The following is a 144179-nucleotide window of genomic DNA, read 5'->3' as shown; positions in this document are numbered from 1 at the left end:
ATTATTTTTTCTTATTCTTCCTTTACTAACCAAACAACCCCAAAGTCACAACTAATTTATTATGTTTACTTTTTAAGTTGCATTTATGTCTCTACTAACATTTTCAATTAATTTATTTATACTAAAATATAAGTAAATAATTATATTCAACAAATTTAAGTACAAAACAATTTCAACTTCCTGAATTTTATTTAACGCTACTATTCTAAATATATCTTTATCTCTATACATAAAACATCATTCTAAATAAATATAATCCGAAGGTAATTTAGAAAATATTTATCGTTATTGAATAAAAACAATAATATTAAATAAATTTAACTATTATCCTTAACCATTGCAAAAAGATTAATTTTTCTCACAATTAAATAATATTTACGTTTGTTTTATTTTTGTTTTAGTGTTCTTTTAATAACTCCTTTTGTCCTTACTGTAAATAAATCAGTTATAATATAATCACAAAAGTCAATGAATAAATCAATTTATTTGATGCTAAATTTTTAAAACATATTAATGTACAAAATTTTTATTTTTCTTTTTAAAAATTGCATAATTTATTAATTACAAAAACATGTTATTTAATAAAAACAAACGAAACAAAAAATTAATATCTTATATAAACTATTCGATATTTTATAAAAGATCATCTATTTCTTCTTAATCATGAGTATTATTTATTTCTCCACCTTCCCTCTTATTCATTTCTCTTCTTTTCTTTTTTTCTCTTTTTTTCCTTTGTTCACACTATTTTTCTCGTATCATCTCTTACGTTTTCTTCCTTTTTCTTTCCCCATGTTCTCTCTTGTCTCTCATTTGCTCTCATAACTTCTCTTTCTCCAGAACTTTCTCTCACCTTATTGACTATCTTTTTTCTTTTTCTTTTTTCTCTTTTTTCACTCTAAAAAAGTATTAATATTTCATGTTTTAAATTATTAAATATCATACAATATTATCCTTCGATAACTGAATACTTTAAAAATACTAACGAATATTGATTTTTATGAAACTTAATTTTAATATTTTAATTTTTACCAGTATAAAAATAAGAATTACATATATAATAAAAGTTAAATTATTATGTTCAAATAAAATATTTAAACATTAATTTATTTATTTAAACAAAATTCTAAAACAATAAAAATTAAATTGAAAAATTCTAACTTTAAACATTTTATTTTTTAAAATTTTAAAAATTCTGTCCATATACAACCTTTACTTCAATTAAATAATTGTGAAAATCAAGGACCATATAATGAAACATATTTGTGAATTTGCATAACTTGAGATGGTAGAAAAATGGATGCAAACAGTGATTGATTGGTTGCTTTTGTGGAGCCGAAACTAATGATATTGCTTTGCTTTCCAAAACCAATTCATCATTAAAGAAAGATCAATAATCAACACCCACACGCCTAAGTTTCATTACGCCATTTACGGTTTTAAGTAACTTTCTTCTTCTGAATATGTGAAAAATTCAAATATTTAAATATAAACCATTCTAAATTTATTTTAATCAATTAATTTTATATACAAACTCTTAACGTAACATCTCATTTAAATAATATTAATATTATAAAGAACTGTCACATAATCAATAATGTAAAACAGATAACAAGTAAGAAAATATAAAATTCTATTACAATCATTTAAACATAACTATAATTAATCAATCTCCATATTCAGGTAACTAAAGTCAAAATCACTTACAAGATTTAGTTCTCTAAAATAATTAAAAGAAAACATAACCATTATAGATATAAGTACAAAAATTTGGTCGTCTAGATCCTGCTCCACAGTCACATCAACACTTAAAGAAAATCAACACATAAAACAACTAATCAAGAAACACACCCAAGAGAATAAGTTAATGATAAAATAATTTAACACGGTATAATAAAATTTAGTCATATATCACATGTCATAAGAGTAAAACAAACATTTATCACTAGTGCAAAAAATGCTTTAGACGTATGTTATTTTGGACTTTTTACGTCTGATCCCGACCTGACGTCTATTCGGACGTTGATGAGACGTCGAACCCCACTGTACAGATTGGACGTCTATATAAACGTATGACCTGAACATATCAGACGTCTAAAACGTCTGACCTGAATAGATCAAACGTCTACAACGTTGCTGTATTTGATTGGATCTTTCTCCGCTTGAGGCCTCTCGGATTGCTCATGGTGATTCGAGTTTAAAACTTTATATTTTAGTTGAAGAGAATGGATTGTACGTTTTTTTGTATTGGATGGTTTTAAAAACATAGTGGAGGGAATTAGATGAGTGCAAAACGCAAGAAATCGCCACCCAAGGACACGAGCAAAACTACACCAAAACCCAATGAAAACGCATTTTAATCGGTTCAAATGAAAGATAATTCATCAAAGAGTAATGTAATCGGAGTAAAATTAATTTAAAACAGTGCAAAAGTGAGAAAACGAACCTGAAAAACGTAGTCCGTGGAGAGAAAACGCGAGGAAGATAATGAACAGTGAGTGCGCGTAACAACTGTCTCGCGTTCGCAGTGTTTTAATGCAGACATTTAGAAGTCGGTTCCCCCATTACAGACGTCTAAATGGCTTTAGAAGTCAGAGTGGCGACATCAGACGTCTAAAAATGGAGTCAAAAGTGACTTTTTAAATTGTTGGGCTGAGTATTTAGAAGTTTGTTCCCCCATAACAAACGTCTAAATGGCTTTAGAAGTCAGAGTGACGAGATTAGACGTCTAAATGGAGTCAAAAGATGACTTTTTAAATTTTTGGACTAGGTATTTAGAAGTTTGTTCCCCCGTAACAGACGTCTAAATGACTTTAGAAGTCGGAGTGACGGGATCAGACGTCTAAATGAAGTCAAAAAATGACTTTTTAAATTTTTGGGCTAAGTATTTAGAAGTGTGTTCCCCCATAACAGACGTCTAAATGACTTTAGAAGTCGGAGTGGCGGGATCAGACATTTAAATGGAGTCAAAAAGTGATTTTTTAAATTTCTGGGTTGAGTATTTAGAAGTATGTTCCCTGCATAACAAACGTCTAAAATAGACTATAGATGTCAGACCCCCCCCCCCAACCCCGATGTCTAATAGTAATAAAAAATATTTTTTTTTTACTTTTACGTATCTTTTTGGTGTCCAATGGAGCTGTCTGACATCTAAATAGACTATAGACATCAGACCCCTCAATATCAGACATCTATGTACTCTTTTTAATTACAAAAATGTCACCGGTCATTTTTTATGTTTGATATTTGGGGGTTAGACGTCTAAACGGTAACGTCAAAGCCATTTTCTGCACTAGTGTATCATGTCATAGACCTAGACTTGACCATCCAAATATAGTATAAATGTCAAGCCATGGCGGGTTATGCACTTGTATAGTGGAATAACTGACTCGCTCGCACAAGGTTAGTCCGCTGAAACACCCTTTGCCAAAAAGAGAAAGACCCCCAGGCTAAGACCTCCTACTACTATCACGACATGACTCACCTCTCTCTATTTGAGCATAAATGATCACTAGAGTGTCAGGATAACCCCATATCAGAGCTTCATACATTTATACCAACAACACTTGATATAGTCATGAAGAATTCTCCTTAAAACTTACAACCTAAATTTCATACCATCATATATTCCCAACCATATTAGTGAGATGAGATAAATTATCACACCATATAAATCAAAACACATAAGAGAAATGGAAAACAAACCAACTAAATAACCCCAACTCACTTGCTCAACACTTAAATAGTGGCACCCAACAAGCACAAGCTCGTTCAGGGAACACAACCCACTTGCCCAACGAGAGCCCAAATAGGGAGCCTCTCTAGCTCAGCGAGAGAGTTTGCCCAGTCCTTAAAACTCACTACCAAAACCCCTTAAAACTCGTCCAACGAGAGCCAAAATAGTGAGCTCTACAAGCCCAACGAGCAAGCTCGCCTAGCCACTGAAATCCACTACCAAAACCCTCAGATACTCGCCCAACGAGCTCTCCTTGCTCGCCCAGCCACTTTGCATAATTCTGCAGCATCAAAATCTTCAAAATTTGCACCACTCAACCGCTCATGGCCTACACTATGCACTTTTACCAACTTCTACCTCTTTTAGATGAGATTCAAAGCTAAAAAATAAAAGTGCATAACCAACTTAAATTAGTTTGTAATTCATTTTACAACAAGATTCCAACTCAATTCAACCAAAGCCCCACTTTAGAGATCATAATTCAATTCTACAAGTTTTAGCTCATAATTAAACCACTTAGGGGTCTGAATAAGTCATAAATGACTCAAAGACAGACTTCAAACACTCAAACCCTACCAAATCAAAATCTCACTTTCCTAAACCCCTAAATTCAACCTAAAAACCTTCCTAAACCACCTCTTGACTCTTACTCACTTCTATATCATATTTTTATCAACTCAAGCTATCAACAAGTTCTAATTGACTTTACAATATGTCCCACATTATTGTTTACCCCTTTATACCCTTCTCAAAATCACCTATCAAAACCTCCACTTTAGACCAAAATAGTACATAACTCAGCCCCTAACATTTCTTTTCAAGACATTAACCAATTCATCACCATCAACTTTACAACAACAACATTTAAGTCAATAATCACGTTTAACCATAATCATTCAACCAAATTCAGTTATTCAAACACATTTACTACTAACACACTCATTTCAAGCATACAAATCAATATACATTCAACTCACATACCAATAACTATCATTTCATACTTCATAACTCAAAATAAAAGAGATCACTAGTTTCTCTTACCTTAAAAGGAACTACTACAGCTCTACACAACTCACCAACCTTACTTCAAGCTTAAGAAATTCTAGAAATGCCTACAAAACACATAATTGTGATCAAAGAGAATCCTTAGAACCTCTCATCAACTAGGAACTAGGAAAGAGAAGTAGATAACACATGCAATAAAGGATTCCTATGCACGATCTCAATTTAACATATTTATACTATTAACTGAGTCATTACAATTTTAAACAATAAACCAAACACATAAGTATACAATATGTATCTGATAATCTTTCTTGAAACTTAAGAAAATTATCAAAATATATAAAAATTTTCAATTGACGGAGGAGTTATATATTACAAAAATTATGTACCTACGTAATAATTATACTCTAATCATTCATCAATAGTCTCACTATTCCTCAACCCTTCTACATGTATCATCCTTTACTCACGTATAATTAGTGTTGTCAAAATGGGTTGTAACCCGCGAGCCAACCCGACTCACCACGAGTTTTAGTCAGGTTGGGTTTGAAAAAAAATGAAATTTTCTTATGCGGGTTAGTTTTCAACCCGGCTCACCCAGGTTGAACCCGTGGTGAGCCGAGTTGGCTCACCAACCCACCTAATCTAATTTAATTATTTATTATTTGGTGTTTCAATATTATTAGTCAACATTTTTTTATAATATTGTAAATAGGGATAAAAAAAGATGTTTCAAGAGAGAGAAATATTATAGATTTATCTATTCAAGACTCTAATATTATAAATGGACAAGTGATACAAAAATTATCAATATTCAAAACTTATTTGTACGCCTTTTGTGCTTGTTTTTTAATTACGCTTGGATTGTATAATATTTTTTTATTTTGAATTGTCATCATTTTAGGGTGAAATTTATTTATATTTGAATTTTAAAAAATTATAATTTTTCTTATTTAAAAAAAACTTATAATTAAGTGAGTTAGTGAGTCAACCCGTTTAACCCTCCAACCCGTGGTGGATCAGGTTGGGTTCGAATTTTTTCAGCTCACTAATAAATGAGCCGAGTTAGGTTGACTCACTAAGTGACCAACCCTTAGTGGACCGGGTCGGGTTGAGTCGGATTACCCGTTTTGATAGCTATACATATAATATATAATTAGAGATGGTAACAAGTTGGGATGGGTCGAACACGGATAATGTCTACGCACTACTCAACGCACAACAAAAAAAATTCATTTGTTACCCATAAGATATTTGTTAATTTTAAAAATACGTAGATATCCGTAGATATCAACGAATATTAAAAAAAAAATATTTTCTAAACTTTTAAAATAAAACTACAAAAAATATAAACTATAATATAAATTAAATTTTAATTTTAATTTAATTTAATCAAATAAAATATAAATTATATTTTAATTTTAATTAAATTTAACTTAACAAAATATAAATTATATTTTAATTTTACGAAGAATGAATACTTACAAAAGTAGTATGATACATCACTCGACTCATTTACAGACGAGTTTTAAAATACAAAAAGTGGTCGAAATATTTAATTGTATGATAAGTAAATTAACTTTTAATTGTACAATTTTGAGTTAAACATTTCAGTAGGATTTTAACTATCTATGTAAATATCAATGAATTTCAATTAATAAAAAGATATACAGATATGGATAAATTAATTAAAATAGAATAATTATATAAGAGGACCATTTAAAATTAACTTTTATATATATATATATATATATATATATATATATAATATAGAGTAATTTTAATTTATAGAAAAGTTATGTTTTTAATTTCTAAAAAGTCTTGTGTATTAAATAAGGCATGTGCCGGTGGTCGATGGTTTATGAATTCATCGCTGTCTTCTGCTCTGTCGTTCGTTTTCATTTTTATTCAAGTCGCTTTCATTTATATTTATTATTATTATTATTATTACACGCTATCTATTATAAATATTAAAATTTGGAACAAACTAAAGGAACTTCAAATTAGTCACAAATAAAAACAATGTTCGTGTTAAATATTAGTATTATTTTGCATTAAATATCAATTTTTTATACCTAGCTAACACTGTTTAGTGAAAGCACATAAGCATAATTATGCCTATATATTCACTTCTTTCTTATCATAGGAAAAGAATTATTGTTATAATAATGACTAAAATAAAAATACTATTAAATTAATTTTTATAGTATAATTTTTTTATAGTAATTACATTATTATAGAGAATTGAATATATTTTCAGAAAATTCGTATGTTGAATTAAGTATTTGTTTTTCACTTTCACACAAAACTATATCTTAGAAAACTAAGATATTATATTACATGTAAATTTCTTGTGACCTACTGGACACAATTCTTTTTCATAACATAACTAAGTCACATAAATATTTATCGACTCTCACCACCTAATATTCTTTATGTGAATCTAATATTAATAGAGTTAGAATAATCTATTTTGGAAATTTACATTCAATACACAACCTACAGCATCTTACATAGTACTTCATCCTTAAAAATAACTTTGTCCATATCGTACCAAATATCACATATCAACAAATAATCACTATCTTTCACACAAATTCTTATATCAAATCATTCTCAACTTCAATTTAGTTAACCACTTTTAAAACAACAATATCATACAATTCCTCATTCACTAGAGTTAAAGCATTTAAACCAAATTTTAGAAATACAAAACACTGATTTCACTTGCTGAAAACATACATTTTCGCTCAACGAGCTTACCAACTCATCTAACAAGATAACTCTAGGAGTTCTATTATAAAAGGCTCGTCTAACAAGACACCTCTAAAGGTGTATTTATCCATCGAAATTTGACTTATCCAACGACCAATCTCTTTTAAGTTATCGAAATTTTAATTAAAAGAATTTCATTTAACAAATGGATTGACCCAGACCAAATTCACCCAACTACCAAACTCTACTAACCTACCTTATTTAAAGGCTTGCTCAACAAATAAAATTATTTGAACTCTTTATATTTTTAAAACTTGAATCTTTCTCAATTAATGAATGGTCAACAAGTATGCATAATTAAAAAAAACTTAGACAAATATAATAGTTTATCAAATTAGTTTCAACTAGTATTGTTTATATGTATCTCATACTACTACTTATTATATTTAGTTATGTTATCCCGCTAAGCCAACTTGCTAAGCTAATATATCATGCTTAATTCACTACTCAATCACACTAAAACATTTAATTCAAAACATCTCATTTTGGCATTAAAAAATTTGTTAGAAAAAAATATAATCAAATAATAATAATAATAATAAAACAAAGATGAAAATTGATAAAGACAAACAATTTTAATAAAAAAAAATAAGGATATAAAATAAAAAGGAAAGAAGTAGAAAAAGTATGGTTTAATATCTTTTAAGGTCCCTATTTTTGTCCAGATTTGTAAAATTGAATCAAATAAAGACTTTCCGTCATATTGAGAAGACGCAGTTAAGGAGGATGTTACGTGGCATGCTGACAGTATAGTTTTAAATGACGTGGCCGTTAACACCCTTAACATATCATTATCTCCTCCAAGCAGTAGAAACCTTAATTTCATCATCTCACAATGTCACATCGTCGCACGGCCGCCACTGTCGGAAACTGCCACCGCAGAGTCGCACAGCCACACTCCACGACCAGTCACCATTTGAGTCATCTTCATCGCACCACACTCCATAGCCTGCCACCATCATCCTCGTGTATCTCCTTCGCGCAACCTGCAGAGAAGAAGAATTCCAAAACAAAAATAGGGAAAACCCACCATCTCGCGAGTTCCATCTTCTTTTGCACCGCCACCGAGAGCTTCCTTTTCGCGCCGTAGCAACGCTGTTTAAATTACCACCGCGAGGGCAGGACGTCAACCATGGAAGCATCTCCATTCTCGCGTCTTCATCGTTAACCTGAAACGCAAAAAAAAAAACAGAAACAGTAGGGAACCCTAAATCAATTTCACTAGAAATCGCGAACTCCATAGACGCACAGAGCTTCAACCTCCATCGCAGTTCAGTCATCTTCATCGTGATCTCCTCTCGCGCCTCCATGGGAACTGGTCGTGGAGAGTGGTTGCGTGACTTTGCGGCGGTAGCTTTTCAGTAGTGGCGGCCTTGCGGCGACGCGACATGGTGAGATGATGAAATTAGGGTTTCTACTATTTGGAAGAGATGATGATGTGTCAAGGATGTTATCGGCCACGTCATTTAAAACTATACTATCAGCATGTCACGTAACATCCTTCTTAACGGCGTCTTCTCAATTTAATGTAAAGTTTCTATTTGATTCAATTTTACAAAAATAAGAACCCAATTGAAACGTCGAAGAAAAAAGAACCTATTTGAAATTTTATAAAAAAATAAAAACTTGAAATTTTAGACAAAAATAATGACTTAAGAGACATTAAACCAAAAAGTATTTGTTCTCTCCAATGTCAACAATTTGTAAGATAGAGTATAACAAAGAATCTCTAAACTTTAAGAACATCAATGTTTTAAACAACAGTATAAAACTAAAGACGTGAAATATAGTTATTGTTTCTGTTGTATATTTCTCCCAAAAAAGTAATATTTATAAGTACAAAATATCAACAGACTAAATTATAATAAATATTATTAAATAACATAATTTGTAAAGTTAAAATCATTAACCCATAAATAATATTTATTTATAAAATTAATAATTCATAAAAATATTAGCAACAATAGAATTATTTATTTATTTAATTATTTTTAAAATTATATTAAATGTTTCTAACAAAATCAAACAAACATCAAAATTCATTCAAACAATTCAAACGAGGCCTGGTGACCCATCAATGTTACAATGAGATGATCTAACTTGAAATACCTATTAGAAAATAACTAATTTTAGTTACTCTAAAATAACTCAAAGAGTTTTTAATACTCACAAGATCTAATACTTTTACGAAAAAAACTTAGATCAGGGTCATTGATCTCAATATATCCCAACGATATTGTACCAATAAAAGTTTATATTGAACCCTAATAAGTCACATGCAATATGTAAGATCCTATATATTTATATGTTTTTAAAAGATGGGGTTCTTTAATTATTGAATTTTTAAGAAGCACAATTATTGCTTGGAAGCATCAGCCGCCCATAGGAAGAAGTTAATTATTGTATTTGGCAAATGGAGAGCAGCAATTGTCATTTTTGGCTTCTTTTGAAATAATTGTGTGGGTGTGATTTTTCTCCAAAACCATTTCCTCTCTCTAAAACTTCAACAAATACTTCCTGACTTCTCTCTAGATTTCCAGCACCTGGAACCATAGGAATTCAATTCTGATGCTACCATGGCCTCCGCGGAGTAGAGGGCTTCATTTCAACCGAACGTTTTCGTCGTTCTGATCAGGGCAGAGTTCTTGGCTGTAGGATGGTTGTGCTTGGAGAAAACCAGGTAAGGGGAGCTAGATCTTTTTATGGGTTGTATGAGCAATACATGTGTTGATTTTTAAATGAACTGTATGCTGGAAATTTGTGACTGTGGATGTGGTTGGACTGAGATGATATTTGAGATTGGTATGTTGATGTATGTATTTTGTTTGAGGGGTGATCAAGTGAAAGGTAAGGAAAGTATACACTGTTTTGAACAAGCTGATAGAGTTTTGGGTCACTTTGAGAGGAAGTGAGGTAGTGATTTTGGGAAGTAAGGATTTTGAGTACATTTGGGCTATTGGGATATCTTAGGTAAGTCATTTGTGACTTGTTAGAGTCATCAAAGTGATCAAAACAGGTGCAAAATGGTTGCTGTCAATTGGTATGGGGTTGAACGACTTCTGGTTCGCGCCCGGCGCCCCCAGTGGCGCCCCGGCGCGAGACTCTCGGGAAAAATCGCGCCCAGCGCCCCTCATCTCGCGCCCGGGCGCGAGTTGTTCGTAGAAAGTGGCTTTGTCTTTGTTTTTGATAGTTTTTGGGGTTCCGGTTGTCCGTTTTGGACGTTTCTTAAGTCGTTTTGGAGGTTTTGGAACCTTCCGGGACTGTTGGTGATGGTTTCAAAGCCATTTTCTTTGTCTAAGTATGAGTTACGGGAATTTGTGTTGTTTAGTGGTTCTCTTGAGACTGTTACGGTTTAGTAATGTGTTTTGGATTGATTAATGTTGTTTGCTTAACAGATTTTTATGCATGTGGAATATATATACTGTGATGTGATTTATGTGAATGGAAGAGATATGTTGGGTTTACTGTGGTAATATGGTAGTTTCTGATTATTTATAATTGTAATGATCGTATTTTATTATATTGCAATTGAATTTATGTATCTGATCATGATATGAGTATTATGGGGAGATTTTGTAATGGTATAATGTGAGTTGAAGAATATGAGTATGGTATGAATCTCCTGGAGAGATTATGTGATGTTATGGTATTAGTGTATATGTTGATGTTGAGGGTCCTGTAGTCGGAGGTTATCCTGATACTCTAATAATCATCCAGTCTCAAGTAGAGAAGGATGAATTATGTGGTGAGAGGAGCAGGAGGTCCTGGTCTATGTGCCGGTTTTGGACATAGTGAGGGGACTAACCTTGTGAATGGTATGAAGTATTTTGGAAGTGTAATTGTAAGAAAAAGTAGAAGTCATTACAAGTGCATAACCTCCCGTGACCGCTCATCAACGTATCATCCGGATGAGTGTCTATTGGGTACTGTGGGACGAGTGTCCAATAGGAATTGTGGTACGATGGTATGAGGGTGTCTGACTTAATTATTATATGAAGTTTGTACTGAAGTAATTATGCATGTTTTATAAATGATTTATTGCATGTTAGCTCACCCTTGCATTGTCTGTGTTGTGTGCTGTTTGGGTATGTTTCTTTGGCGATGATCATCCACTTGGATGGGAGCAGATGTTGTCGCGGAGATTCCCTTGGAGCAAGAGCTGAAGGTTACTGATGTTGCGAAGTAGTCTTCTTAGAATTTCCTGATTGAACACTTGTAGTGTTTAATCCTTTCAACTGTTCAAGTTTAAAATTTTTGTTTCTTTTATTTCTGGATGACTGTAATTTCACATTTAATTACACGTCATACTCCGACTATTCTCTATATTTGGATGTTAACGTCTTTATTATATAATATTGGTCATTATATAATCGGGATGTTACACAATAACATTATATTCATAAATGTAAAACTTTCACAATTTAATTAAAAAAAATAGAAATGAACTTAAATGAAATTTCTAATAGGCTAAATTACTATACTATATGTCAGGATTTTTATAACAAAAGTCTGATATTCAAATAAATGAATACATCATTTAAAAGATTTAGAAATAAGTAAAAAATAAAAAAAAAATGAAAATTTTTAAACAAATAATAATTTTTTAAATTAAATCTCAAATAATAAATTCTTTTATTTTAAACTTCACATTTTAATAATAAAATATTCAAAATTCACGTATTCTACTATGTTACATTGTACAAATGAATTTAAGTCAATAAATTTTCTCTATAAAATGAATAAAAAAAACGTTTCAAAGTTATCCCGGAATAAATAAGAAAACACTAACAATTTTTATTTTGAAAATAAAAGACCAAAATCAATCGTAAAAATAAAACTGAAAAGATAAAGTAGCCTATTCTTTTTGTATATATTCACACAAATTAAATGTGAGAAAAATGAAAAATTAAAGTTTTCTTTGTTTTTTGTGTTATTGGGGATGCAAAGAAACGTGATTAACATTTCTAGAAAATCTTAAGTATCTCAATCTTTTATTTTGTTATCAGGATATAACTTGAAACTTTCTTAAATGATTACATTTATTATACCAATAACATGACTATATAAATTAAGGATATATTGGTTATAATTTAAATTTATTTTGTAAATTAATATATATTGATTTTGTAATAGTATATTTTTCTTTTTCATTCTGGAGAAGTCAACTCTGAAAATTTCAAAGACTGATCTATATCATTAAAGAATACTGAATACATATTTATTATTATTTAAGACATTTGTGGACCAAACTTTCTTTTGACTGCTACAGGTGAAAACCATGGCCGTTTCAGTCATGTCACTGAAATCGAACCAAATAACATATAATTTACAAAAAAAACCATTTATAAATCGTTCAAATCGACAATAATGAATCATGACGATTCATGAAAACAAAACACTCACAATTTTGCTTTCAGAAAAGATGTCTCTAATAATTGACGCATGCATCTTTTACTATATATATTTACTTACTATATTCATATTATGTACTTTTTTAAAATAAATTGAATTATATGCTAAAACATTTAACATTACTCCATATAATAAAATATATTATGAATATATCATTATGATGATTTACCTTTTGATACGAAAAAAAATTTACTTCTCTCCCATAATATTATAATAAATAGAGTTCACTTTTTTAGTTTTAAAATAAATAAATAAATAGATGTTTTTCTCATATTTATAGTAAAATGCAGAAAATTACTTGATTCTCTTATGTTTTATAGTAAATTATGTTAATAGATATTAAGGTTATATTAGAAGTGTTTATGATAATTCAATCAAACTATAGGCCTTTGTCGTCAATTTGTTTTTATTTTCTTTTTCTTTTTCTAATATACATCTTTCTTTTTTTCTATCTCTTAAAATATATGATATTTATTCGCATCTCGTTCATAAATACATCCTATTATATAATGTAGAAATTATTGAGTTGTGAGTCTTTTTTTACTACACCAAAATTTAATTTGTAGTAAGTCTTTTTTTTTTAATTTTAGTAACTCAATTATTTTTATTTTATCCTATTTTATGTGCAATTAAAAAATTTACTAGTTGTCACTTGAGGAAAATTTTTCTTTCAACTATTTGTTAATTTTTCTTTCAAATTATTTGATAATGTTTCTTTAGGTTCCTAAAAGTGTTTGTACATTCTACACTCCCTTTAGTTATTGCTTGGGAACACAAACAATTTCCAAAAAAAAAAAGTTAATTCGTTCTTGAATTTTAATTTTGACGTATGGTTAGTTTTGAAATTATTAATATTACATCTAGAAGTTTGAATGAAATTGATGGTGTTGGTATTTAACTTGAATTTGGCTTGATCAAGTAGAATTATATAAGTTACACGTGTAACTAAAAAAATATAATACTTCTACTATCTTGGATTTTTACAAGTATTAGACACACCTAGTTGTATGAATAAGAATATATATATATATATATATATATATATATATATATATATATATATATATATATATATATATATATATATATATATAAAAGCATACAAGTATAGTATATTTACATTCCCTTCATTTAAAGGATTTTCAAAATACATAAATTACCAACAAATATTCATTTCACATGATAATTAAATAACTACATCATCTTCTATGTCTATATCTATTAAATAAAAGCACAAAATTTCAAACATCATCTATAACCTACTGATTAACGTTACAATCACCTATAACCTTATATGCTCACACTAATATAAGTGATCATTGCAAAAAGAAACACAAACAACCAACTCCAAATGATGGTAAGCTAACAAAAACTTAAGCATACATAAACATATACATAAAAATTTATAACAATAATCTAACAAACCAAGCTAGCCAAACAAAAATCCACATATCATAAAATATTTCTCATCCATATACCTACATATAACCGAGACTCAATTATCTAAATTTATGCATCCACTTGGATTCTATAATATTTGCCTTATCATGTAAAATAAAATTCTCAAGTGTTACGATTCTAGTAATGGTACCTGGTTTTTCCTTCTCATGACAAGGTGAGTTCACTTATAAACTAAAATAAAAGGAATCAACAAGCTCAAGACCAATTATATGAACCTTTTTCTCGCTTCACCACCTAGACTCCCTCCTTTACATGAGTCGAAGAGTCTAGTAGAGTAAAAAGATAATTTTCAAATGAGTGTCCCTAGTAAATGCATAACACTAATTTTGCATGCCATATTCCTCCTCAGGAACCATATGGTTATACAATTCATTTACAACATTCAATCAATATATCACATTTTATTAACCATGGAACACTTCCTTGAATCATTCACTTCCATCACTTAATTTCCCTTTCAAATAAGACACCCTTGAAATATATAGACTTACTCGACGAGCACATACAATCGCTTAGTGAGTAGCCCATGGAGGTTCACTCGTCCAACGATTGAAGGTATCACTAAATGAGTCCAACACTAGAACCAAATTCACAATAATTCACCTAACAAGAACACACTCACTAAGCGAGCTCCCCTTCCCCTGACTTTGTCAAACTCAAGTTCGACGTTCGCTCAATGAGAGTCTACTCTCCGATCGAGTAGGCCTCCCTTGGCTCTCTTCCAAACTCAATTTTGGTAATCGTTCGTGAGGATAGGGCTCGTCAAGTGAGTCTGCATAATACAGACAACAAGATCCTATAATTTAACACTGCTAGCTAAACAAAAAATTCATTTCATGCTTCTCACAATTCATAAACATATTAAATTCCATAACAAACTCATAATCTCAACCAAAATTTCACATTCACTAATAATTCATCATACACTCAAAGAGTAAAACTCATAATATGCATATTTGCACCCTTAGATAACTTAACATTTCCTTTCATCATTCAATCTTAGGACGAACATCTCAATTTAACATTCCATCACTGTCTAATTGCAAAACAAGACATTTAAAAAACCAAAATCAAACATAAATTTAGTTAAAATTAGCTTCTCTCGTTTGAGAGAATTTCCCTTTCTCACTTTGTTGCTCCCTAGAGCTCTTTACCACATAGGATCACCTAAAACTTGATTAGAGTTCTAAATATAACATCATGATTAGAGAATAACATAGATTCATCAAGAGCAACCTTGAGTCACATGCATCACCCTAAGGCTCGCATGCACCCGAACAACTTTAATGCCTAAAAGTGGGTAAAACAAAAATTTACTTTATTTGACTCTTTGATCAAATGATTATGTATAACTCCTCATTATGAATAATCCTACAGTCTCTAAACTTCAATCAGATGAAGATTGTGATCATAAAGAGAGAAGGTAGAGAGAAAACCTAAAAAGAAAGTTTAGAGAAATGGTGGTTTTATGAGAATGAACTTCAACTATTAGAAATCTTCATATTGTTTGAACTATTTATTATTAAAATATTTATAGTGTTATCTTTCTCTAAAAAATCACCACTACTCTAATGCCATTTTATAGATTCTCATAACACCAAACAAAATATGTTTTAAATATACTCTTTAGTGAATTTTAATATTATGGAAATGAGTAAATTGATTAACTTAGAATTTGAAAATGGTTGAGAGATTAAGTAAAATTATTCATTATAAATATTTTGCCCATTAGATGAGATTCCACTAAGTGGATCTCACCCAACGAGTTGATTTCAAATTTGATCCACTTAATAAATTGAATGATTTCACTTAACAAACTTTGAAACAAATGGATCAATTTTGTAATTTAATCCCTTCAATAGATTGAATTCTACTAAACAAAATTGGCTTTATTTCAACTAATATATTTGATTTTATTAAATGAAATGAAATGGTTAAAAATATAATTGTATGCAAGTATAATAATGAATTTCATTAATTTAGTTGAGTTGGTGTATGATATGTTAGAATTGGATTAATTAGATCACATGATGAGATGATATGATATGATGATATACAGATTGCGATTTGTAGTAATAAACAAAAGAACCTATAGATGAAAGTGGATATAATTGTTTAAGTAGTCCACATTATGTATATCAAGACATCATATTGTGAAAATATGAGGGAGAGCTTTTACACCACCAAAACACATTTTAGGTGTACATTTGATGAACTCACTTTAATCTGTAGAGTTGAGGTCTTGAAATATACTTAATAAAAATATTTCGAAAGATAAAGGATTGTTATACACTACTTGCATCCAATTTTAAATAGATATTAATTTTTAGTTGATCTATCTAATAGTCATGTCGAATAAATTAAGATGTCTAAACATGTACACATCTAAATTAAAAAAAAATGTTTTTTTTTATTTTTCTTTTTCTTAATGAATTTTTTTTCCTTTCTTATTTATTTCTTCTTCTCTATTTCATCGTCATTACTACACGCGACCTTTATAACATTCAAACTCAACTTTAATTTCTCTTTCTCTTTCTCTCTACATTCCAAAAAAAAAATTGAAGCAATTTTGTTGAAAGAATGTGGGGTTCTTTGATTCAAAGCTAAATAGGAAATTTTCGCAAATCCATTTCAAATTTCTCCAAAATCGAAGGTCTCATAATGTTATTCAATTATAAATTATTATTGATATAAGTTATAAAATGATTATTATAAAATTAATAAATTAAACGAAAATACTTTTTTTGTTAATATGTAGTTCACTTTTCAATCAAGTTTTTAAAATTATATTTTTATTAATAAAAATAAATTTGATAATATATTTGATAATTCAATTTCATTTGAAATAATTTAACTGTTATATTTTTTACTAAATAATTAAGACAGTTTTTAAGATTAAATTGATATTTTTTGAAAGAAGAAAATGATCAAATATACTTGTTAGTAATATAATGCTTCAATAAAGAGGTACAAATGTTCAATGCTTTTTCGTTGAAGATTTTCCTTTCTATGTTACTTTTTTCATTACTTTATCACTTTAGCTTATAATTATATTTTTCTCAATTTTTATCCTTTGAAAGGATGAGAAATTTTTGTATGCTGTGTCTGACCATTGTTAATATAATGATTTATTAATTTTTTTAAAAAATATTTCCTCTAGTACTTGTCTTTAAAAAAAATAAAATAAAAATTAATTTATATGAAACAAAATTAGTTTACCTTACGAACTAATTAGGTTTCTCAGCCGGTTCGTAAGTTTTCTACGGAAAAACCTTTCGGATCATACCAAACTTAGACTTAAAAGAAATTATAGGTAAATAAATCGTATTCAAACTTTAATAATAATAATAATGCATGTTATATTCACGTGGCGAGACTTCTTTCCAGCTAAGAATATATCTTTTTAGCAACTCTTTTATAAATCCTTGAAAAAACTAATCGAATTTCTCACTAATTATTTATACATAAATTAACAGTAATATATTGTATTAATTTTTCAAAAGGAATATTTTTAATTCATAAATCTAGAAATTAACGCAAGGAAGAATACTAACAGGTTTTTCTGATAAGAGCCGGCAGTATATGGCTTACTACATGTTAGGATGACAAAAAAAATCCGTATCCGTGGATAAAATTCGCGACGAATAGTTGATACCCGCGGATATTTACTACTCGCAATCTGCGGGTAGCGGATATTTTAATATCCGCTTATAAACGGGTCGGTTGCGGATATTATACTATCCGTATCCGTGGATATCCGTTACTCGCAAAAAATAAAAATAAAAATTTAATTTATATTTTATTAAGTTAAATTTAATTAAAATTAACATTAATTTATATTTTACAAAATTAAATTTAATTAAAATTGAATTTAAATTTATATTTAATTTAATTTATATTATATTATATATATTTTTTTAATTCTATTTAAATTATTTTAATAATTTATTAAAATATTTTTTTTTAAATATTTGCGGGTATCTGCGGATATCCACGGGTATCTGCGGGTTTTAAAATACTCGCGAATATTTTTTAAGCGGGTATCCGTGCAGATAGTGGGTGGATTTTTTTTTTTTGTCGGATCGGATTGTGGGTAGGCACTATCCGTATCCGATCCAACCCGTTGTCATCCCTACTCCCTGCATTGTCGGGACCAATGCCAAATTTTGGCAGGCTATTTCGCTTACTCTAATGATTTCATCTCCCACTTTTAATTTCCAAAAATAATTTTACATTTTTTCTATTGGATTTTAAAATTTAACGAAGAAAATGAAAAAAAATTTCATAAATTTTATAATCTGATAAAAAAATTGATCAGATTTCAAAACTAGATATGAAGAAAAAATCTTTAATCAGATTTCATTATCTGATAAAGAATAAAAGATGAGGTGTAGGGTTTTTGAATTATAAGGACAGTTTTGAAAAAGATGAGGTGTAGGGTTTTTGAATTATAAGGACAGTTTTGAAAAGATTGAAGATACAAAATGAAACAACCATTTTGGAGCTAGAGGAAGAAAAGCCCACACTTGAAGTCCATGTTAACTTTATGACTATACCTCCAATATCTCATTCTACATTTTTTAAAATTTCACTTTTAAACATTTGCACTTTTAACTTTTCTAAAAATTTTATTTTTTAATATATATATTTATTTTCTTCTCTCTTATTAAAAATATTTTAATAAATATCTTTTTATTTTTTCTCTTTCTTATTAAAGTTTCTCTGCCTTAATAATAATATAATTTAATTTAAAATTAAAATATTATTTAATTTAATTTTATATTTTAATAATTATTAAAATATGATTTATATCATAATAATAATTATATTAAGTAAATAAAAATTAAATAATTAAAATAAAAGTAATAATGATAAAAATAAAAAATAAAATAATAATAACAATAATATAAAATTTAATTTAATATATTCAAATATATTAAATTATTACAATAAATTCAACAGTTATTAAATTTTAAATAAAAACAAAATTTTTAAAAACTTATTTATTGGATACTGTAAAATATGTTAATAGTTTTTTATTTAAAATTTAATAAATATTTAATTTAATTAAAAATAATAATATTATTTATTATATTTTTTTAATTTAATAATAATAAAATATTATTTATATTTTATAATAATTTATTAAAAAGTAAAATAAAATAACTAAAATAAAAGTAATAATAATGAAAATAAAAATAGTATTCAAAATCACATTAAAAATATTTAAATATATTATATTATATTAAAATATTAATTTAATTAAATAATTATTAAAATTTAAATAAAACATAAATTTAAAATTTGTTAATTAGATATAGAAATCCGATAATATATATCCGATCAAGAATTTTTTAAAATTTTATTTTTTATTTAATTTTAATAATTATTTAATTTAATTTTATAATTTAATATAATTTAACATATTTAAATATATAAAATGTGATTTTAAATATTATTTTTTATTATTATTATTATTATTATTTTTAGTAATTTTAATAAAATTATTATAAAAATATACATTATATTTTAATAATTATTGAAATATAAAAATATAATAAATAATTTTATAATTTTCAATTAAATTAAATATTTATTAAATTTTAAATAAAAAAATCATATTTAAAATTTTTGTTTCAATTTAAAATTTAATAATTGTTTAATTTATTTTAATATTTTAATATACTTTAATATATATTAATATATCAAATCAAATTTTATATTACTATTACTATTATTATTATTTCATTTTTTTATTTTTTATTATTATTATTATTATTATTTTTATTATTTTATTTTTATTTTTTAATATAATTATTATTATAATATAAATCATATTTTAATAATTATTAAAATATAAAATTATATTAAATAATAATTAAATTTTAAATTAAATTAGATTATTATTAAGGTGATGTAGAGTGACTTTAATAAAAAAATAAAAAAAAATTATTAAAGTGTTTTTAATAGGAGAGAAAAAAAAATAAAAATATATTTATTAAAAAATAAAATTTTTAAAAAAATTGAAAATATATACGTCAGGTTAAAAATAAAATTTTGAAATTATACGTTGGAAGTTAGGATTAAACACTCAAACCTTTTTCCTTTTCTCTTTGTAGTTCATAATGAAGTAGGCTTTTGGTTCCTGTATCCTATCATTTTCTTCTTACACCTTATCATATTATTTAATTTCTGTGTTATCCTTTAAAACTATTATAATCTATACAAATAAAACTTATACGTGAGACAAAGGTTGGAAATAGGCAGAAGAAGTTTTACGAGAGTAACGTAACAAATTAAACCTACTTGTGTGGTTGATGTGGTCAAAATAACGAGAAAATGAATGAAAAGAAGAAAGATACATCAAAGTTGAAACTAAACTCATCTAACTATGTTTAGAAAACATGCTTGAGGCAACGCGCAAATAACGATGCATCTAACACTACTCATTTGAACAACTCAACACTGATTGCTCAACAAATCATAGCACACTCTTCTCCTTCCTTTCTCTCTCTGTCTCTCTTCTCAAACTCTTTTGTTCTTGTTTTCAAAGAAGTTCTTAGTCTCTCTTTGATTCACAGGTTTAATAATACAACAACTCTTCCTTCGACTTCTATGGCTCACATCTCAGCAATGGATTATATATATATATAGTCTTATCTGAATATATTTATATAAAAACGTAATAGAATTGTGAGAGTCTTAATTTCTCATATTCTCATTGGATTTAAAACATGTTACGAACAGGTTTGAAAAATATGTCACACATTAATTGCTGCTGCTGCTTTTCAACGGATTGGTTTCATCGGCAGAGATGAAAACACTTGGTCAGTAATTCCTATTCTATTTGAACCTGTGCATGTGACTGAAATCAAAATGTGGAAAGTGGTCACTTTCTACTAAACATTTATTTTTAAAAAGAGAAAATTATACTAACTCTTTTTCTTCTTTTTTTCTGGATTTTTATTCTTATTTAGACTCTTATAAAAATCGTCTCACTAACACTTACACATTTTTCAACTTTTTAGGTTGTTTTCTTGACGTGGCTGTCTTACTCCTGTCACAGATTATGTGTGCCATTGTTTCTATGCTCACACCCTGTAAGTTACTAAAAATTGCTAAATGTCATCAATTCCACTGTTTTCCTCGTATGCTAAAAATTTATGTTACCTTCATGTTGGCCCTTGCTGTTGACACTGGTTCAAATATGGACTTAGCCTCGTCGTTTAGTGTCATTCTTTTTCTGGACTGCTTCTTCATTGTCACTGTATAGTGTGTTTATGTTTATTCTGTTTTTTAAGATATATCTTCTATTCATCCTAGAGGATAGAACTGAATGAGAGAGGAAAAGAGTAACATTGAACAAGAGAAGGAGCTCAGAACAATATAGACATAGAGATGGGGTTTTGGGAATTGTTGGAGGTGGCTTCTGCGCCAGTTATTGAAGTCCTACTTATCAGTGCAGTAGGAGTTTTTATGGCAACAGAAAGTTGTAATAATCTTCTTTCACCAGACTTTAGAAAATCCTTGAACAAGGTAAGAGACTAGCTGAATTAAGTATCAATGAGGTTTGAATTAAAAGTTGTGATGAATACTTATTTGTGCAATGCTCTTCCATCCTATTTTTCCTTATTGAACAAATCATGGACAAAACTGCTTCATGCTTATCCAAACATTTTTTTTCTTTGATTTTGTGTATCCTTTGAGCAGGTTGTCTTCATTGCGTTCACTCCTTCACTTATATTTGCCAGTTTTGCCAAGAATGTTTCTCTTGACGAAATGATATTATGGTACACCATCACTATTTTTTTTGCTTTTATATACTCTGCATGCTGTGTTTTTTGTTCACTCTTGATTCGCAACGGAAAGCCTGAGAAATTATTCTCTAAATAGGAAGAAGATAGTTCTCAGCTAGAGTTTAAAAGGGGCCTTCTCCTATCGACACCGCAAACAAAGCATATAGTATGCACAAGTTGACTATGATTTTGTTCTCTTTGTCTCCAATAATCGCAATGAGACCATTTATGTAGATTTGAAAAAGCACAAGAAAAGAAAAATTGAAAAGAGAAAGGGTATATATACAATCGTGTCCGCAAAAGGGGAATGGTTCTCTTTGTTTGTTTATGCTAAAAGTTAACCATGTCTTGTTTAATCATTAATGCAGGTGGTTTATGCCCGTTAACATTGGACTTACCTTCTTAATTGGAGGGATTCTGGGATGGATAATTGTAAAAGTGCTGAAACCAAACTTGAAACTGCAAGGGCTTATTATTGCTTCTTGTTCAACAGGTACCATAGCATCAAAGTTGTGGTACAGTCGGCAAGAGTAAAATTTGGAAGGAATGGTGAGGAAGTTGTGAGAATTAGCAATGTGCCCTAGACATGGATGCATGTTTTTGTTTTCTGTTCTCACCCAATGGTTCCATTTTTCACTCCTACCAAACAGTCATATAATTGTGTTACCAACCCTTTATCTAAAGCCTCTCTTATAAATGTAACAAAAAAAGAAAGCTCACATTTAAATGGTGCATCTTTGATCAGGAAACATGGGTAATCTTCCTATTGTAATTATCCCTGCTATCTGCAATGAAAAGGGAGGTCCATTTGGTGAACTTGATGATTGCCGCAAGAGGGCTCTCTCTTATTCTTTTTGCTCTTTGGCGGTGATGCATCCATTTTTACCCTTGATTTGCTTTCACCATCTCAACTTGTATCTGATATTATCATCTTTTATTAATTGTAGCTTGGTGGTGTCTTCATCTGGACCTATACTTACCAACTAATGCGAAACACATCCTTGAGATATAAAGCATTTGAGGCTGCCGAGATCTTAAAGATGCCCAACAAAGGCCTAGATGCTGATGAAGAAACTGGCTTTCTCAAGCGAAATGCCGGAGACTCAGCAAATCAAATTGTAAAATCATGAAGTATATATATCATTGCTATGTTTGTGTAGGAAGGAAATGAAAATATTGGCATGAAAACATTTTATTAAACATAATATGAGTGCTGAAAGTGGTCCTATATATTCTTTCTATCCACTCCTTTGTGAACTGCAATATAACTTTGTACAATCTCCTTTTTCTCAAACTCAAGTTGGTATCAGTATGTATGAAAATTCTCAACAATTTTCCGGATTATAAAATGAATCCAAAATTCCAAATGTGCAGCTTGTAGACCAATGTGCGTCCACTGTGTCTATGAATAGTGAAACATCTTTATGGCATAGAATGACGGAAACTGTTGGTCATTTCCTGACAGAACTAATGTCACCCCCAACAATTGCTACGGTGAGTTTCTTTCATTCCCTTTTATTGCTGTCAACTTTGTTCCTTAGTCTTTAAATGATCCTGAGAAATTACCTCCATGATCAGTTTTTTGGTTTTCTCTTTGGTGGGGTTGAATGGCTAAGGAATCTAATAATAGGACGCGAAGCTCCACTACGAGTGATCCTAGACTCCATTCAATTACTAGGGTATGTGCCTTTTCTCTCATAAAACCAATGGTCCAATATTATACATGTTACCCAATTTTGTTTACTGTACAAGCATTTCGTTGGTGTCTATAATTTTCCAACAGCTCATTGATTTGGACTAAGTTTATTCTTTCAGGGATGGTACAATTCCTTGTATCACTGTTTTGCTTGGAGGCAACCTTACACAAGGTATATCAAATTAACTTCAGTACAAATACTATCACTATTCAGCATATTTTAGACATCTTAGCTGAAGTTACTTTTTCAATTTTATGTGCACCAAAATTATAGGCATGCAGTCATCAAGTGTCCAACCATTGGTCGTGATATGTATCATCATAGCTCGACTAGTCTTGCTACCTGCCATTGGATTTTTTGTTGTTAGAGGGGCTGCAAATTTTGGTCTGCTCCCATTGGACCCTTTGTTTCAGTATGTGCTAGTGATTCAGTATGCCTTGCCACCTGCAATGAACATCAGTGAGTGATGCATTCATTATATACAAATATACTTTTTTTAACCTCTTTTAATGACTTAGATCATGTTTAGGTTAACTTCTGCATAAAGTTTGGTTTATGTTAACGAGATTATACTTGTGAAGGTACCATGGCGCAGCTATTTGATGTAGGCACTGAAGAGTCTTCAGTTATTATCTTGTGGACATATGGTGCTGCAACTATTGCTCTCACTCTCTGGTCAACATACCTCATATGGATATTTTCTTAACATTAAGATAGGCGATGGCTTTAATATCCAACCAAACACATCGAAGGATATGACACTCTCCACAGAACCACTATTACAGCTGAGAAAATTGTGCAGTATAAGTTCCTTTCAGCTATTTGGTTTCAGTGGTAGCTGTTCAAGAAGGATGGCATTTTGCATGATATTTACGTTCTAGAATGAACTACACCATAAACTATCTATGAAAGAAGTTAGCAGGTAGGGTAAAGATTCGGGTCATGTTCAATGGCCTTGATAAGGATTAGTGTGAAGTGGATACAAGCGTTTAGGTTTCTTCTCCAAACAAGTCTATTTATTCGTACCAAGTATTTGCGGTAAAAGGTGTAGAAAATTATTCTATGTTGTAAAACTGCTTCATGTTATTATATTTGAGTCATTCTTTTACTGAATTTAAAGTAAATTGCATCAACTTTCTTAGCATTTTGTACAATATATCTTTTTTTTCAATAAATCGTGATTTTTGTAAATCATATGTAGTGAGAATTGTGATTTTGTAAGAATGATAATTGGTTATACATTTTCTAAAAGTATTTAGGTGAGTTTAACAACATAGTGTTTCTATAAAAATAAACGTTTAATTACTAATTGCATTGTAAATGATTTAATAAGGTTAATGTGATTTTAAAACTTGAAAAACTTACATTTTTTGTGAAAAAAAGATTATGTAACACATTCTTGAAAACGCGTTCTTTAAGCATATCATGTTTCAATTTAAAATGAAACCAAACATAAAAAATAAAATTTTAACATTAATTAATAAAAAAAAATTCCGAGTTCGTTAATTTACTTTAATCTTTAAAAATTATTATATAAACTATGAGACCCTTTAAAATATACTTCTAGATGTACTAGGTTAAGTTATAAATAGCTGTCTATTTAGAAAAAAAGCTATGTGAAAAAAAAAAAGTGGTTCTCTCCCTCAATTTTCTTCCTAGATCTTTGGATTTCCTCCCGTTGATATCTCATTTGTATCTCATATGTTATTCGATCAAAAGTCTATTGTTAGAATTACCGCGAAGAGCTCTTCAACTCTATCCAATTAAAATTGCAAATAAAGTATGTTATTTTTTATTCTTTTTCTAGATTCAAAGTTGCGTTTTTTCAGTTTATTTGGGTTGCTGAGTTGCATGTGGCTCAACTCTATTCCAATCCACTTTTTTGCATGTTGATGATTCCAATGATGTAGTTGAATCATTGATTTGATCTCTTTATAAATATGGATAGGCGTTTGTGGGTAAAAGTTTGTGGAAAGGTGTTGAGAAGTCTAAGAATAGAAATTAAGGGGAGGAAAGGTAATTTTATCTATTTCATGTTGAATTTCATTTTTAATTGTTGGTTGTGCAATGAATTTATGTTTCTGAATCTGGAATTGCATTGTTTCTTTAAATTGAGTGGTTGGGTTGCATAAAACATGTTAAATTGGCATATTAAGATGGCTTGAAATTTGTGGAATTGGTTTCTTTGAATGAGAATTTGGGGTTTTTTGGTAAGATAAATTTGTATGTTTACTCGCTTGCTGGAAATTTGTTTGTAAATTGAGGTATAAAAATTTTAAGAAAATTGGGATTTTATATATGTTTTGTTGGATATATATCAATGAACTTGCGAATTTGATAATTATTGTTGGAATGACTTGTTTCAATATGGTTTTCGAAGTGTTTAGGCTTGTGTAAAGCATGAGATGCATTATTGGTATGGTTAACATAGATACTTTGTAAGTTTTTGTTATTTACAGACTATTTTTTTGTTATTTACAAATCATTTTGGATCTAGTAATCAATTACATCCTATTAGTAATCAATTTCGAGTTGAAAAATTGTGTTATCTATAAAAATGTGGCTCAAATTGATTATAACTTGTTGGTAATTGATTACCAGTTGCAAAGCTGAGTTTTTATATTATGAGTCATTTCAAAAAGATTGAGATTTTCAATTTGTTAATTGTCGGATCGAGTTGAAATTTTGAAAGTTAATACTATACACAAGATTCTTCACTTTTATCAATGGGATCGTTGATTTCAGGTTTGTAGTTAGACCAGATAGTTTCTCATGATTGTGCATATTTTAAATTTCTTTTTTATGAAGAGTATTTCCATTTGATAAGTTAGTAGGTTCTTATGTATAATTGTGGTCTTGGGTTGATCTTGTTTCAAGAAGGCTATTTCAGTATAAAAGAATGTGATATATTACTTTGTATGTTATGTTTTGGTAGCATGGTCATATTCTTCCTAAGGAAGAAGGGTGAGTCAGATTTATGTATTATGCATTGACTAGACATGTGTTAATCATAAGTCATTCTCTCCTCTACTATAGGCTTACAAACTCATAGAGTGTATAGTCTAAGTAGTGAAAGTTAAATGTTATAATATAAGTTAACTTACCATGTATAAAGGAATTTTATAATAATTTTATAAATTTATTAGGCCAAGTGGAGTTAGAGTTATTATTGCAGAGTGAATATGTTTTATGACAGGTGCAAGGCTTCTTGTATATAAAATAAATGCATAAATTAGGATAATAAAATTTAGGTTATGTCTGGAAGTGTTGATGAGTTTGTCCTGGGGTTTTAGGATGATAATTTGCTAACTGTGATATTTTACTATGCAGACATTTTATGTAAATATGTTTAAAGTTATAACTATTTTATCTTTTTTATTTGTATATAATGATCGTGTATATAGTGTGAGTAAACAAAGTTATATGTGTTGAGGATGCTAATCAGTAGGTTGAGGACTATTTTTGGAGTCATATTGAAGTGAAGTATGTAAATATACATGATATGGTTTAATTGATCAATCTTGTTGCTTAGAAAGATTTTGGCAATGATATATTTTGAAATATTTTAGTTTAGGAAAAATGACTACAATATATATTCTTCTGTAGATGTTAATAAATCAAGATAGTAGAAATATTCTATTTTCTTAAAATATTATATAAACAATTCCCTTTAATTTAATTTTAAGAAGTTCAATTTTATATTAAAATAGTATTTGTAAATAAAAAACTTCTATATTTCCAAGACTAAAATTTCTTTCTTATACCGAATGTGTCCTTAAACATAATTACTATACAATCTTTCTTTCTTATTGAAATATATACTATTATCATAACATATTCAAATAAAATTTAATTTTTACTCCATTTAACAAAATCATTAAAATTTGGGTAGTTTCTGCTAAAAAAAAGTTAATGTTACCAAATCTGCTTACACTAACACTTTCTTTTCTGTTATATCATGTTCTGTGTTAAAAAAGGAAATATTCCTTTTTACAAAATGTGTGTATAGTTCATTTTATTCTATTTCATTTTTTTTGTTAAAAAAATGCTATGTCTAAATTATTAATATAATACGATTCTCTTTAAAACTGAATTTAACTCAGATTGTTTAAATCGATTTTTTTAGGCAATGTTTAGTAGGAGTTGGATTTGGTAGGATTTAAGCAAATCCATTTATTAATCCACTAAAAGATTATTTGTTTGGTTTAAGTTTTTGTATTTTTTTATCTTAAACTCGAGTGAATTGAATAAAAAAGTTAATTTTTTTCCCTTTTTCATTAAAAATAATTGTGATTTTCAAATATTAACATAATTAAAAAAATATCATCATTTTTTTTATAAACGACTATAAATAAGTTAATAAGTGAAGTAATAATAAGTTATCCAAACTAATTTAAAACACCAAAATGGAAAATATATCACAATTTATCTCACACAACAAAATTTATTAAAAACCGTAAGAACAAAGCTACAACAAGAAATTTCCTTACTAAAATCACTAGAAACACGGTAAACTAGTTGATACTATAATAAGTTAATCTCACACAACAATAACGATTTAAAATCCAAATAAAACACATCCAACTTAAGAAGAATCAAACAAATTATATAATAATAATAATTTTTTTATTTTTCTTTTTACAATTTTCTTGGAAAAAGGGAAGATTTTTTAAATAAAAAGTTATAATAAAGTAAAGTAATTTAATGTAATTAATTAAAATTTTGAGATTAATTTTAATTTTTTAGGGAGAAATAACGTAATAAAAGATCATTTCAGTGTAGATAATTTTTATAAAATATTCAGTATAATTGAGAATAATTTTTTTTTATTATTGTTGTTGTTATGATTTGTAAAAAAATTATGAAAAATAGAAGAAAAATATAAAATTGTATACCATTATGATAGAAACATCAAAATATATTATAACCATGAACTAAATTATTTACAATTTTATTACAATGAATTGAAAAATTATGAATTAAAAAATGGTGTAAAATCAATTAATGCACTGATAGATAAGATTGATTTAAAATTGAAAGTTATTTTTATTTAATTTGGTGTGAATAAAATATTTGAATGGTTTTAACCTTAAATATCATTTTCAATGAACATTTTAAAATTAAAATATTGGAATGAAAACTTAATCTTCATAATCAATTAGTTAATATTCTACTATTAATAATTTTACTCTAATGACAAACTCTTATTAATATATTTTATGTTTAGCATAATTAAAAAATTTATAATGGTCACATACATCTATTAAATAATTGAATAAAAATTATTTACAAAAAATTATTTACAAAAAATTATTTACAAAAAATTATTTACATTAATTATTTTAAATTTACAAAAAATAAAAATAAAAGATGAAAGACTCTTTTTCAAGAATAATTGAATATTATAACGATAATTTTTATTTTAATAAAATAATTACTAAAGATTAAACATATATAAAATTTTTTGTTTTAAGATTAAAATTTAATTTCTTATATTGTATTAAAAATGAAATATCTCAATATTTTAAAAATTCCTTTCAAATATTTTTCAACAGTAAAAGAAATTAATTATCATAAATAGTTGGACATATTATATGTTACATTCATTAATACAACCCAAAAGATATTTATTTTCTTATATTAATTTTATTTTTCATAAACTTAAAATTTAAATTATATCTTCTATTATAAAGTTTTTTTTTTTACTTTTAAAGTCTTTTTCTCCTTCTTTTAAGTTAAAAAAAAATGGAAGCGTAGATTAAGTCGAATTCTATTTATGTATAGCTTTGTACTTTCGGTTTTTAATAAATATGTAAGTTTACTCCTTTCAATCTTTTTTAGTAACTTTTTTCTTCTCATCAATAGAATTCTTGTTGACAATAGAATTCGTGTAAGTTTCTATAATTTTCATTCTTTCTTTTTTTGACAATAAATTATATAAATGTGATTATTTTTTGTTTCAAAGTGTTCTCATCCCAAAAACGAAAGTGATGTGATTATTATTTTTTAGGAAAAGTGAATTCTGGAAATAACTATTTCGTTTAAGAATTTTACCTACTAGGTCTTGTTAAAATCCAACTTTCACGGTCATCATTAAGCAAATTATATTTATTAGAGAATTTATTAATAATTTTTTGAACTAACCAAATTATATTTATTGTGATTATTTAAATTAATTAACATTCATTAAATAATGATATCTTAAAAGTTTTTCAAGGGAATATACTAAAAGGTATATACTTCCCATTAAAAGTAAATTTGCTATATAAAATAATATTATTTTTCAAACTATTAATTTTAGAAAGATTCGATTTCAAAGAATGTCTAAAATTGTATGGTTGGTAAAGAAATATTGATCTAACTTTTCTCATAAACGTGATATTTTTACTATAAAGTTTGATTACTTATTACATTAAATGATTTAATAAAAGCAGTACAATATTTTTGTTGCAATCAATTTACCAACTTGATTGTTTGACACGAATCAGATATGTTTAATGTATTTTTTTTACTCTAATTTTCATATAACATATGAACTGAAAATATCCAAATAATTTACAATATATCATTCACTACAAAAAAAACTAATAGTAGAGGTTTTTTCCAATTTGAAGAGGTTTTTACATTTACAAAACGAATTCTTCAAATCCTTACAATTAGAATAGTCGCAATTGATTTGCAGAATTTTTTCACCACTCTTAATATTAGATGTATATATTGTAGAAATCTTTTCATGAAGAGTGTTAACTTCTTCTATTAGTGATTATTATTTTATGAATATTTAAAACTTCTTTTACTTATAATTATTCACTCACGTTCATAATTTCTTAATTTAATGAAATTTAATTTTTCACAATAAAAAATAAATAAATTATGTTAATTTGTGTTAACTTCCACAAAATAATCTCCTTTGAATAACATTTGTAGTGATTTATTCACAACCTACCTCATAATAAAAGAAAATGATATACAAACACATAAAAGTACGACAGACAAACTAGAAGTATGGAGAAAGAAATAATGGATCAAACAATAAGAAGTTGAATTATATAACGTGATATTTTGTCATAAGGATTTTAATGTTATTGTCAGAAACCCTACCTCCCTCTTATTTAATACTGGAAAAAACAAAGCTTTAACTAAAGCAAATGCAGTTGTTGCCATTTGTGAGACAGGAAGCACTCCTAAATTTTTCGCCCAGAATCTTCTTGCATCCAGCAATGCACTCAGGGACGGAACAAGGATACATTGGGATTGCAACTGCAGAATCCACAGGTTCTGCTTCCATAGCCACAGCTGTCACCACCAAGATCACAGTCAACATCTTTGCCAAATTTTCAGCCATGAATGAAATCTTCAAAACTTTTTCTCTTAAACTGATTTAATTTGATCAATTCAGATGTGCAAGAAACAATTGGTTTGTCCATATTTATAGACGTTATAAGCGTAGCTCATTGCTATTAATTGCTTTAATATATAGATAACTTACCAAAGAAATTTTGTATCCATCTGTGTTAAAAGTAAAGTTGCGTTGATGATGGAACTTCCCATTTTTTTAATAAAAGAGTTTTTTTAGTACTTTTCTTACCTTTAAAAACTTGCTCAAAGAAATTTATTCATTGAGAAAACCACATTGCCATTATGTTTCCAAAATAATAAAACTATTGTATTAAGACAATTAGTTTTTTTTGTTTTTATAAAGGTTTGTCTGATTTATAGTTCGTTTTGATGGGATATTCTTGAGGTAGGATTCCCAGTCCTTAATCTTCTGTGTTATGTCTTAATCGATTTTTTGTTATTATATTGATCTGATAGTCCGTAGTAATCCTTTTATAGTACTTGATATTGGTCTTCAATTAATCAACATTGATGAGTAAATCATGAACCTCTCAATTGTATGAGAACTAGTATTTTAACCCTGCGATGCACACGAATTTTTTTTTTAAAGTAAAATAAATTTACGTTTACAAAATATATATTAAAATTTAACATAAATATTTTTTTAAAATTTAAAAAATAAGATTTTTATTATCTATACCTATATATATATATATAATCTATATTTATATATAAAAGAAATTTTTTTCCATATTCATATTTGTTTTCTAATTTTATCTTTTAAATTATTTTTTTTAACTAAAATAATTATTTTATTAGTTCTACTGCCTATTTATTTTAACATCCCATTTAATACCACAATATTACTAAATAAAACTTCACATAAGTTAATTAGAGATAAACACATAATCATAGTGTACAGCAATCCAAAATAATTATACTAGCATATAACAAGTTTTAAATCAATATATTTTGAAAAATTAAAAGTTCATCACATAACTACAACCACTTTGTATTCATATGTTCATGATTAATTATAATTATCACACTTTCATATATCATTATACACATATAATAACTTTTATAATTTTATTGTAAATAAACATAATCTTTATAGTTTTATTATAAATAATTTCTATTTATATTTTAAGTAATTTTATAATTAAAAAAGTAGTTAAGTTTAAAATAATAGTCAAATGAAATAAAAAAGTTAAATTAAAAAATTTAGGTTTAATACATATTTTGATCCCTTGAACGAAGACGGTTGTTCAAATTGATTTTACCTTTCTAAAAAGGTTTACAAAGGTTCATTACAGCGTTAAAAATCTAAAGGTGCAGCTGTTTCCTGGCCACAACTTAATGAGTTATCTACTTCTTCATGGCCACAACTTAATGAGTTGTCTACTTCTTTATTGCATAGGGTAAATTGATGTGTCAAATTTCAATTTTAAAAATTAAATTTAACGACGTGAAAATGTTTTAACAGGGGGTTAAAAGAAAAGAGATTTATGTTAGAATCAATTCGCGATTTGGGGTTGAAGAATATGGTGAAAGTGATGTTGAAATTGGGATCGTGGTGGTTCGTTTTTCAAGAGCATAGTTGAGGTTAGTGTTTTTCTTGGTATAATTTTGTGATTCTTATCTCGCCACAACCATTTTCCTCACCTCAATGGTGGCGCACAAAGCAAACGGTCATGGCTAGGGGTTTTGAAACCCACACTGGAGAAGAACTAGCGAAAAACAAAATGTGAAAAACAAATTAGAGATTTTCCAATTTAGGGTTTTTCCAATTTAGAATAAGGGTTTTTTATTGAGGTTCCTCCATGGTGGCACCAGAAAGGAAGAAAGACACTAGAAAATTGGGGATTTTCCTTAGGGTTCCAAAATTTAGGTTTTTCCCAAATTAGGGTTTATTAACAAATGTAATCAGGATTTTCAGATATTACAAAAGAAAATACTTTATTGAGTTTTAATTTCATTTTTTTAATCAAACTACAATCAATCCATAGAAATTGATTACAGATCTACAATTCCTAATCAATTAAAGAATCACAAATTTGGTTCATGTTATCTCGCCTCTCGGAAGAAGTCCTTCCTATCTCACCACAACCACTTTCCTCACTTCAAGGACGAAGTTGCACAAACCATAACCCTAGCCCCTTTTTCTTTTAACCCTCTGTCAAAAGTCCATATCATCAACTTTGTTTAAAAAAAGTTCAAAATTGACACGTCATTTTACCTCAAAGTGCCACGCAATGAGAAGAAGTGGACAACTCATTATGTTTTGGCCAGGAGAACAATTGCACCGTTAGATTTTTAACGCCGAAAGCAAAAAGACTAACTTGAACCATTTTGTAAACTTTTTTTAAAAGCTAGTACCACTTTGAACAAACATCCTTGTTCGAGGGACTAGAATAGGTATTAAGCCAAAAATTTACTTAAAAAAGTAAAATTAATGAAATAATTATTTTAGTTTGCAAAAAGTTTATTTAAAGAGTAAATTGAAAAACAAATGTGAACAAAAAAATCTATATATAAGTATAAATTGTTATTATTATAATTTTATTCAATAATTATATTTCATTTTAATATTTTTCTTCAATCATTAATGCTATTATTAGTAGTATTGCTATTATAATTATAATCAATGGCAAAGTGTTTACCCTTTTTTTCTATGATAATAAAAAATAAATTTTATAATTTTATTATAAATGGTTTTTTTACATATTTTGTAGGTAATTTTATAATTAAAAAAATCGTTAAGTTTTTGGTTTTAAATGGCAAATATATTTTTTGTTTTACAAAAATATTATATCATCAAAATGTATGACAAATTTTTGAATTCGAGACTCTTAATGCAATAGAAAATAATTTTACTTAAAAATATATGTAATATTATATTTAATAGTATAAATACTATAAAAAAAACTATTACTTTACCAACAAAATAGAATAGTTAAACTTAAAGAAAATATAAATTATTTTCACAGTTATCCAACATAACTATACAAATATTCTATATTTACAAAACCAAAAGAAGAGACTGAGAATATTTATAAGATTTTTCTCAAAAGATAACTATAAACTACACATCTGTTTCATCCTTCTCCAGCTTGTTCTACTAAGACATCATCATTCTCTGTTCACACTCACTAGATGATCATTGCAACAAGAACCAAACATACACAACAGCCAAAGAAAGAAACACACAAAGGGTAAGTTAATGTAAACAGAATCATACATAAAATCTTAAAGTTTCATCATACATTACATTTTATACTAAATTAACCAAACATCCTAATCATGTCATAGACTTAAATCTGATCATTCGGATATAGTATGAATGTCAAGATATGGTGGGTTATACACTTGTGATGGCCTTTACTGCTCATTAGAGTTATTGCTAATGAGTTTTATCCTACCACACACATAAGGATGACAAAAATATCCGCGTCAGGGAGTATCCATGAATAAAATCTGTTGGATAGTTGGTACCCGCAAGTATTTACCATCCGCGGGTTATGAGTAGCGGGTAATTTAATGTCCGCTTATAAATGGGTCGGGTGTAGGTATTATATTATTCGTACCCGCGGATATCCGCTACCCGCAAAAAATAGAAAAAAAAATTAATTTATATTTTATTAAGTTAAATTTAATTAAAATTAAAATTAATTTATATTTTATAAGGTTAAATTTAATTAAAATTAAATTTTAATTTATATTATATTATATTTATATATTTTTTATAATTTTAATTAGTTTTATTTTAATAATTTATAGAAATATTTTTTTAAAATATTTGTAGGTATCTATGGGTTTTAAAATACTCGCGGATATCTGCGGGTTTTAAAATACCTGTGGATATTTTTTAAAGGGGTATTTGTGCAGGTAGCGGATGGGTAGCAAGTGGATTTTTTTCGGGTCGGGTTGCGGGTAGGCACTATCTGTGCCCGACCTGACCCGTTACCATCCCTACATAATAGTCTATTTTGCGTCTTAGGCTATATTGGAACACCTTATAATAGGACTTCCTGCTACTCTTACCACATGCATTACTCTTCTCTAATTGAGAATAAATGATCATTAAAGTGTCAGGTAACCCCAAAACTGATTTTCCTACATTCATAACAACACTTGATACAAACACTTAGAATTTCTCCTTAGAAATTCTTAATCCATCACTTTAAAACATATATCCACCTCGTTCAAACCATCGATAACATTCCATAAAACATACCAAATCATGCCATAAAATACCAATCATTGCTTAGAAGAAACCACAAAAGCCAAAGATAGAAAAAAAAAAGAGAGAAAACCATGTACAATTGTAACATCCCGATTATATAATAATCAATATTATATAATAAGGACGTTAACATCCAAATATAGAGAACAGTCGGAGTATGACGTGTAATTAAATATGAAATTACAGTCATCCAAATAAAAGGAGTAAAAATTTAAACATGAACAGATGAAAGGATTAAACACTACAAGTGTTCAATCAGGAAAATTCCTAAGAAGACTACTCCGCAATATCAGCAACCTCCAATTCTTGCTCCAAGGAAAACTCCGCGACAACATCTGCTCCCATCCAAGTGGATGATCATCGCCAAAGAAACTTACCCAAACAGCACACAACATAAAACAATGCAAGGGTGAGCTAGGTATAAAAAGCATGTTATACATATAGTACAATTAATTCATGTTATCATACTTAGATTCGTATAAAAGAACAAGTAGAGCATATTCATTAAACCACAATTCCACCCATTCACACAACATGCAAAAGTCATCCAAACATGGTAAATTGACATCTCAAGACTTGTTACTTTATACCCCGACTCGTCCGGACTAGAATGATTACCGAGCTATGGCGGGTCTTGCACTCGTGGTGGCTTTATGGAACTTGAGCACTACCGCTCTGGCACTACCGCCTGGTGGAACTTTGGGCACTACCGCCCGGTGGAACTTTGGGCACTACCGCCCGGCCACAGTCACGAGGTTAATCCGTTATCACTCACCTTGGATCATATGGAAGCACCCAAGACTAGGACCTCCTGCTACTCCTCACCACATGGTTCAATCCTCTCTACATGAGAAGAAAGACCATTGGAGTTTCAGGATGACCCCCAAAACTGAGCTACCATGTAATCATTCTATACAACCCCAAAACACCACCATGTATCCTCTCCTTGAGGATCATGGAATTACGTTCATGAATCATATTGTTAATTTGAAACTTAACCCAAGTCATGAATAACCAGATACCCCCATATTATCACAGTAAATCCAACATACCTCATTCATTCACATACTTTTCACATACATCACATCACATGTTCCAAACATATACATTCCACATAAATCACGTCATACCATACCTTCCAAACATTTTACACATTTAATTCAACCCAGAACCAGTGAACTTAGAATCCATCACCATTTACAAAACACTATTTGAACGAACACTATTCACCGAACACCATTGGACGAACGCTATACACCTAACACCATTGGACGAACGCAAATTAACAAACACCAGGCCGAACACTCTTTGGACGAACGTTATCAAATCCTACACTATCAGGCCGAACGCTAAATCAGAGTACATATTAAATTGCACACCACATGGCCGAACGCTGAGATTGATACTTAGGACGAACACTATTTACCAACAGGCCGAACGCTATTTCACCGATCACACTATTAGGCCGAACGCTAAAATTGATACTTAGGACAAACGCTATTTACCAACAGGCCGAACGCTATTTCACCGAACACACTATTAGGCCGAACATTGAAATTGATACTTAGGACGAACGCTATTTACCAACAGGCCGAACGCTAAACCATCGAATACCCTATCGAATTAAACACTGTTTGACCGAGCGCTCAAAGATCAAGTCCGAACACTATTTGGACGAACGCTATCTGACGCATGCTATCTGGCGAACGCGATCTACAGAACGCTCACGTATACTCAAAAATCGATCGTTCGAGACCCAAAGTTTAAGGCCGAACGCTCTCTGCCGAACGCTAATTCCTGAATACTATAAGAACGGACGTTATCGGATCCTAGGCCGAGCGCTGAGAACATCGAACACCATTTTGTATTAAACACTAGTTGGCCGTACACTAAACCCAACACCTGAGTTGAACACTATTAGACCGAACGCTAAGATCGAATAAAATATTGGATCGATCACTGTTTGGACGAACGCTCAGCGATTGAAACCTAAGAACACTAACTCACGACCGAACGCTCATACTCACAACAATACCAAGTAAGAACGCTCCCCTCACAACCCTACCAAGGCCGAACGTTTAATATCACTTCCTGAGAATACCAATTTAGGGACGAACACCAACGATCACTATTTCACCATGACCGGACGCTCAAAATTGCAACCAATCAATTCAAGACCGAACGCTCAGGTTCACCAGCCTAGACTACCAAATTCGGACGAACGTCTACCATCCTCACTGAACCACACTTAACCGAACACATGTCTCGACCGAACGGTAAACTGAGAAAGAAGGACGAACGTTTAATATAACACGATGGACGAACGCTCACTATAACACTTATGGACGAACGCTCACTATAACACTTATGGACAAACACTCACTATAACATTTATGGACGAACGCTCACTATATTAAGGACAAACGTCTAAATTACAAACAAGGACGAACGTGAACGCTCGTTACCTTAGAACACCATAACCGAACGCTCAACCTATTACTGCCGACCACTAATTGGTCGAGCAACTTGGACGAACGTCCAATTTTGACTCATCAAAATTGGACGTACGCGCGTTCTGCAGAATTCTGCAGAATTTGCGAAATCCAGAAACCCAAAACCCAGAAACCCAATATTCATCCCCAAATTCCATATTTGCATTAATACAGTATGAATCAACAATCAAACAAAAGATCTAACTCCCCTTACCTCTTGAAGACTTCCTTCAAGAACTTGATCTTCTACCACAGGTTCTCTCTCCGGTCCTTCTCCAGTGGAATCCTCCTTCTTCTCTGGTTCCCTTTTTCCCTTTTCCTTTCTCCCTTTCTCTTTCTGATTGTTGCTTCCTCCTGGCCTTCCTCTCAGTCCCAACTTCCAGTGCTCCTCCAAGTCTTCAATACATTATTCTGCCCTCTATTCTCTCTCAGGTTTCCCCCTTTTTCTCCTGCTGATACCTCCCTGTTCTTTTCTCTGGATCCCCTCCCACATAACAACAAGTATCCGTGACCAAATAGTTCCTCCCCCGTGAAGAGAAGAAACGAGAGAAGTTGGAGATGAAGTTTTAAAGAGAGAAAGAATGGGTTCCTCTCCTGTGAACTCTCCTCCCATGCCAAAATGAGACCCTCCCCCCGTCTTTCTCCCCTTCCAATAATTCCACCCAATAATGCACTCCAATAATGCAAAGAGTGGGTGTCCCTACCGCTTAAAAAAATGAGGTCCTTACAACAATGGTCCTGAGCGACACTTTCTTGGTGCTAAGCACCATTCCTCTCGCAATTCTGGCATCTAAGCAACATTCCCTTGCTGTTGGATGTTAAATCTCTTATAATTTTGGCATCAGATTCGCTGACTGTTGCTGAACGTTACACCAGAACATAAAATAACTACAATATATATTCTTTTGATCATATGAAGAGGTTAATAAAGTAGAAATATTCTATTTTTTTAAAATATTATATAAATAATTCTCTTTAATTTAATTTTAAGGAGTTCAATTTTATATTAAAATATTATTTTTATTTAATAAACAACTTTTATATTTCCAAGACTAAAATTTCTCTCTTATACCAAATGCGTCCTTAAATATAATTACTATACTATATCTTTCTTTCTTGTGTTAAAATATATACTATTATCATAACATATTCAAATAAAATATAATTTTTACTCCATCTAACAAAATCATCAAAATTTGGATAATTTCTGCTAAAAAAAAATAATGTTACGTACCAAATCTGCTTACACTAATTTTTTTTTTCTGTTATATCATATTTGTCTTCCTTTTTACAAAATGCGTGTATAGTTAATTTTATTCTATTTCATTTTTTTGTTAAATGTCTAAAATATTCCTTACACTTTCCTATCTTGAAATGATTTAATAAAAGCAGTACAATATTTTGTTGCAATCAATTTACCAACTTGATTGTTGACACGAATCAGATATGTTTAATGCAGTTTCTTCGACTCTAATTTTCATATAACACATGGACTAAAAATATACAAATAATTTACAATATACCATTTAATCACAACCTACCTCATAATTGAAAGAAATTGATATACAAACACATAAAAGTACAACAGACAAACTTGAACTATGGAGAAAGAAATGGATCAAACAGTAAGAACTTGAATTATATAACCAGAGAAGGAGTGAATCCAAAATATATATAACATAACGATAGAAATTATATGATATTTTGTGATAAGGATTTTAATGTTGTTGTTAGAAACCCTACCTCCCTTTCATTTAATACTGGAAAAAACAAAGCTTTTGTTTGAAGATTTCAACCAAAGCAAATGCAGAGAGCTCCCTTGGAGCCATTTTTGACACAGGAAGCACTCATAAATTTTTGGCCCAGAATCTTCTTACATCCAGCAATGCACTCAGGGAGGGTGCAATGATAAATTGGGATTGCAAATGCAGAATCCACAGGTTGTGCCTCCATAGCCACAGCTGTCACCACCAAGATCACAGTCAACATCTTTGCCAAATTTTCAGCCATGAATTCAAAGCTTTCTCTCTTAAACTGATTTAATTTGATCAATTCAGATGTGCAAGAAACAATTGGTTTGTCCATATTTATAGACGTTATAAGCGTAGCTCAATGCTATTAATTGCTTCAATATATAGATAATGTTTAATACCCAATTTTGTCCCCAGTTTGGTTCGAAAATCTCAATTTAGTCCCTCGTTAGAAAAGTAATTGTAATGGATCCTTACTTGTACATTTGTGAGTCAAGTTAGTCCCTTCCGTTAAATATAAGCAAACAGAGTTAATGTGATGATGATGTGGCAGTAATTAGTGGTTAGGTGTCAAAACGCAATAGTGTGCGTGCTTACGTGGTGTTGAATTAGAGAAGTTTGGATTTTATTAGAAATTTGGTTTATTTTAATTGGGGATAAATTGGCAGCAGTTAGGGTTTTTAATTAATTTTGTGCAATTGAATAGAGACAAAGTTAGGGTTGTGGTGGAATTGTAATATGATGTTTTGAAATGGGAGGTTGGGGGATTTTGGGTTGGCCAAGCTTTACGAGCATGGTGCCAAGCCTAGCACCACATGTGTGGTGGGAACGATGGGGTACCTTGCACCTGAACTCACACGAACGGGGAAACCCACCACCAATTCTGATGTTTACGCTTTTGGAGCATTGTTGTTGGAGGTGGTGTGCGGGAGGAAGCCCATTGAGGTGAAGGCATTGCCGGAGGAGTTGGTGCTGGTGGACTGGGTCTGGGAGCGGTGGCGCATGGGGGCGCCGCTGGCGGTGGTGGACCCCAGGTTGGGTGGGGCGTTTGATGAGGTGGAAGTTTTGGTAGTGATTAAAGTGGGGTTGTACTGTTCCGTGGAGGCACCAGAGAAGAGGCCCAGCATGAGGCAGGTGGTGAGGTATTTGGATAGGGAGGTGGCGCGGCCTCCACCGGTGGTTTACGGGAAAAGAGAAGATGGTGGTGGTGGCTACTACAAGGAGTTACATAATATGATGTTTTGAAATCAACGTAAAATCTGAATTGAAGCATCTGAAATTATGGTTTCAATTTACATTTTGTGTGATATTGTCTGAACCTCTACTTCAATTGCACAAAATTAATTAAAAACCCTAACTGCTGCAAATTTATCCTCAATTAAAATAAACCCAATTTCTAATAAAACCCAAACTTCTCTAATTCAACACCACGTAAGCACGCACACAATTGCGTTTTGACACCTAACCACTAACTACTGCCACATCATCATCTCATTAACTCCGTTTGCTTATATTTAACGGAAGGGACTAACTTGACTCACAAATTTACAAGTAAGGATCCATTACAATTACTTTTCTAACGAGGGACTAAATTGAGATTTTCGAACCAAACTGGGGACAAAATTGGGTATTAAACCTATAGATAACTTACCAAAGAAATTTTGTATCCATGGTTAAAAGTAAGTTTGCCTTCCTGTTGGAACTTTTCCATTTTTTTAATAAAAGGGATTTTTTTAGTACTTTTCTTACGTTTAAAAACTTGCTCAAAAAAATTGATTCACTGAGAAAACCACATTGCCATTATATTTCCAAAAAATAGGTTTAATATCTATTTTATTCTCTTGTTTGTTAGTTTTATTCAAAGTAGTCTTTTGAGTTATTAAAAATGGTCTTATCGTTTGTAAAAATAGTTTAATTTGGTCCTTTTTTGTTGTCAATATTTAAAACGTTAACGGCGTAATGTCCACCTTAGCTAATATTTTTGTTGATTTCTTTGTATACTAGCTTACTCTTTTGTCTTTGTCTATTCTTGTGTGTTTGTTTTCTCTTTTGTAATGATCACCTTAATAGGGTGAGCTTAGAGAGAATCTCTAGTAAACAGGTGCTAGCTGGTAGCAGACCCGAAGAGGTGTTAGCTGGTAGCAGAGCCGAAGAGGTGCTAGCTGGTAGCAAAGCCGAAGAGGTGCTAGCTGGTAGCAAAGCCGAAGAGGTGCTAGCTGGTAGCAGAGCCGAGGCTTAAAGTAGAATGTTTCGTCGTATTCTTTTCTTTTCGTCGTATTCCAATGTAGTATATCTCCATGTAATCTACAATTATATATATATATATATATATATATATATATATATATATATATATATATATATATATATATATCTTGTTATTATATGTTATTTTTGAATATTGTAATAACAATTTATATATTTTTCTCGAGTTAAACTGTTTTGTAATATTAAAAATGTGATATATCTTGTAGTTGAACACTGTAAAAATTAGAGATGTTACAAATTTTACAATTAAAAAATAGCTAAGTTTTAAAAAAGGTCAAATGAAAAAAAAAAGTTAAATTAAAAAAAGTTAGTAGTATTAATAAAATAGTTATTTTAGTTTAAAAAAACTTTTATTTGAAAGGTAAAATTAGAAACAAATATAAACATATTTTTTATATATAAATATAAATATAAATATAAATAATCGATAGTAGTATTTTTTTACTTTAATACATGGATGACATGGAGCTATGGTCTACCTACATGTTAATTTTGAATTAACTCTTTTCTTTTTAATTTAATTGTGAATTATTATAACTAATATGATATAATTTCGACTGAATCGAACAACGAGTTAATAGGTCGATATATATTCAAACAGGAGGAGTAGATTTTATAGTGTCATAGTCGAAATATATTTAGATGTGTAAAATACAATGTTTAATTGTAATGTTGATGTAGATTACATTGATGATAGAAGAAAATTGAGTTATTATTTCTTAATTATTTTTAAGTTAACGCATTGTATCTCCATCACTTGATTGATGTTTACCTATATGTTTTATCTAATACACAATATACTTTAACTTTAAATGGAAAATATATTTTTTATTTTACAAAAATATTATTTCATCAGAATGTATGACAAATTTTTGAAGTCGAGACTTTTAATAAAATCTAAAATAATTTACTTAAAAATACTATAGACGGATAAAATAAGTTGCACACAAAATAATGTTGAAGAAGTAAAGGGACTGAGTTAAAAATTTCAAAAAAAGAGTAAAGATTATTTGAAACACTTAAATATTATACATTTATTTTATACTATTTTATTTTTTATTCTTTTTTTTTAAACAATACAAAAATTTAAATATTTTTTACTATTTTATCTTTATAATGTGAATGTAAAAATGTGTTATGATTACTCTTTCAAAAATTGAAAATTTTTGGATAAGAGTTTATTTTATCAGCTTAAGACAGCATACAACAAAAAAAATCATTCAATAATAAAAAGTTTGGAGATATGGTCTGACATTAAAAAAAAAAGGAAAGATGGTTATATTATTAAGTCTTATTATTAAATAAAGGTTAAATCCATTTGGAGGTCTCTATTTTTGTGGGGTATATCCCAGTTATCTCTCCGTCTTTTAAGTTTTGCCAATTAAGTCTTTAATATGAAAAAATTGACTTAATTGGGTCTCTGCCGTTAAATCAAGTTAATCCCGTTAAATTTTTGATGACGTGTAAGGGTGGAGTGGATATTATTTCAAACGTGGCTTGCAGAGAACGTTATACATGATTTTTATTAATCACGTGGCATTTTCTAAATGAAACATTTTAAAAATTGGGGTTATTTTTGAAAGATTTTAAAATTAGGGTTCATTGAAATTTTAATTGGGTTTAAAATTGGGTATAACGGTTCTGCCGCCATAGATGACGACCCCATAACCATCGGAGAAGCTTTGGAAGCGGCGGCCATAGCGGCGGGGAATAAAGCGGTGGACCAAAACGACACAGCTGCTATCAGCGCGACAGAGATTAGGGCTTCCGGAGAGAAGAGCGTGAGGTCCGGCGGCGTTGGTGAAACGACGCAATGGGAACAAAGTGTGACAAATTGTGTCTGGGAGTGGATTCAAGTGTAACAGTGTGGTGTGGAGAAGAGAGGTAGATGAAATTTGCGCTTAGAGTTCTTCGTAGGGTTTGATTTGGGGTTCTTGGGCTGTTGCGTGAATTTGCTTTTCTCTGGTCCCGATTTCTGATGCAGGTTGTGCGAAGGAGATGTTGGCCATGGGAGGAGCTTCGCGTCTTTTGGTTCATGATGAAGATGATGATTTTTGGTTGTTGATGCGGATGCGCAATTATGGGTTAGTTTCTGTTTGCAGGTGAATCTGGATTTGATGATGAACGCAGAACGAAGATGCTTCCATGGTTGACGTCCTGCCAATTTGAAGCTTCAGATTTTCTCTTCTCAATTCAAACTTCAATTAACCCTAATTTTAAAATCTTTCAGAAAACCCCCAATTTTTTAATTGTTTCATTTAAAAAATGTCACATACAAGCTTTTCATTAATAAAAAGCCATCTATAAGGGTCTATGCACGACGTCTCCAAAATTATCCACGTCACCCTCACAGGTAAACAAAAACTTAACCCCGTTAAGTTGATTTAAGGACAGAGACCCAATTGATTCAATTTTTCAATATTAAGGACTTAATTGGCAAAACTTAAAAGACGAGAATATAACTGGGACAATCCCACAAAAATGGAAACCTTAGAATGGATTTAACCTTAAATAAACGATTTCTTCATGTGAATCTTCACGTTACTTAAAAAAAAAAATAAAGAACTCAAAGAACAACGAAAAGAATGATTTTAGTATATAATAAGTTAAGATGATGACATTAGCATACATTTCTAGGTAGAATGCTTTTTTTTACATTAATACCATATTATATTATCTTTAATCCCTTTTACATGTTTTTTTTTCTCAACTAAAATATTTGTAGTCTTTGTTGTTTGACCAATTTTGTTTTCCTCATCTTTATATTTTCACTTAATTTATTTTGTTTCACATTAGTCTGAAATTAATAGTGTTGGGAAGCACTTGACTTTGGTAAGCTCAAGATATGTTTTAGGAATTATTTCCGGATATAAAAGCGTGCTGTAATGTTTTCTTTAAATATATATATATATATATATATATATATATATATATATATATATATATATAAAGGCATCTTAGTTTTCTTAGTTTTCTTCAAAACTGTATCTTGGTTTTCTTTTTAAAAAAAGCTAGTTTTCTTGCATTAGAACGCAGAAGTCAAACGTGAGATGAATGCTTGGGGAATCCAAACACCGGAGAAGAAGCGTGGAATCTTCCATGCTACCTGTTGCTGTTCTTCCTTACCTTCCCTCCCAATAAACCCCTTTTCCTCCTCTTCAATTCTCGCAAACCAAACACTGCCTCTCCGATTCTCTTGTCCTAATGAAGTTTCTTCCTCTTCGTTTTTCCTTTCTTTTTGCCTTCCTAATCGCGTTCAGCCTCGTCCAAACCTCAGCAACAACGCTTCCCAAACATCACAAGAATGAAGAAAGCGATGGGCATAGTAGACTTCATCGACCCTCTTCACGATCCCTTCTGTCTTTTCCACTGTCAGTTCCCTCAACTCTCGCATTTTCTTATCCGCGGAAAATAATTTATGCCACAATTTAAATTCTTGCTTTCCCCCTTTAATCTTGAAGTTCTTTTTCTAAAGAAACCTTTTTTGTTTTGTTTTTATCTAATATAGTCAAGAATAGCATCATGAGTTAATAAATTATAGTATTTTATTGCACGTGTGATAACTTCTGCTCACATTTGTAATATTGATTCCTCTTTTGAGCCAAAAGTTGCAATCTTTTGACTAAGGTTCTGTTGTAAAATTTTGAAGATTATCCGTGTCTTTGTGTGCATGTTGATTCCATGCTTTATAGGTCATCGTGGTTTTGTAATAGCGTTAATTGTTTCTATTGACCAGTGGATTTCTAACCGTGTCATTCTGCTTGGTAAAATGTTTGCGTTTATAGTAGGGTTGCAAGGACGGCACTGGTTGTGACCCTAGATGGGACTATGTATTTGGTGGACAACTCTCCTGGTTCCATGAAGGTGATATGGTCATTCTCTACAGGATCGCCCATCTACCAATCGTACAGAGCTCCCGTAGAACGGGATACTGATAAAGAAAATGCATCTGCAACACTAATTAGTGGATTCGTGGAATGTGGGGATGACTGGTCATTGTACATGCACGACAGACACTTTGGTAAAATGGTATCTGTTTTAAGATATATCTGAGCATTCTGACTGTTGTTTTAATGCTTTTCTTAAGTGAAGGCAACATGCCTGAAAAAAAATCACGAACCTGAAGGCATGTTGGTTTCAAGACATGTTGTGGACCATGGTTGTTTTGTTTTTTCCTATTTTACAGTCTTGTATCTATAACTAAGAAAACAAATAGAAAAATAATTTTAGTGGTACCCTGGATTATTCAAATATTTTTGTGCCATGGTGTGCAACAATTACTTATTCTAAAATTTCTTTTGATAGATCAATTATGTAGGGTGATCTTTGTTTCTTTTTGATAAAAAAAGTTATAATATTTAATATGACAAGTAGTGTTTTCAAAGTTATGTTTGTCCAAGTGCCTCTATTTTCTTATGAATACTGAACTTCATGTTCTGTTGATTGGTTTGTCATATCTGCAGAGAATATCAGAATCTATAGCAGAATATGTAGCTCGTACTCCTACCCTTTCAGATGATGGAGCAGTGACACTTGGATCTAAAAGAAGCACTTTGTTTGAAGTTGATGCTAAAACTGGATCAATCATTCAAGTCCATGCGATGCCTGATCCTGTTAAACCTTGGAGTGATGGGAGGCAAAATGTTACAAATAGGGATCTTGCTGATCCTGTGAAACTAAATTCACCACAGCTGCTGCTTAAGATTTTTAGGACAGATTATTCCCTTCAATCTGTTAGTCCGAGCTCAGAAATAGTTTTGTGGACTATGGCATTAGCTGAATTTCAGGCTGTATTATTATGCCAACATTCCTCTTCTGATATAGAGGATGAATATGTTTCTGATAGTGGCCTCAATTTCACCATGCCATACCCCTGTCAAGAGATACGACAAGTCTTCCGCCTGAAAAAGAATTTTCTATTTGAACCTTCACTAATGCTTCCTTTGCAGCCAAATATTGATAGATTATTCAATAGTGACAATGATAATACGATGCTCCCTCAACCTCTCATCAAGATTACTACACCAAGGGAAGTTTATTTGAACAGGACAATTGAATGGCCAACTCCATTACCTCTTGTATTGTTTACCATCTTTCTGTTGGTAATTTCACTCATCTATCCTCTAGTGATTAAGGATCAAGAAACACCGAAGGACCAAAATAGTGAGTCTGAATTAAAAAGTTCACCTGCTAAGAAAAAGAAAACACATAAATCAGGAAGGAAAAATATGTCTTCAGAGAATGAGAAGGTTCTGACAGAAAAAGATAATGATAGAGAAGTATGGAAGCACTTCAATCATGTTAATGAAAATGTTGATGGACGAAGGATTGGTAAATTATTTGTTTCGAACAAAGAGATTGCTAAGGGAAGCAATGGCACCATTGTGCTTGAGGGTATATACGAAGGTCGAGCAGTTGCTATCAAACGTCTTGTCAAGGCTCACAATGACATAGCTTTTAAAGAAATAGAAAACCTTATCATGTCTGATTGTCATCCAAATATTGTTCGATGGCATGGTGTGGAGAATGATAACGATTTTGTTTACCTTGCTTTGGAACGATGTACATGCAATTTAGATGATTTGGTTCAAATTTATTCAGATATATCAGTAAACTCTACGTTTAGGAAGGACCAAGGTATTGGATGTTTGATTAAGTCCCAAATGGATACGTGGAAGGATAGTACACAGTGTCTTTGGAAGGAAAATGGCTATCCATCTCCTCTATTACTAAAACTGATGAGGTTGGTATCATGTATTTTTTATTTGATGATTTATAATAAGCATATACTATACAAAAAATAAATAAATCTTATTTTGCATGATATTAGATCTGTGATAGGTTTTGGTACTATCTTGAATTTGGACTAGGCCTAACACAATCCTAAAAGTTATCTTATGAGGTGAAGGTTGTCAAAGCCTTTGTCAGTTTTAATTTGGATATATCTATAGTAAGGAAACAAAACTACCAAAAAAGAAGGCAGATGGTAAATGTGGGTAAGGTAATTTCATTAAGTAGAAGATTAGATAAAATTGACTAAAATACAGTTTTTGGTTTTGAATGCAATAGGAGGAGAAACCAAGGAGATGAAATGGGTATGGAGGGTGGCACAAAATAATAAAATGAAGGTAATAAGTTATGATTACAGTTGGAGCAAAATGTAGTGGTTAATAAGAAAAAAAGCCTAAGAATAAGCATATTCAGTTACAACTTAGATTCGTGTAGTTGATCCGATTCATTTGAGGACCGAGGCAGATAAATCTTCCTTTTATGGAAGCTCATGCATGGAAGTTGGCTATCTAAGTTTATAATATTACCTTTTTTATTAAACTAACTTTCATTTTTTGTATTGTGTTATAGGGACATTGTTTCCGGGGTCATTCATTTGCATGAATTAGGAATAATACATCGAGATATGAAACCACAAAATGTTCTAATAACCAAGGAAAGATCCTTATGTGCTAAACTTTCTGATATGGGAATTAGCAAATGTCTTCTTGAAAATATGTCTTCTCTGGGTAATAATGCAACTGGTAAGTATTCTTTATAAGATAAAAAATTTATTTGTTTTCGTAGCATTTTTAATGTGAATAGCTACTTAAATCTAGCATGAGATGTGTATATTTAGATTATTGTGGTGATGACATCTCTTAATATCTTCGAAGTATTTCAAAATGTTTTCGATTATCCTATGCATATTTTATAATATGATTATAGTTACTTCATTGAATTTGTGATCTAATTGTGGAAACAATCTTAGGAGTTGTTTCCTAATTTGATTCCTTATTTAATTTGGGTTATTAGTCTTATTGAATCAACATTCTATTACTTGACCTAATTATTTGTATAAATAAGACATTTGTTTAGTATTTTGTATCACATTATTTATACCATTTCTATCTAAAGTCATTATGTAGAGAAATATTTGTCTCATTTCCCCTTCTCTACCCAAATTTTAGTTCTTCTATGTTATTTGAGTGATTATTTTCTCTTACTTTTCTGAGTTTGCTTGGAAGCAAACCAAAGTTTGACAAACTTATGACAGTCAACATTGCTATGAGGCTGGTTATGATTTTACTAGTGTCACTATTTCTTGAAAGTTTGATGGTCATGTGTTTACATAATTGACAACTGTTGCACTTTACATAACTGCCTGCCATGATCCCTCAGTGTTTCCTAGATTGCTCCGCCAACTACATTTGAGACTTCTAGTCCACCTACTACTCTCTATTAGCCCATGTGGGTTATTTTAGGTGGTTTGAGTTATGGGATTCTTGTTGTTCGACAATTGGAAATTGTAAATTTTAGTCTATCTTTAGAGACCAATGTGTGAATCCTAATCCTTAATCCAAGCGATTTCAATTTCAAGAGGTTGAATAAAACCATAAAAAAAAAATTATAGAAACACTTTGTTGAAAATTAAGGATTGAGAAAGGCATAGGGTTCAATTTTCACTAACCCTCAACCCCTTAATTATATAAACTATGGTTTACTTCTAGTTGATTACTCTATCGGATTTACAAAAATTGGTATTCAACCCTTTTTTGTAATGGATATTGATATTTCTCTGGAGTTGATGGACTTCTTTAATCAAGAAGTCAATAAAGCCTCTAATTCTCAAAGAACAGACCCAAACTCAATGAATAGCCTCGGTTATTCAATGAATAGAAGAATAAAATGTACAAATTACACTCAAGGAAGCGTAACCTCCCTCCACTGGACAAAGTTCCAGTAAACTCAACAAACAAAGAATACAAAATAGTCCCCCAATTCCTCTAACTAACTGCTAACTGAAACTCTCTACTTCCCGCCTTTATTCTTTCTCATGTATACTTTTAATCCTCTATCAATACCCTCCTCCTCCTCAACAACCTTGTCCTCAAGGTTGAAATCAGGAAACTGCTGTTTGATGTACCTAGGTGGCTCCTTCCATTCTTCCTCTTGCCACTGAACCAAAATATGAGATGTCTCCTCTCCTTGCTGGTTCCTGCTTCTCCTTTGTAGTACTCTTAAAGGTCTGCACAGTGGATCTTCCACCTGTAATTCCATTGGCAACTCCCCTTCCACTGTATGCTCCCCCACAGCTATCTTTAACTGTGAAACATGAAACACCGGGTGTATTCTCGCAGTTACAGGCAACTGCAATTTGAAACCCACTGGTCCCACTTGTTTTTCAACCAGGAAAGGACCGTAATATCGAGCAGACAGTTTGGAATGCAACCTGGCAGACATAGACACGTGCCTATTGGGTCTAATCTTAAGAAAGACCCAATCCCTTTCTTTTATACTAGACTCCCTCCTCTTCTTGTTTTCATACTGCGCCATCTGATCCTGGGCTCTAGTCAAGGGATGTTGCAACTGCTTGATAGCCTCATCCCGCGTCTGCAAATCTTGTGCCACTGCTTTCACCAGTGTTTCTCCTGGTATAAACCTTGTTAATGCAGGTGGCGGGCTTCCATAAACCGTTTCAAATGGAGTTCACTTAGAAGCCCCTTGATAACTGGTGTTATACCAGTATTCAACCCATGGTAACATAGTGCTCCAAAGCTTGGGCTGTTCTGAACAAAAACACCTCAAATAGGTCTCAAGTATCCTATTCAACACCTCCGTCTGACCATCCGTCTCTTGGTGGTAGGCTGTACTCATTCTTAATTGGGTACCTTGTATTCTAAAAAGTTCCTTCCAAAATATACTGATGAAGCTGGGATTCTGTCACTAACAATTGACACTGGTATCCCATGCAAACGCACCACCTCTTTTACAAAAACTTTTGCAATTATACTGGCTGTATGAGGATGTTTAATGGGTATGAAATGCCCATACGTACTTAGCCTATCCACCACCACCATTATCGTTTCAAACCCTTGAGATTTTGGCAGCTTGACCACAAAATCCTTACTCACCTCTTCCCAGATTGTCTTGTGAATAGGCAATGGTTGTAAGAGTCCCTGTGGAGATGATGCCATGTATTTATGCTGTTGACATACTGTTAGAAGTAGACTTTAAGCCTAACTCAAAAATTGAAGAGGAGATTTTCATGGAATTGCCCCTTGGATATGAGGGGAAAACAGCTGCTAACACTGTTTGCAAGCTAAAAAAAGCATTGTATGGGTTGAAACAATCACCGCGAGCGTGGCTTGGAAGGTTTACTAAAGTTATGATAAGTTTGGGCTTTAAACAAAGTCAAGGAGATCACACCTTGTTCATTAAACACTCTAAATCAGGGAGAGTTACAGTGCTATTGGTTTATGTAGATGATATTATAATAAAAGGTGATGATGAGGAGGAGCAATAGCTGTTAGGCCAACATCTAGCCAAGGAATTTGAAATTAAGACCTTGGGAAAATTGAAGTATTTCTTAGGGATTGAAGTGGCCCATTCTAAAAGGGGAATATTTATATCTCAGCAAAAATATATCACAGATTTGTTGAAAGAAATTGGGAAGACTTCATGCAAGCCTGCAAGTACACCAATTGATCCAAACATGAAATTGGGGAATGTAGAAGAAGGTACTGCAGTTGACAAGGAAATGTATCAGAGGTTGGTTGGTAGATTGATTTATTTATCTCACACTACGCCTGATGTTGCATTTGCTGTAAGCCTTGTTAGCCAGTTCATGCACCAACTTAAGGAGGTTCACTTACAAGCTGCACTAAGAATTGTGCAATATTTGAAGGGAACCCCAGGTAGGGGAATTTTGTTTGAACGAAATGGGAATGTAAGTGTGGAAGCATATACAGATGCAGACTATGCAGGCTCAATTGTGGACAGGAGGTCAACTACAGGGTATTGCACTTTCATTGGTGGAAATCTTGTGACTTGGAAGAGTAAAAACCAAAATGTGGTAGCCAGATCTAGTGCTGAAGCAGAATTCAGGGCAATGGCACAAGGGATATGCGAACTACTGTGGTTAAAGATCATCTTGGAAGACTTAGGAATAAAGTCAGATGAATCAATGAGACTTTATTGTGATAAAAAATCTACTATTAGCATAGCTCATAATCCAGTGCAACATGATAGAACCAAACATATCGAGATCGATAGACATTTTATCAAAGAAAAATTAGATAGTGGTCTAATATGTACTCCATATGTCTCTTCACAAGACAACCTTGCAGATATTCTAACAAAGGGGCTGAATAGTAACAACTTTGAAAGTATTGTTTCCAAGCTGGGAATGGAAAATAGTTATGCAACAGCTTGAGGGGAGTGTTAGAATCTGTTTATCTGTATTAAAGTCTTTGCTTTTATTAATTATATTTCTTCCTTATTTAGGAGATTATAATTATCAGTTATGATTAGGATATCCATGAAATATAGGGATTCTTTCTTTAGGAGCTATTATTAGACTTCCTAAGATAGCTTTCTAGCATTGTATATATGGATTTGTAATATCAGCATAATAATATATACATTTGATACCATCTCATGTAAAACGTATCAAATGTATATATTATTATGCTGAGATTACAAATCCATATATACAATGCTAGAAAGCTATTTTAGGAAGTCTAATAATAGCTCCTAAAGAAAGAATCCCTATATTTCAGGGATATCCTAATCATAATTGATAATTATAATCTCCTAAATAAGGAAGAAATATAATTAATAAAAGCAAAGACTTTAATACAGATAAACAGATTCTAACACTCCCCCTCAAGCTGGTGAATAAGTATTTTCCATTCCCAGCTTGGAAACAATACTTTCAAAGTTGTTACTATTCAACCCCTTTGTTAGAATATCTGCAAGGTTGTCTTGTGAAGAGACATATGGAGTACATATTAGACCACTATCTAATTTTTCTTTGATAAAATGCCTGTCGATCTCGATATGTTTGGTTCTATCATGTTGCACTGGATTATGAGCTATGCTAATTGCAAATTTGTTATCACAATAAAGTCTCATTGATTCATCTGACTTTATTCCTAAGTCTTCCAAGATGATCTTTAACCACAGTAGTTCGCATATCCCTTGTGCCATTGCCCTGAAATCTGCTTTAGCACTAGATTTGGCTACCACATTTTGTTTTTTACTCTTCCAAGTCACAAGATTTCCACCAATGAAAGTGCAATACCCTGTAGTTGACCTCCTGTACACAATTGAGCCTGCATAGTCTGCATCTGTATATGCTTCCACACTTACATTCCCATTTTGTTCAAACAAAATTCCCCTGCCTGGGGTTCCCTTCAAATATAGCACAATTCTTAGTGCAGCTTGTAAGTGAACCTCCTTAGATTGGTGTATGAACTGGCTAACAAGGCTTACAGCAAATGCAACATCAGGTCTAGTGTGAGATAAATAAATCAATAACCTCTGATACATTTCCTTGTCAACTGCAGTACTTTCTTCTACATTCCCCAATTTCATGTTTGGATCAATTGGTGTACTTGCAGGCTTGCATGCTGTCTTCCCAGTTTCTTTCAACAAATCTGTGATATATTTTTGCTGAGATATAAATATTCTCCTTTTAGAATGGGCCACTTCAATCCCTAAGAAATACTTCAATTTTCCCAAGGTCTTAATTTCAAATTCCTTGGTTAGATGTTGGCCTAACAGCTGTTGCTCCTCCTCCTCATCACCTGTTATTATAATATCATCTACATAAACCAATAGCACTGTAACTCTCCCTGATTTAGAGTGTTTAATGAACAAGGTGTGATCTCCTTGACTTTGATTAAAGCCCAAATTTATCATAACTTTAGTAAACCTTCCAAACCACGCTCGCGGTGATTGTTTCAACCCATACAATGCTTTTTTTAGCTTGCAAACAGTGTTAGCAACTGTTTTCCCCTCATATCCAAGGGGCAATTCCATGTAAATCTCCTCTTCAATTTCTCCATGAAGGAAGGCATTTTTTATGTCAAATTGTTGCAAGTTCCAACCATAATTAGCTGGTAGAGATAATATCACCCTAACTGTATTCATTTTTTCCACTGGAGAAAAAGTTTCCATGTAATCCACTCCATAGGTTTGAGTGAATCCCTTAGCAACTAACCTTGCTTAGTACCTCTCAATAGACCCATCAGCCTTGTATTTTATAGTATATAACCACCTGCACCCTACTGGTTTTTTTCCATTCGGGAGAGCCACCAAATCCCAAGTACTATTCTTTTCTAGTGCTTCCATTTCCGTGTCCATAGCTTGTTTCCATTTTTTATCACTCAATGCCTCAGATAAAGAGGTAGGTGTGGTTGTGGTGTTTAGGCTTTATGAGTAGGTGAGAAGTTTTTAAAGGATAGGTAATTAGCTAGAGTGTACAATGGCTTGGTAGTGCATTTCCTAGTCTCTTTCCTAAGGGCAATTGGAATATTTAGGTCCTCATAAAGGGATGCTGGACTGGATTCAGATTCCTGTATATTTGGAAAGACAGATTCCTGTATGTTTGGAAAAACAGAGTTTGATGCATTGGAGATTAAAGGATTAGGGATAGTTACCTCATGTAATGTTGGGTTGGATGGTTGAACATGGACAGACTCTGGAATGGTCTTTGTCTGCCTTGTATAAACCAGATTTTTACCAAATCTTACATCAGCCCCATCTTGAGTCTCAGCTGTTACACTTTTAGTCCCTATTTCTAGTCCTAAGCTTAAGTCAGGAAGCATAAGGATATCATCTTCATTTGGTGCAGGCTCCCCCTGAAGATGATCTTTATAGAAGTAACTTTTGTGCTCAAAAAAGGTGACATCACGAGACACGGAGAATTTTTTGGATGGTGGGTGATAGCATTTATATCCCTATATCCCTTTTGTGTGGATGAGTAACCTATGAAAACACATTTTAAGGCTCTAGGATCAAGTTTACCTCTATCACTACTGTGGACATGGACAAAAGAGACACAACCAAAGATGCGTGGAACAAGGTGGTTGGATGTGGACACATTAGGATAAAAGGATGACAGGACCTCCATGGGGCTTTTAGAAGCTAGAATACTAGAAGGTAGTCTATTAATTAGATAACAGGCAGTGAGTACAACCTCCCCTCAAAAACTTTTAGGAACCTTATGTTGAAAAAGGAGAGCTCTAGTTTGGTCAAGAAGGTGTCCATTTTTCCTCTCTCCAATCCCATTTTGTTGAGGAGTTTTGACAAAAAGAAATAAGCCCATGATTAAAGTAATCTTTGGCATTATCAGATCTAATCTTCTTAATGCTAACACCAAATTGATTTTTTACCATTGAGAAAAAACTTTGAATCATAGAGCTTACTTCAGATTTTTGTTTTAGTAAGAAAACCCAAGTGACACGAGTGCAATCATCTATAAAGGTAATAAACCAACGAGCACCAGAAACATTTGTGACATTTGAGGGACCCCATACATCAGTATGAATTAAATAGAAGGGAAACGTGCTCTTATTATTTCTAACAAGAAAAAAAACACGTTTGTGTTTAGCAAGTTCACACACTTCACAATTGAGACTTGCCACATCCAATTTGCTAAAAAGGGAAGGGAATAATAATTTTATGACCCTAAAGGAAGGATGTCCAAGACGATAATGATGGAGGAAGATCTTCTCCCTGCTGGTCTTTATTGAATCAGAGAAAAAAGAGTTGCTATTTCCCAGGGCTGATGGCAGATTTGGATTGTCCAAGTAATACAAGCCATTCCAGTCTCTAGCATGTCCAATCGTCCTCCCCGATTGTTGGTTTTGTATGATACAATCATTGTTAGAAAAAATAACATTGCATGAGAGATCGTGTATGAGTTTTTTAATGGAGACTAAACTAACAGATAATTTAGGAATATGAAGGACATTTTTAAGAGTGATAGATGGGCTTATTTGAACATCTCCTTGACCTGCTGCAGTCATCAGAGAGCCATCAGCTATGGATATTTTCTTGTTGCTAGGGCAAGGGGTGTAAGAGGAGAAAATGTTAGATAAGGGTGTCATATGGTCGGTAGCCCCAAAATCTAGTATCCAGTATGGGTTAGGTTGTTTATCTGCGGCATTAAGTCCAAAAGAAGGAAACTCACCAAACGTACCTGAATGCGCTAGAGAACAACTACCTGGTGATTTATCCAACTTGTTAAGGAAGGAGCGCATTTGTTGAACCTCATCCTGGTTAAGTGGAATTGGTCTGCTGCTATTTTCTTCATGTTTTGCAGTACCCAGGTGTGCTTGTCCGCCCTTTCTACTGTTGTCACCTCTTTTTCCCCACTCCTTTTCACGATTTTGGGATCCCCAATCTCGACTAGGAGGCTTTCCATGTGGCTTCCAACATTTATCAGGAGTGTGGCAAGGTTTGTTACAAAAGGTACACCACACTCCTTCATTTTTCTTTTCCATATTGGTGAGTCCCCCTTTTGGGAATCAACTATCTTGGCTGATCCGATTGCTATCATGGCTGAGTTTTCCATGGTTGGGGAGTCTAGTATTATTCCCCTTCTGCTTTCTTCACTTCTTACCATAGCTACCACTTCATTAATTTGTGGAACTTTGTCTTTGCCAAGAATCTAGACTCACTTGATCAAAATCAGAGTTAAGCCCTACCAAAAAATCATAGACTCTATCTTGCTCAATATATTCTTTGAGCATGGCAGAATCATCTGAGCACTTGGCTTTGATGACCCTGTAATGGTCTAATTCCATCCACAGTGATTTGAGTTGATTGGCATACTCTGTAACAGTCTTGGTTCCTTGTTTGGCAGCGATAGTCTTCACCTTCACATCATATATTTGGGCAGCATCTTTAGCTTTTGAGTATGTCTGCTCCACTACATTCCAAATCTCCTTTGCATAATTAAGAAACATGCAAGTATCAGTAATTTCTGGGATCATGGAGTTCCATAGCCATGCCATGATCATAGAGTCTTCTTCATCCCATTTTGTAAATTTGGGATCTTCTTCTGGAGGAGCATCATTAGTCAAGTGGTTAGCTTTCCCTTTACCTTTTAAAGTTATGCGAACAAGCTGGGCCCATTTCAAATAATTCGTTCCATTTAAGCGGTAGGCAGTGTTGAGGTTCTGGAGTTGTTCCTGATTGGTTTGTGATGCAGTAGGCACCACTTCAACAGTTTGGTCTGCCATGTCCAAGCAGCAGAGCTATTTTGAAAGAGAGAGTGGCAGCAATGAAGGCTGCTGGCTAGGGTCTTAGTGCGCAGTCAGAGGCGGCTCCCAGATGTTGAGAGCTCTGATGCCATGTTAAGAAGTGAACTTTAAGCCTAACTCAATCCCACAAAACCGACTTGTAGGGTGAGGTTTGCACCCACTTATAAACTATGAATTAGCTTTATCTCTAATCGATGTGGGACTTCCAACACCCCCCCCTCACGCCGAGGTATATACATCTCGAGCTTGGGATTAGACATTAATGGGTGGTCCGATAGCGGCCCGATAGCAGGTGGAATAGAAGAGTAGAAGGCCCACTTAGAACTCGCTACGATAGGCTCTAACCTGGCTCTAATACCATGTTAGAAGTGGACTTTAAGCCTAACTCAATCCCACAAAACCGGCTTGTAGGGTGAGGTTTGCACCCACTTATAAACTATGAATTGGCCTTATCTCTAGTTGATGTGGGACTTCCAACACACCCCCCTCACGTCGAGGTATATACATCTCGAGCATGGGATTAGACATTAATGGGTGGTCTGATAGCGGCCCGATAGCGGGTGGAACAATATGTCCAACAAACAACAAATTATCGTTAGGGTAGACTCTAACCATGGCTTTAATAACATGTTAGAAGTGAACTTTAAGCCTAACTCAACCCCACAAAACTGGCTTGTAAGGAGAGGTTTGTACCTCACTTATATATTATAAATTGGCTTTATCTCTAGTCGATGTGGGACTTCCAACACACCCCCTGATGCCATTAATTTCTACTCTCACGCATGAGATGTCTATACCTCGGCGTGAAGGGGGGTGTGTTGGAAGTCCCACATCGACTAGAGATAAGGCCACCCACAGTGGAAACAATGCCCCTCTTCCCTCCTCTTGAGGTACTCCTGATATGCGCTACTCCTCGATTCTGCCCTTCGCCTCCTGAGTTACTTTCTACTTTGGAACTGGCGGTCCTTGAAATTCCTTCTTTCTTCAATCCGAGACCTCCGCCTACACTCCCATGTTCATTTGACGGCTCGCGATATGTCTCAATCCATGCTACAGTGCCCGTACTAGCCGTTTTTTTGCCGCACCGCCGCCAATTTTTCAAAGATCGTTCCTCGATGCCTACCTCTAAACCTTTTGACCATCGCCTCTGTCAGTGTTGCCCAGGTTGGGTTCTTGATTTTCTTCCGCCAAAAGTGGAACCAGTAATTTGCTCCCCCTTCCATGCATATGTAAACTAACTTCATCTTCTCCTTTTCCGTAACGTTCTGCAATTCGAAAAACTTCTTTGCCTAGGAATCCACCCCATGGGATCGGTGCCTTCAAAAGTGGGTAATTCCACTCTTTTCAACCAGCTTCTCTGAATGTGACTGCGCTCCTCCACTGGTTCGTCCTCCGATTCCTCCTCATCTCTCTCCCGACCTCCATTAATGGAATCGCGATTGCCTTCAGAACTCCTATCCTCCCAAGGATGCGACCCATGTCTCGAGCCATCCCTCGCATCTCGGCTCGAAATTCCTCCATCGTTGCTTCCATGGCATCGAACCATCCTTCCAAGGCACTCACCTTGCTCGCCATCGCGTCTTTCCTTTGATTGTGATCCGGTAGGTCGGACCAATCTTGATGGACTTCTTTAATCAAGAAGTCAATAAAGCCACTAATTCTCAAAGAACATACCCAAACTCAAGGAATAGCCTCGTGTTATTCAATGAATACAAGAATACAATGTACAAGTTACACTCAAGGAAGCCTAACCTCCACTGGACGGAGTTCCAGTAAACTCAACAAACAAAGAATACAGAATAGTTCCCCCCTTGCAACTAACTCTTTATTTATACTCTCCCAATTCCTCTAACTAACTGCTAACTGAAACTCTCTTCTTCGCCCGCCTTTATTCTTTCTCACATATACTTTTAATCCTATTTCAGTAGTTATTCCTAGTTGATCACAAAAAATAGAATATAGAAAACATAAGGAACAAATATTGAGAGAATTAGAAATTAAAGCTGATCATGCAAAATTCATAATCCCAATTATCTCATTAGTCCACCAATTGTTCAGTTTGGTTATGTAAAATTAATTGATTAAAAGAAACTTAAGAGGGATCATGTCCTAAAAATTGGTAAGTACTATTAAATAATCGAATCAACTGAATATAAACAAACCAAAATCATTAATTGGGTTCATGGGGGATAGCTACTATGCAGCAGCCCTAGTAGCACAATCTAGCCATACGTACCAGGGAAATAGAATGAGAGAACTAAAGTATTCATTGCCAAAAGAAAGAGTAAAGAGAAATTGTAACATTCTAAAACTAAACATAAAACATAATAACATAGTCCAACTGAGGGTCTATGCAAAGCATAAATTATTTCAAAATATTACATAAACATACACAAAACACACACACACATATATATATACAATTATTTACAAAAGGTCTGAAAATAGTTTTCATTGTCTGCAAATGGTGCATTTACTTGTGTACATAGTACAATCATAACAGAATATCATCCAGACAACAAAATACAAGCTTACGCTATTGAAAATAAATTCCTAACGCAAGAGAATAATATTAAAGAAATAACTTAGTTAAAAGTTCATAAATTTACCAATTATTAGTCACACACAACATACCACATAGATGATACATGGAATCTATATGTCAAAAGATATTCAACAGGATGAGTATTGATTGACACCTTATGGAAGACTAATATTAAGTATGTCCTACCAGATACTAACATTTGATTCAATCCCAGAAGTGGATTTACAAGCGAATCCACAAATGATGAAATCAGGATAAGTTCATTACAACCTATGTCCCACATCTACTCATGTTGAGGTGTGTAAAAGCTCCCATATCTACTTTTCACTACATGATATCTTAGTCTATGCGACTTAGATCATCAAAGAAATAACGGGATTTATGTTACGACATAGGTGTCAATACTGAATACATAACTCAAATAATGCTTCACACATCATCCTAGACGTATGTCCTCAAATTCATATACATTCAATCAATTCTCAAACAGCCTTGTAAAACAATATAATTTATTCAAATGCAACCACAAATCAATCATGTATAAGTTTTTGTATTATAAAACATATATATTCAATAAGTTAAAGGGACCATAAAGAGAGAAAGAAACAAATAAAGATATTTTTTAGCTTAAGCAAAAATACTCTTGCTTTAGAAAAAAGTGTATTGAATTACAATGTTATTTTTCCTTGAGCGAAAAACCCTTCCCTTGAGTGAAAGTAAGATCGAAAACAAGACTATTTTCAACTTTATTTTTGTTTGAGCGAAAAATCAATTACTTGAGCAAAAATAGAACAGAGAGTAAGGTCTAGGTCTTTGTTCTGTTTTCGCTTGAGCGAAAAATCATTAGCTTGAAATATCAAAAAAGTCAATCCCATTAGCAGAATCAAAATAGTCTCAAAAATAATTTCAACAACACTTCAATAATGTTTACTTTTAAACAACTCAATTGATTAATTCAAATTATGATTTGTTCAAACGTCATTCTTTAGTCATTTCAAATCAATTTTGGTCCCGCTAATTTAAGTATACAAGTTTACACTTAGGTCAAATTCATAAGGCAATATAGGGAAATTTACTCTACTTATTTAAATCATAATAAAAAATCCAATTCAAGGAAACTCTATTCTTAACATGCATAATCTAGTTACTAGATCAACATATCAACAAAAGTATCCAATTCAAAACCTGTTAAACAAGTATTTATCACACAAAACTCAACAATATTCAAGTTCATGCGTTCAAACCATTTCTAAGTCAATCACAATCTTTACATAAAAACCAAAATCCAATGACCAAATTACTTTCACATTTAGATCATCTATTTTGAGGTTCTATCAAAAATATAAATAGCTTTCCTCACCTGCAATGTTTATCCTCAAAGCAAGTTCTCAAAATTCAAGTGGAAAGCTACTCAACTTACGGACCTAGAACAAGGTATCCAAATGATGAGTGGCATTTTGTGCACTCATACATGGTCTAATCTTAGTTTTGTTGTATAATAATTATTTTTAAATATATTGTTTTAACTGGGATTTGACCAAATGGGATAAAATGAGCTTTAAATTAAAACATTCATCTAAGAATTCAGTTTTGATGATTTAATAAAATGTGTACATGTTCCTTAGCATTCTAACTATGCTTTGTGTAGCTAAATGTCGGGGCTCATTGGATCATATGCTAAATTGGGCTTTCTAAAAGCTATTGATTTGGGTTTTATTTTGCATAAGATTCAAGGGATATTATAATCTTAAAGATAATCTTGAAGAAAATCTCAAAGAAAATCTTGAAGAAAATCTTCGAGAAAATTTTGAGAATGATCTTGGAGATAATCTTAAAGAAAATATTGTGAGTAATCTTAGTTTGTATACGCTTGGAACAAGTGAGAAACTAGATAAAATTATGTTATCTCCTAGATTATTCCCAAGATTTTCTCTAAGATTATCTTCATGATTATTCTCAAGATTTTCCCCAAGATTTTCTTTAAGATTATCTCTAAGATTTTCTTCAAAATTATCTCTAAGATTATAATGTCCTTTGAATCTTGTGCAGAACAAAACCTTAACTAACAACATTTTAGAAAGCCTAATTTAACATATGATCTAATGGGCTCCAACATTCAGCTACACAAAGCACAATTAGCATGCTCAATGTTGAAATATATTGTATTGTATTATTGGACTTTTAGTTTTGGGCTTTTAGGTGCTGGTCCATTGTTCCTTATATAGGACATTTTTGTGTAATAGAAACTTCAACACACACAGTAATAATATTTTTACGATTAGATTTTCTCTCTCAAGCTTTCACATGGTATCCAGAGCAGGTTAGGGTTTGCAGATCGCCAGTGCTCACTGCTCGCCTCCGCATCCGCCGTCGTTCATCGTCGCTTCCGCCGCCGTTGTCACTGCGGTCCGCCGTCGCAGCCTTTTCTCCGGTGAAGTTAAGGGTTCGGTGCGCCTCGATGAGCGCGACCCATCCCTGGTGGTTGCCGTCACGCGTCGTTTCTTTCTGACCTCTCTCGGGTGCGTGGGCTTCACGCGCCGCCTCTCCTGTGTCGGATCTTCACCGTGCCACTGCCGGTTGTTTCGCCTCCGTCTCCTGAGTGTATTGTGGTCTTTGATTTGCTGTTCTGTTGAGGGTTGCTCCGTTTAGGGTTTCTTCCCACAATCTTTTTTTCCCCTCTTTTCTTGTTTGGCTTTATAATGGCTGGACTTGGAACACCGTTTCTCTCTGCTACTTCAACCATTACTTCTGCAAAACTCAATTGGAAAAACTATCTATCTTGGTCTTCTTCCGTGGAGTTATGGTTTCTTGGTCAAAGATACCATGATCATCTTGAACAAGATGTTTCCACCGTTCCTGAAGAAGAGAAATCTCAATGGCAGAAGCTTGATTTTCAACTATGTGCTGTCCTATGGCAAGCTGTCCTAAGATTATACCATGTATGGGTGCACAAAGTTGCTCTCATCACAAAACATAACATAATTTTAATATATGATCAAACAAGTTGAGAGGATCACTTTTCTAACTGACCCCACAAATGTTGGTGACAAAATCATAAGGAAAATAAGAGATGAAAGAGTCTATAGTGTAAATAGAAACTTACTCTATTTTGAAATATAATCGGACATAAATGCTCCTTGGCTCCTCAACTATTGTGAGGTGTGACCAGATTCCGAAAGAGGTGACATTTGGAAGCACAAATTTGGAGAAATGGGTGCAGTGAGAAAGAGAGTGAGGGAGGGGAAGAGAAAATGAAAATGGGTGAGGGGGAGAGAGAGAGCATGACAATTTTATCCATTAACAAAAACTTTTGTTCTTGAAAATTAGGTTACCAAGATAAGGTTAGGATATAGTTCTTGTATCTTCTCTTCTATTTCCCACGTGCAATCAGTGGATATGAGATCTAACATATGGTATTTATACATTGGGAGCAAAAGATGAGTTCCTAGGAAAAATGTATAGTAAAAATTTCCACTAAAGTTATAGCAAAATAGAACTTTTAAAACTCCCAAAATATGCATATTATTCATCATAATGTTAGCAATAAGAACCTTCTCTTCAAATTGTTTCAATATGATACCTATAGTCACCTTAACACTGGTTTTCAAACATAATCTCTAGGAATTGAAGCAATTCATCCTCTCTTTTTTCTATTTGGTGATTCCATTTTTGTTTTCTCTACTTGTTGATTTATTGCCCCTTTTTGGTTTTGGGATGATGTCTCCTTGTTGCCCAATACTAGATTCTCAACATACTCCTTTTGTATTTGACATTGGGTTCTTCATTGTGTTTTTTCTCATCAACCCTTGCATTGCAAACTTTTTTGGATCCCTGCATCCTCTAGATGCTGCTACTAAAATGACATCAAACTCATCTTGGAACCCAACTCTGTTATGAGCTCTACCATTGTCTCCCAAACTATGCTTTTTTTGTCATTTTGATCTTTCCTATTGAGTATTTTCTTTTAGTGTTTGTAATGCATATTGCTTATCACTTGTCGGCGTGATACCTTGTCCCTAGCTCAAGAAGGTGCTTTTGTGGAAGTCGAGAGTTGTTTGTCACCTCTTCAAGCTCAAGGAATCCGAGGAGACTATTTTGGGATTGTCCAAATTGGAGGGTAGATTGGAGGTTTTGCATTTGTTTTCTCATTGATTGATACCCTTCTTTCTTGTCTTGTTGATTTTTGTGTTTTCGTAATAAGGACTTCACATATGAATGTACATTGTGACTATTTTTGTTGGGTATGTGTTTATGATGGATTGAGAGTCATAGCAATAAGAGTGATGTATGTAGTTGTCCAAAATAAAATTGTTAGATATATTGTGTTTTATGTTAATTAGGGAAACATAGTCCCTATGTTAATTATGTTATTTTTACATATTTATTTATATTTGGGCTTTAGCCCACATTCTCATTATTATAAACATATTATACCGTGTGTATTTTCTACACAAGGGAGATTAATCATATACCTAGTTTTACTATATTCAATATAAATAATGCATTTGATAAGTAAGATTGATAGAGGTTGGAAAGTTTATGAGAGAAGGAAGAAGATTAGAGCAAGTTAGGAGGAAAAGGGGGAGAGTTTGGTTAGAAGTATAACTATAATAATAGTTAGTCTGGGGAGAGTTGGGAATGAGCTTCTATAAATAGAGCTCTTGTAACTTTGTTTTTGGGGGGTTAGCATTCTTTGTGTAAAGTCAGGACTTTTGGCCTGAGGAGGTAGTCTCCCGTAGAACCATATACTTGTACATTGATTCTTTGGTTAATACATAAATACTATTCTTTCTGTCTTGTTTCTTGCGGTTGAGTGTTGTGAGGGAGTTTTCTAGGTTTCAATTTCCAGAAACCTAACAATTGGTCCGACCTACCGGATCCAATTTGGGGAAGAAGGGCATTATGGAGGGCATAATCGATGGAAGACTAAACGTAATAGAAGGTCAGCTGGAAGCGATGGAGATAGCTGTAGATGGAATGAAGGCCGAGACAACAGTGTTGCGTCAAGATTTGGCAACGATACGTCAAGACTTGCAAGAAGTCATGAGAATCTTGGGAGGAAGGAATCGCGACCAAGATGGACAATCAGACGGAAGTCAGCCATCCATCAACGCCAATAGGAGGGCGAGGCGAGAAGATGAGGGAGGAAGAGAAGTCGAACATTCAGAGGGGCCAAACAGTTGGAGGAAACAAGTGGAGCTACCAGTCTTCGAGGGACTCGATCCGTTGAACTGCATCAACTACGTCGAGAAGTTCTTCGAGTTGTAAGGGGTGGCGGAGAACGAAAAGGTACAACTGGCGTACATCAGTATGGAGGGAAGTGCGGGGTATTGATTCAGATTTTGGAGGGTGAAAGCCAAGGATCGTTCGTGGGAAGGATTGATGGATGCCTTGGTGATAAGGTTTGGGGGCCGAAACAGGGGTACCGTTTTCGAGCGATTGGCGGCATCCAAACAGATGGGGACGGTGGATGAGTTTGTTCAAGATTTCGAGGTGTTGGTGGGGCAAACGAAGGGATTGCCCGAGCAACAATTGTTGGGGAATTTCTTCGCGGGTCTGTAGGAACACATTCGTAACTAGGTTCGAATACAGGATCCACTGGAACTAATGGCCGCCATGTGAATCGCCAGGGACGTGGAAGAAGCTCGTCAGAGTACTAAGGCTGGGAATTGGAGTGGAAACAAGAACCCATCATTGTGGGGACGAAGTACAGGCGAGGGAGGAACCGTGGCGAGGGTGGAACCTAATCCGAGTAATGCGGGCAGACAAGGGGGATCCGAGAGTGTAGGGTCGATCAAAAGGGAAGGACCTTCAGGAAGTGTGACAGAGAAGACAGGGATGACGGTAGGAAGCGACAATAAGGGAAGAGGAATAAGGAACCTGCCATACCAGGAGTTCCTGAAACGTCGGGAGGAGGGTCGCTGTTTTTGCTGCGGGGACCTTTCAATCCCGGCCATCACTGCCCAGAACGAAGTTTGAGGGTGGTGATCTTAGGTGAGAATGAAGAGGAGGAGACTGAAGGGGTAGAGGCTGATATGGACCAGAAACATATGGAGCTTTCTTCCTTCTTTGCGGGAGGACTCACAACCACGAACAATGAAGCTTCAGGGGGAGATAAGGGGGAGGTTCGTGTTAATACTAATAGACCTGCTCAAGCCACAACTTCATATCTAAAAGATTTGTCGAGGAGTTGGGGTTGGAGGTAGAGGCTACCCGACCCTATCAGGTGAGCCTGAGAGATGGTCAGAAGAGGAAGGCCCAGAGACTCGCAAGGGTGTTTAATTGAAGCTGGGAGAGGCCAAAATTGAAGAGCAGTTCTACTTGTTTGAGTTAGGAGTTGACTTGATTTTAGGGGTGAATTGGCTGGCTAAGCTGGGGGAAGTGACTACAAATTGGGGAAAACTTACTATGGTTTTTAGGCAGGGAGGAAGGGAGGTGACTATCCAGGGGGATCCTACCCTGGCTAGGGAGGTGATCATGCTAGAAGCTTTGCTCAAAATAACAGAAATAGAGGTAGTGACCTTAGTATGGAACTTGGGACGAATGGAGAGAGTGGAGAAAAAGGAGTATGTCCCTGAGTTGATGGAGGAGCAGGAAGAAGAACCAGAGAACGTGCTGGAGCAGTATAAGGAGGTTTTCCAGGAGCCAAAATTGCCCCCAGACAGGGAGTTGGTACATAGAATACCTTTAAAGGATGGAGAGGACCTCATTAATATATGCCCCTATAGATATCCCCATGTGATGAAGGGGGAGATTGAAAAACAGGTGGAAGAAATGTTGAGGACAAGGATAATAAGGCCCAGCACAAGCCCTTATTCAAGTTCGGTTATATTGGTTAAAAAGAAGGATGGAAGCTGGAGATTCTGCATAGACTACATGGCACTAAATCGAGCCACCATCCCTGACAAGTTCCCTATCCCAGTTATAGAGGAGCTTCTTGATGAATTAAGGGGTGTGCATTATTTTCGAAGGTAGATCTGAAAGCTAGTTACCATCAAATCAAAATGGGGGCAGAGGACATCCAAAAAGCGGCTTTTAGGACACATCAAGGACACTACGAGTTCCTTGTGATGCCATTCGGCCTCTCACCAATGCTCCGGTCACATTTTAGAGCGCTATGAACAACTTGTTGAAGCCAAACCTAAGGCGATTTGTGCTAGTATTCTTCGATGATATATTGGTGTATAGCCGGTCTTGGAGGGAGCATATGCAGCAGATTGGGTGGGTGTTGAGCACATTAAAGCAGCATGGATGGGTGGCTAATAGGAAGAAATGCGAGTTTGGCAAGGTGCAGATCAGATACTTGGGGCATAGCATTTCTGAGAAAGGGGTGGAGATGGACACAGAGAAGGTGGAAGCAGTCACGGGATGGATAGAACCCAAAAATCTCAAAGCCTTTGGAGGATTTTTGGGTCTTATGGGATACTATAGGAGGTTTGTGAAGGACTATGGGAAGATAGCTTGCCCCTTGACTGATTTGTTGAAGAAAGGGAAATTTATATGGTCTGATTCGGCTAGAGCAGCTATGGAGAAAAGGAGGCAATTACTACAGCACCAGCCAGTACTGGCATTGCCAGATTTCACCTAGCAATTTCACGTTGACTGTGACACATCGGGAGGGGGAGTAGATGTTGTTCTCACCCAAAACAAAAGGCCCATTGCGTTCTTCAACAAGGCTTTATCCGAAGGGTCATTGAGCAAGTCGATTTATGAGAAAGAGCTCATGGCACTAGTGATGGCTATCCAGCATTGGCGGCCTTATCTCCTTGGGCAGAAGTTTGTGGTGCATATAGACCAGAGGAGTCTAAGATAATTGTTGGAGCAGAGGATTACCACTTAAAATCAGCAAAACTGGATAGCCAAGCTGTTAAGATATGATTTTGACATCATGTATAGAGTAGGGGTGGCAAACCGGGTGGCAGATGCCTTATCAAGGAAGGGGGTTGACACAGAGGAAGAGAAGGAGTTGAGGGTAGTGGCTAGGCCGTATTGGCAGGACTTCCAGGAGGTTTTGGGGGAAGTAGAGGAGGATGAACATCTGAAGAGAATTATGGAGGACATAAGGGCGAATCCTAAATCAAACTCAGCTTTCACAATGGAGAGAGGTAGACTCCACTATAAGGGAAGGTTGGTCCTATCAGCAAAATCAGCTTGGATTCCCAAAATCTTGGCTGAATTTCCACACCACTGCAACTGGGGGTCATTCTGGAGTATACAGAACTTACCGCAAGGTGGCACAATCGTTATACTGGGTAGGAATGAAGAAGGCGATCACAGATTATGTAGCCCATTGTCTAGTCTGTCAGCAACACAAATACTTGGCCTCTTCACCCTAAGGTTTGTTGCAACCACTACATATTAGTATGGACTTCATAGTGAGGCTTTCAAAATCGCAGGGCCATGATGCAGTGTTAGTCGTGATTGATCGCCTAAGCAAGTATGGGCATTTCATTCCCTTGAAACACCCATACACAGCACACACAGTGGCTGAAATTTTTGTGAAGGAAGTGGTGAGGTTGCATGGGGTGCCAATGATGATTGTAAGTGATAGAGACCCGTTGTTTCTGAGCTTGTTTTGGAATGAGTTGTTCAAGATACAAGGCACCCAACTCCAAATGAGTACAACATATCATCCGGAGTCGGATGGCCAAACAGAGGTATTAAATAGGATTCTGGAGGGATATCTAAGATGTTTCTACTCATAACCGCCAAAGAGTTGGTGTTCTATTATTCTTTGGGCTGAATATTGGTATAATACCAGTTATCAGGGAGCAGCTAAGTGTACACCCTTTGAAATAGTGTACAAGAGAGCTCCTCCAGCATTAACAAGGTTTATTCAGGAGAGACATAAGTGGAGGCGTTGGCTCAGGAGTTGCAAACTAGAGATGAGGCCCTTCAACAGCTCAAATTCCATTTGATGAGAGCTCAAGATCTAATGGCCAAGCAGGCTAACCGCAAGAGGAAACCAACAGAAATCAAAGTTGATGATTGGGTCTACTTGAAGATTAGACCCCATAGGCAGTCCTCCATGCTAGTAAGGTTACATCCTAAGCTATCGGCCAGGTATTTTGGACCTTTCAAGGTGGTGCAGCAGGTGGGGAAGGTGGTTTTCAGGTTGGCATTACCAGACATAGCAAGGATACACCCTATGTTTCATGTGTCTCAATTAAAGCTGGCAGTAGGAACAAGAGGGTGGAGAAGGCTTTACCAGAGGACTTACAGGCAGAAGGGCCATCATTTTGGCCACAACCAGTTATGGACAGAAGACAGAGGCAGCAGGGAGAGGATGTGATAGAGCAAGTTGTAATTGAATGGCATGAAGGTGGAGCTGCCTGGGAGGATCTGGTGATGATTCAGGATCAATTCCCTGAATTTAACCTTGGGGACAAGGTTAATTTTCAGGTGGGGGGTAATGATAGAGGCTGGAAAGTTTATGAGAGAAGGAAGAAGATTAGAGCAAGTTAGGAGGAAAAGGGGGAGAGTTTGGTTAGAAGTATAATTGTAATAACAATTAGTCTGGGGAATGAGCTGCTATAAATAGAGCTCCTATAATTCTGTTTTGGGGGGTTAGCATTCTTTGTGTAAAGTCAGGACTTTTGGCCTGAGGAGGGGGATTAGGCTCCCGTAGAACCATATACTTGTACATTGATTCTTTGGTTAATACAAAAATACTATTCTTTCTGTCTTGTTTTCTAGGTTTCAATTTCTAGAAACCTAACAAAAATTGTCACCCCATCATTAATAGTCACCCAATGACAATATTTTCAAGGTAAATTCTTATCTAAAGTCCCCATTACAAATAAACCAAAATCAATTAGACAAGGAAGTAGGGTACCAATCAATGGAAAAAAAATTGCTAATTCTAGAATCTATCCTTCACTTTGGACAAACCTAGAACAAGCTCTTTGGTTGGGGTCCCTTGGGCTTTTGAGACTTTAGAGGCACCTTTCAACTTCCATAAAAGCCCCTTCTCCAACTAGAGACAAGGCCAAACATTGGTGATTTGACCGAAGGCATTCCCTTATCTTTTTCATGTGACAATGCTCATATGAGCATTTAATTGACTAGTTAACAAATGCAAGTAAAGTCCAAAAAAAAATTATGGATAATGTATTAAGACCAATCAAACGTTTGCAATTGTAACAATATATATGTTGTATGAAAGACGTATTTTACCCAAAAAAGTATTAAACCTTGTTTTTTGTCCTATCATATAATAAATTAACATTGCCACTAATATTCTTGAAGTAACAATGTCCATTATGAAATAGTAGAGAAGATTAGGAGAAATCTCCCTTATGTGTTTTGCATACACATAGGGTAGTTTATTTATAATGTAAGATAAGGGTTAAACCCTAAATACATAATGGGCTGAGCTCAATTAACATAAACACACAACTTAACATCTAACACTCTCCCTCAAGCTGGAGCATATAAATCATATGTTCCAAGCTTGTTACAAAGATAGTCAATTCTAGGTTCTCGTAAGGACTTGGTGAATATGTCTGCCAACTGGTTGCTTGAGTTAACGAACTCAGTCTTGATATCTTCGGATATGATTTTTTCTCTAATAAAATGACAATCAACTTCAATGTGCTTGGTTCTCTCTTGGAAGACAGGGTTAGAGCTAATATGAAGAGCAGCTTGATTATCACATATAAGTGTCATGTGAGTGACATCTCCAAATTTCAATTCACTAAGTAATTGTTTAAGCCACACAAGCTCGCAAGTAGCAGATGCCATAGCTCTATATTCTGCTTCTGCGCTGGACCTTGCCACAACACTTTGCTTCTTACTTTTCCAAGATATCAGGTTGCCACCAATAGAGACACAATATCCAGAAGTAGACCTCCTATCAGAAGGGGAACCAGCCCAATCAGCATCTGAATAGCAAACGATTTTTGTATCGTTGTTAGGACCATATAGCAAACCTTTTCCAGGTGATCCTTTAATATACTTTAGTTTGCGAACAACTGCATCCCAATGGTCTTCACATGGGGAGTTTAGAAATTGACTCACCACACTAATTGCGAAGGAAATGTCAGGACGCGTAACAGTAAGATAGTTTAATTTACCAACTAATCTTCTGTACCGTTCAGGATCTGAGAAAGGCTCCCCCTGATTTGGTAGGAGTTTGATGTTAGGGTCCATAGGTGTCTCAACAAATTTATAATTCATTAACCCTGTTTCCTCCAAGATGTCTAACGCATACTTCCTCTGAGTTATGACAATACCAGCATTGGATTGTGCTACTTCAATACCCAAAAAGTACCGGAGTTTGCCAAGATCTTTGGTTTGAAAATGATGACAAAGGTGTTGTTTCATCTGAGAGATGCCAAGATAGTCGCTTCCTGTGAGAACAATATCATCGACATACACTATTAAGTAGATACATCCAGTACTTGAGTGGCGATAGAACACTGAATGATCCGCTTCACTGCGAGACATACCAAATTGTTGAACAACACAGCTGAATTTACCAAACCAGGCCCGAGGAGCCTTTTTTAGGCCATATAAGGATTTGCAAAGACGACATACCAATCCAGATGCCTCCCCTTGAGCAACAAAGCCAGGCGGTTGCTCCATATAAATTTCTTCATGCAAATCACCATTAAGGAAAGCATTTTTGACATCAAGTTGGTAAAGAGGCCATTGTCGAAGAGCGGCCATGGCAATGAATAGGCGAACAGAGGTCATTTTTGCCACTGGAGAAAAAGTATCACCATAATCCAAACCAAAAATCTGTGTGTAGCCTTTGGCAACCAGTCGAGCTTTCAGATGATCAATTGTGCCATCAGGGCCAACCTTGATAGCATACACCCACCTGCAACCAACAACAGACTTTCCAGATGGTAATTGGACAAGCTCCCAAGTTCCACTTTTCTGTAAAGCACTTAATTCATCCAGCATAGCTTGACGCCAGCCAGGATGAGTTAAGGCATCACCCACAGACTTGGGAATTGACACAGAAGAAATGGATGAGAGACAAGTCTAAAAAAATGGAGATAATCTGTGGTAACTAAGAACAGTATAATGGGGGGAAGGGTTACGGGTAGAGCGTATACCTTTACGGAGGGCAATAGGCAAGTCAAACACTTATAGCCCTTTTGTGACCGTGGAAATCCTAAGAAGACACATTTGTGAGACCTAGGAGATAACTTATCAAGACCAGGACTAAAATCATGAACAAAACATGTAGACCCAAAAACTCTAAGAGGTAATGGATGCAGAGGGTCTTGAGGAAATAAGATAGAATGAGGGATTTTGTTATCTAGGACGGAAGATGGCATGTGGTTGATAAGATAACATGCCGTGAGAACTACATCACCCCAAAAACGTGAGGGTACTTGACCATAAATTAGAAGTGTACGAGTTGTTTCAATAAGGTGTCTATTCTTGCGCTCAGCCACCCTATTTTGTTGAGGGGTATAAGCACATGAGGTTTGGTGAAGAATGCCATGAGAGGCCATAAAATGTTTAAATGGTTGAGAAAGGTATTCACGGCCATTATCACTGCGTAAAGTGCGAATAGAAACCCCAAACTGAGTTTTTATTTCATTGAAAAATGATTGGAAAATAGAAAACAACTCAGAACGATTCTTCATGAGAAACAACCAAGTACATCTAGAATAGTCATCAATAAAGGTAACAAAATACTGAAATCCTAAAGTGGACTTAACACGACTAGGTCCCCAAATATCAGAATGAACCAATGAAAAGGGGGATGATGCTCGTTGTGAAACACTACGAGGAAAGGAACTACAAGTATGTTTACCTAACTTACAAGACTCACACGAAAAACTTGATAATTTCGACAAACTCGGAACAAGTTGCTGCAGTTTGGCAAGACTGGGATGACCTAACTGAGCATGAAGAAGGGATGGTGACTCCATTATTACGCTAGCATGTAGAGAAGGGCGGAGATGATATAGGCCATGAGACTCACATCCTGTGCCAATCATGTGTTTTGAACTTTGGTCCTACAACCAAACAGAATCTTTGGTAAATGAAATAACACAATTAAGGGAACGAGTTAGACGACTTACGGACAATAAGTTAAAAGGAGACCCAGGGACATAAAGTACATTATCAATGGATATGGACGGAAAAATATGAACAGTACCAATACCATGAGATGAGACTCTAGACCCATCAGCCATTGTTACCGAGGGTAAATCATTCGGACATGACAAGGAAGAAAACAAGGACTTGTTACCAGTGATATGATCGATGGCGCCTGAGTCAAGGACCCAAGATCCGAGAGAGTGAGTCAGACCAACAAAAGGAGTACCTGTGCGTATAACAGAAGCAGATGTAGTGGAACTAGAGTGCTGACGGTCCTCATACCATCTAAGAAATTCTTGAAAGAGTGCAGGGTTGTTTATGGTATTTGATGAAGTAGGATAGTTTGCAGACGGTGATCGGGGAGGTGGATCAGAATTAAGCATTGCTATAGGTCGAGGAGGACGGCCATGAAGCGCATAACATCTATCAATTTTGTGGCCTAGCTTGCCACAGTGGTCACATTTTGGACGTCCTTTACCTGGCTGGCGAGACCGACTCCGATCATCACGTTGGGCAGCCATAGAGAGGGAGAAACCCTAAAAATCCAAAGTGCTCCGATTGATGCAACGACAACAGATCCAGAAAGAGGACGAGGAGGCGATCACAACGGTCCTGGTCGGCGGCGGATCTCGCCGGCAACGCGCCGGCACGCGCAGCGGGATGCGGCGGATCTGGTGACTGTTGCGGTGGCGCGTGGAGGCGCGTGGCTGGTTCGTTCGTCACAATCTTTGCACCATGGTGGTCGCCCGACCGAGAAGATTCGGATGGTATGTTTGTCGGTCGATTCTGGAACTCCGGCGGCAGCGACTGCGACGACGGCGGCGACAGCGACGACGATGGGTACCGGAGACTGTGGAACTGGCTGGAACAAAACCTAGCTCTGATACCATGTTAGAAGTGGACTTTAAGCCTAACTCAACCCCACAAAACCGGCTTGTAGGGTGAGGTTTACACCCACTTATATACATTGAATTAGCCTTATCTCTAGTCGATATGGGACTTCCAACACACCCCCTCACACCGAGGTATATACATCTCGAGTGTGGGAATAGACATTTTTAATAGGTGGTCCGGTAGTGGCCCCATAGCGGGTGAAACAATATGTCCAACAAACAATAAATTATTGGTAGGATAGGCTCTAACCATGGCTCTGATACCATATGAAATAGTAGAGAAGATTAGGAGAAATCTCCCTTATGTGTTTTGCATACACATAGGGTAGTTTATTTATAATGTAAGATAAGGGTTAAACCCTAAATACAGAATGGGCTAAGCCCAATTAACATAAACACACAACTTAACATCTAACATCCATATTAACATATATGATTAAAATCCAATCAAAATTATACTTGTTGTATGAGATGGATAAACTTTTTGTTACTATGCTGAAAACAAAACAATATTTTCTGAGTATTGTTGGAGATTTCACATTGACTAAAAATAAGGCAAATTTACAGTATGTAGGTGGATGAAAACCTCACTTTACAAGCCGATTTTTTAAGGTCGAGTTAAACTTAAAGTTCACTTCTAATGATAGTATTAGAGTCATCTAAAGTCTATTCTATTGAGATTTGTTGTTTGTGGGGTCTACCATGCCACCTACTATCAACCATCTATTAATATCTAACCTTACACTCAAGATGTATATGTCTCAACATGAGGGGTGTGTATTGGAGATTCCACATCGACTAGAGATAAGGTGAATTTAGAGTATACAAGTGGATGCAAACCTTACCTTACAAGTTAGTTTTGTAAGGTTAATTTAGACTTAAAATTCACTTCTTAAGAAATATTTTATTTGTAACAAGTTGAAAGCTTCTTAAGTTTTGATTCAACAGGAGTGTTAGAATATCTCAAAAAATCTCCATAGTATTTTAGTATGTGTTGGAATGCCTTCAATATATCTAAAAAATCATTATAGTTTATTGTGGAATATATTGCTCTTATTTAGGGAGTAATTTTAGGTGTTGTTTCCTAATTTTGTTCTTTCCCAATTTATTGCCATTTGAACTCAATCTCATTATTCGGATTTCTCACTCAACTTTTTAGTGATCTATGAAGTCTGTCTATTAACATTTTCCTTTATTGGTTCCTTTTTCATTACAGCTTCAGCAGCTTGTTTTTTGCTTGAATCATACATATTAATCTTGTTGTAATTTGAGATAATATCTTTAGAATCTTCCTAATTAGAGGAAATAGATATATAATCTTTATTTTACTTTACTTTCCTAGTTTCCTTATTTCCCTTTATTTTACTTTCCTAGTTTCTCTATTTCCATTTTTAGGAGAATTAGATTATTACAAATAGAAAGTATCAGAATGTATTTTTTATGATTGAGAATAATAAATCAGTCTTATTTTCCACATGGTATCAGAGCTTGTCTGATCCGCTATTGTTGTCTGCCGGCGACCCCCTAAAATATTACCAAATACAAAGTTTGTTTGAGTATGATCAGAATGGGATTCGAACCCATTCCCTTTCGGACCAGTAACTGAAACGGGTGCTTTTGATCTCTTGATGCCCAATCAATTTTGGCTCCTTTTGACATTCTTATTGGTTGCTAGTTGAATCAAAGAGACCGAAAGTCTCTTCTTCGAAGAATCCAAGAAAGGCCACTGCCTTCGCTGCTTACTTCGTTGTGCACCGCCGCTATCCGTCGCCGGCCACCGTCGCAGTTTCGACCGGTGACCTGCGGATCTGGATCGTCTCTTCGAGCGTGACCTAACCCTGGTGGTCGCTGTCTCATACTCCTCTGCATGCGTCGTCACGCGTCGCTGTCCCGGTGTCGGAATCACACCGCGCCACTTTCGGTTGCCTCGTCGGACCTCCTCCTCTCTGTTCTAACCCTTCATAGCAACCATTGATGTCATCTTCGTTGTCTCCACAACTTCCTCCTTCAGAAACGCAAACCTCGAACCTTAAGCTTTCTCTCGGGTTCGGTTTTTATTTCTCTTTGTTCCGCGAAACCCTAGGTCGTATTTTAGATCTATTTTCGTCTCTTCTTTCCGATCCTCTTAATTTGTCTTCAATTAGCGATTAAGGATGGTGTCAGACACTAGCAAGAAGAAGGCTGTTCAAAAGAAGGCTGTTCAAAAGAAGGCTGCTGCCTCTGCCGTCGCTGCCGTCGTCGTTGCTGTCACTGTCGTCTCTCGTTGCACGCTTCTGCATCGCTGGACCTCCCTCTCATTTCTATGTTCTGGTTTGGTGCGTGCGTTCTGGTTTATGCCTCCACCAAATGACCAGGACCTTTCCTCCCCTATCACCAATGGGTTCTCACTTCGTTTCTGTTTCTCAAGCAACAGTGCTTCGTTCCGCTGCTACCACAGTCGGTGTAGGGGCAGTCAGCCGTCGGCGCAGTCATTCGTCGTCACCGTAGTTAGTTGTTGCAACCTCTGCAGTTTGTCGCTGCTGCCACATTTTCTTTGATCAAGAGTTTCTGCTGTTTGCCGTGAGGGGAAATATTTTTCAGCCGCTGCCAAGAACTTTCTTCTTGGGCTAGAGTTTAGCCCGTACTTTTGTGATACAGTGTAAGTACCACCATTTGGGAGTAGTCCAGTAGAGAACTTAGGACCTCCAAAGAGTTTTCGATATTTGGTGTTTTTTTGGTTTCTACTACCATCACTAATGTGAAAGGCTCTCTTCACCGTCAATGCTTTGTTATAACAGCTCACTGAGAGTTGTTCTTTGAGACCGCCCGCTGAATTGACTCTTTCAAAGTTATGGGATTCAGATTTGTCCCTCATACGGATCGGTTCTCACCAGTTCTTCCACCTTCACGTTTTGTCATTGACGTGCATATGCTGTTCAGTTGTGAGGGGAAGAAAAGTTTCAGCTGCCGCAGGGTAGTTAGTCCCTGAAGGTTTGTTGTTGTTTCAGCCGCTGTAGGGTGGTTAAGTCCCTATAGGTTTGTTGCTGTTAGCCACTGTAGACAGTTCAGATCCTGGAGGTTTGTTGCTGTTCAGGGCAGTTAAGTCCCTAAAGGTTCGTTGTTGTTAGGGTAGTTGAGTCCCTTAAGGTTTGTTCAGGGTGGTTAAAGTCCCTACAGGTTTGTGGCTGTTAGCCTTTTAGTGCCGCTGCAGGGTAGTGTAATCCTTGCAGGTCTGTTGCTGTTTAGGGCAGTTAAGTCCCTGAAGGTTTGTTGCTGTTTAGGGTAGTTAAGTCCCTACAGGTTTGTGGTTGTTAGCCTTTGAAGGCCTCCCATATGTTACTCATGGAAATCTTGTTCTTGAAGTTTTGTTGTTGTTCGCCACTATTGATGGCAATCCAGTCCCTGCAGTTTGTTGTTGTTCGCCGCTGGAGGCCCTTCATCTATTCTTGTAGTTTGTTGTTGTTTGCTGCTGCAAGTTATCATCCATTTTTTATGGAAATCTCCCTCGTCCAATCCTATCCAAGTTGAAGTTTCATGGTGCTAGTTCGCCCTCGTCCATTGCTGTCCAATTTGGTTTATTGACGTTCTCTATAATTGAGTTTGACTATTCCAAGCTTGGTTCATACAATCTTGTATGATCCAGCTTGAGGGGGAGTGTTGTAATTTGAGATAATATCTTTAGAATCTTTGTTAGGAGGTTAAGAGTGTATGAAAGAAGAAAGAAACATTAATTAGCCTAACCGCCTTGGCAGTTACGAAAGGCGGGAAGGGGTTGTATAAATAAGCATTGTATTTTGTTTAGAAGGGGCTTTTGGAGAATTATAGTTTGACAGGAATTCTTTAGTCGTGTAAGGGGGAGGTTAAGCTCTCATCACTGGTATACTTTGTATTCTTGATTGTTGATAATACAAAGAGAGGTTATACAGCATTCTGTGAAGTCTATTGGAGTATGTTAGTGTGCGTTTCTATAGGTTTCTTTATCAGAAACCTATCAATTTGGTCTGACATGCCGGATCAAGAGGACGTGCAGAGTGTTGGAGGTGAAAGCCATGGAAGGGAGAATGGAGGCGCTGGAAATCACAATGGAGGGGATGAAGGTGGAGGCTGCCGCCGTGCGATGGGATATACAGCAGATGATGCAAATGATGGGGGCGAGAACGAACAATCGCGACGGAAACTCTAAAGCGAGTGACAGTTAGGTGAACGATAATGGGGGAAGACCTGATCATGTGGGGATACAACACAATTGGCGAAAACGGGTGGATCTACCATCCTTCGAAGGGGGGGAACCTCACAGATGGATTAATTGGGCAAAACGTTTCTTTGACATTCAGAAGGTGGCGGAGGAGGACAAGGTGGAGCTTGCATATATTAGTATGGAGGGCAGTGCGAGTTACTGGTTTAACGTTTGGAAGGAAAAAGCCAAGATTCGTTCTTGGACGGCCCTAAAAACGGCGTTAGTTAATCGATTTGGAGGGGGGTCCAGAGGAACTGTGTTTGAGCAGCTTGCGACAATGCGGCAAGAAGGATCAGTGGAGGAGTACGTCCGGAGCTTTGAAATACTAATAGGTCAGACTCGGGGGTTATCGGAGGAGCTGGTGATGGGGTTTTTTCTCGCCGGTCTGCGAGAAGACATAAAGGGGCAAGTCCGCATTCAAGATCCTCAAGAATTCATGGTTGCGATCAGGATCGCGCGGGATGTAGAAGATGCGATGATGAGGGCGAAAGGAGGTGGCTGGAATGGGATAAAAGTTAACCCATCGGGGTCGTGCATGATAGGGGCGGTAATACGTGGCAAAACCGAACGTCAGTCCACGAACCGGACAGGCGGAACAGAGGGTAATGGACCAGCTAGGAGAGATGGAGCGATGCCTGCGAGCAGCGCGAGAGGGAGTGTGACCGGAGGCGGTGACAATCTGGGAAGGACGGTGCGAAACTTACCATATCCTGAATTTCTTAAAAAGAGAGAAGAGGGTCGATGTTTCCGATGTGGAGGCCCATTTGCACCCGACCACCGCTGCTCGGAGAAGAGTTTGCGAGTATTGTTGTTGGCGGAGGATGAGGAGGACGATGTAGAAGAAGGGGTAGATCAAAATCCAAAGCCTATGGAGTTATCGGCTTGTTTCGCAGGAGGGTTAACCCAGCCAAAAACGATGAAATTGAGGGGAAAGATTGGCGACAGGGAGGTACTAGTCCTCATCGACAGCGGGGCCAGCCACAACTTTATTAGCTGGAGACTGGCGGAAGAGCTGAAGCTACCCATAAACGATATGCCCCCTTATCAGGTGAGTTTGGGGGATGGACAGAGGAAAGAGACTAGAGGGTGTTGTGAGCAAAGTAGAAATCGTTCTGGCAGAGGCAGCGGTTGAGGAGAGGCTCCATTTATTCGAATTGGGCGGAGTAGACATCATCTTGGGGGTTGAATGGCTAGCTAAATTGGAAAGAAATGACAATGGGGTATAACGTGGATGGTAAGAAGGTGATGATACAAGGAGACCCAACTTTGGCCCGACAGCTGGTGGAGCCTCAGTCTTTATTAAAGTTAACAGATGCTGAGTCATGGGTGATAGCTTGGGATCTGGGCTGAGTGGAGAAAGAGGTGGACGGTGAGGGGCCAGTTGATTTGACGGGGGAGCAGAATGCAGAGTTGGAAGCAGTGTTGCAGGCGCACTACCGAGTTTTGCAGGAGGTGCAGGGATTACCACCATCTCGGGATATGGAGCACCGAATTCCACTGAAGGAAGGGGAGGATCCAGTAAATGTATGTCCCTACAGGTACCCACACCTGTTGAAAGGAGAAATTGAAAGACAAGTGGCGGACATGCTGAAAGCCGGGATGATCAGACCAAGCACAAGCCCTTTCTCTAGTCCGGTTATCTTAGTAAAGAAAAAGGACAACAGTTGGCATTTCTGCGTGGATTACAGAGCTCTAAATAGAGCCACAATACCGGATAAATTTCCTATACCCGTAATCGAAGAGCTCTTGGATGAGTTGAGAGGAGCTACCTATTTTTCGAAGATCGATTTAAAAGCGGGCTATCATCAGATTAGAATGGGGAAAGAGAATGTACAGAAGACGGCTTTCCGCACACATCAGGGCCATTACGAGTTTTTAGTGATGCCCTTTGGTCTCACGAATGCGCCATCCACGTTCCAGAGCGCGATGAATGGTCTCCTGCAGCAGTACCTAAGGAAGTTTGTACTGGTTTTCTTTGATGACATTTTGGTATACAGTGCTAGCTGGGAGGAGCATCTTGGGCATGTGGATCTGGTGCTAGGCATATTAGAACGGGATGGCTGGGTCGCTAATAGAAAGAAGTGTGAATTCGGGAAAAAGCAGATAGGTTACTTGGGACATCAAATCTCAGAGAGAGGAGTCGAGATGGACACGAAGAACATCAAAGCTGTTTTAGAATGGGACGAACCAAAAACCCTGAAAGCATTGAGGGGTTTCCTTGGTCTAACAGGGTACTACAGGCGATTTGTGCAAGGATATGGGAAGCTTGCAAAGCCTTTAACGGAGTTCTTAAAGAATGGTAAATTTGTGTGGTCGGAACATGTTAGATATATTATATCTTTTATCTTTTAGTTAGTTTGTTATTATTTCTCATTTGTATTTTGGGCTTAGCCGATATTTTTTCTATTATAAATAGAGAACCCTATGTGTGTTAACACAAGGGAGATTAATCTAAATATAGTTTTTCACTATATTCAACAGATTGTCGATGGGGTCTCTAATCTTCAAATAGACCCAGTCATCCACCTTAATATCCGTCTCTTTCCTCCTTTTGTTTGCCTGCTGTGCCATTAAATCTTGGGCCCGATTTAAATGGAATTTCAATTGCTTCAATGCCTCGTCCCGTGTCATTAGATCTTGGGCTACAACTTCCACCGGTGTCTCTCCTAGAACAAACCTACTCAAAGATGGAGGAGCTCGACCATACACCGTTTCAAATGGTGTGCACCGCGCAGCCCCCTGATAACTGGTATTATACCAGTATTCTGCCCAAGGTAGCATTGCATTCCAACTTTTGGGTTGTTCCGAGCAAAAGCACCTCAAATATCCTTCCACAATTCTATTCACCACCTCCGTTTGCCCATCTGTCTACGGGTGGTATGCTGTGCTCATCTTGAGCTGGGTTCCCTGCATCTTAAACAGCTCCCTCCAAAATATGCTTAAGAATAGGGGATCTCTATCACTAATAACCGAAACCGGAATCCCATGCAACCTGACAACTTCTCTAATAAACACCTCGGCCACTGTTCTTGCTGAGTAGGGATGTTTGAGTGCCATGAAATGGGCGTATTTACTCAATCGATCTACCACCACCAATATGGCATCATAGCCCTGAGACTTGGGTAGCTTCACAATAAAGTCCATGCTGACCTCCTCCCACACTGCCTGGGGTATCGGTAAGGGTTGTAATAACCCTTGGGGCGAGGCAGCCATGTACTTGTGCTGCTGACACACCACATCCCGCCACAAAATCTGTGACTGCTTTCTTCATGCCTACCCAATATAAAGCTTGGGCGATCCTCCTATATGTGCGAAACACCCCAGAATGGCCTCATGTACTGGTCACATGGAACTCAGCCAATAACTTGGGGATCCAAGCTGATTTGGCGGATATTACGAGCCTCCCCTTGTAATGCAGTCTATCATTCTCCAATGTATAAGCTAGATGACAGTTTGGATCGTTTTTAATATCTCTTATTATTCTGCCCAACGTTTCATCCTCTTCGACCTCTCGCAACACTTCTTGGAAGTCTTGCCAATATGACCTGGATATCACCTGTAATGCTGCTTCCTCCATACCGCCTTCCTCTTTTCTGGACAGGGTGTCAGCAACTTTATTGGAACTCCTTGTCTTATATACAATTTCAAAGTCATAGCCCATTAGCTTGGCTATCCAATTTTTTTGACTGTAAGTTGTAATCCTCTGCTCCAGTAGGTATTTCAAACTACGTTGGTCAGTATGTACCACAAACCTCCTTCCCAGCAAATAGGGTCTCCAATGTTGGACTACCAGGACCACCGCCATTAGCTCCTTTTCATAGATAGATTTACTCAGGGAACCCTCCGATAGGGCTTTGCTGAAATAGGCAATAGGTTTCTTGTTCTGAGTCAGCACGACCCCCAACCCTCCTCCAAAAGCATCGCATTCCACATGGAACATCTGAGTAAAATCTGGCAAAGTCAAGACTGGCGCAGAAGTAACAGCAGTCTTCAGTGCTTCCATCGCGGTTCTAGCCTGTTCTGTTAGTAGTGGGTTTTAAGCCTAACTCAACCCCACAAAACCGGCTTGTAGGGTGAGATTTGCATCCACTTATAAACTAAGAATTGACCTTATCTCTAGTCGATGTGGGACTTCCAACACACCCCCTTCACGCTGAGGTATAGACATCTCGTGCGTGATAGTAGAAATTGGGTGGTCCGATAACGGCTCGATAGCGGGTAGAATAGAAGAATAGAATGCCCACTTAGAACTCGCTAGGATAGGCTCTAACCATGGCTCTGATATCATATTAGAAGGTGGTTGGAATACATTTAGATTAATAGAAGGTGGTTGGAATACATCTAAATATAGTGAAAAACTATATTTAGATTAATCTCCCTTGTGTTAACACACATAGGGTTCTCTATTTATAATAGAAGAAATATGGGCTAAGCCCAAAATACAAATGAGAAATAATAACAAACTAACTAAAAGATAAAAGATATAATATATCTAACACTCCCCCTCAAGCTGGAGCATACAGATTGTATGAACTAAGCTTGGAATAGATGAACTCAGTGTTGAACTAGATGATTTGTCTTCAAGAGTGTGAGGCAAACATAGATGGACTAACAACAGCTTGTGAAACTTCAACTTCAAAAGTGGATGAAGGAGAGTAGTGTTGGACAATGACAAACTGCAAGGACTGATTCCCAATCAATGATGGATGAGTGACGGGATCAACAGTAGTAGCTAAAAGCTAAGAGCTACAAAACTGCAGGGACTACACTAAATCATCATCAATGATGGATGGGTGACGGGATCAACAGTAGTAGCTGAAATCTACAAAACTGCAAGGACTACACCCATATATATGTGACTTGCAGTGTCTTGGAAACGTACTCCCCCTTAGTGTGAAGGGCGGAAATGTGGAATATCACAGTTGCTGGACCACTAAAACAGAAACAAAATACTAAGCTATAATGCTGAAATAAAGGCATCAAAGATCCAAAGACATGTTGGAGGTCCAAAATTCTTTGCTGGACAACTCCCAAGTGTGATACTTAGCAGTGTATCACAAGAAGATTGGGCTAAACTCTAACCCAAGAAGAACTGACGCAGTTGCGTCTGTCTGAGGTGGTAGCGACTGCAGCGGCGGTTGACTGCTATAAAACTGTAGGGACTAAATTGCCATCACTGACTGATGGGGCCTGTAGTGGCTGGAAGCGACAAAACTACAGGGACTGCCATCACTAACTGACGAGGTGATGGGGGCCTACAGTTGTTGGAAGCATACGGCGCCTGGACAACGACATACGGCGCGGACAGCGGCAGACGGCGCGGACAGCGGCATCAGTAGTTGAGACAAAGCACAGAATCGCAGAAGCGAGAGGAAGGTCCAACGATGTGGAACGTGCGACGAGATGAAGATGCTATGAAGACAGACGAAGATGGCAGCAATGGCTGTTATGGAGGGTCAGAACAGAGAGAGGAAACTTCGATGAGACAACCGGCAGCGTTGCGGTTTGATGCCGACGCTGGGAAGGCAGCGCGTGACAAACACGTGCCCGAGATCTGACGGAGAAGAAGCGGCGCGTGGAGGCGCGTGAAGAGGAGTCTGGTCTTGTCTCCGGCGGGGTTGGCCGTCGCTCGAGGAGACGCTTCAGATCTGCTGGTCACCGGTCGAAACTGTGACGGCGGCCGGCGACCGGCGACGGACTGGCCGGAAAGAAGCGCTGCGTGGCGGCGCGTGATTGAGAACTGGCTCTCGAAACCGGCGTGGTTGGCCGTCGCTCGAAGAGACGGTCCAAATCCGCAGGTCACCGGCTAAAACTGCGGTGGTGGTCGGCGATGGTGGTTGGCCGTGGAAAGTGGCGGCGACAGCGATAGCAGCGATGGCAGCGGAAAGCGGCGATGGTCGACGGCAGAAGAGACTGGCTGCACTAAGAAGAAGAGAAAATGGACTGCCGACTGAAACTGTAGGGGCTGCCGGCGGCCATGGTGGCGGCCGCCGGCAGACAGCAGAGACCACTAGAAGAAATATGGGCTAAGCCCAAAATACAAATGAGAAATAATAACAAACTAACTAAAAGATAAAAGATATAATATATCTAACACAATCTACCATGCCTACTCGATTGCATCCCAAACTCGCAGCTCGTTATTTTGGGCCGTTTCAGGTGATTCAGCAGGTGGGAAAAGTGGCATACAGATTGCGGTTTCCTGAATCCGCAAGGATACATTCAGTTTTTCATGCATCACAGCTGAAGAAGGCCGTGGGGGAAAAACAAGTAGAGAAGGATCTACCAGCTGAGTTGCAAGCAGATGGACCAACTTATTGGCCGATGAGAGTTCTGGGGAATAGACAAAGGCAGCAAGGAGACGATATAATACAACAAATTTTGGTCGAGTGGCAGGAAGGAGGCAGAGAAGGAGCAACCTGGGAAGATAGGGTGACTATCCAGGATCAATACCCTGAGTTCAACCTTGAGGACAAGGTTGTTGAAGGGGAGGAGGGTAATTTTAGGAGGTTAAGAGTGTATGAAAGAAGAAAGAAACATTAATTAGCCTAACTGCCAAGGCAGTTAGGAAAGGCGGGAAGGGGTTGTATAAATAAGCATTGTATTTTGTTTAGAAGGGGATTTTGGAGAACTATAGTTTGACAGGAATTCTTTAGTCCTGTAAGGGGGAGGTTAAGCTCTCATCACTGGTATACTTTGTATTCTTGATTGTTGATAATACAAAGAGAGGTTATACAACATTCTGTGAAGTCTATTGGAGTGTGTTAGTGTGTGTTTCTATAGGTTTCTTTATCAGAAACCTATCAATCTTCCTAATTAGAGGAAATAGATATATAATCTTTATTGTATTTTACTTTCCTAGTTTCCCTTTATTTTACTTTCCTAGTTTCTTTATTTTCATTTTTAGGAGAATTAGATTATTACAAATAGAAAGTATCAGAATGTATTTTTTATGATTGAGAATAATAAATCAGTCTTATTTTCCACAAATCTGCTAGGCTTTAATTAATGTATTATTCTCGTGGTATAAGGTTTGCTGGCTTAATTGTAGGTGGTGGCAGTTCAGGTTGGCAAGCACCAGAACAACTTGTTCAAGGACGTCAAACACGGGCAGTAGATATATTCAGTTTAGGTTGCGTCTTCTTTTTCTGCATTACTCGGGGAAGACATCCATTTGGAGAACGTATTGAACGGGATATCAATATTTTGAAAAATCACATGGACCTTTTCTTAGTGGAGTTCATTCCTGAAGCCAAAGATCTTATTAGTCGTTTACTAAATCCTTACCCTGATCTAAGGTAAATCATTCTCATTCAGTGTGTTTTCTGGAGAATGGAAATATATTTTCATGTACATTCATAATTTTGCATTCTTTTGACTCATCTATTGATATGTCGTATGAAACAGTGAAGTCTCAAAGTCCAAAACTGATATAACTTTATGAATAATAACACAAGATGAAAAGTGTACCCTATTTTAGCAATATCTAATGATAAATCTAAGTATGTGTTCCCAAAGATAAACTCTCTTAAAAGCTTTAGCTTTTAGATAGAGGTCCATGAATGTTGTTATATCCCTAGCATTAGGTGTGGTTACAGGCTAGCAATTTCATATAAGACTTTGTTTCCAGGCCAAAGGCGACTGAAGTGTTGTACCATCCTTTTTTCTGGAGTTCCGAGATGCGGCTTTCCTTTTTGCGTGACACCAGTGATAGGGTGGAAGTAGAAAATAGAGAGACTAGTTCTGATCTTTTGGTGACATTAGAAAGCATTGCCACAGATGCCTTGGGTGGAAAATGGGATGAAAGGATGGAACCAGCTTTCATTGCTAACATCGGTCATTATCGACGGTATAATTTCAACAGTGTTCGAGACTTGTTACGAGTTATGAGAAACAAACTAAATCATTACAGAGAATTGCCTCAAGAAATCCAGGTTCTTTCTTCGTTCATCATTTATCAAATAAATTTGTTCTTTCGTTTTTATTTTGTTGGATAAGCTTTACAACATGGTCGGGTGAGATTTCACTAACTTACCCGGTGGTGCACATTTCTGGCCCAAAATGAATTGTTTTAAGGTTTTCGATCGAAAAGATTGTGTCTCGATATTTTATATGATTTTCTCATGACTTATTTGTATCAAATCTCCCTGAGAATTCCCCTTGCAAGAACCCAAGTTGTTACTAAATTTATATTTTCAAATCGATTTTAAATTGCAATACCAAACAAACTACTCTTATTGATATAGAACAAAAATTGGTACGGCATGCCGCAAATATTTACCTGGAATGACATTTTTATATATTGAATTCTGAGGGATAGTTAGACTTGTTAGTGTAGTCGACCAAGACTTTTCCCTCATCCGAACAAAAATTTTCTTGATTGGTGTGGAGTTCAAACTTTGTACTGTAATTTGAGGTTCCTAGTGATCCAATTTTAATGTTTATAATCTTAATTCTTAAATAGCTAGCTTGTTTCGGACTTTATAAAATTTCTTGTGATGATTATGAGTTTGTTCGTAAGGAATGAAAACAAGATTAACAAAGATGGATCAAGGTGAATGAAAAAGACAATATTGAATTTGAATATTGATTCTGCACACGCCTCGACTGTCTTTGATATAGGGTCAAATATATAGCCCAAGCAAAAAAATAGCTATGTGTGGTTGTGTAAAGAAACTGCTTTAAGAAACCGTAAGACGTTTATTATAAGCTGTAAAAATGGCTAAACTACAACATGCATATATGGAGTCTATTATGAGAGTTCTCCACCTAGACTCTATGTATGCATCTAACTAGGTGATCGAACATCTGTGAGCCTTTTCCCTTTTGGAGTGAGTTGCTATCCTTGTCTCATCAAAAAGTTACATCCTTGCTAATGATCAATTTTGAGGGTTTTGGATCTAACCTTCACAGTCTGTAACCCTCAACTCCTTCAGCATATTCAACGAAGATACTCTTCACAACTTGAGTTTCCAATTTGTACCCTTTGGCATGAGCAAAAGCCAAAGAACTAAACACCCTCAGGTTAGAGTAATCAAATGACTTTTCACTCCAAACCTCCACTGGTGTTTTGTAATCGAGAGCAGATAGGGGCTCCTATTGATCAAATACACTATTGTGTTTGCAACCTCTCCCTAAAATGCATTGGACAAACTTGATCCAAGAAGCATACATCTAACCCTTTCAAGGATAGTTCAGTTCATCCTTTCTACAAAACCATTCTATTAAGAGGTACCAACAAGCGTCTTGTGCCTCTTGATTCCTTGGGTCTTGCATAAATTATGGAATTCTTCTGAGACAAACTCCAAGCCATTATCTATTCTTAGAACCTTTAGGTTGGATTCCTATTGATTTTCAATCTGAGTATACCATTCCTTGAACTTTTGAAATGTCTCAGATTTGTTCCTTACAATGTAAATTCATACCCTTCTTGAAAAATCATCAATGATACTCAGAAAATATGCTCCTCCACCATGGGTTTGTGTTCTTGTGGCCCCCACATATAAGCATGTGCATATTCAAAGGGTCAGGTTGAAGTATGCTTACCTGTTCCAAACTTCACCCTGTACGATTTCCCTAAAACACATTGATCACAAAATTCCATCCTTTGAAGTTTTTCACCCATTAGCAAGATTTGCTTTTCCAATTCTACCAAGCCTTTCTCCCTAATGTGACCCATCCTTAAGTGCCTTAATCTGGTTTTGTCTTCCATTGTTTGACTCGCAACTGAGGCATGCGCAATGACTGTGGATCCTTCTAGGATGTATAATCCATTACTTGTTTTGCCCTTGGCTATGACAACATCTCGAGTGAACCTTCATTATTCCATTCTTAACCTTCGTGGAATATCCCATAAGATCAAATGAGTTTATGGAAATCAAATTCCTCTTCAGTTCAGGAACATACCTGTGGAAAATAAGACTGATTTATTATTCTCAATCATAAAAAATATATTCTGATACTCTCTATTTGTAATAATCTAATTCTCCTAAAAAGGGAAATAGGGAAACTAGGAAAGTAAAATAAAAGGAAATAGGGAAACTAGGAAAGTAAAATAAAATAAAAGATTATATATCTATTTCCTCTAATTAGGAAGATTCTAAAGATATTATCTCAAATTACAACACTCCCCACAAGCTGGATCATACAAGATTGTATGAACCAGGCTTGGAATAGTCAAACTCAATTGTAGAGAACGTCAATAAACCAAATTTGACAGCAATGGACGAGGACGAACTAGCACCATGAAACTTCAACTTGGACAGCAATGGACGAGGGCGAACTAGCACCATGAAACTTCAACTTGGACAGCAATGGACGAGGGAGATTTCCATCAAAAATGGATGATGACTTGCAGCAGCAAACAACAACAAACTATAAGGACTGGATTGCCATCAATAATGGCGAACAACAACAAAACTTCAAGAACATGATTTCCATGAGTAACATGGGAGGCCTTCAAAGGCTAACAGCCACAAACTTGTAGGGACTTAGCCACCCTGAACAATAATGAACCTTTAGGGACTTAATTGCCCTAACAACAACGAACCTTTAGGGACTTAACTGCCCTAACAACAACGAACCTTCAAGGACTTCACTGTCCTAACCTTTAGGGACTTAACTGCCCTAACAACAACGAACCTTCAAGGACTTCACTGTCCTAACCTTTAGGGACTTAACTACCCTAACAACAACGAGCCTTCAAGGACTTTATTGACCTGAACAACAACAAACCTGTAGGAACTGAACTGCCCTGCAGCGGGTAACAGCAACAAACCTGTAGGGACTTAACCACCCTACAACGGTTGAAACTTTTCTTCCCCTCACGATTGAACACACGTCAATGACGTGAAGGTGAAAGAACAAGTGAGAACCGATCTGTATTTTGGGACAAATCTGAAACCCCTAACATCGAACGAGTCAAATCAGCGGGTGGTCTCATAGAACAACTCTCAGTGAGCTGTTACAACAAGGCATTGGCAGAAACCAAAAACACCAAAGATTGGGACTTACAATGGCATCAAAAGGCCAAAGACATGTTGGAGGTCCAAAGTTCTCTGCTAGACTACTCCTAAATGGTGATACTTAACACTGTATCACAAGAAGTATGAGCTAAACTCTAGCCCAAGAAGGAAGTTCTTTGCAGGGGCTGAAAATATTTCCCCTCACGACAAACAATGGAAACAATGGCTAGTGCACTTCATGAGGCACTCTTAATCTTGACCAAAGAAAATGCGGCAGCTTATTGAGGCGGCAGCGACAAACCGCAAAGGTTACAACAACTGACTGCGCCGGCAGATGACTGCGTCGACACCGACTGTGGAAGCAGCGGAACAAAGCACTGTTGCTCGAGAAACAGAAACGAATGGAGAGGTAGAGAACCCTTTGTAATGGAGAGGAAAGAACTAACGCGATGGCGTCGAAAGAGGTCTCCCTATCGAGAGCGGGTCATGAAGTATATCCCAGCAATTCAGTACAGTGGCGAGATGATGGCGTTAAAGTGACATATAAGAAGGAGCAGATTACAGAAATGGAGGTCCAGCGACACGACCGACAGCGGTGCGGTGTGATTCCGACAACGGGAGGCTGGCGCGTGACGAACACGCACCTGAGACCAGCTAAAGAAAGGTGGCACCTGCGGAGGCTTCTGGGAGGTGGATTACCAGGGTTGAGTCGCGCTCCTTGAGACGCACCTAACCCTTATCTTCGTCGGAGAAAATGACGACGCCGACGGCGTCGACTATCGGATTGATTTGGCGCTCGTGGCGGCACGGGAATGAGAAGTAGCCATCGGAACCGGTGCGGTTGGCCATCGCTCGAAGAGACGATCCAGATCCGCTGGTCACCAGTCGAAACTGCAACGGTGGCCGGCGGCGGATGGTGGTCGGAAAAAAAGGATTGGGCATCACTTAAAATACCCATTCTGAGATAAATTCTAAGATAAATTCTGAGATAAATTTTGGAAGTATAGTGTTAGGTTCTTGGGTTTGGAACCTAACAAGAACACACTCAAAATATAGAAATAGTAATGGAAGAATGTGTTTTGCTATTATTCACTGTAAAAGAATCTCTTTACAAGGACTGGGTTTGGGAGCATAACCTTCCTCTAGAGAGCCTAACCTCCCCCCTCAGGATGATAATCCTGTTAGAACTACAACAAAACAATTCCCCCCCTCACTACAATCGTTTATTAGCTATTTATACAACCCCTAACCCCGCTCCTCCTAACTACTACTACGGCAGTTAAGACAGTTATGTATTTAATGTTTTATTCCTCCTCTAGTAAATTCTCCATCCCTAACATTACACCCCGCTGTCGAACAACCTTGTCCTCAAGGTTGGAAACGGGAAACTTGTCCGCTCAGTCTCTTCTGTGGATACCGTTCGGTTGTCCCCCGTTACCATTCGGCTTGATTCGGAGGCTTGGGTGGTGGCCAATCCTCCTCTTCATCGTCTTCTTCGTCCTCTGCTAAGAGTATTGTTAAATTTAGAGAGAGAAAATATAGAGATAGAAGTATTATTCCATTGTGTTGTGTTTCTATTACACCAAATGTCCTATATAAGGAGCAAGTAGACCAGCACACAACAGCCCAAGACTTACAGTACAATCATACAATACAATATATTTCAACACTCCCCCTCTAGCTGGAGCATATACATCATATGCACCAAGCTTGGAACATATAAATTGAATCCTAGGCCCCCTTAGAGATTTGGTCATAATGTCTCTGAGTTGTTCATTAGAATTGACAAACTTCGTAACAAGTTCCTTAGTCAACAACTTCTCTCTAATAAAATGACAATCAATTTCTATATGTTTTGTTCTCTCATGAAACACTGGATTGGAGGCAATATGAAGGGCTGCTTGGTTGTCACAGTACAGTTTCAATGACTCATTTCCACAAAATTTCAACTCTTGGAGAAGTTGCTTGATCCACACAAGTTCGCATGTAGTCAAAGACATAGATCGGTATTCAGCTTCAGCACTAGATCTAGCAACAACACTTTGTTTCTTACTTTTCCAAGATATAAGGTTCCCTCCAAGTAGAACACAATATCCTGTAGTAGATCTTCTATCAATTGGAGAACCAGCCCAATCTGCATCACAATATCCTTCAATCTGAGTGCTTCCCTTGTCCTCATACAACAATCCCTGTCCTGGATTTCCTTTTATGTATCTGAGAATTCGAATTACTGCATTCCAATGGTCAACATGTGGATTCTGCATGAATTGACTCACAACTCCCACTGGATAAGAAAGATCAGGTCTTGTTATTGTAAGATATATGAGTTTTCCAACCAGCCTCCTATATCTCTCTGGATCTGAGAAAGGTTCACCTTGATCTCTCATTAGTTTTTGATTTGAGTCCATAGGACTATCAATAGGCTTGCAATTTGTCAAACCTGTTTCCTCTAAAATATCAAGAGCATATTTCCTTTGTGAAATGATGACACCTTCTTTTGACTGTGCCAAATCAATACCAAGGAAGTATTTTAGACAACCCAGATCATTAGTCTGAAAGTGGTTGAACAAATGATTCTTTAATTGAGTAATTTTAGTGTTGTCATTCCCTGTAATAACAATATCATCAACATACACCATGAGATAAACACATTTGTCAGGAGAAAAATGACCATAAAACACTGAGTGATCCGCCTCACATCGTTTCAACCCAAAATTTTGCACAACCCGACTAAATTTACCAAACCAAGCACGAGGTGATTGTTTCAAGCCATAGAGGGAACGACGTAATTTACAAACTAACCCAGACTCCCCCTGAGCAACAAACCCAAGAGGTTGCTCCATGTAAATCTCCTCTTCCAGATCACCATGAAGAAAGGCATTTTTAATGTCCAATTGATAAAGTGGCCAATGATGAATGGCAGCCATAGCAAGTAAAATACGAACGGTACTGGTTTTAGCCACAGGAGAAAAGGTATCACAATAATCAATGCCATAAACTTGAGTATATCCCTTAGCTACTAGACGAGCTTTTAGACGATCAATTTCACCAGTAGGACCAACCTTAATAGCATAAACCCATCGGCAGCCAACGGGCTTCTTACCAGGGGGAAGAGGAACAAGGTCCCAAGTACCATTGTGGTCAAGTGCTTGCATTTCATCAATCATGGCTTGACTCCATCCAAGATGATCAAGTGCCTCATAAATATTATTAGGAGTCTTAATGGAGGATAAGGAGGAAACAAAAGAGAAATAGGTAGAAGACAAACGATGATAACTCAAAAAATTATAAACAGGATATGGATTACGAGTAGAACGAATACCTTTCCGAAGGGCAATGGGCAAATCATCGTCTGAGTTAGGAGAAGACGAGGAGGATGAAGGATCCATGGTCTGGTGAGCTGATGGAGGAGGAGATGAGTCTAGAGGATCTTTATTGTTCTGAGCTTGAGGTTGTCTCCGATGCTGATATGTGAGAATAGGTGGAGGAACAACGTCATTCACATTTTGAGTTGGAGGTGTAGATGCAGGAATAACCAAGGGATCACACGATGGTAGAGAAAACATTTGTTGAACCGATGAACGATCCTCCACAGAGGATGAGAAAAACGGTGTATCCTCAAAGAATGTGACATCGAGACAAAAGTTCTGATCTCTCTTTCATTAAATAAACTCAAGTACATCGAGAGAATTCATCAATGAAAGTGACAAAATAGTTAAAACCAAAAGAAGTGACACGACTTGGTCCCCAAATATCAGAGTGAATAGTTGAGAAAGGAGAATTACATAATGTCTCAGACTTTTTAGGATGAGAAGATCTAACATGTTTTCCTAATTGACACGACTCACAATCTAAGACTTGAATGTTCTTGAGACTTGGAACCATCATCTTCAACTTGAATAAACTCGGATGGCCCAACCGATCATGCAAAAGTTTTGGGGATGAAGTGGTAAAACAGGAAGCTGAAGAGCTATGTTTCAAAAAATAAAGTCCTCGAGACTCATGTCCTTCTCCAATCAGGCGACCCGTACCATGTTCCTGTATAACAAAGGAATTAGCAATAAAGGTTACAGAACAATTTAAGGAGCGAGTCAATTGGCTTAAAGAGATTAAATTGTAGGGGCAATGAGGAATATACAAAACGGAATTTAAATTTAGTGAAGGAGATAAGGAAACTCTGCCAATTCCTTGCGATGCAACTTTGGATCCATTGGCAATAGTAATGAAATGAGGGATTTTCTGAGAAGACATGGAAGAAAATGAAGAAATAGTACCAGAGATATGGTCAGAGGCACCTGAGTCAAGGATCCATGGATTGTGACCTTCCACAGATTGAGACATACCGGCAGTTGACGCACTGGACATGGAAGAGGATTGGTCAGGATTAGAAGATTTTCCAAATTTATACTTCAAAAATTCTTGATATTCTTCATTCGAAATTTTGGGTTCATCAGATTTCAAAACATGAACACCCTTGTCTGGATATCCATGTAAGGCATAACATTTCTCTCAAGTATGGCCTATCCTCTTACAATATGTGCACTGAGGAGGCATACCACGACCACCACGTCCTCCTCGGTTGCCTCTGCCTCCTCCTCTTCCTTGTGGTGCTACCATGGCTGATGTTTCAATACCACCAATTGAACTTTCATCTTTAACTAATGAAGGTACCCGAAGAAGTCGAGTAACTAAGCTGTCCATTGATGGAACTTGATCACCAGCCAACATTTGATCACGAACATGTCCAAAATCTGAATGTAGACCTCTTAAAATTAAGACCATGTAAAACTTATCAAGCTTCTTGTTTAGGCCTTCTAAAGAATCCGCCACAAAGAAATTCTTCAATTCTTCTACAGCAGCACAGGCCGTTCCTATGTAAGTAACCATATCATGATTGTTCTGTTTGAGAGAAGTCACTCTTTGAGTTGCATCAAAGAGGCGTTGTACATCGTTAGCAAAGATATCTTGAGCTTTTCTCCAAAAGGAGGAACACGTTTTGTATGGTCTTAAAATTTCTAAGACTTCTGGTTCAACAGATTGCCATAGGACAGCACATAGTTGGAAATCAAGTTTTTGCCATTGAGATTTTTCTTCTTCAGGAACGGTAGAAACATCTTGTTCAAGATGGTCATGATGTCCTTGACCAAGAAACCATAACTCCACAGAAGAAGACCAAGATAGATAGTTTTTCCAATTGAGTTTTGCAGAAGTAATGGTTGGAGTGGCAGAAAGAGACGGTGTTCCAAGACCAGCCATCGTAAAACCAAACCAGAAAAAAAGGAAAAACACCTTAACGGAGCAAAGATTGTGGGAAGAAACCCTAAACGGAGCAAACCTCAATGGAACAGAAAATCAGTGGCCACAATAGACTCAGGAGACGGAGGCGAACCGACCGGCGGTGGCGCGGTGAAGTTCCGACACGGGAGAGGCGGTGCGTGACGGCGCGTCGAGGAGAATATGCGGCGACGACCACCGGGGATGGGTCGCGCTCTTCGAGGCGCACCGAACCCCTAACTTCGCCGGAGAAAAGGCTGCGACGACGGCAGCGGACGGTGGCGGCGGCGATGGACGGAGCAGCGACGAAAGGTGGAAGCAACGGCAGTGGGTGGCTGCAAACCCTAACCTGCTCTGGATACCATGTTAAATTTAGAGAGAGAAAATATAGAGATAGAAGTATTATTCCATTGTGTTGTGTTTCTATTACACCAAATGTCCTATATAAGGAGCAAGTAGACCAGCACACAACAGCCCAAGACTTACAGTACAATTATACAATACAATATATTTCAACAAGTATCACCCTCAAACTCTTTTCTGGACATTGGTGACCAAGGCCGAACAGTCCCCGCATCGAAAGCATCGCCCCTCTGCTCTTCGCTTAAGGAACTCAGGATAAGGTAGGTTCCTCACCGTTCGGCTTCGATTGTCGCTCCCTCCAGTATCGTTCGGTCTACCCATACTGTTCGGTCTAGTGTTGACGCTCAGTCCTCCCATAGTGTTCGGTGCTTCTCTTCTCACCGATGCTACGCTTTCCACCCCGCTCGGTCGACTAGGATTTGGGCGACTGTTGTCGTTTCTTGTCACTACTCCGACCGTTCGTCCCCAAGATTGCGAAATCTGGGTATCATTCCAACTTTCCACTCTCGCTCTGATCGCCGCGTCCTCCACATCTCTTGCAATTCTCATCGCGACCATTAGTTCTTGAGGATCAAGAATTCGAACCTGCCCCTTGATGTCCTCACGCAGTCCGGCGAGGAAATACCCCAAAACCTGCTCCTCTGATACTCCATGGGTTTGTCCCACCAACACCTCAAATTCGTGAATGTAATCTTCCACGGTTCCCTCCTGCCGCAACGTCGCCAGTCGTTCGAAAACGGTTCCCAAGAACAATTCTTGGCCTTTTCTTTCCAAAACTTGAACCAGTAACTCGCGCTGCCCTCCATGCTAATGTACGCGAGTTCCACCTTATCCTCCTCCGCCACCTTCTGGATATCGAAAAATCGTTCAGCCCGATTGATCCAACTATGAGGGTCCAGTCCTTCGAACGTGGGTAAGTCCACCTTCTTCCTCCAATTATTTTGCACCTCCTGATGATCGCCGCCCCTTCTTCCTCCAATTTCCTCATTGCGCCTCCGCTGGTTTTCAGACAAGCTCTGATACCATGTGGAAAATAAGACTGTTTATTATTCTCAATCATAAAAGTTACATTCTGATACTCTCTATTTGTAGTAATCTAATTCTCCTAAAGAGGGAAATAGGGAAACTAGGAAAGTAAAATAAAGGGAAATAGGGAAACTAGGAAAGTAAAATAAAATAAAAGATTATATATCTATTTCCTCTAATTAGGAAGATTCTAAAGATATTATCTCAAATTACAACAATACCTCACACCTTGCAACACCATTTCATGGTTGTCAAACATTCTAAGCCTTATTGATCCCATACCTTGCACTTTGTAGGCCTTGTTAATTCCAAGAAGTACAGTTCCATACTCTTTTTATTCAAGATTCTCAAAGTAATCCTTCATTGGACACATGGTATGTGCAACCTAAGTCCATGCCCCAATTTTTCTGAGAATCGTTAGATGAAGTCACCAGAACACCAGCTGATTCATATCCCTTGGAGGCCTCATCAACATCAGTTGTTTCTTTCATCAGAGTGCTTTACCTTTCTCTAGCCAATGTTTGTTTATATGACCAACCTTTTGGCACTTGAAACATCGAACTTGTTTCTTGTTCTCTAGTTTTGTCTTTTTTCACTTACCTTCTGTTTTCTTTCCTTTCCCTTTCATGGTTGTTAGACCTGATGAAACCTCCTCTGTTGCCTTTGAGTCTTGGAGTTTTTGGAACTCTTTAGTTCGAATTGATGTTACAACATCTTCCAAGGTAATCAACTGATCTTTTCCATACAGCAAAGCATCTTTAAAATGTTCAAAAGTTTTGGTAAAAGCATTCAAAAGAATGACAGTGTTATCTGTTGGAACAATTTTCCAAGAACTTGGAGAAACAAGATGAACAACAATGTAGACTTGATATAATCTTTTAGGCGTGAATATACACTTTTCTAAAAGCAATATTTCGTCCCTTATAAGAGTGAAGGGGATCACGAAATCCACTTTTGAGATACAAAGAAGAAATACAACGATAATACTCACTCTTAGTATTAACGTCAAACAAGAATAAAATTCTCATGAATTGATTTGTGTGTTAAGTGAATGACATAATGTAGAGAAAAAGTCTCTCTTTATATGTACATCAATAGAGCACAAAATCCCTTTATATAGATGTTGATCAGGCATCTTTCAAATCCAAGAGATACCAGATTCTTATTAGTTACATTTCTTCATAAATGATTGTAACTTTTCATGAATGGTTGTAACTCTTCATGAATAATTGTAACTCTTCATTGGTTATAACTCTTCATGAATAAATGTAACTCTTCATGAATCCGAAAATGGTCTCTAATACTCTTAAATTCCAACAATCCTCCACCATTTGAGAGTATTGTATAATTACTTTACACAAACATCAATTTAATAATTGCAATCTTACACATAAATGAAAGTGTACATAGACTTGAACTTTCACTTAGTAGAATACACATTTCAGGAATTCGTATTTTATTGGTGTCGAAACGATTGAACCAACATAATACATAATGAAGATACTCTACATATAAGATAAATTACATATTCTTGTTATACTTGACACAATAGGGCCATGCATCCATATCTATTCATAAGTGCAACAAAGTCATGCCCCCTTGACTTCCTGAAGCGGCCAAACTTCGCACTTACATAGGTTGATTTCTTAGGTAAACATGTTCCTGTGACAAAACATAAATTCAAGAAATCAATTAAGAATTAGTCAACCTCCTAAGCATCACAGATCTAAAGCACTCTTGAAATAATTATTTGTGCTTTCAATCATCAAATAAGACATTTAATCTTATTGAACTTAAGACTCAATGTCATATTAAGCGTTAAGTTAAGATTCCCTTACTTGTGATTAATCGTGGGTTCCATTCCTATTCCAATTGTCATTCTGGAAATAGAATCTTTAACCAATGCCTTAGTAAATCCATCGGCCAAATTAAACTTTGTTCGTACGAAATCTACTGTAATAATTCCATCTTTGATGAGTCCTTGGACATAACTATGTCTCACACCAATATGTCTTGATTTGCCATTGTATACTTGACTATAAGCCTTTGCCAATGTTGCAGCATTATCACAATGTATTGTTATTGGTGATATTGGTTTTGGTAACAATGGTATTTCGAACATGAGATTCCTCAACCATTCGACTTCCTTTCCTGCCGAGGCTAGAGCTATAAACTCTGAAGCCATAGTGGAATCTGTAATGCAAGTTTGTTTCTTGGACGACCAAGAAATTGCACCTCCCCCATGGAGGAAAATCCAACCACTAGTTGAAGAGTGATTTTCTGCATTTGTAATCCAACTTGCATCAGAATATCCTTTCAAAACTGAAGACTATATGTTAATCCATAATTAATATTTTTCTTTAAATACTTAAGTACTCGACGTACTGCTTGCCAATGTGATAGACTAGGGTTACTAGTATATCTACGCAATTTGCGTACCGCAAAAGCAATATTTGGCCTTGTACTTGTCATTGCATACATTAAACATCCTATTACCCTTGCATATTCCAGTTGTGAAACTGATTTACCACCATTAGGTAATATCTTTAAACTAGGGTCCATAGGGTTTGAAACAAGAGAGCATTCATAATTATTGAATTTCTTGAGTACTTTTTCAATGTAACGAGATTGAGACAAAATTAATTTCTCATTTCCTCTCTTTATCTTTATTCCTAGTATAACATCTGCTTCTCCCATATCCTTCATAAGGAAACAAGATGATGGAAATGTTTTGGTCAAATTAACTTGATCTAAATTTGTTCCAAAAATTAGCATATCATCAACATATAAGAAGATTATGACACCATTACCGCTGTCATCAAATTTACTATACACACACTTGTGTAAGTTATTAAAATTATTGGTCTAGCATCAATCATTTTGTAATTATTAAAATTACTAACCAGGAATTTCTAGCTTGATGCATCTTCAAAAATGTATTTGCTTTCAAGTTGATTCCAAAGTTCTTTTGTAGAACCTATATATTGATATATGTCAAATAAAGGATAAGACATACCGTTCAGAATGTGAGCACGACATATATAATCATCATTCTCCCATTTGTTCCTTTTTCGTTGTTCCTCCAATGTCTCGGTTTTGCTTTCTTTGGGTTGGGGAGAACTTAGAACATATGCCACGTTTAGAGCTGAGAGAAGGAAATGCATCTTCTTTTGCCATCATCGGAACCAACGCCTTCAAACTTGTCTAATTTGTGAAAGTTTGCAGACATCTCATGAATTGTTGTCATCTTAGAGAATATATTGCTTTTAGACTGTTGGAACAATTTTCCAAGAACTTAGGGAAACAAGATGAACAACAATGTAGACTTGATATAATCTTCTAGGCGTGAATACACACTTTCCTTAAAGCAATATTTTGTTCCTTATAAGAGTGAAGGGGATCACGAAGTCCGCTTTTAAGATACAAAGAAGAAATACAACGATAATACTCACTCTTAGTATTAACGTCAAACAAGAATAAAATTCTCATGAATTGATTTGTGTGTTAAGTGAATGACATAATGCAGAGAAAAAGTCTCTTTTTATATGTTCATCAATAGAGCACAAGATCTCTTTATATAAATGTTGATCAGGTATCTTTCAAATCCAAGAGATATCAGATTCTGATTAGTTATATTTCTTCATAAATGATTGTAACTTTTTATGAATGGTTGTAACTCTTCATGAATAATTGTAACTCTTCATTAGTTATAACTCTTCATAAATAAATGTAACTCTTCATGAATCCGAAAACGGTCTCTAATACTCTTAAATTTCAACATTATCTACATCTTCTAGCTTTACACCAATATTCTCAAGGTCATCAATAGTGTTGTTGAATTCTGCACAAGTTGTTCTTCAATCGTTCTTGATTTTGCCATCTTGAACAAATAAAGTTATTGTATGAGACACAACCTATGAACCAAAGATCTCATCATGTTATAGCACTGTTCACTGAAATTGTATGAGCTCCTATTTGATTTATAATGTGCTGATAATATTCTAATACATCAAAATTTCAACTTGCATCTTTGTTAATATATGACGTGTATATAATCTTCTAAGCATAAGTTTCAAGGATACCAAATAATTAAAGGATAAAAAGACTATAAGTTGGATATATTTACTCTTTAGGAAATGATATGGCTTCTGATTTCTTATTGATTTTTCAGGAACTTGTAGGACCTGTTCCCGAAGGATTCTATGAATACTTTGCAAATAGATATCCAAGACTCTTGATTGAGGTGTATAAAGTTATACTTCATTATTGCAAGGAGGAAGAATGTTTCCAAAGATATTTTAGATGTGTTGATTAGGGCTTTGGCATGGGTTCAGCATGAAGCTGTTTATGTTGATATTTTATAAATGTAATAATGTGTATATACGTGTATTAGTCCAACCTAAAGTTACTTGTCTCTTAAGTTAAAAGAGTACAAGCTAATCAAAATTATCTTTAATCTCTAAGATTGCATAATAAAGATTGTAATGAATTAACTGAGACAACTAGGGTCAGAATGTTGTGTTTACTCACCCAGGATTGAAACGTACGGTCTATATATCCGTTCTAATTGAGGATTATGCATCAAATTTCTTCCTACACGTATCAAACCGGATTTTGCTTTCTGAAACAAACTAAACTAATTCAAAAAGATTTCCGAAGACACTCATGTCACCCTTGTTACAGATAAAAAATTCTGTAACAAAAATTCCGGAAGTCTGTGATCGGGGTGCAAGAGGAAACACTCATCTTTATATAGGGAAGAAAGATGTCAACTGTCATTTTATTTCTGTTTCTGCCCTTGGAAGTTTTATTTGAAGCATTTGGGAAGGTGCAGTGGCGTGGTCTGGATAATGGATTCCATAAAGGGTATCTGGTTGATTAGAAATTCGATTCGGGAAAATGGATTATGAAAGGGAAAACACGTTTTTTATAAAAGAGATTCTGGAAGAGGTAAGTCAATCATAAAAAAAATTTGAAATTTTTTTTGGAAACGTTTTTCTTTTCTGGAAAAAAATTTCCAGAATATGTTTTCTATTTCAGATTACATTTTTCGGATGTAAATTTCAAATAAGGGCAAAAGTGAAAATAAAATAAATTGATAGGATGTAAGAAGAAAACATAGGGTGTAGGAAGCAACATACCAAGGTTTTGTGTATTCATATGACATGCAACATTCTTATAGACAAAGGTTATCTAAGACCAGCTAATATGCTAATGAATGAAAGTCAACAATTGGTCTATTGTACTATAAATAAAAATGAAATGATTTCATTAATTATTATGTATCCTACACAACTATCAGTACAAACAATAATTGCAAAGCCAACTTGTCCCCACGCTTAGATTACAGTCCCACACAAAATGATATATCTTTCACTTATATGTACTAAAAAAGAAAACCACAAAAATGTAGGAAGCCAGCAGTTGCAACGGGGGATGAAGAGTGATGCACAAGGCGTTAGTACAAGAAGCTACAAAATTATGAGGAGCAAACAAGTATGCAACAGTTAGATTTCAGTAGCTGAATCAATTCTGTTTGATGATGCCTGAGAAAATCCTTTGTTGGAGGTGATGGATGATCCTACTTCTCTTGTGCTCCTGTAGGACATGCCCTCTATTTTCTTTCTCTTCACACGGCTCTTAACAATCTCTTCCTTTTCATCTACAAAGGAAAGGAATGTGCGCAGACGTGAAGATCCTGAGCCATTGCCAGAAGACTCAAGTTCCTCTGGACCGTGCTTAGAGTACTGTCTCATGGTCTGAATAAGATATATGAGAAGAGCAATCACACATGCCAACCCACACACCAGATAGAGGCCCCAGAAGCTTCTCAGCTTGAGTCTGTCCACTTCAAGCTTTGCACCTTGTGATAAGCAGGCACTGCTCAAAAGCCATTTGTCATGGATCCTTTGTAAGTCTCCGTTCTCTGCCAACTCCAATATGGCAGTTGAAAGATCAACTGCTAACGGTGAGTCCCGCGGAAAGGCCTAAGAAAAATGAAGGGCAACAAACGATTAATCATTGGTGTAGATTACAGTGCTAACAAAACATGAAATTGGAAAAGGTAACTTCCTGCCAACTTTTTCTGCCGAAACTAGAACAATTTAGCTAATTTAAGGAGTTCATAGGTAAGAGACTATGCTCCAGCTAATCATGTAAAGGTTCCATGACCTCACCTGAATGGTTACAGTTCTTTGTTGCAAGGTTACAGGTTTCAAAGAACAAGAACTTAAACATGTGTAGTTATATTCTTGAGTTGAGTTAGGAAAGTTGCTGAATAACGACAAAAATGGGAGGAAATTTCAGGTGAAAACATTGAACAGTAGCTACATCTATTAGGATATATCTAAACTAAGATATGCATATATTACAATGTAGGATATTTATTTTAGACTCTGGCACAGCAGCATTTCTATTAAACCACAAAAATGAAGTCAGAAGCAAGCTTGGACATTATGATTTGGCAGTGAAGTATTTATTATCTGTGTTTAGTACAGATAAATCACTCAATCCCTTTTCCCCAGTGCTTCATGGTTGACTGAGTTAATGAACAATGTTTAAAGCAGAACAAAGTTTCAACCAGAATTGTCAAGTGAAAAATGCATTTACGCTTCCTTTAGGTAGAGATGAACAGAAAGTAAAGAGAACAGTGTGGCACATTCCAAAGTTCACTGTGAAGGCAAAAAATAAAGAAAATTAGGACTATTGGTAAGGAGATACTTACAAATCCCCAACCATTTCGGGTGAACTCTTGACCTACAATGCTAAAGTCGCAACGGCTTGAAAGGAAAAGTTCTATGTAAGCACGCTCATCAACATATGCAGCAACACCACCCTTCTGGGGACCATTTTTCAGTGCTGTTGCAGTTTCTTCCGGTGTTTTTAGAGGAACCAGTCTGGATTCATCAATACCAATTTCTTCAATCAAATAAGTTCGAGTAAATGAACCCTGCAAGTAGCCAATAGGCTCTTTGCTATTTATTAAACTGTCAATGCCTTTAACAGGTGAAGAAAGTTGTTGCACTGTGAGGATTGATGTCAGGCTAGCTGTGTAACTTGAGTTAATTATTAGAACTACAAATAACCATATAAGCAGCACAAAGCGACCAAGACTGCTCACTGTATTTTCCCCTACATAGTACAGAAAAAGAGTATTTCATACACCCAATGTAGTCACCACTTATACTCGGGATTGGGACCAATATATATCACAGAAGACAAAAAATTGGCACTTACTGTGAGCGAAGAACATGGTCGAAAAACTAAACCTGTCAAATAAACACATGGATAGAAGTTATAAACATATCCATTTAAGTTGATCCAGAGTGAAAAAGTAACATTGATAAATTATTCATCAACAACATACACAACAGATTCAATATAGTGAGCTTGAGAAAGGGAGAGAGAAAGACCAGATTCCCATACCACAAAATTGTGACCATTTGTTGTTTGGGAGTTCCCCTAAAATCATCATTCAGTCTATGCTCTAAAATCCAAACAACAGCTCCCACTAATAGAAAAAAGATAGCTGTGACAGCCCACATCATTGGCGTAAATGGTTTAAAAAAGGCCCAAGCATTGGAATCCGTCTTCTTAACCGATGCTACTACCACCAGACCAGACTCAATATATGGCTGAGTAAAATCCACCATCTTTGTTCTTTCTGTTGTAATTGTAATGTCACCTACTGCAGCATCAAAAACCTGTATGCAAAGAAAAACTGGTCTCAGAAGTACCCATAAAACTTCCAAACTCCTAAAGTTATTGTAATGATACTCACGTCCGCTGTGATAAGACGGACAAGTTCAGTGTTACTAGGATTGCTGTCACCATCCCCATATGGAACAAATTTATAGGGGACAGCATAGGGCAACAAGTTCACTGCAGAAAGAAATACATCAATGCAGAATCCCTTGAACATGTCAGTGCCTTGTACTTGAGAGACAAAATCCCGGTAACTAACCCTCTTTGGCACTCCAATTTTTAACATCCTTCCATTGTTTGGAAAAACCCAACCACGGGGCTTTTGGGTTGTTTCTCCTGGCCAAAACACAGGGAGTAAATTTTGGCTTGCACTGGATCGATTAGGTGGCTTTGAATAAAGTGTTTCTGGAGGAACAATGGATAATCCAGTGTAATTAGACCAATAACCAATCCTCCGTGTTCCTGTTCCAATCACATTGATGATTTCATAAGCTGGATTAACAAGGTTTCCATCAGAATCATACTTGAATAGGCCTGATACACCAGTCATATTAACCTCATAAATATGTTTACGCAGCAGATTTCCTTCGTTAAAGATCTTCACAGCATCAAGATGCATGTTGTCTCCACGTATTTGAGATAACTTTGGATCATGTGAAAATGTAATTTGATTCCCTCGTTTGAAAAATGCATCAAGTGCATGAGCAAGAGCAAAAACAGTATCATATGCAAAGATACCATAAGTACTCAAACCAAGGGTACCATTACCATTCTTTCCAGAAGTAGTGATGTTTGTCCACCTAGAAATAAACCATCTTTTGAGCTTTGAATCTGGTACATACATACGTAGTGCAATGACCCCTTGCATGTCATTTGTTGCATCTGGAGATAGGGGACTATGTATATCCAGCCAAGTAGACAGAAAAGTAGTTGTTATCCAGACATAACCATTTTCCATCATCCCCAGAGACTTTGCCACACTTAAGACTTTTGGACCCCAAGCAGTACTTGTGTGAAGAACTATAACCCGGGATTCTGCCAGGGCCACCTGAACAAGTACATCAGTAATCTCCTCTCTAGTTGCCTCAGGAGTCATAGGTGCTTTAAATGAAATCTTGCAACGCCTCTCGGCAAGCTTATCCCCTAATGCACCCATTCCATTCCTCCCATGGTCATCGTCACCATAAACTGCAATTACCTCTCTCCATTGAAAGTAGTTAACAAGGTCTGCTATTGCAGTCATCTCATAGACGTCACTAAAAGCAGTTCTAATAAAGAATGGGAATTGAAGAGAAGAAAGGGTAGGGTCAGTGGCTGTAAATGATAGCAGAGGAACTTGGAGCTCATTTGCTATATGAGATATGACATGAGCCGTTGTAGAGGTCTGGGGACCAATTATAGCCACAGTTTGTGTCGCCATGAGCTGTAAGGCTGTATCACACACAGTTTATGTCAAACGACAATTATAATCTGCCAAACTTTGAACTAACTTGTCTAACAGAAAAAGATGTTTTTAAGTTTTTACACACAGAAAAAATGGGATATTCCGACATACCCTCAGCAATGCTCAAAAATCCTCTGTATTTGGTATCTTCTTGCATTGAGAGCTTCAACTTAGTTTGAGGAAGAATAGATGGGTCAGAATTTACATCTTCAACCGCCGCTTCTACAGCAGTTTTCACCATTTTACCAACACTGGTATTGAAAGAATAGAGAACTCCAATGTTTACCAAAGCAGGTATTGTGGAATTATCTGATAGAGCTCCAGCTGAAAATAACCCTTCAAAGAGAACCATCAACACCATAATCTCAACTCTAGTCATGGTTGCGGTTGCCTTTTGCGAAGCCAGTATCAATCACACTGCTCAACAAACAAGTAAAGCACCATCTTCAGAGAATTAAAAAAGGGGAGATACTTATAAAGTGAAAAGCTAAGCATTCGTGCCCAAAACTGTGGCTTTCAAAACATTAAGAATGAACCGCACTTCTCAATCAAGAACTTATTTGGCACGCAAAGTTGGTCCCAGGCCAAGTAACCCAAAACAAAAACACAAGCACAGAGTTGCAACGCACATCTCAAAAGCAACCATGAAAGGGAAAGAATACAACAATAAAGTTCCACCCATTAAAGCAAAAAGGTAGCTGATTGCAAGGATAAGTAAAAGCATGTGAATAGCAGAACTTTAATCAAAGGGACCAGTTTACCTGAGTTTGATTCCCAAGATGGTAGCTGGTATCTATCTATATTTAGCAGCAAACGAGTCCAGAAAACCTGACGTTTGATTCAATTTGGGAATAAAAATATAAACTTTACATGTATCCAAAAACAAAAGAAATAAACTTTAAGGTGAGACCATGGATGATAGATCTTAGAAAATTGTGCCGTGGGAGAGAGTGAAAATAATGTTCATAAAGTTAAACGGTATTTCACCTGAGGATGTTATTCCTGTGATATTACTTTTTCCTTTACTTAACTTTCTAGCATAAAGCCAAAAAGAACACTCGGGACAAAATATCTTAAGGAAAGTTCTCATAGGACAACCTCCTCATTCCATTCAAATACCACTCTTGTTCCTGTTCCTGTTCCCGTTCCTGCTACTACTCCCACCTCAAACCACCGTCACTAAGAAACGGGAAAGACAGAGAAAGGTAAGACTTCTGCTGAGAATGGTGTCAATTACTCTCCATCTAACTAATGACAGTTTTAGTGAAAAAAATTATGGTCGGATATCGCGTTTTACATGTGTTTTTATATCCACGTGTGTGTTTTTCATGAGATATCTTCAGTTGTACGATAATTCTTATAATTTCTTAATAATTTGTTAAAAAATAGTTAGTAATTGTTACGATAATGAAATTTAATGTTGCTATATGTGAAAGGTAAATGGAATATTGGTATCACTCTGGCATATGATTAATGGTAATGACTCGTGGGCCCCGCTAATGGGTGTACTGTACAGAGTCTCACTGCTTTCAGAAACGGGACAGTGACTTTCCTACGGGACATCACTTCAATCCAACGTCAATTCTTCCAACAAAAATCGACATCATCTGTGAAAAAATTCTTAAAGACAAATACTCTTACAAATTTATTACAAAGACGTTTCTTTAACATAATAAAATTCTCACGTTTTATTGACTTTTTTTTTCTGATAATTTTTAAAATTATTTTATTTGTATGTTATTATAAATATATAGATATTATATATAATTTATATATTTATATATAAAGTAGGTGTTTTAATTATTGTTAAGAATTGAACTTTAAGTTTAATTCAAACTCAAAAATTGATTTGTAAAGTAAGGTTTGCATTCACTTATATATTATAAATTGGTTTTATCTTTAGTCGATGTAAGACTTTCAACACATCCCTTTCACGTCGAGGTATATACATTCATCCCAAAAAACTGGTTTGTAAGGTGAGGTTTGCGTCCACTTATATACTTTAAATTGGTTTTATCTCTAGTTGATGTGGGAATTCCAACAAAGGGAATCCGAGCATACATTTGGACAAAGGGAAAAGTGTGCATGACAAAAAAATCCTCTTTATTACTCCTTTTCTTGTGATAAACTCGTTCGTTCCCTTTACAAACCGTTAATCTAATCAGTGCAACATCCTCTTCATTCCGCACAATACAGATCCGTTCGGGCCAATTCTATAAGTTCATTCTCGTGCGAAAGTAGGTGACGAACTCACCCACTTCATGGGACGCCTAGGCTACCAGAATGGCACATGGCACTCCTTCCCTTCATTCGGGCATCAACTTTCACCCCTCCATAGTACAAATCGACAGCGAGCCCATGCACGACATTATCACTATCTATACTGCTCGAGCCGTCAGTCGAACCACTATCCCGCTTAGTTGTCTCTAAGATTGAGGAAGACACAGAGCTTGGAGATGAGAATAGCGAGTCAGCGACATTGAACCCCCTACCGCCCATTCGCTATGACTCCTCAAACAAAGACAACTGAAAAATAGGCATTTTATTACCGGAAGGAATAATCGCACAATATGCAAAGCAAATAAGGAAAAATGGTGAAAATGACGAGGAAAGCCCACCCTTATTTATAGGAAAATAGGCTGTAACTATCAAAGGTCATTCACCGTTAGATTTGACCGCATCTGACAGTCCAGATTATCCCTCTCTACGACTTCTCCAAGGCACGAAACACGAAGCGATGCATGTCTCTTCTTGCCAACGACCATCCCTAGCCACATTTCAAGAACAATTAAGCGGGGGCAATCCGCCCAAGCCAAACATGAACCTCCAATGCAGACGGCCAACCTCACCAAAGGAATCCAATGTCAGCTACTTCTAGCTCTAGTTTAGGGAACTTATGTATCGTATGATTGTGTGATCAATTATCGACTCGGTGGCCTAGGACAAATGTTCTATGATACTCGTTTGGCCAAACCCCTAGGGCGACCGAACAGTCACAAACTCTAAGAAACCTTAAGTATCATCTATAATCAAATTTACTGATAAAATGTACTTACCAGGTATTGGGCCATGATTATGACTGTGCTAATCACAAGCTTATATTTAAACCTATAAATATGAGTTTGATGTAAGAAGATATGTGATCACATTTATTGCGAATTTAAAATTTTACTGTGATAACTAATCTACTATATTATTGAGTTGAGTCTGAAAATGTCTTTGACATGTATCCAGCGCATAGTTTGAAGTTGGAATATCAAATACTTAAGAGAACTTCATTGTGGAAATTGAAGACGACATCAGGAAACTTGAAAAAAAATATAAAAAAATGTTTTGATTATGACCCTTCATTCCACATCTGAAACACTAACATTTTTTTAAAATTTTCAATTAAATGTAAGAGAATATTAATATACACATGTATATGATTAAAAGATAAATGAATTCAGATAAATTACAACGGTATTTGAGAAATATAATAAATATTCAAAACTACATAAATAGTATACTATACTTTTTCTAGTGATATAGTTTCCTCACTTAGTTCGACACGTATTTGAGGTGATAAACTCCTTTACATATTTGTCAATAAAAATGGAAACGTGATCAAACAAAGTCAAGACAATGATGATCAATGAGAAACAATTTTTTCACCGCATTTAAAATTTAACAAAAAAAAATCATTTAAAAAACGAGCATCCTGAAAAAATAAATCATTTTAGTTCTAAAATGAAAATGGTGTACACAAAAATATATAACTTCATTGTTGAAAATTGGAAAAAAAAATTGAAAACTTACATCTAGCAATAATTTTTATTTTAATAAGTTTGTCACTTAAGGTAACATCTACATGGAGGTTTCTAACATCTCCATTATATAATAGAAAAAAGGTTTTGAAAAGAAGAAACATCTATACTTAAACATTTTTTATACAATTTATTATCGTCAACTGAATTTTTTTTAAGAAAATGTGTTACTATTATTGGCCGTACAAACATTAAAGATATCTCATTTTGTTTGCAGATTGAAGAGGAAAATTTATGCTAAGATATAATAATAGGAAGATGTGAAATGATGTAAGAAGAAGAATTCTAGAGACCATTAATAATTGCCTCATCGCATATATATTAATATCAACTTGCAGAAAAAGTGAAATATTCTTATTTGATAAATAAATTATTTTAAAAATACCAGTGCTCCGCAATCCGCGTGATTCCATATTGATAGTAGGACGAGTATGCTATTGAAACAATAAAAAGAAAGAAAGTAGTGTTTCATACTTAGCTCAATACACAACTTACCGAAAATACCAAACACCGTCTCAAACATTATACATTTATTTATTATAATACAATCTTAATATTTGTTAAAATTATTTAATGTGCTTAAATCATATTAATATAATCTCTTTATTTAAGTTTCTAGTCGTAAAAAAGATGTGGCAGGACCGTATGAAGCGTTGGTGTCATGTTGAATAATTATATTATATTATCTCATTGTGTAAAACAATAATATATATGTCCAAAATATATTATTACAATAATATAAATAGAATCAATCTAAGGTAAAATTATATATGTTATTATATTTTAAGTTTATGAAGTATACTCTATCAATACTCTTTCTTTATTTCCGTATTAACAAAATATTTATTATTAACTAAAACGTTAGGGTTTTTGAACGTCATAGCTTTTACAGATAAAATTTTCCTTTTGAACGACTGAAGTCTTAGATACTCGTCAACTAACAATTCAGTCCACCTCATATCAAATTCGATAAGAACAACATACTATTTATAGTACCACATTATTATTCTTTAAACAACATGCTAATGTGTTTCACAAATAACAATAAAAGATATTGGTGTCACTTTAATTAACTCAATCATATTAAATAATACCATATATCATTTACATCATCACCTTTCCACCTTTCAAATACTATCAACATTAATTTATTGAAAGAGATTACATCGATTTTTTTAACAAATATAAAAACTACTTTAAAAGATTAAAAGATCACATTAAATAATTCTGTCATAAAAAATATATTAAACATTTATTTATTTTACATCTTTTACACACTTAAACATTAAAGTAGCTATCATCTCTACACTGTGGAATATAAATTAATTTTTCACTTTTCTTTTTATTTCACGTTATTTATCTCAAATGTTACGAAATCATAAAATACATAAATTATCAATATTAAAAGTTCTTCTTTTTAAAATTTTATGACACTCAATACTAAAATTAATATCTAAGTTGATATCTTCACATTTGAACAAACTAGTCAATCTTTCAAAATGAATCAAGCAAGTCTTCATATCAATTGACTGAACTCTGAGTGATTTTTATGTCAATTGGTTAGTCTTCAACTAGTCATTTTCAAATCCAAATGTTGTTTAGTTTAAGGAGCCTTTCGTGTGTCCAAATTGCTTGAATGGTACCTATAGAAGGTACTTTGATACTAAAGTCAGTAGGTGACAAAACAGAGAAGCATTAGCTACGATGATGTATATGTTGTTTATATATTTGAAAGTCATACCTTAGAGCTTTATTTATAGTAGTTGTTATGGACTTTTACCTTTTGTTGGTTTAATCATGTCCCAATCATATCTTAATCAACAATAATAAGTTGATTCGTGATTATCATTTGTGTTAATCTGACCTTCATTTGGTAATTGGTCAGCCATACTATTTGGTCAGGATGGTCGACCAAGGGTGGTCGGCCAAAGTTCGACCAAAGGGTGGTCGCCCAAGGTTGGTTGGCCTAGATAGGTTAGTCCAGGTGATCGACTCATAGTGTCGATCAATGATCATCGATACACATACAATGCATAAGTCCTCCAAACCTGAGTATTAAATAATTTATGAAGGGGTTTGGTACGTTGAAGTCCAAGTACCTAAAGTTCATGTAAGCCGAATGTTGTAACCCGGTCGGGAGGGTTCCTAAGTGTAAACTCGTCCTTGACCACTAATTGTGTACTTTATTGTATATTTATTAGATGAGCTTCAACCATTTTTAAGGTGAACGGTTCAGTAGAAGTTCTTTTCTGAACTCTTCCTTGACCGATCGCTTTTGAAATGGCAGAGGTGCTTTTAATAACTCTTCTTTAACTTTCTAGGTGCTTCATCGTCAATGTTTTTTTTTTTCAGAATTTTTTCTTGATTAATTACTTAAATGATACGTAGTAGGAATTCACTTAGGTGAACTCTTCGACGTGTTCATCAACTTAATAAGTTGAGAGATTAGTTTTACAAGACGAGACCGAGCTTTTGAGAATAGAGTGGACTAATGTCAAGACTACCATGTTATTGAGTTGAATAAAGTAAAGTTCGAACAAAACTAAACTATCAGCGGACAGACAATAAGGCTGAAAAATTTGAATCGAGTTGTGAAAACTGAAAAATCTCTATAATTTGAGGCCGAGAAGTCAAACTGTTAAGTTAGTTGGTCCGTAATAATCAACCAATAGTGATCCATACACATACATAACAGTTACCATACCAACGATTGTTGGTTTATGTTTATCCACATTTGCTACTTTATTTTGTTGTAATTTGAAAACTCTAAAGACAATTGTTGGGGCAGAGTGCCCATTTTGGGTGGCTTTCCTTTGTGCTCACAATGGCATCGAATCCAGCAACTTGCAACTCAGAGAAGTGTGCTGAAAAATGTGCCAAAGAAGTATCATTAGATATTTTAGTGTAATCGATGAAATAAAAAATACTTTTGTAATACTTTATTCCTTTAGCAATAATTATTAATTAGATGGACACGCAGTAGGCACTTTCTAAGATAGAGAGAATATGCCACCAATCGATTAATATATTCAAGTATTAATTGATTCAACCCATTGTATATATTATAATCAGTCTTAATTAAATAATTAAGCATACTTAATCTAAATATGATGGACAACATTGAAGTACAGCACCAGAAGAGCTTCTATTGAATCTAAAAATAGATTTATAAGTAATCCATTTTTTTTATAGAATACCTATATCTTTAGCTATAATATAAGATAAATAATAGAATTAAGAAAAATATATATGGAACACAGTTATTAAATGAGAGTTACAAATTATGAAAAAGAGAGAGAAGCTGGAGTCAAGCAAGAGGATAGAGGAGATAGGTAAAAATAAGGTATTATGGTGGTTGGAATAGTTTGCTTTTAAAAATAAAAAAATGAAAAATATGTTTTGTAACCCTGATAAATTTGATTTTAGTCTTTATATTTTTGAATTAATAAATTATTTTCTAACTTTAATGAAATGTAGTACTTTTTTTAATTTTGTAACAATAAAAATATTAAATTAAAACAATTCAAATGTTTCTTGAAGACTAATTCATCAATTTGAAAGAATACTAACAAAAACTAAATTTGAAGGAACAATAGTAGGTGAAGGATGACGGAGGTTGGTTGTTTATTCCCAAAAGGTGACAATGATCATATTTAGGATACTGTGTCCTGTTTTAGATTTGTATAAAGAGATCTAATTAAAATGTGATAGGCTGGAGGGAAATATAATGGGAAAAAAAGTATTTCTTCGGATATATTTAGGTGGAATAGAGCAAAGTTCCACATGAAATTATATATATATATATATATATATATATATATATATTATTTAACTGTTTTTTTTCAAATCTACAAATAAGATAGTTGGGAATTTTATTTTCACAAAATTTCTATCTTTCTATTATCGCTTTTTTTGTTCTTATTGTTTCAATAAACGGATTTGCAATGATACCATGTAAACATTAAAAGCACAATAAACGAAAAGAAAAAAAAAAGTCAGTAAAACACGAAAAACAATGCAAGATTGTTGTTGTTCACTTTTTGCACTAGGAAAGAGATTTGCGGTTAAATGTGAGAAAATGTCAAAAAAAAAATACAAATGTAATTTATTACATTATTAATTTATAAATATATAATAATTTATAATAATAATATAAATATATTATAATATATAATATATAATATATTAAACTGTTGTGTTTATAATAATAATAAATAATATACTATAATAATATAAATAATTATAATAATAATAATAATATAAGTAATAATAATGAGTTATATTATTATAATTTTAAATAAAAATTTCAATTTCATTTTAATATAATTCCTATTATTTAAATTTAAATTTATATTATATTTATTTTCAAAATAAAAAGATAATAATATAATTTTATTTATTAAATTTTTTTAATTTATCATATTTATCAAATCATACAAATTTTCAAAATTTTTTATTTCAAATTCATTCAATTACACAATCTTTTTCTTAATTCATATAACTCCTCGTTCATTTTCTTTCCCTCTCAAATTTACTTTCCTAAATACGTCTTTAAGTCCAAACATGAGTTTCTTTTGAGACATAGATTAAAACTCTGTTGACTTTTAGATACAAAAGTTGTTAGAAGCTAATAAAGAAAGAGAAACTTTACTTCTTCATATTCGTGAACAAATAAATCTAAGTTTAGAGAAAGAATATTTTACTTTTTGATGAATTTTCTAACTGAATTGTGTTTGTGGGATAATGCTGTCCAGGATTTTGGGATAAAAGAGAGCCAAGACTAGGGTCACAATATTCCTATTTGAGAAAATAATTCAAAAAACAAAAAATTTAAGAGGAAAATTAACATTTAAAAATAATAACAATCGTACGCAATTGTTATAGAGATTTTAACGTGATAAGTTTGTTTTGAAACCTTATTTGTGTATTATTTTAGATGTTTAAGTCATTGATCTGATTGTTTGTTAATGATATGAAGAGTGAAAAATGTGCTTGTTGGGGGTTGAAAATGGAGGTTCCCTACATGTAAGGAATTTGTATTTGATATAATTTATATGTATATATTATGACATTCTTTCTAGTCAATGTAAGCTTCAATTGTGCACTCTTTTATGATAACAGTAACTATTTATAGGATCATTAGATCTATTTCCTTTCTTCAAGAGTGAAAGAAAAATAAAGTAGCTTAAACATAGAATGAAATAGAAGATTGTACTAGTTTTCATTATATCTCATTCTTATTTATCAGTCTAAACAATGAAACTTTTATTTCATTTGCCTCCCTTCTACCAATTTTAAAAAAATAAATTGAAATATTCTATAATAAAATATGTTGTTTGGGTAAAAAGTTTTAAAAGAAGTTTAAATTTTATAATTTCATTAAAATAATTTAAAATTTTCAAATTTCACCTAAAAAGTATTAATTGGAATTTTTCATATTTAATACATGTTTTTTCTTTTTTACTTTTTTCTTAATTTAGTTTTGGTTGTGTAACATCCCATAATCTCACACATGATAATTCATAGTTGATATATATATATATATATATATATGTTTTAAACTCAGATTTCAACTACAAACTCATAAATATAATTCGAATTCTTCTAATTTATTCTTCTATCTCTTTCTTCATTGGCACTGAATCAGACGACATTCCTTCATCTGCTCCCGTATAACGAATTATACGATCATCGCACATACACAAACACAAACAAGTAGGGTGAGCTAACATGCAACAAATCATTTATAAAACATGTATATCACAAAATAAATTAACAATACTAAAATATCACCATAAATGTCACCGGAGAAGAATCAAATGTTTGACGAATCAAACTCACCATAAACGCTAGTACATATGACTAGTCACAACTTACTGGATTTGACCAGGGTTCCTCTATGATCAGGGATGTACCAACTCCGGTTTTTAAGATTCCTCTATCCTACCATCACAATTATAATTCATAATTCCATATCTACCACAATAACCTGAATTCATCAGAAATTTTCATTCCAACAAGATATATTGCACAATAATTTAACAGTACCTAATCTGTTCAACAAAGATTTAAGTTAAAAACTTGTCGAGTAGACTTTCAGGAAAGAGAGGTGCCTCACAATGGAGAACTTAAGTACCAAGTCTTTCCTTAGCCAAAGTGTTCCTCAACTAGTTTTAACAAATTTCTTATTTACAGATTCAAAACAACAACATATAATATTAACACAGAAATTCAATATAGATAGATATATAACAAGCACCTATGTTTTTCATTGACAGTATTCACACAGAATTTCAAGACATGAATAGTAATAAAACAATATTAAATCATAATATAAAAGCTTAGAAATGTTAGCTCCCGTACCTCTATTCCAGACTTATTTTCTTGCTCAGAATTTGTTTCCCCGAAAACCCTCCATAACTTCTACTCTTCTTGCAACTAAAAATTTCTTCCTAACTCTTTCTTCTCTATTTCTCAAGATTTCTCACTTGATTCTTCCTCTCTTTGTGCAGAATAACCTCCCCTCTCATGGCTATTTATAGTCCAAAATTTTAATCACCACTTGACATATCTGATCCCTCAATAATGACTTCAAACGTGGAGTGCTTATCCACTATCATTATTTTAATTTTTTTTTAAAACAAAAAGGTAGAAAAAAGTTTGAACCCATGTTCTTGAAATCACCACAATTTTCTATCATTTAAGCTACCAAAATTTTCTACCATTTAAGCTACCAAAATTTCTTATTTACCGGTGTGGGCGTTAGAGCATTGAGAGGACCTTTCCCTAGTACGAGAGGACCGGGAAGGACGCACCTCTGGTGTGCCAGTTATCGTGCCCACGGTAAACGCTGGGTAGCCAAGTGCGGAGCGGATAACTGCTGAAAGCATCTAAGTAGGAAACCCACCCCAAGATGAGTGCTCTCCTATTCCGACTTCCCCAGAGCCTCCGGTAGCACAGCCGAGACAGCGATGGGTTCTCTGCCCCAGCGGGGATGGAGCGAAAGAAGTTTTGAGAATTCAAGAGAAGGTCACGGCGAGACGAGCCGTTTCTAATTAATGATAGGTGTCAAGTGGAAGTGCAGTGATGTATGCAGCTGAGGCATCCTAACAGACCGTTAGACTTGAACCTTGTTCCTACATGATCCGATCAATTCGATCAGCTTTCCACATTTTATTTTTACATAAACTTATTAATTATATTTTCCATTCACAAAGAAATTTATTACTATTAGTAATAAAATTGTTACTATTAAGGTAAATATTTTTCATGGGTCTCACAGATCAATTTAATTAAGATTAAGAAATTGTTGGAATGATTACTTTTTTTTTGTCGATATTAACTAGAGATTTTTTTATTAATGTTGATAGGATTTATTTTATTATTTAAATTTATAGATTTTTTTTGTAGACTTATTTCTTATTTGAGATTAATTAGGAGTTTTTTTTGCAAAACTCAGGGACTAGTTTGCGGATGTGAATTAAATTTTTTTTATTAACGTTTGTTGTGATTTTTTTTAATATGTTTATCGTGATTACTTTTTTTTTATCATTGACATAAATATTATTCTTTCTCAATAATTTGTAAGGATTTGTTTTTTCTAATGTTATAATTAGGAAATGTTCTAACAACCCCCAACCATCAATATCATTAAAAAAATCCTTAATTGATATTATCATAAATAATTGTAGTAAATATCAACCGAAAATAACCTCAATTGATGTTAATTGAAAAAAAATGATGTTTTACAAATATCAACTAGAAAAATCTTTATCTAAATAAAATATTTAAAAAATGAAATAATTTAAAATAAAATGAATTCAAGTTTAACATGTTTTAATATTTTAAACAATAAAATTTTCTATTCAAACAAAAGATTAGGAGATTTTGCTTATTGAGAGTTTTCTGTTACCATCTTTTTGTAGTATCTTATTATACTTGTAAGTTCGGCCAAAATTTGCTAGTGCCAGAAAAATCAGTTGTAGATGCGGGTTTGATGTGTACTTTTAATTTAGCCATTTGTCGTTCGGTGTGTCAAATAGAAATTTCATAGTTTTTCTATAAGTTCTCCCTGTAAAATTATAATATAAAAAACATGATACCAAGAGTTTCATTTATCTTAAAGGGTCTGAGGTAGAAAAAGAGGTCAGATTTTGAGAGAAAAATCCCTTCGAGCAAACAATTTGGCCCAATTGTAGCCCAAATTAGGAGTGATAACGATGAATGGGTAAAAGATGGCAAAATATTTGTCAGTATACTCGCAATGGTGCATGATGATGTATGTATAAAGATTTTTAATCTTGAAACTATGTAAAGATGCATGGGATAAGTTGCTAGGAAGTGAAATAATGTAAATCTTGAACCTATAAGAGTTTCAAGCTGTAAAAATGAATGAAACTAAATTTTAATCTTGAAACTATGTAAAGATGCATGGGATAAGTTGCTAGGAAGTGAAATAATGTAAATCTTGAACCTATAAGAGTTTCAAGCTGTAAAAATGAATGAAACTAAATCAATCAAAGAATATTTCGGACAATTTTCTAAGCTAGTTACATAAATCAAATTGTTTGGTGAACAACTTTTGACAAACTGGGTGTGGAAATTTTTTTGGGAAATCTGTGTCTGAGTAAAAAATATTCTCCTTAGAAGAAAATAAGGTTTGTTTTAAATATCAATTATAGAGCTTGTTGATACCTTCCAAGCTCTTAGACATGTTGGAATTCAAGTGTAAAATTAAAGTTTTATATTGACTAAAAATGAAAAAATAATAATATATAAGAAGGAAGATACATAAAAAAAATTATGTTAAAAATAATATCAATATTTAGATTTTATTCATGTCTTATTATTGTCCTCTAATAAATTTTTTTGAAAGATCTATAAAGATAATTGTGAACTTCTAAAGTAAAAAAATAATACCTTGTTAGTAGTTATTGGACAGATAATGTCTCCATTAATAATGAAAGTATTGAATGTATTGTTGTTTTTATCATGTCCAATTTAAATACTTGTTTCTCATTTCATCATTTATCTTATAACTTTGTTTAACTCCATTAAAAAAAATTATCATATTAAAAAGTGTAGGCATACAATCAATTTGGCCACTCGGAGAATGTTTGTAAAGATAAAATAACTAACCGTTATTATAAGTCCAAGATGTTGAGCATGAGGAACAATTTGAGAACCTTTTATTGTTGTTTGTGACTTATAAAGAATGGTTCCATAAATTATATGATTCACAATCCTGACATTTTTAAGTAAATCAATCTGTCCTACTTCTCTACTATCATCATTTGTAATGGAGAAAGTGCTAATCTCAAAGGAAAAGGAATTTCTGCGATTGAAGCTTTAATAGATACAAAATGTATTTAATATGTCGAAGTTTTTTTTTTTAGTTTGGTTCAAATGAATGCTAGAAACGAATTATTCCTTGTGTTTTGAAAATATGAGCTTTTTTAATGGGTGTGAGCTTATGTCCATTAAAATGAAATATACAAATTTTCCAATTGAATATAAGAGAAAAAGACTTGCATTATGTTTTATACGGAAATACAAATACTTTAAAACATATCACTTGAGGAAACGTTTCAAACTTCCACGTTTGAATCAAATGAACCCAACAAGAGTTGTCGGAGAGAATTTGGAAATTTTTGGCCCGGAAAAGAAAAAGAAAGAAAACAAATCTTTGAAATTTTGTGGACTTGTGTTGAATATTTTTCATAGTCATAGAGAGGAGTTAACAATTATGACCATTGTTTGGCATGTATGCAATAGGACAAATCTATATTAGACCCAAACTTGATTTCCAATAATGTTTCGATACAGGGATTCATGGGTATTTTTCGAGAAGATTAATTGGGATGATATAATAATAATAGTAAAAAGTTGTCACCTTTAAACTCATATTTGGATTCCAACATAAAAAAAATGTTAAAATTGTCATATTTCTTCTTATCAAGTAAATTTTCACTATAGAATACAATATTGATAACATTGCTAACTGTTATGTCTCGTCTAGTACCAAAAGCTAAGGTTCTTTAGAAGGATCGATTTAGATACGATTGCAGGTATTTGTTCAAGTGATACAAGTTTTGTTACTGCATTTTTCTGCAATGATTACTGCATTTTTGAATTACCTTAAGATCCATCTTCATCCACTACTACCTTTGTACAAGGGCAGTTGTCCTTTTGTCCTGCTTCTTTTTTATTAGCAAAGGAAAGGAACGATCGAAGATGAGAAGAGAATGATGAGCCTTCAAGGTTACTGTTAGAGTGCCTGTTATAACGGTAGATCAATCTAATGACATAGCAAAGGAGACCAATGAAGCAGGCTATGCCACTCAGCAAGTAAAGCCCCCAAAAGCTTTTCAGCCCAAGTCGATCAATGCTTTCTTTTGCGCCTTCTGAGCTGCAAGCCATTCCTGTTAGCCATTTATCATGAATTCTCTGAAGATCACCACTCTCTGATAGTTTTAGGATGGCAGTTGACATGTCAACTGCTAGGGGAGATTCCCTTGGGAAGCCCTGTATGCAACATTTAAAACATGTTCAAGTTCCCCATCATCATATTTATCACATATATGTCTATAAACAACCATCTGTCTTAATACTTACAAAACCCCATCCACTCTTGGTGAACTCTTTACCAACAATACTATATTCACATCTGGTTGCTAGGAAGAGCTCCATGTATGCACGTTCATCTATTATTGCAGCAACACCACCACCACCTGGTCCATCTTTTAAGGCTTTTTCATATTCTAACATGGAGTTCAGAGGAACAAGCCTGGATCTGTCCATGTGTAGTTCCGCAGTTATATAATTTTCAGTAAATGTATCCTTCACGTAGCCAACGGGTTCATTACTTGCTATTAAGCTTTCAATTCCCTTGACTTGGGATGAAAGGTGTTCCACAGTTAGGATGGAGGTGAGGCTTGCAGTATAACTTGAGTTGAGTATCAAAACCACAAACAGCCATATGATTAGTACGAAACGACCAAGAGTGCTGACAGTCTTCTCTTCTGCATACAAGGGGACCTCGTTAGATGTAGTAAGACTTATATTTACTACACCGATTTTCACCTTCAAGATTTGTTATTGATATGGCATTAAAGCATTAAAAAAATAGTATCATGAATTGAATTCTGGCAGTCCATCTTCACAATTAAATAGAATATCTTCCTAAGATAAAAGGAGGAGTTTCTGATATCCACTCTTAACAGTGGAAAAGACAATTTGTCAGAAATATTGTTGGATGTTAAATCATTCATGTGCTTCCAGGTAATAGCACCAAGCTTTTAGAATGAATGTTTCTTCGGAGTTTGTCAAAAAGTTAGAGTTTCTGTTCTCTACAAGAGGAAAGCAGCAAGCAAGGATAACTAGCTAAAGCAACTCTCCAACCACTTACTCTGTGTTGAAAATAGGGTTGAGAAGCTAAACCTGCAGAGATAAATGAATAAGATTCAGCAAGAGTATGCAAGTGACATACGATGAACCAATCAAAGTAGTTAGTTAGACCATATTTTAAACTGTCTTGCAAACATAGTTACCAGATAATGGTGACAATTTGTCTTCTTGCGGGGCCTCTAAATTGATCGTTTGTACCACGCTCTAAAGTCCACACGACAGCTCCCACCACCAAGAGGAACATTCCTGTCACAGACCACATCATTGGAGTGAATGGTATGAGAAAAGCCCAAGCACTGGATTTCAACTTCTTGACAGGTGCCACAACAACTAGCCCAGAGTTAATGTATGGCTGTGTAAAATCCACTATCTTTGCTCGGTTTGTACTAATGGTCATGTCCCCCACCACACCATCGAATGCCTTCACATAAAAGAAGCAATTCCAATGCAGGAATTTAAAACTAACAAAGTAACATGATGCAAAAAAGAAGATAAATTAAGAAAACTTGAATACTCACACCAATTGTGACCATGTGAAGAAAGTCTGAATGTGACGGGTTGGTTTTACCATCACCAAATGGAATAAACTCGAATGGTGTCGGGTAAGGCAACAAGTTCATTGCAGCAGTAAACACATCTATGCAAAAACCACTAAGCTTATTGGTACCCTCAATTCTTGACACAATCTCGGGGAATGTAACTCTAACTATCACCCCAATTCTCAACTGTCTTCCATTGCTGGCAAGACTCCAACCGCGTGGTGTTTGAGTTGTTTGACCTGGCCAGATGACATCATATAGTCTTTCACTGGAATTGGAATGAATAGTAGCTTCTTCAGTGTGGAGGCCAGAGGTATCAGACCAATAACCAATCCTCCTAATTCCACTGCCTATCACATTAATGATTTCATACGATGGATGCATTAAATTTCCATCTGAGTCAAACATCATCTGGCCCGTTAAACCACTTGTGTTCAACTCTAAAATCTTTTTATGCAACATGCTACCATTGACGAAGACCCTCATAGCATCTAGGTGAAGGATGTCCCCAGTTAACATGTTAATTACTCTCGAATCATTTGAAAACGACAAAGTTCCTCCATCCTTTGAAAGTGCATCAAGTGCATAAGCCAGTGCCCAAACAGTGTCATACGCGTAAAGACCAAAGATGTTTAATCCAAAAGGATTCTGATTAGGATTTTCTTTCTGGATCAGTTTGGTCCATCTAGAAATAAATTTGTCCTTTATGTCTGAATCTGGCGTATGCATGCGCAAGGTGACAACACCTTGGATGTCATTCATGATGGCTGGAGATGTGAACAGGGATGGGTCAGAATCTAATAGTGTGGTTAGCCAATCTGTGGCTATCCACACATAACCACTTTGCATCATGCCAAGTGATTGAGCCACATGAAGTACTTCTACACCAAAAGAAGGGTATATGTGAAGGATTATTACTCTTGATTCCATTAATGCTGCTACCTTAACTAATGCACTGTTTATTTCTTCTCGGGTTATATTACATGGCCTAAAGGGCAATTTGTGTGATATTTTACCTTTTTTCTCTGCCAGCTTATCTCCTAAGGCAGCCACTCCATTTCTTCCATGGTCATCATCTACGAAAATGGCTATGACATCTCTCCATTGAAAGTGATCAACAATTTCTGCCACAGCAGCCATCTGATGCAGATCACTTTGCGTGGTCCTCACAAAATATGGGAACTGCATTGAGGTCAGTGTAGGGTCTGTGGCAGCAAATGAAAGTAGAGGCACTTGCATCTCGTTTGCTATGTGTGAAATAACATGTGCCATGACCGAGTACTGGGGACCAATTATGGCCACAGTGTCACTCGCCATCAACCTCAGTGCTGCAATAAAAAAAAAAAAAACTCTAAGATAGTGGTTAAGAAATATGTTTATGTGGGAAAACGTAAAAAAGGGTGAAGTGGAGAAGTATGATGTGTATGAGAAGAACATACAAGCAATGATTCCCAGGAATCCAGTGGATAACTTGGTGTCAAACATTGAGATATTAAGCTTAGTTCCGTTGAGAATGGTTGCATTGGAATTTACATCATCCACAGCTGCTTGCATGGCAACTTTAGCCACTCTTCCAACAATAGAGTCGAAAGATAAAATTGCCCCGATATTAACGGCACTTGGTTTTGTAGAAACATTGGCGGTTCCTTTTGAGAGAAAGGCACTGTAGAGGATGAGAAGGGCAAGAACCCAAACTTTGCTCATGTTATATTTTACTGGGAACATGATGGGGAAAATAAAGCAAAAATCTTAGTACATTTTAGTATTTGTGCATCTAAAAGAAAAAGGAAAGAAAGTACATGGAATATCCTTGCTGTTCCCAAGTGAGGCATGGCGTTAATGCTTTTATAGGAAGTGGATCATGCATCAGGTGTTTGGTGCCTCGTAATCTTCTGGTTCTCCTCAACAAGGGAATAAACTTGAATGGTGTCGGGTAAGGCAACAAGTTCAGAAAACACACACAAAGCGGTCACAACTATAGCCAAAACAAACACACAACCAACAAATAGAAACATAACACCCACTTCCCACGTATCACTAGGCTCAACTTGCTCAGTTATACAAAATTTAACAACCGAGATTAGTTGAATTTTCTATTAGTTAAAACATCTCATAATTAATATCAAGCAAAAGAAAATACACGTCATAAATTAACATTAACATAAGTAGCTTTCACTTATCTACATCTCTCCAAAGACTATTTCTTACTTACGTTGTTGTTTACGTACAACACATTATCATTATAATTATATTAGATTTATTTAAGATTATATAAACAATTTTATATTATGATAATAATAAAATATCATATATATAATTATATTCACATATCAAAATATAAAATATAAACCAAATAATATTACAAAAGATAAAGGTATTTATGGCTCTTTCATGCTTATCATACATCATACATAACTTTTAGAGGAGTCAGTGTATTGATTAGAATATGAGACCTTGCACCTTTTATACTTACTTTAATGAATTGGGAATTGAAATTTTATTGAGACTTTCCAAAACCCAAAGAAAAGTGGTGCGCAACACCTTACACCTAGTGCCAAAAGCCTTGATGCTCATTGTGAAATGGGCGCTTAATGATCCTAGAGTGGCGTCTAGTTCCCTAGACCACTGGAACCATTGACTTGGGAGCACCCAACGATCCCAGACTAGTGCTCGACACTTTGCACCTCTAGTGCTCATTGTCTAGGTTCCCACGAATGGCCCCAAATGGTTTTGTGGTATTACGCGAGCTATATTAGACTTTTAACTTCCAATTTGACTTGAATAGACTGTCTAACTTGACTATCTATTCAACATTAGTTTCTTTTTAGTTTAAAATACCATATTTTAATTCAAAATAACCATATATTAGATTAAGTTTGAATGTAGCCAACTCAAATGAGCTCTATAGATAATAATAAATTCAACAAAAAATCAAGTCAAAATAGCACAAATTCAAATACACATATTTTTAGCTTCTAAACTAACATAACAAATGCTCAATTTTACATAGTCATTTTATCACAGATTCACATACTACATAAATTTTCACTCAATTAAAATAAATCACATAGTTCCACTCTTGCTACATATAACAATAGATCTATTCAAATTTCACTCATCTAGAAATATCATTTCAAATCATCCTCTACACAATAGATTATAACACTCTAGCATCACACACAGATCACAACTCATGATAGACACTCCTAGACTCAAAAGGTGCTCCCCACAAACTATACTTACACAAGTTTCTCTACCTACACATAAAAAACTTTAATCTACAATCAGAACACATCCTAACAATCCTAACCAAACAAAGATTCATCCTGAGCTCTTAAACACCACTTTCAAGTCGGAAAAACCTCACATGCAACAAATTTCTTAAAAGACCAAAAAGAAAAAAAAAAGATTAACTTACTTTGTTCAAGATTCTTAAACACCACTTGCAAGCCCAAAATATCTCGCATACAACGAATTTCTTAAAAAATCAAAAAGAAAAAAAATGAACTTACTTTATTCAAAATTCTAATCCAATAGGATTGTAGACATTAACTTTAAAAGTCTAATGACATACTCTAATCTTCAAATACATGAAGAATGAAGTCAAAAATCTAAAAAAAATAGAAAATTTTTTTGAAAAGTATTTTAAAGAAAAAGTGGTTCTTATGAAATAAAATTCAATTAATAAAAAATCTATTTATAATTAATTTTTTTTTTGTAAATAAAAATATCGAGCGTCATTAAAATGACTGATACTTTTAAACTATTTTATAATTTGGTAAACAATCTAACCATCACATATTTCACACATCTAAAAAAATATAAACATCACTAATCAGTCACAGTCACTTGTATGAAGTTTCTTCCTATACTTGCAATGAACTAACAACAGTCCAAATGATCTATTAACCGTTAATCACTACGTCAATAACATCTCCATTAACCAAACATCCAAAAAAAAACTTAGTATGAATTAGACCACTTACCAAAATTCCATTTTGGCTGATCAATATGTTTCTTATCTAGTTGGCTACTTTAGATTTTGAAAGAGTAACAACCATAATAATATTTTCTGGACTTAGAAAAAAATTATAAATCTTTTGAAAAAGATGAAATTATGAATAAAATAAAATTTATAATATAATTTAAAATTTATATTATAAAAAAGATTTACAATATATTTTTGCTACTTACAAATAAGGATGGTATAAGTTAGAACACAATAATGATTCGTTGGAGAGAGAGAATATTGTGAACTTCTTTCTTTTGGTAGGGTAAGGTAATTTTTGCGAACGTTACCAAAAGTATAAACTATTTTTTTCTATTTTGTTTTTTCATCTAATCTTCACCCCAGTGAAAACCTTGTCGCTCTTATATTGATCAAGACATAAAGCCATGCCAATTCGATAATAAATACAAAAAAATTAGAAAAAAAAGAAGAAGCTTAATCTAATATTTTATCTTTTTCATATTACACCTAGTAACCAAAAAAATATGTTGCTCCTATATTAGTATTTCATGTTTGAATTATATAAACAAATACCTAAGAGCCAAAGAAAAATTAATCAAGTCTATATATTTTCATAAATAATTTTAATAAATCACATCATAAGTTTTTGATATTTACAAAAGACCATTTGTATAAAACATCTTTCTTTAATCAGGTCACTTTTTTGCTTTTAAAAAAGTGAAAAAAAAAGAGGATTTGATGAAAAATAATAAAGGCAGAAAGTAGCTTTAACCTTGTTGTCTTGGTGTGATTTGTAAAATATACTCTTCCTTACACATTAATCAAATGAATGACAGTTCAGCAATAAACAAAAAAGTAATAGACTTTATTAAAATAAAAAGAGCTTAGTCTAGCTTACATCCAAAATTAAAAACAAGTCCAAATATTTCATAAAAAACAATTATTTTAAATATATTTCAGGTATATTGAATAGTTTTCTTTATTTTTGGTGTGAGTAATTTTTTTCTTTGGCTCTTATTGGTTTCTTTTATTCTCTCTAAATACTTTTGTTTTGTTCTTGTAATATACATATTATTTTTTCAGTGATTACTGAATAATTTTCAACGAGACCAATGAATAATAAAAGTACTAAAAAGACTACAACAATTATTCTACCATCAAAAGTTAAAAAGGAAAATAGAAACCAAAAACAAAACACAACTATATTTTAAGCACTAAGACAAAGTTAAAATCTATTTTAATAGGTTATACAATTACCTATACCGAATTTCACCTCCACAAAAGTATTTATCATTCCAATAATTTTTATAAGAGTTAAATATCTTTTTAACTTTTAAACTTCGAAAAAGTAAAATTTATTATTGTTTCAAATTTTCATATATTCTAGTTTTAAATTTTTAAAAAATAAATAAATATTGTTTCGATCATGAAATCAAGGTAACAATGACCTGAAATTTTGAATATTTGTCCTCACTTCACCATTCATTCTATCTATATGTAAAAACACTTTAATATCAAAGTCAATAAAGATGGAAGAGTTTTAATAATTAATATACACTAAATGTCATCAACTACCTCTTTATCTTAAATCTATATTTATAGATTTGAGTTTCAGATTAGTCATGACCTAATTATTTGGTAATAATCATAATTTTACATAACTTAATCAGAGTTAGATCTAATAATTTTAAAGAGTGACAGTTTAGTGTGTAGTTTATAGTCGTTTGGTCTTGAAATGACAACCGTGATTATTTTTGTAACATGTCTAACAATCCGAAACGTCTAGTCTAATGTTAGCGGAATGATCATATGATATATAATCATTTTAATTTAATAAAATTAATTTTTTAAACAAACTGTATAAAAATTATTGTTTAGAAAGTAAAACAATATTTAACTCTATTTATAAATATTATATTTTTTCGAAGAAAAAAATCAGTGTAAACAGAGAATAAATAAGTGTATAAATAATGAATCACTCAAGGTGTCTTAACTTCCTTTTGTATTTGTTAAATGTCTTCAATTCCTTGCAAACAGGGTAATTTGCCTTTTTTTTTTCAATTTGTTTTTCAATTTTTTTACATGTTAAATGTATCTCAAACTAACATTTGAGTGTAAACTTATGTTTCAAACACAAACTTGAAATATTGTTTATTACATAAAAAATATAATAGAATTAAATTAAAATAATTATTCTTATAATTTTTAAAGTTTAAAAATCAAATTGTATAAAAATTATTAAATTCTAATTTTCTATCAATTAGAAAGTAAAAACATATTTGACTCTTTTTATAAATATGGTATTTTTTCAAGAAAAAAAAAACATTTTAGGAATTACAAATCATATTTTAACAAAAGTGTAAATAGGTGTATAAATAATAAAAAGCGAGCTCCAAAACGGATAATACATTGGATGCATGGTCATCCTAAGTTTGATTCCAAGTCCGTCAAGTGATATTTTTATGGTCAATCATCATACATTCGAGATATTATTCATTTTAGAAAGTGAATTCCTTTACGTTTTTTTTTGTGTTTAAAAGGTGTCTCAGAGGATAAAAGAAGTATTTAAATTATTTTATTCTCAACTTCTAAGTAATGCTAGACTTAATGTTGTCAAATGGGTTGTAACCCGCGAGCCAACCCAGTCCACCACGGGTTTGAGCCGGGTTGAGTTTGAAAAAATGTAATTTTTTTATGCGGATTAGTTTTGAATCCAGCTCATCGGGTTGAACCCTTTGGTGAGCCGGGTTGGCTCACCAACCCACCTAATTTAATTTAATTATTTATTATTTTGTGTTTCAATATTAATAGTTAGCATTTTTTTATTATATTGTAGATGGGGGTTAAAAAAATGATGTTTCAAGAGAGAAAAATATTATAGATTTATCTATTTAAGACAAGTGATACAAAAATTATCAATATTAAAAACTTTTTTGTTCGTCTTTTGAGACTGTTTTTAGATTATGCTTAATGATATCTTTTTTATTTTGAATTGTCTTTGAAGTTTAACATTATTTTAGAGTAAATTTATTTAGATTTTAATTAAAAAATTATAAATTTTTTTATTTAAAAAAAACTTATAATTTGGTGAGTCAACCCGTTTAACCCACCAACCCGTGGTGGGTCGGGGTTCAAATTTTTTTAGTTTACTAATAAGTGAGCCGGGTTGGATTGGCTTATTAAGTGATCAATCCGTGATGGGACAGACTGAATCGAGCCGGGTTGACAGCTCTAAACTATTGGATGAGATAAAAACATATAAATTTTATGAATGTAATTATATTGTTATAAAATTAAACATCTAAATGTTTTTTTTTTCAAATGTAATTAAAATCGTTTTATAAAATACTAGCGAAACACATGGTTGTGAACTAATTATATATAACACCGAATTTAAGAGTATACCTATTGTGGATATTAAATTTAGAAAGTAATTCAAAAGATCACTTAATTAAATTTTAATTGTCTTGTAATTTTACTTAGTTATAATTGGGTTTTTAATAGAAATTTTTGTTTTATTAAGTAATTAAAATATTTTTATTTTTATTTTACTATTTTTTATTTTATTTTTTATTATTAAGATGATAAGATTCTTTTTTTTTTTCAGTGAGATTGAAGAAACAAGAATTAGACGGATTGTTAGATCATTTAGAGAGTTAGAAAAACAAAAATAAAATTTACACCATTCAATTAATAATATAATCAAATAAAAAATTAATTAAATAAAAATAAAAAATATTTTAAATACTTAAAAAATTAATATAAGATATTTAATAAAGGTTTCAATTATTAACGTGAGCCACGAACTCTAAGGAATCCTATGGACCGAAATGTTCCTATTGTCCAATATGACTGTGGATCGCACTCGCACCCCGGCAGTACTTTTAATTACCAAAGGAAAAAGGTTTAAAATATTTTTCTTTTTTGAGAAAAAAAATGCTTTTTCTTTAAAAAAGTGGAATTACTTTTAAAAGAATCTTTTATAAAGTTGTAACTTCATCGTCACAATAAGTTCTTCCACACAACATGATAAATTGCACAAAAATACCGAGCAACTTTTCTTTATGATTATAATTCATAAAATTTAATTAATTTTATTACTTTAATTCCATTCACATTATTAAATTATAACAGTTACGATATTTTCTATTTTAATGTTACTTAGAGTCTCATGATTTTATTTTTAAAAAAATAAAATTGTTAATAAACTTTGCCGATCTCAATTCCTGCCAACATATTTCAATATGCAAACTTTTTGTTTCGGTTACGGGGCTGACTCACCAAACTCCTTCACAATTTTGCTTTTTTTTTCGTCCGGTCTCGTTCCAAACTTCGCTGTCTTGCTCTTTCGTCCGAAAGGAAACCTGTCAAAGATCTTCCGATGCCAAAGTCACTATATGAACCGTTCGACAATTCAATAGAATAGTAATAAATGTGCAGTAAATGCAACATACCTATCACTTCCGTTTGACCTATATTTATAGTTTTCGTCATAGGCGTAGGATTAGTGAAAAGTTAATCACGGTCCAATTTCAGCCCAATAGCTTTAATCGCTACTTACCTTGATCATGGTCTTAATGACCCAGATAAGCAACCGGCCGGTCTTAAGGACTCATCCGGTTAGGGTGATCCTACGTGGTTTTCCTTGGACCGTCTGGTCCGTATGGTACACAAGCCCTCCAAGCCCTAGTGCACCGTAGTGGATGTTGGGTTGAAAGCTGACTGATATGTTGATTGCAGGTGTGGGAGTTCCTTTCGCAGACCGTTCGTCTTTGGCCGAGGATTGTGCTAGTGAGTGCGCCATGTGACTACCGGTTCCAAGCTATTGAAATCCTGCCGCCCTTCAATTTTCGAAAATGGATTTGAGGCGTCTTCGCATCCGGACCGTTGATCGTGAGAATTTTTTGACGGTAAAAATGCATTGACCGTTACAAAAGTTTTCCTATAAATAGGAGGGTGAAAATGCCATAAACATTTAAGCCTTTTTAATATTAATACTTAATTGTGTCAAAATTACATTACTTTTATAAGTAATCTTCTTCATAATCAAATAAAATAAAAAAAATCTATAAAAACATAATTCAATATAATAATGCTTTTATATTAAATTTGCAGCAAGATTAAAATTTTATTTTGTTAATCTCAGTGAATAAACGCAGAATTCAAAAACCTAAACCTTTGAACAGTAAAGAAAATTTTCATAATAAAGAAAAATATTTGTTTATGTTGGTAAATCGTTACTGACAATCAATGACGTTCTAATACTACTTTTTATCATTTTTTAAAGGGTAATATTCTTTTAGTTAAATTCAACAAATCTAAATTATATATCTTATGAAATTACTAATTAATTAAATAATCTTTTTATTTAAAATTAGCAAGTAACTATTTATATAATTGGAGTCGTTTCAATTACATTACGAGAAAATGTATATTGGAATTGACTAAAAGCCAATTCATACAAGAAAAAACCAAAGCTAATTAGCATTTTTTTTTGTCCCAAAAACTAGGGACACTTAAAATATAAAAGCCAAGTTTATAAAGTCAATTTTCATACGTGAATATTAATAGAGTTAGCTTACCTGACACTAAGAAGTATAGTAAATGAGAAAATGATATAATATTTTTTAAACACAATGTTAGTTTATCTTAAAGGTAAACTGATTAAAACAAGACAAATGTATTTAACTATGCTTTAATAATAAATGTAAACTTAGAGCAGAAATAGAAATAAGGAAACCTCTAACTATTGTTATTATAACGAGAATTCTGTAATGTGTTTTTCAATTTCAAACTCCACTCTCTTAAACTCTTAAACTATGCTAATGTAATATCAAAGAGAACAAATTTGATGATCTAAAACACATAGCATTTGTGGAATTTATTGATGTATGTCCATGTCCATCACATAGTAATGGCTAGAAAAAATTGTTACAACATTAGTGGGATCATGGTACAAAAGTCCATTCACCTGGTCTGAAAATTGATTGATAAAGTGGAGCTTATTTCTAAAAATAATTGATTCAAGATTAATATCTCATATTATCCTAATTGCCGATAGTAGATATGTGTCACTTAATCTTTAGCGTGTCAATAGTCAGACATTCACATATTTAAGAAAACAGTAGGAAAAATCCTTAATGATAAAAAATTTTAGTCATCGAGAACCTTTGTGCTCATTATGAACATATTTAGTATTATGTTGCTGCATTGAAATACAAGACTCTTATAGATGTCGGTAGTTAATCTTGTGCACTGGGATTATTTTCTATGTGGACACTAACAGTTGAGTCATCCAAAGATCCACCTTTTTGCACTACCTTTCTACAAGAGCATTTCTCCTTTCGCCTCCTCTTTGGCCTGTATGTGTCTTCCCCTTCTCTTTCATTCACAAAGGAAAGGAACGATCGGAGACGATCAGAGTGAGATGAGCGCTCAATGTTACTGTTGGAGTCTCTGCTAAAACGGTAAACCATTCTAATAGCATAACATAGTAGAGCAATGAAGCATGCTATGCCACTAAGTAGGAACAGACCCCAAAAACTGTTTAGCTCAAGTCTGTCTATGCCTTGTTTTGCACCCTCTGAGCTGCACGCACTTCTCGTCAGCCATTTGTCATGAATTCTTTGGAGATCACCATTTTCTGATAGTTTAAGGATGGCAGTTGACATATCAATTGATAAAGGAGATTCCTTGGGGAAGCCCTGTATGTTACATTCAAAACATGTTCAATCCATGTCGTTACACTAAGTATGTTACATTCACATTGGTTATAGAATTATTCAACCACCTATCTTAGTACTTTGAATGATGAATTTGGTATGTGTGATGTTGAGTTTCACAGAAGAGAAGTGATTTATAATTTATATACTTACAAAGCCCCATCCCATCTTGGTGAACTCCTGACCCACGATACCAAATTCACATCTGGTGGCTAGGAAGAGTTCCATATATGCACGTTCATCTATTATTGCAGCAACACCACCGTTAGCTGCTCCATCCTTCAAGGATTTTTCATATTCTGATGGGGAGTTCAGAGGAACAAGCCTGGACCTGTGTATGTTCAGCTCCTCGGTCAGATAATTCTCAGCAAATGAACCCCTCAGGAATCCAATACGATCGTTGCTTATTACTAAGCTTTCGATTCCTTTAATCGGTGAAGAGAGTTGTTCCACTGTCAGGATGGAGGTCAGACTTGCAATGTAGCTTGAGTTGAGTATCAAAACCACAAACAGCCATATGATCAGCACAAAGCGACCAAGGGTGCTAATAGTTTTTTCTCCTGCATACAAGGTTTTGTTTTCCTGGATGTAAGACTCAAATCTACACAAACCATTTTTCATCTTAAACCAACAACTTTGAGCTTTAGGATGATTATTTAGGTATATTTATGTCTACTGTCTTCTACAAATTGAGCTTCTTTTCACTACACGAGGAAAGCAGCAAGGATAACTAGATAACAAAAAGTTACAATCACTTACTATGTGAAAAAAATAGGGTTGAGAAGCTAAACCTGCAGAAATGAATGATCAAGATGTCAGCGCTGATGAAGTATGCTAGAGTCTAGTGTAACAATGAAGATCATATTTTAAAATTGTCTTGCCACTTAATTACCAAATAATGGTGACAAATTGTCTTCTGGAAGGGCCTCTAAAGTCATCATTTATGCGACGCTCTAAAATCCACACAACAGCTCCCACCACTAAGAAAAACATTCCTGTCACAAACCACATCATTGGACTGAATGGTGTTAGGAAAGCCCAAGCACTGGATTTCAACTTCTTGATAGGAGCCACAACAACTAGCCCGGACTCAATATATGGCTGAGTAAAGTCCACTATCTTGGTTCGGTTAGTAGTAATGGTTATGTCTCCCACCACAGCATCGAAGGCCTGCATATACAAAAAACAATTTCTATGCAAGAATTTATAATAAACAAAATATCAGATAGGTTATGAAAACTTGATACTCACACCGGCTGTTATCATGTGAAGAAGATCTGAATTTAATGGGTTGGTTTTACCATCTCCAAATGAAACAAACTTGTAGGGAACGGAATAAGGCAACAAGCTGAGAGCAGCAGTGAACACATCTATGCAATAACCACCAAACATCTCAGTTCCCTCAGTTCTTGACACAAACTCACGATAACTAATTCTAAGTGGCACCCCAATTCTCAAGGGTTTTCCATTGCTGGAAAAAACCCATCCACGTGGGGTTTGAGTCGTTTGACCAGGCCAGATGACACCGTAGAGTCCATCACCAGAAATGGAATGATTAGGAGACTCACCAGTGTGGAGGCCAGATGTTTCAGACCAATAACCAATCCTCCTAATTCCATTGCCTATCACATTAATTACTTTGTATGATGAATGCACCAAGTTTCCATCTTGTCCAAACATCATTTGCCCTGTTAGACCACTTCTGTTCACCTCTAAAATTCTTTTAAGCAGCTTCTCACCATCAAGAAACACTCCCATGCTATCAAGCTCAAAATTTCCCCCCCTTAACATGTTTAGACTTGAATCATTTGAAAATGACAATGTTCCCCCACTCCTGAAAAACGCATCGAGTGCAGAAGCAAGCACCCAAACAGTGTCGTAGGCGTAAAACCCAAAGGTGTTCAATGCGAAAGGACCCTCAGCAGGATCCTTTTCCTTGCTCACTTTGTTCCAGCTAGAACTAAATTTTCTTTTGGTTTCTGACTCGGGAGTATACATGCGCAAGGTGATAAGACCTTGGATGTCATTTATGGATTGAGTGGTGAACAATGATGGGTTGGAATCTAATAATGTAGAAAGCCAATCTGTGGCTATCCACGCATACCCATTTACCATCATGCCAAGTGACCGAGCCACATGCATTACATCTAGACCAAAAGAAGGGTATATATGAAGGACTATTACCCTTGATTGCATTAAAGCTATCTTAACTAATGCACTGTTTATTTCTTCCCTAGTAATGTTACCAGGATTAAGTGGTGCTTTGTGTGATATTTTACCGCGTTTCTCTGCTAGCTTATCCCCTAAAACGGACACCCCATTTCTTCCATGATCATCATCGATGTAAATGGCTATGACATCTCTCCATTGAAAGTGATCAACAATTTCTGCCACAGCAGTCATCTGATACAGATCACTCTGCGTTGTCCGAACAAAATATGGGAACTGCAGTGAAGTCAGCGTAGGGTCTGTTGCTGCAAATGAAAGTAGAGGCACTTGCATCTCATTTGCTATGTGTGAAATCACATGTGCCATTACTGAGTACTGGGGACCTATTATGGCAGCAGTTTCACGCTCCATCAGCAGAAACGCTGTAATAAAAAATCAACAAGGCAGTGACTAAGAAATATGTTTCTAAAAGGGGAAAACTCACAAAAAATGAAATGGAAAACTGGGTTGTGTTGGAAAACGGCGTACAATCAATGATTCCTAAAAATCCAGCGGATAATTTGGTGTCTAGCATTGAAATCTTAAGCCTAGTTCCGTTGAGAATGGTTGGATTAGAATTTATATCATCCACTGCAGCTTGTATGGCAATTTTAGCTACTCTGCCAATTGTGGAATTGAAAGATAAAATTGCCCCAATGTTAACAGCAAGTGGTCTTGTAGAAACAGAGCCTATTCCTTTTGAAGGAAAGCCACTGTAGAAGACGACAAGGAAAAGAAGCAAAACTTTGTTCATGTTATATTTTTACTGCAAAAAAACAAGAGAAAATAAGAAGAAAAAAATCCTAGTAACTTGTTAGTATTTTATAGTATATATATAATAAAAGAAATTGTACGATAAAATCGCTGATTTGTAAACAATATTGAGACATGAAATATATTTGAATGAATGGTACCGAGATATGATATATGAATAAAGACAAAAATTGCACAGAAGAAATATTCTTGCAATGATATATAAGAAATATTTGGACTGTAGTGGCGTACTTTCATGAAAATGGAGGAAGCTGAAAGCTTCGACTGAAATTGAGGAACAGAAACGTGTCTCCTTACAGTTTTACTGAAACAACTAGTTGTAGTTTATGCGTGACATGTCTTGGAATTGGAGAATCCTTTTATACTTGTAGGCCATGCATAATAAGTTTAGTGCTATCAAAATTCCAGTTTTTCTCATCATTGCTGGTTTAAAAGAGTAATATTCCTAATTCTAATTTTGTCATTAGGGTAACGAAGAATACCGAATAATTGAATATATGGATGAAATTATTATATAACAGCAGATTTTATCGTAGTATCTTAACTTTAGTTAGTTAGCTCTTTTAAGTTGGTTAACTCTTGTAAATGCTTTCAGTTAGTTTTATTTTTCTTGAATATGATCCATCCTTTCTCATGGAATGAATAAGGTGGTATCATTGCTTATAGTTTTTTTTTTTTTCATTTTTGCTTCATCTTTTTTCTCTAACACCCAATTTACATAAAGAAGTTTGCTATGAATACTTCGATTAAAGAGCTATAATAGTGTTTAGTATTGTTGCACGCTTGACAAGTATATCAATCAGCTGTAGTAATAAAAATATCGTTTAGGAGAATTGAAATGATTGAAAATTAGTTTGTTGTTAAACATTAAGTTTGGTTTCATATATTTTTATAAGTTTATAAGTATCTTTTGAGTTAATTAAGAGATGTTGACTTCTAATTACTTCAAGAATAAGTCGTTCGTCAAAACTCTAAATTCCCAATATGTTAGATAATTTGCAAAATTCAATAGAATTGTTTTAAAAAAACTGTAATAATATTCTTAAATGAAAACTAATAAAACACAGGTCCAATTTTCCAATTGTGATAAAACTTAATTTGTTTTTATCTATAATTACAAATAATTTTCAATTTTTCAAGTGTGAATTTGTTGATAGATAAATAGATAAGTGTAACTATAACAAAGATAATTGAAATAACTAAACATCAACCAAAAATATTCAAAACATATAATTCAAATATAACACTTCAATTCTAGCCATAAAATATTTAAGAATGTATAATGTGAAAGATAAAACCCAGTAATGATAAAAGAGTCTCTTGCAATGCAAAAATAAATCTTCTTCATACTTGTGGTTTCTTATTGCTTTAATCTCCCTTCCAAAATGTTTCCACGCCATCATAATTAGCTTGTGAATTCTTCTGACTTGGTTTTCTCTCATTTTGTTGATTCCATCTTCAATGTTTGTCTTTCATATTTCTAATGTAATATAAACTAAATACTATTAATGATAAAATAAATCAAATAATGCAATTATGGAATACTAGATTGAACATGCACAAATTATTTAAACACACAACTACTCACTTGACGTTTTCAAAACTTGTGTATACTTTGTCTTTCAATATGAATGAAAAAAAAAACTACTATTCATAGCCATTTATACTTTTATCCTACTGAGAATCCAACAATGTGCTTGAGTCACGAGTTCTTAATTCAAATAACTATTATTTAAATTCTTAAAGTAGATTGATACTAACTACTCTTAGGACAAAGAATAAAATGTATTCATCATGACATTAATATGACATTAATAGACGATATTAATAGAATAGCATGGGCTCATTCATTCGTTAGTACAAGGAGCAAAATGTATTTAATATGATATTGATGAAATAACATTATTGTTTTGTATTTCTTTCATTTGATTTTTCTCTCGATTCGATCGAGATTGATAAAGCTGATGAAATATGAAAAGATTTGAAACATTATACTTCCAAGGAGATCTCTTTTGCATATTAGATATACAATTTGAAGCTTCTTTGATAAAAATAAGTCATCTCATGTAACTTATTTATTTTAAAAAGGTTTAATGTCTCGGTAGATCCCTATTTTCGTCCAAAATCTCAAATAGGTCCCCTTCTTTTTCGGCGTCTCAATTGGATTCTTATTTTGTGAAAATTGCATCAATTAGACCCTTACCGTTAAATTGGACCTAACGACGTTACTGAATATTTGACGTGGCACGTTGGATTATATTTTTAAATGACATGGCTAAATGATTTGGATTTGAGTTATTTTAAAATTAAAAAAGAATTAGGATCCTTTTTACAGCATCATCATCTTCACCAATTCCATCCCATAATCCTTATCTACTCCATCATATCCTCATCATCCTTGTATACTCCATCATATGTTCATCGTAATCATCATCCCTTCTTCTATCATCGTTATTTTTGCAACACCAATTGATAGTCTTTAGACAGAAACAAACTAACCAAGCCCAATCAGAAAGAGAAATTGAAAAACAGGAAAGAGTAATCAAAAAGAGCAATCTGTAAACGAAGAAATTCACAAACATGGAAGAAAGGTAGAATCTAAACCTAAAACTAATATACTAAAATTGAAAAACAGGGGATCAGATCTTGCGATCGCTTTGGGGGCGCTTGAACTTCTTCACTCGCTTCTTCACGATCTTTTTCGAGATCAAGGGTACCGCCATTCTTATTAACCTCAATTAGGGTTTGCCTATCGGAGAAATTTGCTTCTCAACATTTATAAAACATGAAAATTAATATGGGCTAGGTTTTTGCAGAACGGGGCCCAAACCCGACTCGCTTCTTTGCCTTTTGTTTTGAGCCATGAACTTGAAAGTTTATCTCTACACCACCCCAATAACGCATCGCCGCGGCACACCTCCGTCACCTCCACCAAACCCAAACCTGCAAACCATAAAACCAAAAGGAGCTCATCCTAAATCCAGATCGCAATAAACCCTAGTTCGTGAAACGCTACCATCGACCTCGTTGTCAGTCGCGAGCCTCCATGGCCACCATGCCGTAATAACAACCATGCTGCCACCTAAACACATTGAAGCCTCCATGGAAACCCTGCAAATAAAAAAATCACAAAGCCACCAGAGAGCCATCTCTGGGCCTTCAAATCGCAAAATGAGAAACCTTTCGCATCCATCGTTGGCCTTCGAAAAACATCTTCCCCAATTGACAGGCAGTAGCGTAATAGAGATAACAAAGATTGTGGCAGCGCGAAGGAGATGACGGCAACCCGACCATGGTTGTCAATTTCTTTTGAAAAAAATAAAAATAAATAAGACAGATCAGAATATAATAAATTCCACGTCATTTAAAAATATAGTCCAATGTGCCACGTCAAATATACAGTAAAGACGTTAGGTCCAATATAACGGTAAGGGTCTAATTGATGCAATTTTCACAAAATAAAGACCCAATTGAGACGCTGAAAAAAAAATGGATCTATTTGAGATTCTGGACGAAAATAGGGACCTACCGAGACATTAAACCTTTTAAAAATGCATGTTATTTAGAACAAACTTATGAATTTTAATACAATTTGGGTATGTACAACAAAATTTTCATCCAATGCTTACTTGTTATTTCTAAACATAAATTAAAGAACTATCAATGTAATTTTTACGTGAATTAAATAATCAATATAGTAATGCCAAATCACAAATTTTACCTATAAAATCCTTTATCAATTTCTAATATATATTTTTTTCTTTAATAACTTAGCAAATGCCAACTCTTTAGCAAGCAAGTAACCTAGATGCCAAAGGAAATTATGATTAATGTCATAATGTTATTTGTTTTCTCGTTTAGTCTCCATTCTTAATAAATTGTCATTTGATTGTTACTATATCTACAAAATACAATATCACGTAGAAGTTTCATTGAATGTTAGAAGCTTGTATACACTCAAATACAAAACTTTCTTAACATAAATTGATCATAATTTATCTCATTTTTACTTTAGATATTATTTACAATTGGTATTGTTTAAGTAATTGAAGTACATAACACCTCTTTACATACAAATTTTATGAAGGAATTTATATGTTACTCCCTCGACCTAACTATTTTTAGGTTTGATCAAGCTTGTCATCCTCATCATTCTTTATATGAGATAAAACATGTTATAGTTGTTAATGAGGTGTTCGAGTTTTTTCTATCTTAATTGATTCCTCATTGTTTCTCAAGTTCTTGATATTCATTATCGACATCCAATTTACGTAAATAATATTATACTCATTAGTGAGAATATTTTTCAAATTTAAGATAAAAAATTCTCGATGAGTTGAAATTTTTTTCTTAAGATTGAGGTTGTTCGCAATACAAGTAGTATTCATTTGAGACAAAGGAAATATACTCATTCTCTTAAATATTGACATGATTGTTTCTCATCTCAGTTCAACTCCTGTGTTATATTATAGTCACATACATGTTATCTTTAGTATAATCCTAATTGATATGTTTCGTTTACAATGGTTTAATTGGTAGATTAATCTACCTCACTACTCCAATTAACTATCCAAATATCACCTATTTGATTGAACATCTCATTCAGTTCATTCCAACCCCACAACTCTTTATTATATCGATTATAATATGTTAACAATTTTTCTTAACAATTTTTTGAAAATAGACTATATGTCACTATTTTATTGGTTTGTATATTTGAAACGAACCAATCACGAGTTATCACATGGACTGTTATAAGAAAATTGTACAAAAAAGTTGTTAAAAATATATTTTTCTTATTATATATAACTCATATTTTCTTGTGAAATGAATATGGTAGTACATTTTCATATTATTTCCTATTACGTCACGTCCTCTCCCGCCCTCTGTTCATCTAATGAAGTTTGTTATAATCTGATTTTTTGTAAGGCCATTCTTTTAAGTGACTATAAGATGTGATGAAAATAATAATAATAATAATAATAATAATAAATGTTTGTTAGAAAAGAGAAGAAAATTAATAATTTTTGGTTAAAAAGTAAGGTAAATCACGAGTCTCCTAGAAATAGAGATTATTAAAATGAATTTATTTCTTTCAATAATTTTTCATACGTATTATAAGAAATCAAATTTTTTAGTCTTTAAAGAACTCAACTATTCATTATAAATGTACTGAATTTTGCAAGTTAAAAAGAAATATATGAATGAGATGCGAAACGATGACTTATTTAAAGATAATTAAGGAATACTAATCAAGAAAATAAGTGATTTTGTCGGAAATCTGGTGCTTCTGACGAAATATTATAGATATTGAATAGCATTTTAGAAATAATATGGAAGAGACTGCACTAACTCCGTTTTTGTGCGTAGAAAATATCCTCCTTCAGAAGACAGTAATTATTTGTCGTGGAAAAAGTGCAAATAAAAAGTAATAAAGGCGAAAATATCTTCTTTGAGACAAGAAAACTAACAAACACTAAACAAAAGTATGCCTATGATTGAACTCAAATACAAAAAGCAATGTAAAAGAGTGAATATCGTATGAACGGGTGTTTTACAATCTCGATCATGATGTTTACTAACTTTTATCAGTGGGCGTGTTACTCGTAATGGTGGTTGACCTTAAAAAAAACATATCATGTTCAGATAACAATTTTTAACTATTCTAGTTGGTTCTTTTTATGTGAAATTATCTTTTAACACAATAACAATCCATTGAGAATCTACTTTTAAGAATAATATAATTATTTAAAAAATAATATTGTGTGTTTATAAAGAAGAAAAAAAAATGAAAGATAAAATAATAGATATAAAGTAGATATTAAAAATTATAGAATATCTATCATGGTCCATAGTTTAAAAGAAAGAAAACTGACCAGTAAAATCTTTTACTATAGTGAAGAACCCTTTTGAGAAAAGAAAAAGAAAACGACAGAGTACAATAAGAACATTTATATAGACTTAATAACAGTAGCAAAATCTCCAACAGAGGACCATTTTATCTTTTAGTTAATATATAAGACGATGTGATCTCTCACGCTCTATATTTCTGATCCATGGTTCCAATTTTCTGTTACAAATAAGAAAAATTGCATGACTGATAAAGTTATGAATCTTTAAAATGCTTGTGATGCTTTTGAGTTGCGTTTGATTTTCAACTAGTTAATACTTTTATCATCATTAAGTTTTCTCCTAAACCGCTATGTAGTAAGGGATAAGTGTAATTAATATTTGTTATTATGCTTATTGGATTCTTTTTTTGTATTTTTTATTATAGATTTTCGTGTCCTTTTTATAAAAAAATTCTAGAAGTTTAATATTTTCTTTTAAAGATAGATATAACCTTTTGTTATATTATTTGTATAGAAGTAGAAAGCTAAATAAATTTGAAGGGGAACTTTTGAGGGTCTTTCGAGAAGAAAGTTCTTTATCTCAATGACTTATATCTTCACTCAGCAAGAGAACCAAATATCATTTCAACGATTAGGTTATTCGCCAAATGTACGGAGAAAGTTTACTTTGATATAAAAGTAGCATCTTACTCAGCAAAATGTTAGGCTCGTCCAGCCAGAGAATGTTTTTTGGTAGTAGTTTAAAAGTTAAGTCTTGGATGAAATGAAGGAGTTTTTGAGACAGGGAATTCATCCAAAAACAAGAGAAGAGGATAGGCACCATGTCGAGAGCTTAAGAATGTCTTCCATCTTTATCCATTCAACACTTTTTATCATTTTTGTGTGTTTTTCTTATTTTTCATGTTCATGATTGATTATCTATAGTATTTTGTGCTATATAAGCATTGAAAAATGTTTTTGAACATAAATAGAAAGAGAAAAACTTAGAAGGTTGGTTACATACATAGATTACAATTTCTTGATCATTCCAAACATTTTTTTCATAATACAAATATTGTATTAAAATAATTAAGAAAATAGTATTTTCATTTAGAACTTCTTTCTAAAGATTTAGAACTCGTAAAATAAGTACTTGAGTTATTTTAGAAATATATTTTGTGGAATATTTATTCATGTAATCCAATGTCAGTAAATATTTACTTTAATTGAATAATATAATTTTAATTTAGTATGTTTTCAATTTAATTTCATCTTTTACTAAAATTGAATCAAACTATGTTTATATTACTAGTTTGAATTAGTAGAAAGTATTGAAAAATGATACTCAAATTTTTTGGATTACTACTAGATCAATTTAGTATACTTTAGTTAACAAATGATCATGAATTAATTGAATTATTTTAAGTTAAACCGATTAAATTATATTAAAATTTATTGAGAACCTTAAATTTAAGCTCAATTTATTAAAACGATTGAATTATTTAAGCCCAATTTAACTTCTTAAAATCGATTTAATAAAATAAGAGTCTTATATATTATAATTTAATCTTATACTCAAAATTAATGAGATGGTGAAATATGGAGTAAGGAGAGTTTTTTCTAGTTCAAACTCTCACGTGTTTTCCATCCATAACATCCTAAAAGGAACCAAATTTATTAGGCTCCTGGTGACGCTTATAAAACCGCCAAAGCAAATGAACTTGCTGGAAAGAAGATTAACCTAATCTGGATCAGTACCTAGTATTAGCACAAAGATTACATTATTTGTGGATCATCATGGTTGGAAGATTGTTGCAATTAATAGATCTGCATTATTCCTCATAACTTCTTTATTCATTCTTTTTATTCTTGTAATGATACATTTCTGACTAACTTGATTTTCCACCTCTAATGCACATACATATGTTGTTGTAGAGTTGACTTTGGTTGAGAGGGAGTGGAGAAGGAAGCAACAAAAACAACAACGTGAAAGCCACCAATATACTTTATAATGAAGAAAGCAGAAAACGAAGAACACTGACACAAAGTTAATACAGAGGAAGAAGATTCGTGGTTTACAATGTTACGTGTGAGGAAGGGTAGGTTTAGTTTAAAGGATGAGTTAAAATATAATTAATATACACATATCTTCTCTATTATTTTAACTAACATATTTATATATTTACTTCAATTGCATGAATATTGTATGTTAATATAATGAACTTTGTACATTGATGATTTGAATGTGGTAAATGTTGTATTGTTGATGATATATAATTGCATGTTTTGCAATATTCTCTTAAAGATGAAAGAACATAAGTATGGGAGACTTATCATTCGAAATGAAGAAGTATTAAAATAGAAGTTAATGTTAACATGCAATATTTATCTTTAATGAGGAAATGATAATTGCATGTTTCCTTCGATCCTCAAAATGTATCAAAGACGAGTGATATTTCTCTAAATCATAAGACATCATATGAGTTTTGTATGTATATTATATGATATTTCTTACTCATGAAACATTTTTATTCACACTTAATAGTCGATAATATTTTGTAACTAAAAAATATTAACTTTTGATTGAGTAAGAAAGTAATCTTTGCAATAGAAAGAACTATAATACCACAATATTGTGGTGGGTGTTTATGTTTTATCTTTATTAAAAACAAAATATTTGTTCCTTACATTTTTATTTTTTTTTACAAATATGGTGATATATGTTTCTATTAATGTGGGGTTACCCCCTCTTTATATACGCTAGCTGCCCTTTGGAAATTTGTTGAGCTCCTCGTGTTTCGGCAATTCCATTTCAATCTGATAGCATATTGATAAAATGGAAAATATTATAAACAATTGTTTTTGCACTCAACTTTTGTGTAATAGTTTTTACACGATAGAAATAAGAAATGAGAGAAAAATGTATGGTTACGAAAGCAGTATGGTAAATAGTGGGAAAAAATGTTAATTACGTAGCAAATTGAAGAATGGGAAATCAAGTTGGAATAAAATAGCAAAAAAAATCAATACAATTGGAAGATTTGGTTTGGTTGAATCACTACAGGTGGAAAAATTCATCACTCTCAATTTGTCACCAGCCAAAGATGAAGCCAGCAATTCGTGTAATTGACCTAACCAACAAAATGATGTTTTTTATTGATGGAATTCAAGTAGTAAACTATAAAAATGGAGGTAAGTGTGACAATATATACATTGACCAATATTTTCTTGCATTTAATCATACCATAGTTTTCAATAAAATTAGTCAATAAACCTCATTATCGTGTCGTTATCTATTAAATCCAATCATGAATGCTTTCTAATTTGAGTGGTAGAAAGATTAATTATAGTAAATAATCATGAATGATTTCTATTTTGAGTGGTAGATAGATTAATAAATAATCATGAGTTGTAATGAGAGTGGCTTCTAATTAGATGCAAAATGTTTGTGAATTCTCAAATTCGTTGAATTATCTTAGTGCTTTGGCAACTTGCCTACTAAATGCTTGAAGCACTAAACACTATTGAATATTATCTAACACATGGATAATCTTAGCTTAATCTTAGATAATTTTAGGTTAATCTTAGATAATCTAAATAAGGCATATTTTCCACAATTGTGTGTGATATCATGGCCTAGTATTAATCTTAGATCATCCATTATGAGAGTTGTTTTGTTGAAAAGTTAAATTCTAAGGAGATAAATCTTTTTTTTTCTCCATTAGATAAACATTGAAAATTGTAGCATAAATAAATTTGAAAATAATAAATGTAAGAGTTTAAAAAATTGTGTTCTAGAATTGATAATGTGTTTTAAATAATGAGACTTGATTATTTTAATATTAAAATTTTAAATGATAAATATAATTTTTATAAACGAGTTTCATTATTTTAAATTACATAATATCTCTAAACTATTTTCTTTAGAGTTTTCTCACTTCTCTTTAGAGTTTCAAACCACATGTTCGTCTATTTAAAGATCGAAGACCATTAGGGTGATTTTTGAGGTGAGTTATCAACTTTCATCCTATTAGTTTCTCCAATAGAATAAATTGGTTTTCTACCTTTCTTTCTTTGATGTGTTTAGCTTTTTTATGTATGTGAACCATCTAGGATTGCATGTACATGGTATTTGAGTCTTCTTTAAGAATTTTTGTTTATCAATGATTTTAATAGTGTGTCCTGATCATGTTTATGTTTTTCATAGAGATAAATAGAACTTTTTATGGGGGGTATGTATAAGTTATAGAGTTGTTTGGTCATTTTTCAGGTAAGAAAAACCAATTGTCTTGTTTTTAAAATTACAAATGTTTTTGATATTGTAATTTTTAATGTTTGAGAAAGTTTAAATTGCTATATTGGTATTTGAGATGCTGAAATTTGGCATTTGTTTGTAATTTGTATTGTT

At 34.3% G+C, this 144179-nt stretch overlaps 6 protein-coding genes across 11 annotated transcripts; 2 read left to right on the top strand and 4 right to left on the bottom strand.

Moving 5' to 3' along the window:
* Positions 1 to 21787: 21787 nt before the first annotated feature.
* LOC108328405 (protein PIN-LIKES 7) lies at positions 21788 to 24588 on the top strand. Its single transcript, XM_017562275.1, has 10 exons — positions 21788 to 21925; positions 22100 to 22179; positions 22554 to 22678; positions 22931 to 23052; positions 23133 to 23303; positions 23560 to 23679; positions 23764 to 23864; positions 24001 to 24053; positions 24156 to 24341; positions 24464 to 24588. Exons 1-10 carry the CDS (start codon positions 21788 to 21790, stop codon positions 24586 to 24588), a joined length of 1221 nt encoding a protein of 406 aa, XP_017417764.1.
* Positions 24589 to 44951: 20363 nt separating this feature from the next.
* Positions 44952 to 99830, top strand: LOC108343424 (serine/threonine-protein kinase/endoribonuclease IRE1a). 2 transcript variants are annotated; one of them, XM_017581701.2, is made up of 7 exons: positions 44952 to 45348; positions 45763 to 46006; positions 46441 to 47720; positions 48338 to 48510; positions 84792 to 85038; positions 85371 to 85674; positions 99539 to 99830. In XM_017581701.2, the coding sequence occupies exons 1-7, from the start codon at positions 45182 to 45184 to the stop codon at positions 99680 to 99682; spliced, it is 2559 nt and encodes an 852-aa protein (XP_017437190.1). In that variant the 5' UTR covers positions 44952 to 45181; the 3' UTR covers positions 99683 to 99830. The 2 variants fall into 2 exon arrangements, with proteins under 2 accessions (XP_017437190.1, XP_017437199.1); XM_017581710.2 differs by lacking the exon at positions 44952 to 45348 and having other exon boundaries at positions 45826 to 45998.
* Positions 92654 to 93994, bottom strand: LOC128194940 (uncharacterized). The gene is made up of 2 exons (XM_052871526.1): positions 92979 to 93994; positions 92654 to 92742 (listed from the first exon to the last, which is right to left on the bottom strand). The coding sequence occupies exon 1, from the start codon at positions 93958 to 93960 to the stop codon at positions 93214 to 93216; it is 747 nt and encodes a 248-aa protein (XP_052727486.1). The 5' UTR covers positions 93961 to 93994; the 3' UTR covers positions 92654 to 92742; positions 92979 to 93213.
* Positions 99831 to 100605: 775 nt separating the features above from the next.
* LOC108347156 (glutamate receptor 3.6) lies at positions 100606 to 105778 on the bottom strand. 3 transcript variants are annotated; one of them, XM_017586318.2, is made up of 8 exons: positions 105503 to 105778; positions 105277 to 105343; positions 104627 to 104932; positions 103148 to 104502; positions 102793 to 103070; positions 102604 to 102635; positions 102092 to 102498; positions 100606 to 101354 (listed from the first exon to the last, which is right to left on the bottom strand). In XM_017586318.2, exons 3-8 carry the CDS (start codon positions 104892 to 104894, stop codon positions 100875 to 100877), a joined length of 2820 nt encoding a protein of 939 aa, XP_017441807.1. In that variant the 5' UTR covers positions 104895 to 104932; positions 105277 to 105343; positions 105503 to 105778; the 3' UTR covers positions 100606 to 100874. The 3 variants fall into 3 exon arrangements, with proteins under 3 accessions (XP_017441807.1, XP_052727485.1, XP_052727484.1); XM_052871525.1 differs by lacking the exons at positions 105277 to 105343; positions 105503 to 105778 and adding an exon at positions 105145 to 105267; XM_052871524.1 differs by lacking the exons at positions 105277 to 105343; positions 105503 to 105778 and adding an exon at positions 105057 to 105265.
* A 12462-nt stretch (positions 105779 to 118240) lies between these two features.
* LOC108325281 (glutamate receptor 3.6) lies at positions 118241 to 122291 on the bottom strand. Of its 3 annotated transcripts, XM_052871820.1 has the most exons (8): positions 122066 to 122291; positions 121706 to 121929; positions 121283 to 121594; positions 120246 to 121147; positions 119871 to 120148; positions 119729 to 119760; positions 118936 to 119342; positions 118241 to 118845 (listed from the first exon to the last, which is right to left on the bottom strand). In XM_052871820.1, exons 1-8 carry the CDS (start codon positions 122131 to 122133, stop codon positions 118459 to 118461), a joined length of 2610 nt encoding a protein of 869 aa, XP_052727780.1. In that variant the 5' UTR covers positions 122134 to 122291; the 3' UTR covers positions 118241 to 118458. The 3 variants fall into 3 exon arrangements, with proteins under 3 accessions (XP_052727780.1, XP_017413824.1, XP_052727779.1); XM_017558335.2 differs by having other exon boundaries at positions 120246 to 121594; positions 121706 to 121981; XM_052871819.1 differs by having other exon boundaries at positions 120246 to 121594.
* An 8087-nt stretch (positions 122292 to 130378) lies between these two features.
* Positions 130379 to 133926, bottom strand: LOC108334860 (glutamate receptor 3.6). Its single transcript, XM_017570791.2, has 6 exons — positions 133656 to 133926; positions 132210 to 133549; positions 131851 to 132128; positions 131718 to 131749; positions 131112 to 131518; positions 130379 to 130940 (listed from the first exon to the last, which is right to left on the bottom strand). The coding sequence occupies exons 1-6, from the start codon at positions 133918 to 133920 to the stop codon at positions 130479 to 130481; spliced, it is 2784 nt and encodes a 927-aa protein (XP_017426280.1). The 5' UTR covers positions 133921 to 133926; the 3' UTR covers positions 130379 to 130478.
* Positions 133927 to 144179: the final 10253 nt, after the last annotated feature.

Source organism: Vigna angularis, chromosome 1 (genome assembly GCF_016808095.1).
Source record: "Vigna angularis cultivar LongXiaoDou No.4 chromosome 1, ASM1680809v1, whole genome shotgun sequence".
NCBI lineage: Eukaryota > Viridiplantae > Streptophyta > Magnoliopsida > Fabales > Fabaceae > Vigna > Vigna angularis.
The sequence above is the reverse complement of the archived record's forward strand: the minus strand, read 5'-3'. Positions and strand labels throughout refer to the sequence as shown.

Coding starts and splice junctions, on each gene's coding strand:
- LOC108328405 (XM_017562275.1), top strand. CDS start 21,788: ATGGGGTTTTGGGAATTGTTGGAGGTGGCTTCTGCGCCAGTTATTGAA. Junction 23,680..23,763: donor CACCCCCAACAATTGCTACG/GTGAGTTTCTTT, acceptor CTCCATGATCAG/TTTTTTGGTTTTCTCTTTGG. Junction 24,342..24,463: donor GCCACCTGCAATGAACATCA/GTGAGTGATGCA, acceptor ATACTTGTGAAG/GTACCATGGCGCAGCTATTT.
- LOC108343424 (XM_017581701.2), top strand. CDS start 45,182: ATGAAGTTTCTTCCTCTTCGTTTTTCCTTTCTTTTTGCCTTCCTAATC. Junction 48,511..84,791: donor TCTGGGTAATAATGCAACTG/GTAAGTATTCTT, acceptor GCTTAATTGTAG/GTGGTGGCAGTTCAGGTTGG. Junction 85,675..99,538: donor AATTGCCTCAAGAAATCCAG/GTTCTTTCTTCG, acceptor TTGATTTTTCAG/GAACTTGTAGGACCTGTTCC.
- LOC128194940 (XM_052871526.1), bottom strand. CDS start 93,960: ATGGCTGGTCTTGGAACACCGTCTCTTTCTGCCACTCCAACCATTACT.
- LOC108347156 (XM_017586318.2), bottom strand. CDS start 104,894: ATGACTAGAGTTGAGATTATGGTGTTGATGGTTCTCTTTGAAGGGTTA. Junction 103,071..103,147: donor TCCGTCTTATCACAGCGGAC/GTGAGTATCATT, acceptor CTTTGCATACAG/GTTTTTGATGCTGCAGTAGG. Junction 102,636..102,792: donor CAAATGGTCACAATTTTGTG/GTATGGGAATCT, acceptor TTTATTTGACAG/GTTTAGTTTTTCGACCATGT.
- LOC108325281 (XM_052871819.1), bottom strand. CDS start 122,133: ATGCATGATCCACTTCCTATAAAAGCATTAACGCCATGCCTCACTTGG. Junction 121,930..122,065: donor GAACAGCAAGGATATTCCAT/GTACTTTCTTTC, acceptor CATCCTCTACAG/TGCCTTTCTCTCAAAAGGAA. Junction 121,595..121,705: donor ATTCCTGGGAATCATTGCTT/GTATGTTCTTCT, acceptor TTTTTATTGCAG/CACTGAGGTTGATGGCGAGT.
- LOC108334860 (XM_017570791.2), bottom strand. CDS start 133,920: ATGAACAAAGTTTTGCTTCTTTTCCTTGTCGTCTTCTACAGTGGCTTT. Junction 131,519..131,717: donor AACCCTATTTTTTTCACATA/GTAAGTGATTGT, acceptor CCTTGTATGCAG/GAGAAAAAACTATTAGCACC. Junction 130,941..131,111: donor CCAAGATGGGATGGGGCTTT/GTAAGTATATAA, acceptor TGTAACATACAG/GGCTTCCCCAAGGAATCTCC.